At 38.6% G+C, this 144,179-nt stretch overlaps 2 protein-coding genes across 3 annotated transcripts in view; one reads left to right on the forward strand and one right to left on the reverse strand.

Annotated features, from left to right (window-relative positions):
• Positions 1-49,795: 49,795 nt before the first annotated feature.
• On the reverse strand, positions 49,796-106,201 carry B3GLCT (beta 3-glucosyltransferase). Its single transcript, XM_027651403.1, has 15 exons — positions 106,023-106,201; positions 97,935-97,996; positions 95,499-95,538; positions 92,506-92,615; positions 79,398-79,474; positions 75,434-75,545; positions 71,053-71,189; positions 69,712-69,775; positions 63,840-63,971; positions 62,892-62,961; positions 58,902-59,015; positions 56,950-57,049; positions 55,873-55,992; positions 54,557-54,701; positions 49,796-51,405 (listed from the first exon to the last, which is right to left on the reverse strand). The coding sequence occupies exons 1-15, from the start codon at positions 106,111-106,113 to the stop codon at positions 51,238-51,240; spliced, it is 1,542 nt and encodes a 513-aa protein (XP_027507204.1). The 5' UTR covers positions 106,114-106,201; the 3' UTR covers positions 49,796-51,237.
• Positions 106,202-126,629: 20,428 nt separating this feature from the next.
• Positions 126,630-144,179, forward strand: part of HSPH1 (heat shock protein family H (Hsp110) member 1) — a 23,714-nt gene continuing 6,164 nt past the window's right edge. The window contains exons 1-10 of one of the 2 annotated variants that reach the window (XM_027651418.1): positions 126,630-126,830; positions 127,676-127,733; positions 133,599-133,739; positions 135,471-135,593; positions 136,845-136,944; positions 137,751-137,884; positions 138,381-138,625; positions 139,535-139,763; positions 140,674-140,780; positions 142,186-142,319. In XM_027651418.1, coding sequence (XP_027507219.1) covers positions 126,724-126,830; positions 127,676-127,733; positions 133,599-133,739; positions 135,471-135,593; positions 136,845-136,944; positions 137,751-137,884; positions 138,381-138,625; positions 139,535-139,763; positions 140,674-140,780; positions 142,186-142,319 — 1,378 coding nt within the window. In that variant the 5' untranslated portion in view covers positions 126,630-126,723. The remainder of the gene's footprint in view (positions 126,831-127,675; positions 127,734-133,598; positions 133,740-135,470; positions 135,594-136,844; positions 136,945-137,750; positions 137,885-138,380; positions 138,626-139,534; positions 139,764-140,673; positions 140,781-142,185; positions 142,320-144,179) is intronic. The other variant, XM_027651426.1, reaches the window with a different exon arrangement.

Here is a 144,179-nt window from a genome sequence, read left to right on the forward strand (position 1 = left end):
GAATATTTTTTTTTGTCTTATTATTACTGCTCCCAGGTCACTGAGAGATAGCTTGCTTTACTTAGCTTCAAAATCGCTAAAATATTACTGCCTGAGAGCTCAGTGGGAGCACAGCTGTTGTTCATGTATTGCATAAGAAGGAAGAGATGAAAAGAAAAAAAACGAAGTCGAATCACAAGCACTCAGTATTAGTAACAAATTTTGGAAAATAAAGAAAAGAAGTCGTTACATTTCTGGATCCTGTTGCAATGAACACACAGAGTAAAACATACACAAAGTTATTTACTTGCACACAGATCTAAGTTTTTGTAACTAATCTTTTCCATCAATGCGCCTTTTCTAGTTGTGAAAATAAAAATTTGGGTTTATATCAGATTTTACATAGAAAAAACCCGGACTGATTCAAACTACAGGTCAAAGAGATATTTGATGAACTACAAGAACTCTTGTCATAAAATTTTGAACATGCTGTGGACTGTCCACATGAACCATCCATGACTGAACAGTGAGCAGGATTAAAGCAACACTGCAAATTAGATACTATCCACTTGTGAAATTTATAAAATCTACAAGAAAATGGCACAGTCATAAGGTTTTCACATTAATCTAAAATGTGCTTAATTTAGGATTCCTGTATCTACTATAGTGACAGACTCTTCATCCGCGGTGTTCCACAGGAAAACAGCATCCCTGAATTCTCTTTTTGAAATTAATGGATCCTTCACAAGGTTATTCTTTTCCCTGGCATAAAAATGACTCACATTATATTTTACACTGAGTGGTTGTATGACACTTAAATAGGATTGATTTTGTGATTTATAATAGGTGGGGGGTTTCTACTGTCATTGGTACTCTTATTAAGGACTGGACTGTAAATTCCTTCCTGACACCCAGAAACAGCTACTCACTGAAGGGGTCCTACAGCTCCTGGGAACAGTTGTTCATCATAAAAAAAGAAAAGGCTGCATTTAAATATTTTATCCTTAAATTTGTCACTAATGGAATCTCTAGGCAGTGACACAAAAAGTTTGAAACTACTGTCAAAGATACCTGTTCTATCAGCTACATCAGGTGATCCTTCTGGGCTTATCAATTCAAACTGATAAGACTTATTCAAATGTTGAAATTTCAGTCACTGGTGTTTGTCTAACTACCATCCATTACAAAGTTACAGTTCTGGTTTGAAGAACCTTTTTTCCACTCAGTAGGATGCCAGTTTTATTTCTCCAACATGTCCCAGATGCTGTATAGTTACTTTCCACAGGTCTTGGCATGTAAGGATAAGTAACTATACGAGGTTCATTCTGGCTGAAAGTCTTTGTGTCTCAGTGGCCTATTGGGGAGAGCTTCTTGGGGAATAAATACAAAAAAAGGGAACTGGTTATTGCCTGCCATTAGAGGGCAGTAAAACACCATCTTTTTATACAGTATTAGTTTATTCACACTAATTACTAAGGGCAGTTTTTGAAGGTTAACCAGCCATTCAGATATCAACAGTATTTATAATCAAGTGATGTTTTCCACTCTTTTGAAGTGGACTCATGTATCTGTTCTAGGAAACAAAGTACGTACCTAGTGAAGCCTAAATAGCCTGTAATCAATACCCATTTTACACCACAGATATTTTCCTCAGAAACATGGCACAGATGAGGGTTTCCCTACTCCAGAAAGGGGTCAACTGGCAGCAGAAACTAATTTAAGAACTATCTTTTTGTTAGTATTCACACATGCCAAGAAATTAAGGAATAGTTTAGGCCCACAAAAACTTGTTTAATCCATATAATCATTGATAGCATCTAGCTTGTAGCTAGGTCTTCAGTTTGCTAGCCTGAACTGTGAAGCCCAGAGAGGTGTTGTGCTGGTAGACAGCCAAAGCCCAGCCCACAGTAAGAAGTGTTAGCACTAGGATGTGATCTGGAATTATTTAGACAATAACTGGGGGATCCAGAGCCTTGAAAAGTCAGTGGAGATGTACAGATTTTGCTGACCATTATTTGTGAATTCCTAACCAGATTGTGATGTCCAATATCCAAGACTGAATTTTGGGTTGATATTTTTTTGGTTGATTGGTTTGGTTTTTAAATTTTGCACAGTGTATAAACAAGAAAAGCTGCAGCCTGCCCTATCAATTCCAGGCTGAATGTCACATTATCATTTACTCAGTCATAGCTGATTAGGTAGAGTCTTGTAAGTGTTTTTGTAAAAGTCGCTGCAAAGGTCTCCTTTTCTAACTTAAGGGTGTAGTGGCTGGAAACAAGCCAGGCTTGCAGTGCCTCTTGCAGTACATTACACAGCACGCAAAACTCACTTCAGCTGAGCTGGAGGAGTCTGTGAGCGACTTTCAGGGCCTACCATAGATGGTGCTGCAGGTCCAGTTTGGGGGGGGGGGGGCTTGTACACCTGCTTTGCCTGGCAGAACCTGCAAAGTACTATGTAGTAAATGCTTCAGAATACCACAGTACAGGTTTACTGACAAGCAGAGAGCTACCAGGTCTGAGGAACAGTTGCTTGCTGCATTACACAGGAGTGCTAGGTGATGTAGAAATATTCCAGGCATGCTGGTGTAATAATAGGTTTGTTTTAAACCTGGTCAGTGATTGCTAAGGAACAAAAATTCCCTCCCTGATACCTGCTGCTGAGCAAAAAGGCTTATGTCTTATTTGGTGTGTTATTCTGTGCAAATGGCATGAAAGGAACCAGCAGAACACCACAAAGAGTGAGGGAATAGGATGAATTCAGTGCTGCAGTGCTCACAGTAAATTAAATACTACTGGGCTGAGGTTAGGTACAGTGAATTCTAACCCAAATTTAATGAAAATGGTGGTCACTACACTCGGAAAAATGAACTTGTACCCTCTGACTGAATTGCTTCAACAAATGTTGCTTTTTCTTTTCTTATAATTGCTGTGTTCAGGTTAAAAACATGTGATATGAATCACAGTAATGCTTCTCCATATATTGCATAAGCTTTTGGTTTACTGCCAAGAAGACATGTAATGAAAATTAAAAATAGAGTTATTATTAAAAAAAAAATAAATCTGCATGCATTACTGCTGACATTTGTTAAAATAAAAAGGTACATGAAAAATTATTTATAGATTTTGTGAGTTACAAAAGGAAATGAAATGCAATCAGAATTGGACACATAGGGAAATACTTTTATGGAATATGGTAATAAGTGAAAACATTTGTGACACTAACTTAAAGATAAGAGACACTCAAAGAATTATTCAAGGATTTAATACAATAGAACCATGTACTTAGATTTAAAATATAATTGTCTACAAATGTAACACATTTAAATGTTTTAAAAATATATTCATCTGGAAACAGTCAAAATTACTGGGAAACTGCATAGCTCACCAAGACACCAGGCACTTCAAAATGAAAATAAGGCATAAACAATGTCTCTGTGGTAGTAAGAGTAGTTTATTTTTAAGAAGTAGAAAGAAGTTCTTCGGAACATGTATTTCCTTTGGAAACAAAACCTAGTGGGCAAGATCTTTTAATTAGATGTTACCCCTGTCTTTGGAGTCTATGATTCATTTTGGGACTTGACTAAAGCAGCATGAATTGGGTTGACTTACTTTTTCCTGAGTTTTAATAATAAGAGTAAGAAAATGAACAGACTTTTGAAAAAAACCTAAAAATAAAACACTGCAAGGACCAAACTGAGATTACAATTATAATTTAATCAATAGGCTAAATTGATTACTAAATTAACACAACAGGTAATCAACACAAACTTTGTAGTTGACTCAGGTGAGGTTTGTATTATTTTGCTTTTAGATTTCAACTTCTTCTACCTACATACCTACCCAGAACTTTAGCTGATATATTACATTTACATACCAGAAGAAGGTTTGTGTTGAATATAAAAACTTTACATAATATAGGAATTGGTACTGGTCTTAGACATTTGTCAAGGAAATTTTTCTGATTCTTTTCAAGGAAACATAAATTTATGAGGGCCTTAAATGGTGATGCTTTAACACTCTAAGGCCAAAAATTATATAGTACAGTACATATAATTAATATGCAAGTCATATCCTTCCAGAGTGAGATACAGACACCTATAATTAAAGCTTTATATGAGTTTTATGGAAATTTGGACTCCCTCAGATGACAATTCCTAGCTCATTAATTTGAACTCAAAATCAATGTGATTAGCACACAGCTTCTAAAAAGATACACAGAGAAGAGAAGATTTCAACTCCAGTGCCTTCTAGTGCGTGAGTACCTTATTTCAGATACGTTGAAGCATCTCCATTTATCAGCCTTCTGATAGGTTTCAGGAAGATACTTGTAAACAGCTCTGCACTGAACTGCACAAGGCTTTCGCTTTCAAAACCCATCTGAAGGAGGAAGAGGAGCAGTGACATCATTCCATGTGATGGCCAATTTGATATGTGGGAAGGAGAAGGCTTCCACTCTTCCTACTCCTCAGCCTGCTCTCACAGGCATATTGAATCACAAGGCTAGTGATCTCAACAGACCAGGTGGAAAGCAGCTTCCAGCCATGTCTTTACTAGCAGGTCAAACAGCACCCAGACATGTTCTTGAACACGAAGATCAAGTAGTAAAGAATGGCCCACATTTATGCCAGTAAAACCATACTCAGTAAACCCTGTTTAAACAGACTGGTGGCATCCAAGCTTTGTACCTGGAATGATTCCTGTTAGATGCTTGAATACCTTGCAATATTTTTATATTCCTTTCCTCAGTATCAACTGTGTCATAATGAATGTACGGAATAGTTATTTGTTTTTACATTAGGTTCCTTGAGACTGTGTGTCTGACTTGAAAATAGATAAATTCATAGATGAGACCTTTCACATATTTGGAAAGCCTGAGAGCCAAGTCTGTCAAGTTAGGCAGTTAATCAAGAATATCCCATGTATGATCTTTGGTTTGACTTTTAAAAACATAGCCAACAAAGTTCAACCCTGAACCCCTCATACGTAAATTTTCTTCTGATCCTTCTGTTAATTTTTCCTTTACAGTATAGGAAATGAATCCAGAAGGTAATTTGCAGCTGTTCAGTTTTGACAGACACAAGATGTGTATGTTCCAGTGAAAAGGTTATCTGGAGGAGGTTGTCAGGTGGTTTTCAGGAAAAGCTGTCACAATTCCCTAGCTCCCATCAAGTCTTTGGCTGTTTTTAAGTTGTTGAACCGCAGAAAAGCAGTAATTAAAAATCACTATATCTAAAATTCTCTGCTCGTCATTCCTTCCAGGAAAACACTTTTGCTGTTCATGTATCATGTTGTTTTCCTAAATGCACAAGATTCTGACAGATATTTACCTAGCAAGCAATTTTTCTTGTAAAACTGAATTTGATGTCAGTTAAAAATTGTATTAATAATACTCTTTTCAATGTTTATATATTCCTCTTAGTTCCTTTAGAAGAATGTTCTGTTTACCAAGGTGTAGGGGCCATTTGTCTAACTTACCATTTGCAGGCAGTTAAATTCATTTGGATGGGTTAGTTTGCCAGTCTAAATTCTCTTTATCTCTTCATGTGTGCTCATGTAACACAAATATTGTATTTTCTGCTTTTATTAAAATCTCAGAAGTTTCATGATTTCTTTCTCCTCCATTCTGAACTAGTGTAGTAATTTGATTAAGTGCTAAAAGTCTGGTGGCACTTCAGAGAACTGTTTTTTGTTGGCTTGAGAATGCCACATCATAGTCATTAAAGTTAGCAAGGCTACTAATTTCCGTTTTATATCTAAAATCAGTCAGCTTCTACAAAGAAGACTCTCATTGCACATCTCAAACATGTATTAAATTGGTAAAAAGATGGTCTCAAAAGCTTCAAACACTAACAGTCTTCTCCTTCAGAAATTACTCAGAGGTAATTCCCAGTACAATGACATGCGGCACTTTTATGGGTGCTTTCTCATGGTGTTTTAGGACAACATACACATGCAACCCTTTTCAGCATAGACTCTGTAGGTTGTACTTTTTGCAGTAAAAAGGATGATAAGAATAATAATAGAAAAGAAAAAATATTGCCTGTGGCAAACAAAAGGGAATCTATGAAGTGTGTTTATTTATGACAGAAAAATCTGGAGGTGAATGAGCTCTCTACTTTTCTAGTCAAGTTCTCTATTTTACTTCTAGCCTCACTCTTGCTCCTTCAATACAAACCTGCTTTCTGTTGTCAGAAAAAAAAACCAAAACTTTGTTTAAAAAAAAATGGCTAGGACTTTTTTTGTGTGTGTTAAACATTTGTTTGCCTTGGCTTGTGGTGGTACAGCTGTCAGTTGTACTTCCCTCTGGTCTCTTGAAATTTTGTTTGATGCATAGGTTCAGACCCATGCCATTCAAGAGCTAGCTGGCCTATAGAAAAGAGGATACAGAACTTAATAACACACTGAAACACACACATAAATGTTGAAAACATACTGAGCTTCTAGAAGGAGAAATACTACCTTTCCAAAAGAAGTTCAGCATCAAATCCTGTTTCCCATACCGGACTGGGAGCCATGCAGCAGAAACAGGGAACCATCTACCTTAAAATTTCTGCTGCAGTTGGTAGATGCTCTCCATCTTCCTGCAATCAGTACATGTTTCCTGCCAACCTCTCTGTGTGTCCGATCGTATCATGCCCTGTACACTGACTACATTGAGATGAAGCTTGTGTGGGAGCAGACTGCAAGAGGTCAGCACAGTAAGCCCAGTCCTGGATGGTCTCCAGTGCTCTTGGAGGTACTATGCCTAGCTCAAGTCTCCACCGTGAGTTCTTCCCCAGGGCCTCATATAGAATTCCTTGCTGTATTTCCAGAGCTACTGGAAGTTTCTGTTACTTGAATGTGTCAATTGCACTAGAAAAATCAACACATATGTTTTGGGTTCTTTAATTATTACAGACACATGGATGACTGTGTGATTCTGATTCCACAGCCAAACTTGAGAGACTGGGAAACATGAATAGATGTAAATGCAATCTTAATTAAGAAGTTTTATTTAATCTTTCTCCCTTAACATATGGTAAAGATTACTGGAAAAATTTGGAAACCTGTTAGGAGAAATTATGAAAAGCACGTTAGAGGAATCTAGGTGGCTTAGAGTGAACAGGAGATACTTAAAGACAATAAGCAAGCTAATCATTATTAGCTTGCTTATTGGGACTGTAGCATTTTCAGAGCCAGTGTGAACATGTGTGGTGAAGAGTTTTTCGTATTTTCCCATAAAAATATATTACTCGCTTCCTCAGTTGGCTTGTATGCTTAGGGTGACTCCCAGTTCAGTTCATTGCAGTTCACCTCCAAATCCCAAAGCTGCATTTTTCAATGAGTCTTCTCATAAAAGAGAGAAAAAAGAGAGGAACGTTCTGTGATTTACCAGAGACATCAAAATATAGCACATTTTGTAGATATAATGTCAGACTAGACATTCTATCAAGCTGTCCACATGTCTTCATCATGATCTCTACATTCCAAGAATTCTGAAAGAAAAATTGGCTCATTTCCCAGCATAAAATCATCTTAAATCCAAAACGGTGTGTTGGAGGAATATGACATGCTCATAAAACAAGTGACAAGTAATAAAATTGTTTTCTGAAATGTACCTAAGTATAAATGCAGAAGAGAAGATACCACACAGCTATCTAAATCAGTTATTATTCTGCATATGATTCACATGTGCATGCATGTATATGCACCTTGTGTATAAATCCCCATTGAGTGAAATGTGAATGTAAACCTTAATGCATAATTATTAAGTTTTAACAAACAAGATATGGTAATAAAGCACCTAGCAGTTGAGGAGGCATAAATCTCTCATGGCAGAGGTGAGTGACTGGGGATGGCAGGAAGAAAGAGAGAGGGAGGAGAAAAACAACAGCAATCACTGTAAGACAATAACATGAACTTGTAGCCTTTAGGATGAACTAGGGTCTCCTTCTACTAATGCCAGAGGTATTGTAAAAATCTTCCTGCTTTGGAAATTAAGGTCAGAGATGTTAAAAATGCTAATAAAAATATTATCCTTATTTAAACTGAGCCGTTGAAATTACGTTTGCAGAATTTAATAGTGAATTATTAGAAATTGATTCACCTTTAAAAAAGGCTAAAGCGCACCATGCTGAATATGTAAACTAGGTCAGCTCTCATTTAAATTCTGTATTGCTGAGAAAAGGACGCCAAAGGGAATGTGATTTATCACTAGATCCATCTGGCAGATCATAGCAAAAAGTTAGTGTTTTAATTACATTGCTTTGTCAAATCATAAAAATCACAGAAATGCGTAGTGAAAGGGACCTAAAATGAACCTTTTATATGCTCTGATAGTCAAGTAAGATTACACCTCTTCTGAGAGATACTTGGCTAAACCAGAATCATCCAGGGCTGAGGATTTTACTATTTTTGTTAAAGCCTGTCAAAGCCTTTTAGCATTTTCCTCTCTGTTAGCCTGATACCTCTATTTCTGAAAATTAAGCTAATTATTTTTTCTTCTAGCTTTGGCAGACGTGGAGAACAGCCACAATACTCTTTTGCTACTGCAACCCATACAAAAACTCCTTTACTCCATTCTTCTCTGAGCTACCTGAGCCAGTTATCTGGATTTTTTTTAAATAGACCATAGTCCCAACAACCTCTCCAGCTGACTAACATTATGCACTTCCTTGTCACACCTTTGACAGATGTCCCCCCAGTTGATGAAAACCCCATATAAAAGCCAGAAGGATATATTTGCAGAGCTGTTCTGCCTTTGGTTGTTCCTATGTTCCAGCAGCAGGATCAAGGAAGCTGGAGGTAGACAGAGGCAGTGATGCTCCATCGCTGTCTTTCCCATCTTTGGTCTACCCCTCCACATCCGGATTTGGGAGGTGATTTCAGCTGAGGGCCATACTGATGTAGGGTGAGAACTTCTCCCCCTCTCCTCTATCCTGAAGCAGCACAGAATCCTGAGGGAATGGGACAGGACAACTAGGGAAGATTAGGTAGTCTTGAGAATTGCCAATGATTTCAAAGGCTTGGCTGAACTGAACAGGGTAAGATTACTCTAGTAGAGCCTTTACAGCTTGGATCAAGATCAATATTTATGACACATACGTGACAGGTCAAGTTATTGTTTTGGTGTCATTCATAGGTGACAAAAGTTTAAGTTCTGTGTCTTAGGTGCTTATTTTTATAAAGATTATTAAGAAACTGATATTTAAAGTTTCTCGAATGTTTTCCTTCTGATAACATCATATTAGATACCTTCAGCTTTTCTGGTATTCATTGTTCAGACTGAAATTTGATGTCTTTGCTCTCTGAAGGTACTGCTTTGGCTGAGCCAGAATTATTCTGTTTCTAATGATAATGCAATGTAAGCAAAGAGAAAACAACTTTCCCATCATGAAAAATAAACATGTAGTCTCCATTACAGAACTCTAATATTGCTGGCTAAACTGAAGCAATGAGATTTGCCATACCTGTTATTTTGGGTTAATATTAATTCCATTTGACAAACTTTGAAAGACTTGTTTTTTCATTTGCACAGACTACTTAAGCATTGATTCTTGTGGCAGTTTGGCCTGGCTCTCAGACCAAGTCCAAGCTCTCTCCTGCCCCCTCCCACTCTCTCAAGCGAGAGGAAAAAAAACAAACTACAGAAAAACCGAAGGAAGTCCGGACACAAATGGGATTATATAAAAAATATGTATTTACATATATTTACAATTATATATACAATTTGAATATATTATACACACAATAGGGAGCTCCCAAGGGGAAAAGGGAGGGGGAAATAGGGATAAAAAACCTAGAAACAAATATCCTCCAAATATACCCGTTAATAGAGAGCTAGCAAATCAATACAAAAAACGAATTATATACTTCCCTGAAAGAGACAGCAGAACTGTGCGAAGCACCAGCTAAGTCCACCACACCTCCCGGAGGGACCGGAGATAATGGCAAGTCCAAGCAGGCAGGCCCTGGCCTATACAAGCAAAGACCATCTGCAGAGAGACCTGTAGCCTTCAGCCATCAGAAGAGAGAAGAGCTCTCTTATCTACCCCTTATTTATATGTTGTGTTACGTTAAAGGATGATATGGAATACTTCCTTAGATTTCTGACCCCCGTTGCTAAGGAAGGCCTAAAAAATCCAAAAGCCAACCCACTACAATTCTCTTCATGTTGTTGCACTTTCTAATCTCATCAGTTTTATTTTCTTTTAAAAAAAATATTTTTAATGGACAAAATATAGAAGGAGAGAAGTAGAGTGACTGGCTACCCATGAGCAGATCTCATAGGGTGTTTCTGGGGGCTGGAGCATGGAGCTTCTCCACCACACACTATCCTCTGCACCTGAGAGAAGGTAGTGTGGCCAGACCTGTTCGAAGGCTTGTGTAGGCTTGTGTCCAAAGGCTTGTGTAGCTAGCAACTAATCCAGGAAGGTAGAGGGATGCCTTCTAGGAAAGGAGAAGAAATTACAAGTTTTATTTTTCTTCTTTTTCTTTCTTGGGCAAATGTGCTGCAGAACATTCTTTAAATACATTTTAATCTTGCATATGTGTTTGCACTGCTTGCACAAAGAAATTAGATGAGGTCTTTTGACATTGCTATAACATAATTATCTAGAGTGAGATTTACTTGCAGTCCATACACACATTTATTAGTTCAGTAGTATTACTGAACTTCTTTTAATTCAGTATCCCAGACAAGAACCTTATCTTTTTTACAGCTCCTTGTTATTTTTCTTAAGACCGTATACTGCCTCTATTATAAATGGTCTTTAGTTTATCTTTTTAGTGCTTTTAAATCTTACCGTCCAAAGAAATAAATCCCATCTGTCTGCATCCTTTCATGAGAAAACAAAACACATCCCAAAACCCCTGTAGCTATGGAGTTTCATCATTGTATCTTACTTTAAAACCTGCCTTTCTTACGTAACTCATTCATTTCAGTGTTTACTGGAGAAAGGCATGTTTTATGGAGATGGAGAGATTTAAAGGAGCAAAAGTAGATTTTTTTTTCTGTCACAGATTTAGAAACCTCAGGAGCCTTAGTAATGGAGGGAATGTTGTATCCACCCACCCAGGGGAATAATATCATGTTCTGTCCTATGACAGTACTTCATCTTATTATTTCTACCAATCATTTTTATTATGGTTTGTGAAATGCTTTGAGATCTGAGAGGAAAAAGTCTTATGTAAGAACTCAACCATAAAAGATGCCAAAAATGCTCTGGCCAGTAAAACACTTAAACAAGTATTTAACTCAGAGTGCATAGGAATACTCTGGGGAATAAATATGCTTAAATCTAAATACATACTTCTGTGCTTTGTTGGATCAAAACCAAAGCCCTCAAATCCTTGCAGGACTGAGCTCTCATTCTTTTTGTTTTTATGGAGTATTTGTTTACTGAGTTTCATAAATCTGAGTAGGTAATTCAGCTCAAATGTTTTCAGGTCTGTACTGCCTGCCCTGCACCATTTGACATCAGTAGTAAGCTTTATTTCAATGGGAATGAGACCAAATCTTCATGGTGTGATAAATTGCTGTGGAAATCCTGTTCATCTGTCAGACATATAATATACGTACTGAGTGATAAATGATCACACTCTGTGTCCTGAAGTTATACACAAAAAATATTTTTTGCTTATTAAAAGCATCTGGAAATGTTCTGTGCATCTTGCAAAATAAAACAGAGTGAAACACTTACCTCAAGGCATTTCCCACGTTTATGTAGGGCAATCCAGCAGTGGAGCATCACATGTAAGCAAGGCTGGTGAGAAGGGAAGGGGAAGATGAGCTAGGAATATCCACACACCTTAGGGGCAGAGCATGAGCCTTGCAGAAGCACTTATTGCAAACAGCCTGTCTCACTGCAAAAAGAATGAATTAAAAGCCTACCACTTTGCAAAAAAGAAGGAAACCTTCCTTTCCCACTACTTCTCAAAGATGAGAAGGTAGAAAATATTGTAAAAGACAATAGCTATAAGAAGCAAATAAAAAAAAGAGGAAGGCAGACTTCCGAGGCACAACAAAGTCAGGCTGTGTGTTTCTTGCAGATCTCTTAGAAAAGCAAAAATAAGAAAGCCAAGAAAGCACTCACCGGTGGGCTTTCCTGCTAGGCTTTGACCAGAGTTCAAGAATATGCCTGCACTTACCCCATACAGAATGCCAGAACTGTAAGTGCTATCTTGGTGAATCATATCAGCACTGCTATAACAAAGCTGTGGGGTTTATTTTTAGCACAATGTTAACTGTTGCCATCACCTGGATGTACTCTGACAACCTGCCAATGAACTTAGTCATATCACCAGTACATAGCCAATAGTCATATTGGATGTTATTCGTGAACCCCTAATCCAACTTTTGCAAATATTTGGGTTTTTTCGGTTTGAGGGTTGCTTGGTTGTTTTGGGGATTTTTCAATCCTTTTTCCCTTGTAGGCTCTATGTGTGGAAAACTACTGGTCTTTTCTCCTAGCAGGGCTTGTTTCCACCTTACAGAATAAAAGCTGCAGAACCACGGGCAAGATCAGAAATCACAAAACTCAAATAACTGAGAAGAAGTTGAATCAAAAGAGTAGGAAAAATACAGATGGTGCATGAGATGTTCATTTAAATAAAGAAAAAGTAGTAAGAAAAATAAATATTTAATATTAAGAAAATCATGTTTTCATTGAAGTCTGTTAAAGAAGCAACCTTCAAATGTGCAGAAAAGGAAGCCTCACAGGAGCCATGCTTTTACTAGACCCTAAAAATGTTTACCTCAGACATACAGGTTATGACTGGACTAGTCTACTACTTGTTTTCATTTCCTGTTTTATCATTTCATTAATGTCATAAAAAGTTAAACCTAAAAGTTGCTTTCTAAAAATGCTTGAAACATTTATGTGTTTTTAAAAACCCAATCTATTCAAGTTGGACATTTTGACTTTCTGAGTCTTGGCTCTATTATAGTCTGGATGCTACCAAAACTCTCATCTTTCCATCTATCCATGCTACCATGGTTCCATTCAGTATATGGTGCATGTTTCTTTTGCTTTATCCTGTCTTCTCTACTGAATGTAGTGCTGGTAGCAATTGTCTACCAAAAAATTGCAGTTGTCCGAGATTAGGTCAAAAAGCAGCTTTACACCCACAATTGCCCACCTAATCTTCACTAAATTGCAGTCTATGTTTTCTTACATTTTTTTTACTGGTGTTCTTTCTTTCTGTCTTGAAGAATCTCTTCCGCATCAGGAAGCTTATGGCAGTCTTCTATATTCTATTAGGATACCTTTCAAGAAATGCAGAAACACATCACGCAAACACATCAGAAAAATGCAAATAAAATAAAACTGCATATTGATATTTCATGATCCTCCTGTACTTCCATCAGCTAAGAGTCTCTCCCCTGAACTGACAGCCATTTCTCCCTAGCATCTCTGTGTGACATGTGCCCACTGCAACAAGTGTATTTGCACTTTGTGGGGATGATCTTTTCACATTTCTGCTCTTTTCGCTGACTCTCTTAAGTCATATTCACCATCACATGATGGCTCAGACCTTCTCCACATCTCACTGTTCTTTTGCAACATCTTTACTGCCATCTAACCATGGTGATAGGACTGAGATGCACTCATATTGTGGAGATGCCAAATGTACAGAGCTAGATTTTGAAAAATTCATCAGCACTGCAGTCAGGAGTCAGTTGTTGTAGCCACTCTTTACACACAAACTTGCTTCTAAATGAAAAAAGCCCAACATTATTTTTAGCATACGTGTTCAGTTTATCATAATTTTGAACATCCAGAGGAATCACTCTGTAAGAGATAGAAAAATCTTTAATCTGCATATTTGCACTGGAAGTCCTACTATACTCAACATAATGCGGTACTCAAAATAACTGGAGGTAAATCATAACAAGATTTGTTTTAAACTTGAAGTAACTTCACAAAGTGAATAGCTCTACAACAAGGTTACGACTACAAATAGTTTGGATAGTAATTATTTCCAGCATTCAAAATTATGACAATTTACCATTCTACTGAAAAATCAACAGGAACATGTTTCTTGTATAGACACCTGTCAAAGACCCTTTCTTGCTTCATAGGGAAAATGGCACAGCAACTGTTACAGCTACTGTATTCTATGTTGATAACAACCCCCTATTTCTATTATATTAAATCCTAAAGTTCTGGAAGATGGAATTATTTTATTATAAAGGCACAAAGTGATGATACAATTTCTTAAATATTTTCACTTACTAACTTCTCCTTTAAAAGCTAGTCCGTGGCTTACTGGTTTATGTTTTCGATATATTTTAGCTCTCGCTTTGCTATAAATTCATACAGTACCCTGTTGTACACATACCCCTTTTGAAGTTCAAAGAAAACTATTAGCACTTAAAAGGGCTTTGGTTCTATCAGACCTGAAATTTAAGTCCATGTGAAAAGTCCTATGATGGCAGTTCTGTCAAGAAGTAGGAAAGAGAAGAAAGCTGGAAATTTTTCAAGTAATTCACAGTAAGTAAATCATTAGCAGCACCTTTTTGTGTATGTAAGGAGCTGCCTTTTTTTCTCTCTTCTTAGTTATTTTTAGTTTGTTTCTATGATTATTTATTTATTATTTATTTATTTTTAAATGACTATGAGTATACTGCAGACAAACTTCCTCTCCTGGATATCCATGAAACAAATTACTTTATTCTGTTTGTGGTCTTTGTGTTTTCCATGGCTATAAACACAAGATCGTGCTGCCTTTTCTGCCAATTAAATTTTCTGCAAATTTCCCTGATAACGAGTGATCAATATTCTGTTTTTGCCAAAGAGCAAATGCCAGAAGCATGATAAATTACAGCAGTGATCAATACCAGTATGATTCATAGCAAGAAAGGTCGCACATTGCCACTGTTGTTTCATTAGTTTGTGAAGCATTCCCTGTGTACTATGGACCAGATCCTGATGACAATTACATTATTAGCAAATCTTTTGCTAATTTGGGGGATTTTGCATCCTCTCTTCAATGAGGCAAATATGAATTTTTGCAGATTAGTTGAACAAGCAACACCAGAGCTTCTTCAAAACTTCCACCAGTTTGGCTCTTGTCTGCGAGCACTGGCTGCAGCTCTGGCTGGGGGATCTGAATCACTCACCCTGATGGCCCCCACCCAGATGGAGCTGCTTAAGGGAGAGGCTGATGTGCAGACCTCAGACTGCAGAAGTGCTGAGACCTTTTGCCTGGGGCAGGGACAGTCAGCAGACCTGCCTCCAAAAGGTATGCCCAGTGAAGGACCTCCTGCTACAGGTGGCTGAGCTGCAGAAGGTGGTGAGAAGGCTGTGTAATGTCAGGGAGACTGAGAAGGAGTTAGATAGCAGGGTCTAAGTGCAGCATGCAGTGGACTCACAGACCACAGCCAAATAGCGAAAAACTCCCCCAATGGTACATAGAGAAGGGGGACTAATAATACAGAAGAATGGAAGCTTGGAGCAGCAAGAATCTTCAGGAGGAAGAGACTTCCCTCAAAGCCTGAGATGCCCTTAAGAACCACCTCACTGCTTTGCAGGCTGAAAAGGAAAGGTGTGTCGTCACATCAGTAGAGGGGATCTACAAAAGAACTGGAGAGGAACCTTTTAGAAGGGCATGTAGTGATAGAACAAGGGGGAATGGCTTTGGACTGAAAGAGAGTAGATTAAAATTAGATATTAGGAAGATATTCTTTACTGTGAGGTGCTGAAGCACTGGAACAGGTTGCCCAGAGCAGTTGAGGATGCCCCATCCACAGAAGTGTTCAAGGACAGGTTGCATGGAGCTTTGAGCAACCTGGTCTAGTGGAAGGTGTTCCTGCCCATTGGAGGAGGGTTGGAAATAGATGATCTTTAAGGTTCCTTCCAACATGAGCCATTCTATGATTCTATGATTCTATGAAATGTGTTGTACTTGGTCTGAGCTTCAGAAAAAAATGAACTGTTTACTCTTAACAATCTTTCTTGTAAACATTGTATGCCTGTCATAGTGCCTTGCAGTGAAGAGGATGAAGTAGTGGTAAGTAACAATCCTACGTGCAAATTTGTGGGGAATGCAGAATTTCTGTGCTTTTATTACATAATGTGACTACAGTGTGCAAGTGAGAGTACACAGTAAAAAAAATAAGGCATAATAAAATGAGATTGCTTATGTGTATATGATATATTCCAAAGGAAATTGGATGTGACTTGTTCAGCAGAAGGATCTGGACTTTTCAACTCCAGTTCTTCTGAGAGTAAGTCTTGGCTGTTGCAGAATCACAAAATATGCTGAGTTGGAAGAGACCCAAAAGGGATCATCAAGTCCAACTCCTGGCCCTGCACAGGACCATCCTCAAGAGTCACACCATGTGCCCGAGAGTATTGTCCAAACACTTCTTGAACTCTGTCAGGCTTTGTACTGTGACCACTTCCCTGGGGAGTCTGTTCCGGTGCTCAACCACCCTCTGGGGGAAGAACCTTTTTCTATTATCTAACCTAAACCTCCCATGACACAACTTCAGGCCATTCCCTTTGATTCTGTCACTGGTCACCACCAGAGAAGAGGTCAGTGCCTGCCATTCCTCTTCCTTTCATGAGGAAGTTGTAACTGCAGCTCAGCCTCCCCTTCTCCAGGCTGAACAGACCAAGTGACCTCAGCTGCTCCTCACACAGCTTCCCCTCAAGGCCCTTCACCATCTTCGTTGCCCTCCTTTGGATGCTCTCTAAAAGCTCAATATCTTTCTTATGTTGCAGTGCCCAAAACTGCACACAATATTCAAGGTGAGGCCACAGCAGTGCAGAGTAGAGCAGGACATGCTTTGGTTGATGCTTTGCTTGATGCCCCCCCGGACACAGTTGGCCCTCCTGGCTGCCAGGGCACTGCTGACTCATATTCAATTTGCCATTGACCAGGATCCCCAGGTCCCTTTCTGTGGCACAGCTTTCCAGCATCTCATTCCCCAGTCTGTATATACAATCAGCAAAAATATCACTGCATGAGATTAACCCTCCCAAAGCTTCCATTGTGTGAGGCATGTCAATATTTTTGTATTTTATTTTCTGTCACAAGGACAAAAGTGAAAATGCAGAAATAGTTATTGTACTGAAAGTCTTTTTGCTTTCATATCTGAAATATCCAATTAGCTGCATTTTAACATTTTCTGGTTTAGAAAATATTTTTGCAGCCTCTAGAGCATATTAGAAAGAAGTATTGTATATACGTCTTGTTCTCATCGTTTGTTTAGGTACTTGCCAAAAATTCCATTTGATTACACAGTTGTTTGCAACATGTACCTGCGTTTGTCATCTCTTTCATATAGTAGTTGATATCCTAACAGCAGGGGATTTTGCCATCTTTAACAAAGTTTGTGATTTCACAAATATAATTAAATTCAAAAGAAGACAATAGAGTGAGTTTTCCTGGCTGCTGCCAGAGCACTAGAGCACACTGTGCTTGTGGGGGTGCTGGTATTTGTTTCTAAGCAAAGGGATATTGCCAAAATAATTGTTTAAAGTAATGTAAATCAACTTAAAATCAATGCAGGTCTTCAGTTTTTACTTCTGAGTCTCAAAAATATTAATATTATTCACAAAAAAATACAGTAATCACACTCTTGAGCGATAAGGTAATTACAAACAAGACAGAGTTATGATGCAACTAGCTGCTCCCCTCATACAGGTGAAAAGTTCAGACAATACAGTCTAAAAGTGTTGAAAATCTGTTGAAAACCTTAGAAGCCAAGATAGTAAAAGGAAGGTATTAATGTCTATCAGAAAACAGAAAGCAAGATTAATCTCAAAATGGTAAAAATATCCTGGCAAATAGAGATAATAACAGTATATTATTGTGACGGAGAACAGCAACTATTTCATAAACTCGGTGCCCTGGTTTTATGTTTAGTGTATTTCACTGCTGCCTTTGTGAATTCACTCAGTTTATTTCAAAAAATCAAGAACAAAAGATTAATTCTTCTCTCAATCTGGCACATCAGGCAGCTGAACATGTTTCAGCTTTACAAAGACTTCCAGGTGACTTTGAACATTACAGGAAAATGTTTTTGGTGTTCCTGGGGAATGTAAAGCATTCAATTTAGAATATATAATTTTGTAGCCATTTAGTTGACTTTTCGCTTTCGTGTTTAAATCTACATAAAACCATATTTAAAAATTTATTTTACTTCTTTTACCAACTCCAAAATGAAGTTATAAATAGACAGATATCAAGGTGTTGTGTTCACAAGTGTAACTATCTAATTACTATTTAAAACCCAATTTCAGTATAATATACTTTAATATAGTTTTAGCATAGGAACTGCTGTAGACTAACATATCATAGGTTCAAATAAAAAAAGTTGTCCTCCAACACTGCCTTTCATTACAGGGGCTTTCTGAATTTATGTTTGTTGTAGTATCAAACTGATGAAAAATTGTAATGCATAGTAAACATTCAAAAATATACATAGATTATGGTTTTTTGATTTTGTTAGAGGTTGCAGGGTCTGGTGAACCTGAGGACCCAGGGGCTTTCTGTCGCTGGTCGCTGACTCTTTCTGCAGCTCTGCCTCCCCAGGTCTGGCCAACAGTGATTCTGAGCGGGTATTGAGGCACGTGTATACACACACACACACACAATTGCCTACACAGGTAGAGCTCCCCAGTAGCTGTCCTTTGATCCTGGTTTCATCCAGCCTTGATCCCCCACTGCCCAGTCACATCCTGGTTTTGGCACTGAGGGGCCCCTTAGACCTGTGGTCCTCCTCCAGTGACTGGTCCTTGGACATCTTACCATGCTCTTTAGCAACTCCAACTTGCATTTCAGTAGTGGATCACTCACACATGCAAACACACAACACAGAGAGTACGTGCATGCAGAAAACAAAAATAGTCTAATAATAAGACTGACAGGCTGGCTGGCTAGAGAGACATCCAGACCAACAATCTTGTTTACATGTGATCAGCAAATCTTATCTTCTTTCCCCCTCAATTTTCTTGTGTGTTTTTCCTTTGTCTACTTTGCTCCCTCCCTTTCCTCACCCTTGGTCCTTTGCCTAATCGTAATTTTCAGAAATTCTCACAATTCCCTTAAAATATAGGTTTTAAAACCTCACAAAATTCTTTTGTCCCCCCATCCAATAACAAGTCCTACGCCCCTCTAGGCAATAACCCCCTTTTTTCTGCATGGTTTTCTGTGGTAGAAATTCTTTCCTTGATTCCTGTCTGAATCATTCTCCTGGGATGGCTTTGGGGAGCACCTGAGGTGGTGGGCTCTATCTCATCTGGACAGGTTGTGGGAGTTTCCACTTGTCAGTCATCCTCTGATTCTCGCTGGGCCCATGGGATTATATGATTTAGCCTTTAATCAGGTAATGTATTAATCAGCTCACAAATTAAAATAAAAAATAATTCTGACTCCTTCTAAGCCTGTTTTGGCAAACTTTAGGCCCTAGAACAAGAAACGTAACACCGTATGTAACGGACTGTGAATGTGCTGGGGAAATCAATCAGTGTCCTATAAAATCTGAATGCCTTGGATGCAATGTCTCTCTTAGGTGTAAATCCCCTGTGGACTGCAGGCAGTAGAATGGATCTCAGGGTACAAAGGAAGGCCAACATTTCAGCTCCACCTGCCATCCAGACCTGTGAGGTCAGGGAGGTTAAACCTGCAAAACTACAATTTATGACTATAAAGTACTTCTTTCTGCAAAAGACAACAGTTGCTCCTGTCTCTCCAATCTCTGTTTCCAGCCCACTTCTATTATTTTATTTGCTATAATTATTATATTGCAGTTGGAGCATCTTTTTGATTAAATTTTCATTCCATTACCTTTTTGCTTCTGGCTTTTCAATCTAGCTTGCAAATGAATCACACAGGACAAAAGAAAGGAAATTTGCCATTTTTCTTTACCTCCCAATAAACACACTTTCCAGAGCTGCTGTAATCTGATATTTATATCTGCAAATTATAATATGATTTTTTTTGCACAAAAGGAGAAGGGAAAGAAAATAACTATGGAAACATCAATCTGCATTAAAGAAAGCCTCAGTTCCTAGCTGTTTCAAGTGCTCCTGGTCACAGTGCTCCCTAGGGCAGTTAAAATCTCCCATGGCTGCTCCTGGCATCACCCAGTCATGGCAGCCTGTTCTTACCATCAATGAAAGTGAGCAGTGAAAGCTTATAAATAGTTGGAATAAGTTGTACAGTATAGGTAAATGCAGGAATAAAAATTATATAAGGAAAAAGAAAGAATAAGTTTAATCATTATCACACACACACACTTGGTTTGCTGCTACAAATATCACTTTCCTGACTGCAGATATCCACACTGTTCACAGAAACAGTGGGCCTAGCAAACAGTATTTGAACAGGATAAAAATCATTATCAATCAGATCATTACCTTCATCACATCATAATATGATATAATAGTCTTTCAGAAAAGGAATAAAATATGAATAGCTTTTCCCCCCAAGCAAATAATTTGAGAGATGTCAATTACATTGTCCAAATTCTTGTTGTGGAGACTCTTAATGTCTTTGATGTCACTGTTTCCATTACATCTCCTTTCAAGTTTCAGAAACATTTAATGCATGAATACAACAGAATCTGTTCAGGAAATGTTTTTATTAAATAAATGTGCTTTGACTGACTTCATAGTCTTTTTCTGTTCACTTTCTGTAACAATACTTGTACCAAAATTTAATGGCGAAAGTCTTTTTGAGTCACATGACTTGAACATCAGTTCAAACTATTCACAGAAAGTGCCTATTTTAAATTGCAAGCTTTTGCTCAGGAAATTTGGTTATAAAAAATTCTGTTCACCCAATAAAGCAGCAGAAAATAAACAAATCCACAACTGTATTATTTACAATAACATGCACATACCTATCTTCGCATGGACCCAGTCCGCTCACACCTTGGAAAAGCACTGGGACAGAACTTCCTCTATTTATATCCAGAGAGAGGAGGGGAACACGTATCCTATGAAGGTTATCTCCAAGACTTATGTCCCATACAAACACCCATGACCAATACTGGCAGCAAGTTGTACACCTTCTCACAGCATGCCCTGGATTTGCAGTCCAAGAATTACTCGGTTGTCTTTGATAGAAAGCCTTGATGTAACTGGAATAGAGTGATCCACTAGGCAGCCCCAGAGATGCTGCTGGCTGAGGCAGCTACCTTCTCTGGAGAGTGGGATCTGGCTGGTACCCAAACAATTGAAGGAGCCCCCTGCCCTTGTTTAACTGCAGTAGAAAGTGTGGAAAAGTCTCTGTGGGGGGAGAAGGTGGTGACTTGGGAACAGGAGCAAGTAGAGACGGAAGAAAAGACAGGTTGATCAGGAAAGCTAAGTAGGGATTAGGTTGCTGGCACCAAGAAGGTTGTCCACCAGCAGAACTTGCAAGCTGTGGATCTGGTTCTTGTTCTGTCAAGATGCAGCCACCACCAGGTATCCATTCTTCACAAAGTCCCTGAAAGTCTAAATCATGGTGCAGAAAGAGGAGATAAGTTGCCCACTTCAAATACAAATCTACACACAGACAGGCACCCAAAGGCATACTGTGCAGCAGAGAAAGTGTTTCTAGATAGTGCAAATACACAGTGAAGGTAGAAACATCTATTTAGAGACATTATTGTAAAAATGGTGAAGATCAGGCTCAGCATAATCAAGACTTACTCCACTGGGAAAACACAGTGTAGAACTACGGGTATGAAAAATTACCTGCTCCTGACTTTTTCCACCAAAGCTAAACATAATCTGGATCTCCCTGTCACAGCAAGTCCATGAATAGCTAAATTTAGCATGGATTGACCCAGATGTGCTATTCATTTTTTCTTCCAGCTGAACTGGTGGCTCAGTTACCTCCCACTTCCCTCGTATAATTTGAAACCAATTTGTAGCAGTTCCAAAGTATTACTGTCAATTTCCCAGCTGGCAACTTCAATAATAAACAGAATAAGCTATTTTATTTACCTCACTCAGTTCTAGATTTGCCATAGGTACTTAAATCTTAATTGACACCTGTTTCTACACATATCCAGTTTGAAGGAATGGAAGTGACAGGTGGCAGTAGCAGTAATTCCTGTTTCCATTCAGTTTCCTGCAACTCTAAGCAGTTTTGATTAATGCCTGCGCTTATCATTTTCTGTTCAAAATCACTCATAAATCAGAACAATCTGACTGTTTTAGAATGAATAAACAACCATTCCCTTCATCCTACAGATCATGTGTGGACACCTCTAAATTCTAAAATAGGTAAAGTAAGTAATTTTCTGGACAAGGACATTGGGTTCTCTGTGAGTTCTATGTACACTTCTTGTCCCACTCTTGGTGCTTAGTCTTCCTCAGGGGCAATTCCCAGAAGTAAGGTCTTCAAAAGACCATATTATGCAATAAAAATTCTGAGAAGACCCACATTTCTCCTCCCTCTCCAGGTCTCACATCCTTATTATGGAGTATACCACTAGCAAAATTATTCTTTCGTATGTGATGGCTGCTGTAATTGGAAACAGGCTGTGTGACCCTTAAATAACATACTGAAATAATTCAGTCTAGTATTTAAAAGCATGTTATTGGATATTATTATGCATATTATATGATATGTGCAGGAAGAGGTGGGAAAACCTACCAAAACTCAGTTGATAACTATTTGGATCTATTAGTTATAAACCAGGACTTTTTAGCAAACAATACGGTTTCATGTCCCCTGTTTTTCAGATGTAATTATCGCAAAATTTTGACAGAGAGTTTGAAGAATCTAATACACTAAAAATTCATAACTAGAAAGCTTTCTACCAATCAGTAATCTCTATTATGTTCTGAAACTCCCATGGTTTGCTCCGTCATCTGCCTCCAGAAATAACAATCCTTTTAGCTAGAGAATTTTGAAGAGCAACAAATTCATTGGTATAGCCAACTACTTTCATTTTAATAAAATTTTCTTGTTTAGCAAGGAATATCCTAAATTACCACAATACTGAAAAAAAAAAAAAGTTGGATTGACTGTCATGACACTAACAAGTTCACTGTGGTTTTACTGGTGTCTTTTGAACTTGGAATCAAAGTTTTATATTACTCATCTTGGTTGACACTAACTCTTTTTTCTTTTACCTCAAAGAAAATGCATTAGAACAGGTAGCAATCTTTATGAAATTCTACTCCTGATCCTCTAAGAAGAGCTTCTCTGTAAAATCAGTTTCATGAACTGCTCATGTAATTTTCTTCTCTTCAGAAATGCATGCAGTTAGGCAGCAAGGTATGCCCATTGTGTCATGAGCTTTTATCTTCAAGAGATCTTTTCAATGTTCTGGTCATAAAGGCTTTGAACATGAATGAATTTGAGGTTTAATCCACTGGCTGAATTGCCAGAATTTCTGATGCAAAAATTTCTTGCACAAATTTAGTGATGAATATTACAATAATAAAATCAATTGGATTCTACTTGCTCATCAGCTAGGCTTTGTTCAACATTCATCTATATTGAGTTTGTACTATAGGAAACTACTGTCACCAAAAGAAAAGCTGGGAGAAGAGGGGCCTCAAATTGGTAGATGGAATGGAAAGATCAAGGCAATTAGTGCTACTGGGGCTATCTGTGTGTCTATGCTTCCTGTGGAGCAGCTGAGAAAGACAGGCTTTTTCAGACTCCATCACCTTGCAGAAGCTTACTAGAACTAAACATAAATCAGGTGTCCTCTTGAACATAAATTTCAGTTTACCTCATTGTTGGTTTAACAGGTTTTCTTGCACATCTGGATACCAAGCTGGAATTTCTACATTTTCATGGAAAGAAAACAAAAATATAATTTTATTTGGACTTAACACTTGTTTTAATGATACTGAAACCTTTTACCTCCAGAAACCTGGAACATGTGTATATGTATATGTATGTATATGTATATATGTGTGCGTGTGTGTGTGTATGTATATGTGCACATGTATATCAGGTAGTATAAGAGACTAAACACAACTTTTCTCTGGGAATGGGATGAATGAAAACAGACATTGTGACAGATAAAAATTATTACCTCAAAAATAGAATCAAAATATTGCTTTTCACTAATAACTAAAGGAACTACATCACAGGTTGCCTGGAACCTCCCTAAATTATATTTTGGTGCCTGAGTCCCACACACAGACTCAGCAGTGATCAATCTTCTACAACCCTAAAATCAATAGTTACTCCTACGAATAGCACAAGAGGTTCCATGACAGCTGGAGTTGGGCTGCAGGCATGTTCATCATGCATGAAGAACTGAGCAGAACAAAGAAAGAGAAAGGAGATCAGGAGTGGCTTGTGTGGTCTGCATCTTGCTCTAGTAACTAATTCTTTGTGTTCAGATAGATTGTACTGTTATGCTTATTTTCCAACACGTCATAATAATATCAGTTAAACGAAGCATTACTAGGATAATGTTGGTCTCTCTGTATTATGATATATGGTCATAAACTGAAAACACGATACTTGTCCATGACAACCACAAGAAGTGGGATTCTTGAATCCAGCTGAGCAGTTGAAAAGATTACATCTTAATATTGATTGTAGAACCAATTTAGAATTGAATGTGGAAATAAACACAGGGCTGCAAATGGAAAATATAATTAGAACATGCCCTAAGTTGGGAATCAAAGTTACATGCTGTCACAAATAGAGTTTTCTTTCATCAGGCCATTGTAAACTCCAGTCATCTGTTCCTTGATAGGGATGGGAATGCTCTGGTATTACCAAGGAGTTATTCATGAGAGCAAATGTGCTGAAACAGGGTCTGAGGAGAGGAGGAGGGTTTCTGCTTGGATTATGTACTAGTAAAAAGGAGTTTGCAGAGGATGTGTGCATGTAATGGAAAGAGAAGGAATGAACACAGTTATGAGAGCACAAACTGAACACATATTGTTTTTCACATTTAGGGCAAGGATGTGCAAAACATAAAATTCCCTTGGCAACCGAGATGACAATTTTCAGGTTTGCAAAAGAACACAGAGGAGGAGGGGAGAAGCATATCATGTTTGGGGGGATAACTGGTACAATTCAATGCAGAAACAGGATTTCTCTGACCTATTTCTGAGTCAATCAGACAGGCATCAGACTGGATTTATGAATGTAAATAAGACAAGGCAGATGTGCAAGGGGTTACTCCTGCTTTGAGACATCCTGAGACTACAGGATGGTAGGAAAATCTTCCTACCATCAGTTACATGGCAGCATGAAGAGAGGCTGCAGCATGATGAGCAGAGGTCATCATGCTGTGGCATGATGAGCCTCCACTGCTCAGGAAATATATGAGGTACCTCAGTAAGTGCATTAAACAATAAAATTGATATTTGATGTTTTTACAATGGAACTGTAAAAGCTTATTGAGTGGAACATTATTAACCACATAAAAGATGTTTGTTGGTGTGGTTTTCTGTGCTGAATCTAGTAAAGAGATTCAGCAGCTGTCCTCATTTCCTCCTCATTGCTTTTTTTTTCTAGCGGCAAATTCAATCTGTTCTGTGGCACCGCAGTTGCCATATGCTCCATGGCCTATCTTTTCATACCAGTGCATCCTTTGAGATAACAGCAGGATGCCCGGGAGGAGCCCATAGACTCAGGATAGCCTGTGCCCCAACAGCCTTTTACTGAGTCTGTGCAAAGGCAGGGACACAGCTGGCTCACCTTTAGCATGGCAGAGGACTACAGGCTGGCTGTGTGCTAATAATGTTCACAGATACTTAAAAACTAACATGAATATTAAGCTGCACTTTCAATTGCCTGGCTCACTTTCTCAATCACGTCTCACAGCTCAAGAGATTTATTTGAAATTCTTGCTATCATACCATTTCTGAAGACAGTTCATTCCACAAAGTGGATTTATGCCCCTCCTCATTAAGCTGATTTTTATTCCTTCCTCAGATTTCTCTTTTCATATCCTGCTCCTGCCTGTGCCGTCACACTCCAGAGGTATTCAAAACAAATTCATTGTAAGCGTTTAGGTAGGGACCATGCTTAGAATGCTTTCAGACTACCCCTCTCTCCCTGCACTGGTGACTCTGTATCTTTTGTTTTCCTCTTGTGATTGATATGACTTAAGAAGTTCTTTCTATTCCGTGTAACTTCAGAAAATGTAAGGTAATTGCAGCCTATCATTTAGCTTACCTTTTTTCAGGTTTCATCTCATCACAATGCTTCCTGACCTCTTATGCTGAAGATGATTTGTTAATGTACGGCTACTTCGTAGTGAAGCAGCCTGGAGAGCTCACACAATCAGATTTAATGTTTTCAGCACTGGAGGAAATGGCCTCCAGGTGACAATAACCATTTGAACCACTTTTGGTAGAGCTATGTGAACATGATTGTTAACACCAGCTAGCATCTCACAGTGTTTAATGACTTGGTAATTCAGAGGAGTAATATCAGGCTAACACCCTGCAAAAATAGGTAGGAAGCAGTACCTTATCTGAATATAGTGCCCACTTTTTAAGGGTCTAAAATTGTAAGCAAAGAAAATTAGAACTCAAACTACCTGGTGACATTGGTGAATACATATTACTTGCATTTCTGACACAGAATTATTTTTCTTCCTCTAATATCATACAGTGAATGCTGGAGGAAGCTGCAGCAACAACAAAGACAGAAGGATATATTACACTGATTTAATTAAAAATTACCAAAAGAGATTGACTTTATCAATGTCAGTGCAAGTACAACAACTCCTGAGGGAAAAATCCCATATTTATTGTTTATGAAAAAAGAGAGACACAAAGAAAAAATATAAATTAATTTAAAAAATTGATTTAATTTCTTTTTTAAAATTAAAAAAGAATTTTAAGAGTGCTAGCCTTATCACAAATTAAAAAGTGGTGTTAAATAATTCCTATTTTTTTTTTATAAAACTCTCTAAGCAGCTGAATTATTTATACACTGTACCAGTGCAGGATGTTATCCAGCCATTTTGCTCAGATGAAAATAAAACCCACGCTACACTCTCATATCCCAAATCTGAACACTATGACAGCTGTCTAACAGTCCTAGCAAATTTTTTGGCATGTTCATGTAATAAAGAACATCTCTGGCAACAAGAGATAGAAAAACATCTGCTGCCATAACAAAATACTCTCTCACCCAAAAGATCTCACATCTGCATTTCTCCCCGGTGCTTCCTCAGCCAAGAAGTCTTATGTGTGTGTGGTGTTTCAGTCATATTGTTACTCCCCAGGCTGTGAATCACATAAATTGCTGATATTCAAGACAGAATAGGCATTCAGGAAGGACATAATAAGAAAAAGAAAAGTTTTCATTTGCACAGTGGTATCAGGGGGCTTCCCATGGTATTCTGATAAATACAGGATACTCAGCACTGTGGTACCTTCAGTCATCAATTTTTACAGCATCATCTTGTATATTTAGGTATCTTTATAAATGCCAGAAATGTTCTTCTTTCTTTCTGTACAAGAGGATTTGGAGTAGTTTTACTCAATTCAACAGTTAAACGACGGTTTCATCAATTTCCAGTTAGAAGACTCTTTGCACAGCCCTTCCTCTCCCCTCCAGGGATGGGCAGTTCCATGCATTATTTTGGGGACAGTTGATGTCACATCCTGGCATGGTCTGATAGAAAGTAAATTATTCTACATAGTTTATTTTGTGACTTTCTGGGATTATCACTGTTTTTTGCACTGGAATGCTGGGTCTGTAGTTCAGAAAATGTTAAAGTCAGCAAGGTTTTGCTGGTATTTCTCAACATTTTCAGCAGGTCTGAGTTAATTTGGTATTTTCTCCTTTTATGCACATATGAACAGAGCCTGAGCTCTGTCACTGAGCATTTACTGCCAGTAAATGCTACAGTGTCTGCAGAGGTAAATCCTAAAGAGGCTTGAAGACACTGAATGTAATAGACAAAAATTTTCTAGTAGGCAGATGTTCAGAAAGACTTGGCACAGTTAAAATAGTGTACTTAGAAGTTATTTTTAACAGCAACATTCTTCGTGGCTATGAAAATGGCAAAACAAATTTATCAAGGTTGCAAGAACAGTGCAAGACAGCACCACAGGTGCCCACCCAGATTTAACCTGAGCAAAAGTCAAGACGGTGTTTTTAACTAAAGTAGCTGAGAGAAGATCCTGAGCCAAGCACTGAACTGCTGTGACCGGTGCCGGAAAGGAGGACCAAAGCTTATTTTTAAGAAGCACCTGGAAAATGTGTTTAACATACAAATAATCACAGAAATGGCCATTGAAGCTGTGTTTATAAGGAGGCTCCTTAGAACAGTGTGCCAATAGAAGTGACCACCAGCCTTCCCAAGAGGATTGAATCTCCAAAGGACACAGAGGGAGCCAACCAGCAGACCAAGAGGATGGCGTTGAAGGCACTAGGGAAAATACTGTTTCAAGATGAGCACAGGACTAGTTTTACAATATGGTGGAGAGGAGCCATTTCAGAGGTGCTCAGGCAGAACACCAGGCAGCTTTGGGGGAAATTCTGTAGGCAACTATAAGTGGCACAGTCTTGAACAAGTTAGCCTGTGGATGAATAGGAGGAAATCTATGGAGCAGTCAAGTTATGCCCTGACCCACAGGCAGATGATCTTCGCAAAATGCATTTTTACAACCAGACCAGGTTTTATTCAACCAGGCCTGAAAGCTGGGAATAGCAGGGATAGAACGAGGGATTCATGCTTATTTTCGATGTACATCTGAACTCAGGGGAAAAGTGTCACTCATCCTGCCTTTCTGTGAATGGCAGGTGAGAAATTTGTTCCAGCTCCTTCATAAAGTCCTGGACAATTTCCCCTATAGCAGCCTCAACTCCCAAGTCATTGAGTTTCCAGCTGCCTGGAAAGCACCAGTCAATTTTTCATATCTACTCTGTTACCCAGGTAAACTACTATGTTAAGAAGTTTTGATGATCTATTTGGTCAACACAGACACGCCTCTGACACTCCTTCATTCCACCATTTTTTTTACATTCTGCTCTAGATGAAATAACCCAATCCACAGAGATCAAGCAGCAAAGAGACAAAGAATGACTCCTGTGCCCCAGTTCTCCCTTACTTTCCTCCTTTTCTACTCATTCATTCAGAGGCAGACTGAGCTCTTTCATGCCCATAATTTAGTAACCTGACCTGTTGTAAATGCCTCTCATTCTTCAAGATTGGATCAGCAGATAATGTACTGAGAAATGGAAGGACCTGCACAGTTCAAACCACTGTGCAGATGGCATCAGGGTCTTGAATGTGGACAGAACTTGACATTTGTTGAAGTCAAATATACAAATAATATTTGGAACACGCGTCTCAAGGAAGGGATAAATGCTTGTAAGAGTAAAGTTGCATCTGTTGATTGAAGGTGAATTCTACAAAATCAGATGACTATTCACCTCAAAGAGACTAGAATATGAAGTGAGTTTGTGAAGAACAAGAAATGCCCTTTTGGAATTCAGAAAGTAGGAACATAAAGTAAAAAATATTAAAAATGGAATTAAATCAGGCCTTTTGGTGAAGATTTAAATAGAAAGTGAGAGGGTTTTGATCATATAAATGAAAGAAGAAATTTTTGGGCTGTTCTGTAGTGAGGTAAGGTTTATGGAAAATTCTGGACTGTCACAAAGTGAAGGGGATGTCCCTTCCCACCTGGGTTCTCAGGAAGCCAAAGTAGCCACTCTGTGAAACAGACTCCTTCAACTTCCATAGGTGTTATTGACAGAATCATAGAACAGTTTGGGTTGGAAACTACCTTACAGATCTTCTGCTCCTGCCATGGGCAGAAGTACCTTCCACTAGACCAGGTTGTTCAAAGCTCCATCCAACCTGGCCTTGAACACTTCCAGGGATTGGACATAAACAACTTCTCCAGGAATCTTGAATCAGTGCTTCACCACCCTCATAGTAAAGACTTTCTTCTTAACACCTAAATCTACTTTCAATTTAAAAGCATTCCCCCTTCCTATTACTAAATGCCCTTGTAAAAAGTTCTAGATGTCTGGTTCACAACTGCAGTACTAAGTATATTCAATTTCAGAAATCATGTCTGTGTTCCAGGAAATAAATAAATGTCAGTGGTTTTCACTTCAAGGTTACAAGGATCCATAACCTTTCTATGCTGCTGTGAAGCAGGCTCAAGGGGCAACTCATTGACCCATATTCCAGTGGAGGTGTCTGCTCCAGGCTGGGGCAGATGGTGCCTTTTCTTGGAGCCATGTCCCTCCTGCTCTAGGACAGAAGGCTCCAAAGACCAAAGGATGGCATAAGAGGAGATTGTAGCATGAAGCTGAGCATCTCTGCCTTGTGCAGAGGGGCCAAAACACTGTGCTACAGATCAGATAAAGACAGGCTTCCCAGGGAAAGAGGACTTGCCTAGGGACCAGGCAACAACACATTGCCTTTCAGACATGGAGTTAGCTGGAAATAAGAACTTGCCCTTGAGCACACCTTCAAGGGTGGGCAGGGGAAAGTTACACATTATGTATGTACAGACACATGTATAGCAAAAAAAAAAAAAGAAATATTTTTATATCAGTCTATCTGACCTAACCACTAATTTTTATTTTTAAAAATTCAATTTTTATTTGAATGATACTTACCTTTTTTGAGTTTAAAAGGTTTCAGTCTTTTAAAGGGACCTTACTGTATGAGGCAGTCCAGAAAAAAACACCATGGAGTGCACATGTAGGCTGAGGGACAAATGAATTAGTAATACCCTGTACTAGTATAGACCTCACTATCTAGGAACATAAGGGAATCAAATTTTTGTAGGTAAGGATAACTGTCCTTCAGGAGACCACCTGGTAGACTTAAGACAAAGAAAATTTTGAGCACAGAAACCCTGTTTTAGGTTCTGAAATGGTCCCTCCTGTCCCTTCATGGTTTTGGAAACTATTGTACCTAAAAACTTATTTGATTTTTTGCATTTTACTTGCTGGGCTAATACAGATGTAGTATTAACTTTACCTCACTCAAATAAGCCAGGCTTTGCTCCAGGACTCTTCTTATAGAAGATGCAAACATGAGCTTGTATTGGAATGAAACCATGTGGCTTTTTTACACAATAGCCACACTGGTACAAGCAGGATGCTGCTGTTTCGATTAATTCTGCCTTAACACACATTGTCGGGGAGAGCTGTCCTGGCCTACAGCCACACTAAGCTCTTTTCCAGCACAAGTTTTCAACGGCTCACTGAGTTGTCAAAGCTGTTGAAAGACCCAGTTGAAATTACATGGATTCAATTAAAGCTGTGACATATACTACTGAAAGAGTTTTGAGTCTTGTTTCTTTTTTTTTTTCCTGAGTGCTCGATTGCCCTGCTTTGAGGTAAAAGCTTTGTGTTTCTAAGGACAGATGCAGAACAGTTTTTAACAGGAGGAACATGGTGACTGTGTGCATTACCACCAAACTCTTCCATGGCTCTCCTGGGGTGCTTGCAATGGCAGCACCAAAGCACACAAGAATGGGGAGAGAAAGGCAGCCTTAGACCAGCGAGGAAAAGATGATTTCTAGAGAATAAAAAAAGCTAATGGGAAAAAGCACTGGCATAATTCCCTGACATAATTCCCTAAATGTGTTTTATTTATGACATTGCTTAGCAAACACAGTACCTTTAATAGAATTAATTTGACTGTTTTACTTAAAAAGAGTGGACATTAATCGCAAATGGTAAATGACAGGGAGTTTATTTGGGAGCTTAAGGTAATTCCTAAGAACTGAGCACAGGTTTATGCTTGTTTAGATTTATGTGTAGAAACGGGGAGTCAACTTTGACACCGGCATGTGTCACCGTGGGGCTGAAACAGCATTATCGTGCTCTGGGGCTGCACAGGTCACAAAACAAAGAATAATTTAGATGCATGTTAAAGGTAGCTCAAGCAAATGGCTTCACACACTTCAACAGGATCAGCAGATTTAATTGGATTAGCCAAACAATTGAGTGAACAGATTATAAAAAATCCCTTAGAAATGCTGTATTTCAAGTTTCCTGACTGTTTACATTGTACAGGAGATGCATTGATTATCAGAGGGTGAGTCAGCTTCTCCTCTCAGCTAATGGAATATGTTGGGGTGTAGAAGGGTTGTGGGGGATAACACATTTTGTGCCTGCATTTTAAGATCTCTACCAGGAAAAATTGCGAAGGACTATTAGTGATTTTAAAAGGAAAGAGAGAGGTAAAAATGGAGGAAATGAAAGATCCTAAATGCCTTAATAGCAGTATGAAGAGTTTAATAAGACAAGTTGAGAGTCTGCTTTCCTTGCAATGGCGGGGACTGCTGATGGGGGCCAGTGCTGGGTGACTTCCCGAGGCTTTAGGGGATGGATGTTCACAGCTCTCTGGGACACTTACAGAAAAGCCAGCATAAAACTGATGAATGAGATTTTAGCAAACATTGCTCTATACAAATTTATTTTCGTAGAATTTTCATTATTATTATCTTCATGTGAAATTGGGCAGCTGAGCTACTGGGAATCAGTTTGAAGGCATCTTATGCTTGAGCTAAGCATCTTATCAGCCAAATGGAAGGGATGATCATGCCCTGCCTGGTTTTTTTCGCTCAGTATTAAAGATAGGGACACACGACAGGACACATGACAGGACATCAGGCCCAATATACCACTGATTATATTTTCCCACAAGATTGTTTGTAATCTTGTAATAGGATTATCAGAGGTTTTTCTGATATATTATGATTGTGTTGAATTCAGTTAGTTTCTACTGTTAGAATAATTTTCACACAGTTTGCACCAGACATTTTGAAAGGTTAGATGTAATTGCTTATTTATGCAAAGCCAGAAATACTTGGTGAATATAACCAAACCATTTTAGAATATTGTTCATATACTCTATTTTCTGAAGTAAAACAATTCTTTGCAGCAATTTTAGCAAAATAGAGCCAAATGCAGGAGCTAGAAAGTTGAGCAGAGGAGAATGTAACTAATAATTTCTAAGATTTGGATGTGTAGGATATCTTTTATAACTCTTGAGTCTGTTTTACCTGGTACTGTGCCTTATAGCACAGCTGCTGGAAGTGTTGTAACTGAGAATTCTTAAAAAGGATATGCTCTTCATGACATATTCAGTGACATTTCCCCTTGGCTAATTAGCAGTAAGTGTTAATTTTTTTGAAAATACGCAGCCAAGATACTCTGTGAAAATGAGCTGATTTCAGATCTACTTCATATAAAATATTGTTTTTTTCCTGAACTTTAGTTGAAGAACCCCAGGACAAATTCTCACTTAGGGTAGGTTAAATAAAAACTAAAGAAAAGCCCAGTGAAGAGCCAATTAGATAGACTCGTAGGAACATTTTTGATCTGGTATTGTTAAGGATGTGATCTTCAAAGATGCTAAGCATCTATGCACAACTCCCACTGACATCTTGAAAACTGCAAGTGATAGCTTTGCCATGGGACCACTGGAGTTGGCAAAAAAACATGGTCTGGGGCCTGCTCTTTCTTTCAAGAAATAGGACGTCTTTTGCTTTCTAGAGTCTTTCTTAAGTTTAAATTCTTGCTTTCAAGCATTGACTCAGGATTTCACTTATCTGTGGATCTGTGGATAAATTTTGTGCGAGACTGTATTCCTGTGGTCAAAACCCCATAGGTCTCAGTCCTCTTAAAAGAGCTCTGCAGTAAGTGATCTCATATATTTAGGGCAGAGGGGAAAAATATGAAAAACAACAGAAAGTTTCCCAAATCTAGCTGATCTCACCAGATAAATCAGGCACACTGGAAACAGAGCTGGTGGATTTTATGAGAGGCCCCCCCCTTCTCCAGGAACACCAAAATTACATTGTCTTCACTTCTGGATCCCTGCCTCTGCCCCTTCTCCATCTCACTAGTCGCTTCTATCCCACAACTAGCAGGTTCCCCTTCATTTTCACATCAACTGCATTTGTGTCTTCACCTCTTATATTAACCTATCCCCAGTGTAGCTTTTCCACTCATAATTTCTTTCTCCTTTTCTTCTTCTGTCTTGTCTCAGTACATTTCGGTAGTTCTTGTTGCTGAGGAAACTCCGCCCTTTTCCTCAGACAAAGGGAAAACACCTCCAGGGCTCTTCTGATTTTTCTCTCTTGTGTCACTCAACTTCTTTTATTTCTCTGTGATGCTGTTTGAGGAAGAAAAGTAATAATGAGATTAAGACTTGAGGAAAAAAGTGAAGAAGAACACAAGACCAGAAGGCCTTGAGCGGCTGAATGTGTCCCCATCATTTTTCCAAGTCAGGTCCTGTGAAAATGGTGCCATGAGTTGCTTTCCCATCTGCTGGGAAGGGAGAGCAGCCAGCCTTGTTCCCTTCACCACAAGGCAGGACTATTTCATGTTATGAAAGAGCGGCATGGTCAGACTCACCCTGTCAAAGGTTAAACCCCTGCTATAAGCTGCTATCTGTACAAGAACAAGACCACAGATTTAGGCAAATAAACAAATTTTTCCTCATACAGCTTAACTGTTTTGGACATGTCATAGGATGCTAATTTGAGTAACTGAGTACAAGGATAATTAGCAATCATGTCAGTGATAGTACATTTATTCAAATTAAGTCAAACATGAGTAATTCGTGGATGGTGGGTTTTTTTAGCCAACAGAGATGAGAATCATTTAGCAGCTAATTTTAGACTTCTCCGAAAGACAAAAACAAGTTCTAGAGGCTATTCCTGCTTTACATTTTAAGAAGACCCTGGGCTTCCCTGAATGATGTTTTAACATAATACAGGAAACTAATTTCCTCCTCTTGTTGTCCAGTTATAGAAGAAAAGGTTTTGATCTAAATGTTCTCCTACTTTCTTTTTCCTCCCACTCACCCTGTGGGTGGGATGTCTGCCCTCCACACCAAGGGTAAGGAGCCATAGCAAAGCTTGTTGCAGGCAATAGACACTGTTAAGTTTACGGCCATTTTATTTCCTGGACATGGAAGGTGCTTGGGTTGACGTATGACCCTTAGTGAGATTTTTCTGGATAATGCTATAGTTTCTCACTAGTGAAATCCCTGCACATGAACTCCTGTGAGATTCTTCCAAGTAATTTTCCCCCTCACATTTCACTACTCCTCTGGCAAAAGGGTGTGGTGAACCCAGGCAGAGAAGTATTGCAGCTGTGCGGTTGATGGATGAACTCCAGACAAGTTCCTTACTAATCAGTCTTCAGTTTGCTATGGGAACATGTGATGGTGATCTTCCTCTTCTCAGGTGAGACCTTTGTACCTGGCTTTTGTACTGACAACCTCCATCCAGGTGTACAGCCTGCTTGCCCTGGGTTTGCTGTACTGTGCTGGTCCACGGTGTCTGCATGGATCAACAGCCTGTACTGGGGTCTGCACAGCATGGTTTGGAGGCCTCAAATGTGGCAAGAAACCCTGGCCCTGGGTGCAATTCCCAAGGCAGGGTGCACACAGCAGCCAGCCTTGCACATGAGACCCCCACTCCACCAAAGGTTTCTTTTCTGCTTTCTTGATACCTTCCTCTGTCAGATCCGTCTGCTTTGCTGAGGACTTGGGAGGGACAGGGCTTCCCAGGGCTCTGGTCAGGCTGTTGCTGCTGTCTGTATGCCCAGAGTGGCCAGGGTGCAAGACCCAATTCCTCTGTTCCTCTCAAGAGCAGCTGGGACTAAAGACACACTTTTACCTTCCCATTTGCCCTCTGACTCTGATCTGTGCCCTGAAAACCACCTCCTGTCACACAGGGATCCTTCCTGAGGCACTAGGATCAGATTGGATCTGGAATGGGCTGCCCTGAAGCTTTGCTCAGCTTTCAGGCAGAAACAAGACCGGCATCTTCTTCACTTAGACTAACAACTTGTTTTATGTATGTGCCAAGCATTGCCCCAGGAATCAAACTAAAGAACACATTAATTAAATTGAAAGATCATATAGCAAGTAAATTAGAATTTAATGAGTCCTATCCATTTATTCTTTTATAATGTGTAATATTCCCTTATAATGTGCAGTATAATAATATAATGAAAATAAGTCAATACAATAAAACAATCCTCTTTCAGGCAGAGATTTTTTCAAAGAGTTCTATCCACCCAGTCTCCGATGAAAACCCATGTGTGCCAGTGGTGCTGAGGATGGTGTTCGGCATTGCTCTGATGAAGGACAGCGCGACTTCTGCATCAGGACTGCCTCTGCCTGGTGTTCCCTCACCAAGCTCAGTTTACCTTGAGGGAAAAAACACTGGCTTTGTAGATCTTGGAGAGCTTTAAGGTCTCTTCCATGGTTTTTCTTACAGGGTAACAGAGTCAAACTCTGTTCTGCATACCTCTATTAACTGCTTTAAGAGAGATTCACATCTTGAAAAGAAACCCACAAAACATGCAAACAGACATACGTTATTTAAAGACAGCTCCTGCAGTAATGACTATGTGCAAAGAATAACAGAGCCACAAACCCTAAGTACCACATCCTCATGGAAGTCTCTGTGGATGTAACCCTAAGACCCCATTAGCCTAATGGGGCTAAGTACATCCAATGGTTTCATCATTTTGCAGTCCAAAATTCACTTTCCCCCTTCCTGTACTCTGTTTGGTCCAGCCCTGGGAATTTTGCCACTGAGAACCAGACTGGCTCATAATATTTGGATCAAATTTTTCTGGGACCTTGGGAAAACTGTTACCACATGCACTGAGTTGCAGACATCTGACAATGAAAATTTTGGATAGATTTGGCCTAACAATGAAAAAACACGGTATCAGTGATGGCTTGTACTAATTAAATCTATCTCCCTAGAATTAGGCCATATGTGATATCGATTCATTCAGTCACAGGGTTTCCCACTGTGGATGTAATGATAATGCAGAGGCAGCAAGCTGAGTGGCTCTCAGCAGCATATCAGAGCAAAATATACAGCAGACACACACCACCAAGAGACAGAAGATTGCAAAAAAAATGCTAGTCCAAGCTTTAGAAGTACCACTTACATGATCGTGATGAAAGCTCCAAGAGGGAGCGCTTTGTGTGCTGTTTTAAAAAAGCAAAAATCTCTTCAGCTTCTCATGCCCAAGGCTCTGCTATATAGGTAATTACTCACTGAAACCAGCGACTATTTCTGTCGCATTTTCTGGGTGAAATTGAAGACCAAGTAGTCGCTCAAGTGAGCAGGAGAAGGCTGATCCCTGTAGGGGTCTTGGGAGAGACAATTTCTTGCATGACCATGTACAAGCTTAAGAACAGTGCCAGTGGCCCCAGGCACAGGCGTTTATCACCCTGTCAGGCACAAGGCATCACTTCTCACTATGAAACCACAAAGTTACATGCTCTTTGATAACTGAGCACTGGGAAAATGTCAGTGACCTTTAGAGGTTTGGATTCACTCCAGTTTGCACTACAATGGTGAGGGAGGATGTTCCAGGGACGCTGCCTCCTGCGCTGTTCCACCAAACTTGAGCAGTGCTGAGCTAGAAGATCCAGACTCCAGCAAATGCTGGCCTTAAACTTACGTTTGTCATCCCATTTCAGGGAGTAAGTTGAGATGTATGATTTTGAGGGATATCAGAATAAATCACTTCAGCATTTGCAGAATCAGAGTGCTTTGTTTTGTCACACTGAATTGATCTTGTTGCTAAGTTTATTTGATATTTTCCACTGCTTCATGGGAATTTCAGCTCAGGGCTGATGATTACCTGATTGATTTCTGTGGGCAAGAGGATGGAACAAATTCAGTGTGCTGTGCCCTACAAACATGCTGTGTAGCACGTCCAAAGGGTTGTTTGAAGGGACATACCATTTTCTACAAATCCTGTCCTGTGAGAGGAATGAAAAGAAAAAAGAAGCCAGGAGTCCCTGAATCCTGCAAACTCAAGACAGTTCATGACAGTTCACAGAACACTGTGAATTGCTTCAAATCTGTATAAAAAACAAATTTTCCCCAGGAAAACACTGGGGTTTTTCTAATAATTATTTTTCTTTTAAATGCCTTTCTGATCAAAATTTTCTGGTCAACTCTAGTTTTGAATAAAAAAAGTATAATAAGAAATTTAATTACTTGAAATCTTCATAGATTTACCAACTTGCACTTTCAAGTAAGGAAGGAAAATTTTTCTGAGGACAGAAACATAGGTAAATTTATGCCTATTTTCAAATTAATAATTTTAGATTTAAATAAAAACATCGACTCTGCTGCTTCCTTAGATAAAACATTATCTTCTCCCTTAGGACCAGATGAATGTACAGAAGTGAACAGGACAGATGAGCTGCAAATGCATCACTAAATTTCCAGTAGTGCCTTAAATAGATTTAGTTTTGTGAGACTCTGTAGAGCTGGGTGGAGTTTTTCAGTGGAAATTGGCAAAAATCCCTTGCTTTTGTTCAGATTTATTGAAATGAGCAGGAAACCCGAGGAACCGTTGTGAGATCCACTTTCTTCCCATAAAGCATAACGTAAGAGGGACTGCACAATAACCCCAGAGCTTGAACAGCATTCAGAGAAAAAAAGGACTCCAAAGCTACCAGGCCATAGGTATTCTGCTCTCCTTTACTTGATCATAGGGTTGTTTCAAAGTAACTCTAAGGATTTCAATAAATCTGCTTGCAGAGACACCCACAGGCATGAAGGAGATTTCAAGATGGCTTCCTTAAGGAGTTCTGACCCTGAGTTCATTCCCATTATCCCAGTAAGGGTGGAAGGTGGTTATTTAAATATGACATCAAGAGAAGTTCCCATCTGAGCAAAACCTTAGCTTGCATGGCCCATAAGAGATGAACTGAACAGATAGTACCTCTCTCCCTTTGAACACAAATATGAGTCCTCGGATAGGTTTGAGATTTTTACATTTGTGGTGTAACCTTACACACCAGCTCCTCAAAGCAAAGCATCCTCTGAGCCTGATTTTTGTTTGCCATAGGCCATGGGGTGGTCACAGGGCTCACTGTGGCAAATAGCCTTACAATAATCGTGTGAGATAAGACCATTGGGCAGCACTGCCTTACACAGAGCTGAAGATGCGGCTTCTATCTATCTATCTATTTATCTTCCTTTCTTGCTTTGAAGGCAAACAATTCACCTCAGCTTTGAATCTTGAGTTGAAATTTGTCTTTTCTTAGCCTTTTGAAATATTTTAATCCATTCCTTCCCAACAGCCAGATACAGCTAGAATTACTACTAATGGGTTACAATACATTAGGTTTTATGACTCAGTGACTGACACTGTTCATATCATATAGGTTTTCATTTCCATACATTCTGTTTGTCTCGATTCCTAAATCTCAGATTTATTAGCAAAGAAGAGCTGGCAGAGCTGATATAAGGAGCGGTATTTAAAATACATTTGTCAACCAAAATGAATCTGCGCTGTGAAGTGCCTCTCTGGGGGTTTCATAAAAAAAGCCATATCAAAAAGCATTTTTGCAGGAGTTGTGAAATTATCCTTCCCATTTATATGTACACAAATGCATACATGTACCAAACAAGTCCCGAGGACTCATCTATCATGCAGAAATAAAATTTACTTTAACCAAATGTATAGTTCTCTGAAGCTACAGGTTATTCCAGTGGCCAGAAAACTAAGGTAAAATAAAATGGAGACCCACATTTCACTGAAGGTTTTTTTGTTTCGGGTGTCTAGCTTTAGGTATCTATGGCTTTATTTTCAAATATACTGCAATCCAGGACTTTCTATGGATTGAGCTATACTTTAACAGCCATGAAACCGGGGTACCAGTTGACATCCACAGCTACTCCATCTCACCAGGTGCAAAGTAACTTGCCTGATATCACAGAGGGTTTTGCAGAAAAACCTCAAAACATATCTAATTCACATTCTCTCAGTCTCTGTGGAGTTTCATCACCTTTGTCAGGACTGCAGCACAGAACAGTGCTCTGAAAGAAGGCGATTAAATACCCCTGAGCAAATAGGCACATGCAGTAAGAATTGCCACAGTCCTGGAAAATCATCTGGGAAGGCATTTTATGGCATGACCCAAAATGTTCAAGAAGACAGAGACTGTCTGGAAATCTGCAGGTGGAGAAGAGAAGAAACTTTTATGGCTGACTGCTATTAAGAAACTGTGACCAACGAAAAATCATTACTGGGGCCTGGTTTTGGATGGAATTTTACTTAGAGTCATAACTAAATCATCACCAAGAAAGGGATATCAGTGAAAGCCATCATGATGAAATACAACTGAGTATTCAGTCTTTGAATACTTGGGCTTATGTAAATTTTTTCTAATATTTAAGCATGATTTGGAGTAAAGTTCTGTATTTTATCTATACAGTAACATTTTGATTTATAAATGTCAAGGAAAGCCATGAACTCCAAGACATGCAGAGAATTGGTTTTGCTTTTTAAAAAATTAAATAAGTTGTTCCCTTCCTTGCTGCATTTTTTTTCTAGGTAGCCCTTAAGGAAACTTACCATAACAACAGAGCAGCTGGTCTCACACAATCTGCCTTGGGGCTCCTTTCGTTTTCACTGCAAGTATTAGAGCTCCTCCTGCCCCTAAAGCACATATCCCCTCCTTTCTCTGCTTTCCATGATCACTCAGTCCCACAAAGTCCATGTGGGCCACTCACCCCTTCCCAGGGATGCTGCCATGTCTCCTTCAAGTGAAGTCCCATCTTACCCACCTCACTCTTTCCCCAGACTGTGCACCCAATCCTCCAGCAGGGCATAGGGCTCTCATTCTGCAGCACATAGGACCAGATGGTAACTAAGTCCTTTCAGCCTTAAAGCCTATACCGTGATATCCATAGGGAATAGACAATTGAACATGGGAATTTCATGTATGCTCGAGTACCCAAAGCTGCTGCTGTGGCACCAGGCACAGCCAGGCTGATGCAGGGTCAAGCCTGAGCAGAATGACCACGGCGCTGTCAGTCCTTTCAATGCTCACAAATGAAGACAGGCACTTGGTGCACTGAGCTGGAGGTTCTCAGTCATAGCAGAAAGCAAAACAGCCTCATTTTCTGGGAAATGGATGTTAAAAGGAATTGCACTGGCTATGGAGAATTTTTCTTCCAGTTTTGCAGAGAAATGATACCACTGCAGTATTCACAGGTACTGGGTGCACAGGAATTAAGGAAAGACAAAATAGCAACTACATATTGGTTTTCAACAGCCTGCAAAACTCCCCCCTTTTCACTGGGTTTTTATAGCACTGAGTTCTGCCTCCTCCTGTAAAGTTCTCCAGCTCTGAGTGTGTTCACCAGGCATTGATAATTCTTCCTTCACGGTAACACTTGGGTCAAATCTCCTAACTGCGTTCAGCGGTTACATATAGGGACCTTAACAATGGGTAAGGGAGTGGCTATTACAAATACCAAAGGCAGATTTACAAAGACACTGCCAAGGGTCCAAGCACTGGTAAGCAAGAAAGTACCATGTTTTTTCTTTTTTCAGAATATTCCTTGCAGCAGGCAGTGGTGAAAGTGCTGACACACAGAGGACATGGGGTGCTTCTTTGCATTGCCCCTGTCCATGGATGCCACATCTGTCTTCTCTGTGGGAGCAAAATGTAGTAAAATATGTTGGGGGAGAAAAGCATTGAGAAAGAAAGGAAGAAGTAGGAAAGCGCAGGGAAGTAAAATTTAAGACCACATGAAAAAGAGTTTCCAAGAACCTTATATGACATGGGATTTGTTAAGAAATACCAGTTCTGAGTGCTGAATGCTGTGAAAGTTTAAAGTGTTTTAGGAGGAACCAACGAACTTGCAATTATCCCTGCAGGATGGATGAAATGTGTCGAGTTTTGCAGCAGGCCTGTGAAGAAGCCCCACCAGGTTAATCCACCTCTGTTGCTTCTACAGAACATTTCCCTGTGCCTGTCTGACAGGGCTGATCCACAATCCTTGACAAATACCTAGAGAAAGAAAAAACTGTTATGTTTTTCAACCTGTGAGTAAATCTCCCTTTTTATCTCCCTTATTCATGAAGAAAATTGAGACAATTGCCCAGCAACAATGATAATGTTTGTTATTAAATAGCTTATTGTTTAAAATTCTTGTTTCCTGCTGCTAGGAAAAGCAAACTCTCATCATTTTCTATTCAATAATCTCTTCTAGTGAGTGATTTAAACCTAAGTCTTTGCCCTGGTTTTGTTTGTTTTGTTAATCAGACTGTGGTGTTAGATCAGCTGCCAGGGCAGGATGGTGCTGGTCAGGAATGGCAGTGGCACACAGATGTCAGAGGCATGAAGCTTGCTCTTAGAAGGGGTGCTGCAGGCACCAGGAAGTCAAGGTATGGCCATTGGTCATCTCAGGGGCAGTTCTGCTCCCAGAGAAGTCAACAACATGAGCTCACTGGTTGCTCTGAGGGAAGTGATATCTTGCTAAATAATAAAGGATTCGTGGATAATGGTGAGATTTTGCCCAGGGAGCTCTACATGCCTGTGGGCACAAACCTTGTAGCAGTATGCTGAGTTACACCTGGAAGTTTTATACTCCTTTGAACCTATTTTGAAAACAATTAGAAGTTCACAAAGTTATTTGAAGCTATTTGTCTCCTCCGTTATAAATATTTAAATATATTTGGTAATTTCAGAACGAAGAGAGCTCTTATGCAATGTTTGGATGTGTACATCTTAAATATTTAATTGCACTCTGAAAAGGATGATTCAGTTAACTCAAACGTGATCTGTATTTGTCTAATGTGGAATGTTTCTGTTTATGCAATAGTGCAAAAGTCTTGTAAACTTCCTCACCATAACCTTAGATGTAAAAGCCCAAAATTCACTAATGAATACCACATTCATTTTTTTTACTTCTGGCTCACAGTTACTGTGAGAGGGGATAAACAGTCCTCTATTGCAGAGAGATGCTCTATGTCCACAGCAATGCAAACAGAACTTTGCTAAACATTTCTCAGTAGAAAAGATGGGTAGCTGCAGCCTCATCACCTGCATAGGGTCCTCTTAACTATCTTTATCTCAACAGCTACAGCAGCTACTCAGCCAGCAGAAAGGAAGACCTGGGATCTGTAGCCTGATTCTCTGGGTGTTTCTGTACTCCATGTAAAACAGAACATCTTCAACAGCAACCTATCCACCACTGCAGCTTTGTGAGTCCAGTGGCTTCAGGTAGCCTGGAGGGTTTCTGCTTAAAGCTTAGAGATGGGTGCTCAGGCTCCCTCTCAGATGACTCCCCATCTGAGGATGCTGTAAGCACCATATGCTTGGGTAATGGAAACTTTGTGTTCTGGGCAGTATGAAAATCTCTTATCATCATGAGTAGGTGCAGGATCATCTTGTGTGTAAACCCCAGGGCAGGGCTGAAAGTCTTGATGTTGTCATACCATCATGATGCTCTGGCTGTTCTCACTAACAGGTACTTGAGTATCTGAATAGTTTAGACAGAAATAGTGGCCGTATGAAGCTTAAGTCTTGAATTTTAATGCTTGTATCCCTTTGGAGTGCTTCAGCATAGGTGAAAAGGGCACTTCAGAAAGGGGTTTGGCCAACCAAGGCATTAGGAACACCTGAGAAAATTATGCTGAACTGTATAAATCATTATGTCTATGCTCCTCTGTATCATACCATTATTTCCCAACCCAGGAATAGTGCAATGTAAATACAGGATCTTAATGGTGGTGACTGTATCAAATGAGCTCCTCAGAGCTATTAACACTGAGGTTTGATAGAATCATAGGTCTTTAAAACAGATCATATAAACATACATATGTAGAAGAACATATATCTACAAATTCTCTTTAGGTACACACTCCACAGAGATTCCAGCTGAATTTTTTTTTTTATTTGTGGTTGGGAGGAGAATACATCATGATTATTTGTAAATCAGCAATTAATAACTATTTTTCACTAATCAGGAGGACTTAATTTCTTGCAAGAGGGCAGCAATTCAGTACTCATTTGCTCGTCCTGGTATGCTCTGTGTTCCATGATGGAGGTGCTGTGGAACAAATTGTCTGCTCCTGAAGTGCTCTGAATTTAGAAACTTCAGTCCCACTGGGGCATTGCTGGAGAACTGTACTCATATTTTTCTCACCATGGAAGCAATTCCATATGAACACTTAGGGAGATATCTGTGTGAACCGGTCTGTTAGATGTTTTGAACTCTCTGCTCAGTCTCAGCAGCAAACACTTTTCTTCCATTCTTTGCACTGGGAGACAGGCTCATGGAGATGACTCAGTGTGACATCCCAAATAACCAACAGAGCAAAGTGTGCACTTCTACGAGCAGGTTGCCTGTGTGCTGGCAGGACAAAGGTACTTCCACAATGGAGTGTCAGGGAAGCCACAGAGCAAGTGGGTTTTGGAGGAAATCTCTTCCCCAGCACTTCCAGTGTTACACCTCCACCACCCAAGCAATACAATCTCAAGGAAGGCTGCATAGATATAGCATAGATATTATGCTAGATGCTGGTAATAAGCCCTGCAAGGGGAAAAGTGTTAATTGAAAACTGACTCTCTTTAACAATTAGCATGCAAATGATTTAAAACCTGCAAATCGCAGTGGAAACTGCCTATTGATTTTTGGTAGGATGAGGGCACCAGAAGGAACATGTCGCATAACTAATCGCTGATACTGGGGGATTGATGTGTAGAACTGGAGAGCTGGGTATGGTGATGGGTACCTAGAGGCAAAACCAAGCAGGAAAGTGAGGAAATAGGAGAAACAGCCTGAGCAGTGATGTGAGGTAAGCGATGCAGACAGATTGAGCAGCTTCCCACAGGGGCATGATCTGTGGATAACCCAGCTTGAGGAAATGTGCCATGTGCAGGGTCACAGGGCACTGAGGAGCTTGTGAGGCTCTCCAGCTCCCAACGCTGCTGGCACCAGACTTGCAGGGAAGAGAAATGGGACTTTGAGTGGGGAAATTGCTTTGCATAGCTGTGTGGGTGGGATGAACTCCTGGGCATGGGGACTCAGAGAGGTTTTTGTGCTGCTGCTGACAGGAACTTTAAAAAGCAGCAGCATTTTGTATAAATGTTACATTTGAATCTCTTTGACATTTTCCCCTCAGTGCTAATTATTCCCAGCAGCTTCTCACCATGCATCAAATGCCTGGCACTGTGACAGTTATTAAAAACCTGTAAACAGACTAGTGGAAAGTGCCTGGAGTCACCTTGACATGTTAAACTGTTAAACAAGTAAAAATAAATTGGATCTGAACCCCACTTCTGCAGCTTCAGAGGCTTCTCAGAGGCAGAGGCTCAATAAGTACCTGACGGGAAGGTATAGATTAGATGGCGCTGTTGACTTCTCGATGGAGCCCAGTGACAGGACAAGAGGTAATGGGCACAAATTGAAACACAGGGAAGTTCAATCAAATATAATAAAAGCCTTTTATACTGTGAGGATGGTCAAACACTGTCATAGGTTGCCTAAAGAGGTGGTGGGGTCTCCATCCTTGGAGACACTCAAAAGCCATGGTAGATCAGGGGGGCTGGATCACACGACCTCCAGAGGAGCCTGGGCTATTCTTCAATTCTGATTTCTCTGCAAATGTGTTGTTCTGTTGAGAAATAACTCGGATGGGCACTCCCTAAAGGAAGTGAAGTACAAGGAATCTGCTCACCCAGAAGCAGGTAGTACAGTATTGGCTCCATTCCTCTCAGGGACTGAGTGTGATCAATACTGATGGTAGTCAATTAAATACTCACCTGGAGTAAGTATTTCAGCCTAGCTAGAGCTGGGCTCCATCTTCCTTTTCTCAAGCCAAGAGCTATGGCACAGCTCTGTTCACAAGTCCAGCTGTAAAGGCACTTTGCAGGACATACAGAGAACAAGAGAAAATTAGAGACAAGACTAAGAAACTTCCCTTCTTTGAGCTTCAGATTTCAAGCATCAGGTCTCCCAAGAGCAGGGTTTAGACAACGGTAGCATTGTACTGGCTCAAGGCTGTTTCCACACAGCAACTTCCCTCATCTCTCTGTTTGCTATGCTTTTAGTAGTAATTTACTAACTTTAGAGCCATGTGGCACCAAGAGTTTCAGTATCAAAAGACATCACAAAACCTGGGGAGAAGATATCACTTCTGAATTGCCAGAATTGTCTGAATTAATATTTATGTCTAAATTCAAGTCTTATGGGCCCATGTATTGTCTGGACCAGGAGCTAGTGGAAGTATTGCTCCATGGATTATCTGCACAGGTCTCCTTGTACGTGCACAGGTCTCCTTGTGCCATATTAGCCAGAGCTGTGCTGAAGTTGCCTTTTGCATAAAAGCATTCAAGAACATTTGGTCTCAGCCAGATGTGTAGCCTAAAATGTCCATTCCTTTCAACCTGCAAAGCCAGAAAACCATGGTATAGCAAAGCACAAGGAAGAAAAAACAGGAGGTGGGGGAGGTGGGATGTAGAGCTCTAAATCTTAAGAGAACTGGGAAGTTACTGCTTCTTTGGTCCTCAGACGGCCATCCGAACAATTTGAGTGATGGCAGGCAGTGCTTACTAGAGCACTGGCAACCTGAAAGGACCCTATGCAGTCCTGTAGGGAAGCTCAGCACAGCTTTGCCAAGCCCAACCCAATTCCTTAATACCTCTGGGTATACTCTAGACACTACTTTGGAAGCAGTACTTCGCAGTAGCTCATCCAGGGGGTGCAGTGCCTGTAGAACTAGGACTACCACATGGCTTCTTGCTATGAGGACCTTGATGGACTTCAGTATAAACTGTCTGATTAGGCCTTCATCTGGAGGATGTCCCAACTAGAATCCAGTGAAATGCCCAGTGCATTGTCCAAACCTCACATGGCCCATCCCCTTTGTCTTTGCCCATGGTCTAATATTGCTACACTTCCAAAGAAATTTTAAGAGTGAATGACAAAGATGGCTGAGATCGTGTGTTGTAACATTGGCTATGGTTGGTGTTGGCTTTTTATTTCCGTCTCTTTTCTTTCTACTATTTGAGTTAGATCTGAGTGCACAGCATATGTAACAGCTCACTTCATTAATATTTTCACATGAAGAGAAGGCACCTTAACACTTCGTCCCATGGCATCAGTGAGCAACAGATGTTCCTACAAAGTCGGAACTGTTGGGAATACATTCAAGAGAAGTGGGCATAAACTAGTTGATGATGCACAATAATCTTCCCAGCAGAAGATTATTCCCTTTTTTGGTTTCTTATTATGATAATTAACAAACTGCTTACACTGTAATCTTTTTTTTTTAAAGTCAATTCTGTAAAATATTAACAATCTAGTGTTTTTAACTTTTTTGGACTTGTTCTGTGTAAGAGTCAGGCTCTTAAGCCTTCAGACTTAAAAACATTGCTTTAAAATTTTATTTCTCATGGGAATAGCTAAGTATTAATTTTTTTAGCTTACAAAACCAGCATGTATATAGGTTTTCCATAAAGAATGTTTCACTAAACTCCACTGATGTAATTTCCTATCACTCCTCTCCACAGCCTGTTTTCCAAACCAGTTCTTCCTTTCTTTGATTTTGAATCCTTTAGGCCTCTGTATGTATTTGCATAATGCCTACTTATCTTTTCATCTTTAAATAAATTATTTCTACTGTGTCTTTCCCCCTAGTTTCAGAACTAATCAGTGCACAGACACTCCACCAAAGCTGTTTCATTCTTGCCATGCAAATGCAGGTCGTGGCAGAAGAAATATCATTAACTGATTTCAGTGGAGGCACTGCTGCTTCCTCACTGACAAGGGCACAAATAAACAAGTCAAGGGAATCTGCAAAAGCACCTAGATGCAAACAGATAGTTCACCTCTCTCTGCTTCCTCTAGTTCCACAGGTTTCTTCCCGTAAGCCACCAGATTGAGATTTGAAAAGCATGAGGATTTTTCTTCTCAGGACAAAATATAAATCAAGTAGTTACACAATGGCTAGCACTACAAGACTGGGTATGAAAAAAACTACTCTTTATACATACACTTAACATGAAACAAATTGAAATAGAAAAATTGGTTACCTACAACTCAATATCAATTTTTTTTTTCTGAATGCAACAATTACTTAAAAGATATAATCTTCAGTGTGACTGGGGAGGTAAATTTGTTCTATACCGACACAGTAGATGTGTACACCAGTTTAGTGGGGAGAGTGAAACAACCGTGCTGCTGTGACCTGGGACCTCAGAGCCAGAGCTGCACTGGGCAGCATTAATGGAGCAGAATCAAAGTACTCTTAGTTTTCTCAGCAACTGTATGATGAGGTGACATCATCAAGGAGCATTTTGTTCAGAATTCTAAATTTCTCCTTTAGTTTCATATCAACAATAAGCAGAAGCAATTGCATTAAAGCTAAGTCAAATATACTTATTATCATGGAGTGCAATGAACAAAACCTCCAGAGTTTTAGAATGTTGCAAAAAGCAAACCTCTTACTACTTTTCCATGGTTTTTGGTAATGAAGTGGCATTACTGGCTTTGGAGGCACTTCACAGTAGACCGTAATAGCAGTCCTTACACTGTGTTGATCTCGCTTTCCAGGAATCTAGTTGAATGGTGTCTGAGGCCTCTGGCTGAGACATTCTAGTTACAGCCATGATAACAAAACCCATAAGAAATTAAAGAACTGAAAATAAGGTAACTAAGACTCCTCCTCCAGTCAGTAGCCATTAGAGCTGTTTTTAGGGTAGAGTCTTCCAGCACAAAATGAAAGTTACCCAGCTTGCAAGCTGCCTCAAGACTCTTGCCCATTGTCCTAACCGCAGAGGAAGAGATCAAGGTCAGATCTTTTTGGGTCCCTCCATGCCTGGGCCATCTGCAGATGCAGGGAAATAAAAACAGATTCAGAGTCCTCATTCTCACTTGTGATCAAATGTGGGCCTCAAATACTGCATCACTCATTTATATATATGCTATATTGAAGGCAGTATTTCAAGGGGTTTTTTGGCTTCTGAAAGCAGATTAACCAACCAACCAAATTATCAAAAGAATTCTGTGAAAGAAAGATCCTAACACATGGCAATTTTTTATGTTATAAACATTAAAACCAGTCAATTTTCTTTTTTATGTCACAATCCTGGAATGTCCCAAAAAAGGAAACTCCAATCAATTTTGCAGTCCCATTTTAACCTGCCTGTTACAAAGTGAGTTGTGAATGCCCCTTCTATTGGTTTGCTTTAACATAACACCATTTATAATCCACTTGAATTCCATTAGAAACATCATCACTGTTCAGGCTCATTAACACACCATTTTGTTTTTAGGTTTCAACTAGTAACGATCATCCTGAGTCTTCTGAAACTAAAGTTAATATAGCAGGTTTTACATCTTGTTTATAGAAACTCTTTGGAATCCTCTCCTTGAAAAAATCTAGTTTTTTTACTTGGTGGACTAAAAGGTCTCTTTTGTCATTCTGCTTGTGTCAGGGTTGCATATAATTAGCTGTGTCTCAAAAGTCAGAGTTTTGGGGGCAGAATACTTGAGTAAATTATGGCTTTGTTGCTTTCAAAACTGAAGACTAAAATCAGAAGTCTAATGGTTACTAATACCTCCTGAATCCTTGCAGTAAACCCCAGGGCTAACAGCAAGGGAAAAAACGGATTTTAAGACAGCTACTATTACATTTGTCGGATCAGAAATAAAAGTCCAACTAAGTAGTCAATCAGTGAGTCAATGGTTCCCCAGCTTTAAATAAGACAGCAGCCTACAAGTAAAACACAGCCTGGACCCAAAGCTAATCATCTTTTGTTGATCTAATCTGCCTCTACCAGATCCAAGGAGAGATTAAATATCACCAACTGGAAGTTGGAACTGTCTGGACTGTGTTGCAAGACCTTTGGAGAATTTGATAATGACATATATTTTGTGATATCATCAAGATTCTCAATCACATGAGGTGTTCATTGAAAAAGTTCATTTTGCACAAAACCAGAGACTGAAAATTAACTTAATCTGGAGAAGTATGTCTGGACAGAAAATAAAAAAAAAAAAAGATGCCTTTCAGTACAACTGACAATAAATACAATTAAAGTGGTAAAATTATTTCACTGGTGCTTAAAGAATCCTGTACTTGGTTTGCAAAGATGAAGAAAGTGCAAAAGGTTAAAGAATGTTTTTATTCAGCTTTCAACTGTCACAGTTCTAAACAGTAAACATAATTAACAATTCACCCATGGTACTGGAGAACATAGTTCTGGTATGAGTAAAATGTCTACTGTTTAAGGCACTGATAGTGTGGGAAGAAAAAAAACATGGATTGCTCCTACTTAACCAGAATTTGAATCTATGATAAATATGTGCTTGCTATTCAATGCTTAAAATTCCACAAGCTACATTTACAAACAAATGTGTATACACAACCTTGGTAATTACCAAAACCGGAATCGGTGGTTCCCCTACTTTGACTATAGAGCAAGTATTGTTTTTCTTTGGAGTGGAATCAATTTTAGAACCTACTAAAAGAAACTAAAACACAAGTTACTTCAGCAGTATGGCTTTAAGACCCTGTATTTGGTAACAATATAGCAAGCCAAGTTAAATAACAGCATACAAATGTCATATACTGTCATCTTAAAAGAAGCAGTTTTACAATATAAAAATTAGTTTAGAACATACTAAAGCCAATTTTCATACAAATATTTTTACAAAACTGAATTACTAAAAAAAAATTCAAGAACATTTTAAATATGAATCACTCTTTACATGTTGTATGCATAAAATCACCTATCTTGATGACATAAATTAGGAATACTACAAACTTTTTAAAGGTGGCATCCATACGCTATTGAAATGCACACATCAGAAATACTGAAGTGTTAGTTCTGAAAAAATCCTTAAGAGTTACATTTATACTTGCCAAATAGATGCACAGTGACTTAGGTTTCAAAAGGAGCCACAGTGACCTCCCGTGGTCACTTAAGAAATCCCTGTCCTTAACCTTTTTTTTTCCATTTTGTACAGGACATTCCACACAAATGCCAATAAACTTAAAATGTACAACAGTGGGTCGTGCCTGGTCCAACTACCTCAGGAAATTACAGTATTTCTATATGAAATGAGCATAAAGGAGCACAGCCTTCACACAATCTAGAGCCCGGTCACAGAAAAAAAGTCAACTTTTCTCTATGATTTATTAAGAAAGTGTTTCAGAACATTTTAGAGAACTGTTTTCTGTAGGTCAGTGAGAGATGATGTTCAATAGATGTTCAACACATATTCAATGTTAGGCTCCCAAATACATAACTTCAGCTTTTGAGAGAATAAAGGAAGGAAATGTAAATTGATGCTGTCTGACCCAAGTCCAAATCAGAACACAGGTAAAGTTGTACAAGATATTTTAAATGTGTATCAAGTTCATTGGTATACAAAAGCAAAAGAACCCCGAAGTCATTTAAGTGCCTTCTTCCATTGTTCTGAGGAGATGCAACCAACAGGAACAAAACACTGCCTTCTTACGTCATGAACAGAAGAAGAAAGTGGAAACAAAACAAAAATCACAGTACTGTCTGTCATCTGCAGAACTTACATTCTTCTACTGCTTATAAATCTTCTCTGTTATATCCAACTTGTTTTCCATTATGTGATTCTTCTGTGTTTGGTGCCAGCCATGTGAAATACACTTCCACCGGATCAATATTCCAATGCTTGTGAAATGATACTGGAATTTGGTGAGAGAGGTAGTCTTTTGGGTAGTCCATTGGCCTTGCCTAAGATGAAAGAATAAAGCAAAACCACTCATACTCAGTGATCAAGAATAATTTTAAAAGGAGAAAGCATCACCATTCAATGACCTCTGTAACATAACAAAGCCATGTAGCACTGATAAAACATGCAAGATGGCAAGAAAGGGGCTTTTACGTCATTCTATTAAATCCATCGATAGGCATTAGTTTAAACCTTCAACTCGCACTGCAGTCATCATGCTATGAGTGAAGTACACTGATATTAAATATGTCCTGTTTCTTGGGATTAAATGGTCACCATCTATGAAAACAAGTGACAGTGTAGTTTGTATTGCATCTTTTTTAATACGCAGGTTTGGCTCAGTAATGACAAAATAAATTTAAGTCATATTCTCTTCCTCCTCCTCTTAATGAGAGTTGCCAGCCCTGCCAGTGTGATTGTAGGATCCTAATAAGCCCATAAACAGCCAAAACACATGAAGTTTTATGCTAGGTAAAGGTTTCAAATGTGGGATACATTGTGGTGCCAGAAAACTGCATTGTTATTCTTTATCAGGTTGTATCAAACCAGACAGAATTACAACACAGCTCCATGATGCAGCTGCTGTCTAAATGCACCATGCGTGTTTCATTTCCTCTGGCAGTTTAATGGCTCATAAGTGCATCATCATATAAAAAAGCCCCACCTTTACTGGCTCCTGATAAAATAACTACATTTTGTCATCATAGATAGAGTCTTTGTAAAGAGAAATGCACAAAAGGCAAACTTTTGTTGTTTCTTCTAGATGTAAAGTGCACAAAGAAAATCGAGCGATTTGGATACCAAACAATTGATCTAATGCCTAAGCTAGTAACTGATTCAGTACTGCACACTTCACCTACTTATGGTGGCATCTATGAATTCTACATGCAGTGTTCTTCATGCAGTTCTGTATATACTCCAGTCATAAAATTAGGCAACAGAATTTGACATTAAGAAATCTGAATGTGTTGCTGGTGGCTTTTTAAATTTTGATATTTAAACCACAGAGTGCTTATTTTTAAAAACTCCACTGGAGAAATCAAGAGGCAGCCTATATCCCTCAAGACTTTTGAAACACACTTTGAAGAACATGTAGGTTTCAAAAATCTGAAGAATTTACTTCGGATAGAGGTAATTTTTAGATATCTGGGACCAAAGATTTTTGCTGTTTGAAAAATCAAACAGCTTTGTATTGAGCTATATAGAAAATTTTGGTGTTTTGTATAATTTTTATTACATTGCTCTCTGAGAATCATATAGCTTTATAGGTGGTTAAACTTAAAAGATATGAAACTCTCTGAATTTCTTCTTCTCTCCCTACACTTTGTGGAATCTATTATTGTAATATTTGCTCTTTTCTTTTTTTCTTTTCTTTTCTAGAATTTGTATTTGGTATTTTAGAAAACCCATATACTTGGTCGTGGACAGATTGAACATTTAAGATCACAATCCTGGCTGCTACTCAACATGGGAAGGTTCCTGTTCTCTTTAAGAGACTCATCATGTCAAAAGCCTCTGAAACAAGTTACAGAACACGTATGCATCTACCTTAGCATGTAGCTAACAGGAAAACAGTAGGAGTGAGCAAACACTGTTACATCACAGACATGCTAAGGACAAAGATATTTTTGCTTCTGTTTCATAATAAATATCTAAGAACAATTTTGAATTCATGTACTTCAAGGAACATCACATATCATATTTCAGTCAAGCCTTAAAAAAATAATTTTCTGGTTGACAGAAAATCCAAAATTGGTCTTCTCGGTTTTTTCTCATTTGCATAATAGTGGAATTTGCAGAATAAGGACATTCAATTTTTATTCAGTAGTTTTCTCCCCAGGGTTAATTTTTGTTCAAGGTATGTCAAATTAGAATTTGTTATAAGCAAAAGTGATGAATTACAAATCAAGTGCAATTTTCTATGTGGAAAATCAAACTGCTAGGATTTCACTTTTACAGTGATTCAGTATCGATTCAGTGTCAATTCAGTATAAATGCACACCAGCAAGGATTACAAGGAGGTGCTTTGTTTTTTTAATCTATAAAATGAGTTCTGTTCTTTCCAATTCCACTTTAAGTAGGTTGGTTTGGGTTTTTTTTAAAACATCTGTGCAAGTACAAACTATTCAATAACTGTTGATTTTATAAGATGCATGACATGCTTTCTTTTTATACTTAAAAGAGTAAGCAATGATAAACAAAATAGGAAAGTAAACAGATATGATTTTTTTTTATATGGACAAGGAATTAAAGTATTGAATAGTGTGTTCTCAGTCTTCAGATTTCTCTAAATAGAAAATGTAATCAGAAAGAGAAGAGAACTTTACATAGGAAAAACTGGTAATTCAAATGAACACCCCCCCTTCCACTGACAGCTACTTGGAACCACATGGTAATTTACTAATTCTCAAGTAGCCTTTTATCTTAATCTCAGTTCATATTCAGATAAGTAGGTCTTCCCAGTTTTTAAACTGGACCAACACTTGAAAAATACCAAACACTACACTGATTTACATGCTGATTTTTAAAAAAGTTGTGCACTTCAAAAAAAAAAAATCTTTAGTGCTTCTTGTTAATACCATAGAAGGATTTGGTTTACAAGGCAGAAAATCTCTACACGCCTCAATGTATCGTGTTTTCCACCCTGACACTACAGATAGCTTGTTAAATATTGTGGGATCTATCTTCACTAATGAGATATTTCAGAATAGTAAATACTGAATCAATAAAAAAGTTGGGTAAGCAGACAAGGCAGATTTATTGAAAAAATTCACGGTCAGTTTTCCATTACCTGAAGAAAAAAGTATTGTATTGTGAGGTTTTTTCTTTTCTTAGAGGACATATGACAACTATTCAAAGCATGTGGCTCCTAATTCTATTTGTTTTTCAAAATACCCACCTCTGCATTTTTTATAACATGTAGTTATAGGTTAACTGAAATATCATAACTAGTAAAGCATTATAGTAATCCATGCTTTCAGAATGTTCTTATTTGCCTGATCAATCTTGTTCTGCAGAGAAACAATGTATAGCAGCAGCATCTTGGTTACTGTTATTACATATTATTCAAGTTTGCAGTACTTATGAGTTCTGCTTTATATGTACACTTAAAAAATGCAATATATTTTAAATACTTAGAAATAACTCTCTGACCTGATGAAAAAGTGAACTATGTGTTATAGGGATTCCTAGGCCACTGAAACACATCCCAAGGACCATATCATCAGGCGCGTCCATGCTGTAACACCGGCATTTACTAGCAAGCAGTTTCTGAACAGCTATTCTGCTGAAAACCATCCTGAATAAAAAAACCCACATGAAATATATAAGACAATAGCTATTAAAGAAGCCAAATACTGTAATTAATAAATATTGCTGAATGACATAAAGTTGCAAGACCAAATGTAGCCCTCTGATACAACACATTGGAAATTTTAAAATCTGAGAAGTCGGAACTGACAAACGGTGCGAGGCATTTTCTGAAAGATAATTACTTTACAGAATGTAAATTAATTATACCAATTATGCCAATTATAGTTATTCCAACAATAACTTGGCTATCCACCATTTTTACCACAGCTGATAATTCCTCCTAAATTTGGTTCGGATGCGAAAGAGATGTTCTCTGTCTTACTCAAATGTACTGTCCAGTTAGTTATCATGTAGCCATTAGCTGAAAAGAAGTTTAAACTTAAACTGTCATTCCTTGAATCATCTATTAGACAGATTTGTCTCCATAACTGAAAAAATGTTCCTTTAAGCCATTGCAAGGTTTTTCTGTTCATCCTAACTTTGCTGCTCATCTAAATATCAACGAGAGCCTAGAGTTGTTAGATCAGTATCACTAAAATAAGCCTTAATTAGATCAGGAACATGTTGATATCTTAAGTTCAACATCTGAGGGACTACAAACTTGTCTAGTGTTCCATAGATGCCTTTAAGTTACTCTATCCACCCAGTCCAATCAGAATAAAGGGTACTCTAGCTACTACAAATTATATTAAAAAGATTCACTCTGAAATTGCTGCAGGGCTTCATGAGTTCATTCACTGTATGATAATCCTTCGTTTGACACTGGGATATGGTAAAACTTCTACAAATACTGAATGCTAAGGCAAAAAGACCGACCTTAGAATATTGTCAGATTAAAGCAGCAAGAAACTCCATCAATATCATTGCAACTTTGAAGACTGCATATATAATAAAATGAAAAAAAAAATAGAGTACAATAGGAAGTCGTATGAGTCAGCACAAACAGAGAGGGAACAATAAACTAGAGCCTGGGGGCAAGGGGGAAGAGTTGGGACTTGGGACCAGCTAGTGTTGCTACACAGAAGGTGTGAGGTAGATTGCACATATTTGGGGGAAACATCACTGTTTCTATTGAAACTGATTTGTGTTGTAATTTAAAACATTTGCACTCAAAAGAGGAGCTAATGTAGATCTCAGTAGGAGTTTAAATAAATTACCCTCCTCCGCCAGTGATATAACTGTATCCTCCTGTTCCCAAGCCGTAACCGTAACGCTCTCCAAGAAATACTGGTTCATTTGGGTCATAGCAGCTGAGTAATTTTCGGAGTCTGAAGATACTATAATATGAAAATCCATTAAAAAAAATCTTGTAAAACTTCATTTGGAAACATATTGCTACCTTAAATGGCATTCTAGTAAGTAGCACAAAGATACCAGGAGAAATTGAGAAATTCTACCAAAAAATCCCAGAGACACAAACTGTTAGACATTTACGATGGATTATATAACATATGACAGCCAATTTTGGTCAAGTGATGAATCAAGTAGCTTAAAATATTTTTCTGAGGTAGGTAAAGTTTGTCAGCAAAAGTGAACCTCATCTCAGAGAAAATGAAATTATTTTTTCCAGTCAATGGTAAGATCTTTGCAAATTACCCATGAACATTCACAAATTGAAAAACAAAAGGTAGTTTTAGTTATATGAACGCTGCTCTATCTACAGTTACATCCTCTTCCAAATTCTTCTGCGACATAATTGCATGTAAAGTATTGTCTTGAACTGCTTATGTTCATGTCCATGTGATTCTGCTCATTGATCACTGTGCCTTTTTTTTGCTTATATTGCAGTGTCAGATTTAACGTGAATGGAATCTAATTTTCTAACAAAGGTAAGTCTCTGAACATCATTCTGGGTAGCTTGGACAACTGACCTTAGCTTATGGAACCTTTTTTCTGCACATTTATGTGAGAAATACGTCTTAGAAAGCATATTAGTCAATGACTAAAACCAATCAGCTCAGACATACCTATATTGAGGAACCAATGTGTAATCATATTCAGACTATATGATTACATGAAAATACTAATATGCATAGTTTTAACCAAGTTACAAGATTACACTGATTTTAATATCCATCAAAAAATGCTGAAGTGACAGTTTTTTTCTTGAAGAAATATAAAGATATGTAACTAATAAAACAGGCATATCTCTTGAATACAGAAGAATAGATGAATATTGCTAAAACTTTTATTGGCATAAGCAGTGGTAAATCCTGCAGTAATGAAATTTATACCTTATCAGCGTGTCATCATCCACTATGACTAACCAAGGGGTTCTGGGAGAGGTATGATTCAAAAACCTTTCCAAAATGGCAAAGGTTTTCCCACAGTGACCTAAAGAAAGAGAAATTAACACAATATACATTTAAATAAAGTAGGATTTTACAATAAACTATTATTAATTAAATAAATGTTCTACTGCACTATGTAAAACATTTTGGAAATGACTGCCAAAATATTGGAGATGCGAGTTTAAGTTACAATCTTTGTTATGCAGAATGGTATTTGTACAAACTGCTCCAGCACAACCACTGCTTTCTATGCAGGAACACACTTTTGAAGGATTTAATTCTTTGAATTAAAAATAACCTTTATTCCAACTATCCTGTTAAGCTGTTGGACAATACTGGACAGACTGCTGCTTTTAATTTCCAAAACTGTAAAATTAGGAGACTGTGATAGATACATGTTCTGCAAAATACTCCAAGATATTTTCATAGCATTTCATGATGCATCAGGCAGATCCATTGCCTTTATATAAATAGTTAGATCTATATTAATCTACCGTATTCATCACTACAACTCAGGTCCTGATAACTGCCCCCCAAGGAAAGGTCTTAATATTTATCACAAAACTATAATGAAGCTGGAGGAGTAAGACACCCTTTACTAGGAATGGAGAAGTGAAACACCCTTGTTCAGAATGAGCAGGACAAAACAAGGAGTTTCAGATTTCTACTGAATGTTCTTTAGATCTCGGAAAAAACTAATTGCAGTTAGTCTTTATTCAACACAGTTGGCTGTGTAAGCAATTGTCACCATCAATATTAAAATTAATAAACATTAAAAATAAGGATAGGATATTATATTTGAAGCTACTTCCAGTTTAAATGTTTTTGAGAAAATGCCATAAGAAATGCTTAAGAAATGAAGGAAGTCCTGGCTGTGTTGATTTTGTGAAACTGTGAACTAAAAGTAGACTGATGTATGTACATTTAGAAAATTAGAGTCAAGATTTCTATATTTGATTTCATCACAAAATGTGGAAGGTCCCTTCCCCCTGGCATAACTAGAAATACTGGGGATGGCTTCTACAGATGTTCCACATACGCCCACCAGGCCTGCTGCCTCCTGAAAACACGCTCTGTTTGCATATGTCCCACTGTACCTGTGCAAATAGAAATCCCTGCCTATTCTATCTCTGCTTCTAACAGACCCTGTGGAGGACAAAGAAGAAGGGCAGAAATAACCCAGAGATCAGAACAATTGACCTAGTGGGTCAGATAAAGCTAAAAGGCCACTGCTTGGACACCTCTAATTCAGAAGGTACAGCCTGTAGACTATAAGCCTAAGAAAAACAGATCAAATGAAAGAAAAAAATCAAAATTACTAAACTCATGAAAGAATATCCATAGTATTTTTTCTATTCAAACACGAAGTAAATTAATTTAAAACCCCATTATTTGACATACAAACATTTAAATCTTAACATTTAGTTTTTGTGCTTAAACCAAGACATACTAGGCACAAGAATTTAATATCTGAAAACCACATGGCAAGCAGTTTGTGCTCAGCTGGCACTGCCTAAGGTCTTTTGAAATAAATTTATGACTTCTGCTACTGTTGATGATCTTACTCAAGATCATCAGTAACTGAAGAGTTATTACTCTTACCCCAATTACTCTTACACCAATTTTTTTGTCTTGGAGTATATCAGTGTACCATGCTTTCATACTCACAGTATTTAGGTTCTTACTATAAAGAACATGTTACCTACACAGGGGAACTCCCAATGTACTCTCCATCCATTTCCTGAGGCAAAAGCATTCTTTTTAGGCTGCACAGATGCGCTGCACACATAATTTCTAAATTACATACTTTACATGAAATACACATATCATCCATAAAACTTAACTTCTTCAGACAGTTATTTGTGCAAAACTGACAACAATAGTCTATAGCTCACCTCTGTCAGTATTAGGTATGCCTAAATCTATAGTAGGAATGGACATGTCTGCATAATCACTGTAGTATTCAATAAGGGCAGCTTCTCTTTCCCAAGTCTGCTTTACAACTGGTACTGCAAAACAATGATTGACATTAAGACATAAGTAACTTGATTAAAACAAGTACTTGATCAAAAAATTTATGTTAACCATTTATTGTTAACCACATTCCTTTGCATGGTAATAAAAATGGTGTTTCAAATACAGCACTATGGTTCCAAATGTTCATTCTGTTTTCTTTCCCATAATACTTAGAACCAATTTTATACCTTTATGAAAGCCAGTCAGGACAGTTTTATATACATGATAAAAAATTATTTTAAAATATGACTATAGTTTCATATTACATTGAAAACTGTGATATTTACATTTTGGCTAACCGAAGCGTAGAATTCATTACTTTTACACTTGCTATGGTAGACTTCATAGCACACATCAGCACAAACACAATCAGAAATCAATCCTACTTCCAGTATTGAAACTGCCACATTTTAGAAACAACACATCCAACTGTACAGCGTATAAAATGTTCTGAATTAGAAACAGACCAAATATGCATTTGGAAATGTTACGCTTGTGTTATACACATCCTATCTGGCAGCAACGTCATATTAATGCTCAAAAGCACCCATCTATGGAGACACACTCACAGAGCATTTTATAACCATTCCTGTTATAAATGTATAAATATTTATTATTTATTTATAAATAAAAATATTTGTGTAATTTATATATATCATACAACCAATTCTGATCCCATGGAGATTCTGTTCAAAGGAGGATTACTTAATGCTTCTCTACAAAAGCAACCCTTTTCTTATTAGTTTGGCATTTCACATCAACATTTAAAATTGATCACACAGAATTCTAACAATGATGCTGTGAACGTTTAAATTACATCCAGAAGTGAATGTAACACAAAAAAACCCCAACCATCTGCAGGGTGTATGGAAGAAAACTATCAGATTAAAATAATCATCTCTTTTCCATCTTAAAAATTAAGTGGTCAGACCTTAGATGAACAAGTACTCTGAAACACTGTGCATTCTGCTGTCATTGTTTCTCTGCTTTATGTTCTCTGACATCATCCAGGAGGTCTCCCTGGTAGCAGCTAGTGCTCTAAATGGAGGAAATATTCATATAACTTCCCTTTGCTGTTATATAACTTCGATGCTTGTGAACAATTCATTTTAGTCTCTTGCTAGAATCATCCATCGCCTAATTTAATGTTTGCTGCATAGCTACTTCCTCACTTCCCTGTACTCTGACCACACAAGAACTTGAAGGATTAATTATTCTTGACTGCCAATAGTCAGTTTGATAAGTTACCTTTTATTTCATTTTAGTGTTAAGACAGAGTAACAGGAACTCAATGCACTAATGGACAGGTTTTAATATTTGGAAAAAAAATCATTTCCATAGCAGTGTGCAATGGTCCATCCCGCTTTTAAAAGTTTAAAAGTTTTTTTAAAAGAACAAAAAAAGCTTTCAGAGAACAAGGTCCCAGAAGTATCACAGATATACAAAAGTGTCCAACCTTCACCTTGTAGAAGAGACACATCTGTAAAGGTTGTTTTACCTTTCTCCAAACAAGGACCAGAAACTCAGCAGGGTGCTTTAACATACTGAAATATTGGCCATTACAGACTGAGCCTCTCAATTTCTTCAGTGGAATGAGTCCCCTTCTGCATATAAATGAAGTATGTTCACTGAAGCAAGGACTTGAACCTCACCTCAGTTAAATGGTCTAGCAAGGGGGCTACTAGCTAAAGTGTCTTTCTCTTTTCCTTTCTTGTCTTGATGGAAGTGTCACCACCAGACTAATATCTACTGTAAATTGAATCCCATAATACTTTGTCATTTCTAGCAACTTGTATCTTCCAAAGAAAGAACAACTATATGAAATTTTGGGCTAGATGCTAATGCAAATATTTATCAACGTATTAATACTTGTGATCACATCAAAATTTTAATACCACTAGAGATATTTATAGAGGTCAGCTCTATGCTTTTAATGACATTTTATTTGTGCAGTTTCTAGAACCTTGATCCATGTTTGCAGTCTTGAAAATTTCTTTTATAACTCCGTATGCTATGTGTAAGAAGAGTTGTATCTGAAGTAAATTCTGAGGTAAAATTTAGCTGCTTTTAAAAGCACATCAATTTCCAAGCTTAAAAGCTGCACTAATGTAGTTTTTGGCATACAATAAAGAATGACTTACCAGGTAAAAAGAGCTCTCTGAAGCTGGCATTCATTAATCTTTCAAAATCTTGAGTAAGATTATCCTCTATTGCATAACACTGGAAGCTGTGAGGAAAGTTCAAGAATTTTCCTCAGTCTTCAACAGCTGTTTCCTGAAGGATGTTTACGCTATCTTTTTGAAGCCTTATGTTATTGTCTGACTTTCTAGGTTGTTTTGTTTTGATTTTTTTCAAATTTTGATGTAAGAAAATAAACATGGATCCAGAAAGGAGAACTCTTCAGTGAACTCCAATTACAGGACAGTCAATTTTGTTTTGTCAAAAGCTACTTTAAAGATAGCCTAATGATTAGGTTATTAAAATACTAAAAAGGTGTCTTCAAGCGCAGTAGCATTAAAAATAATAATTCATAAATCTTATTATGAAAAAAAAAATAATCTGCTTTTAACCAGACTTAGTTAAGAAAAGAACTTTTCTCTTCATCCTGTCCTCTGACAATATGTGTGGCAATCTCCCCCCCACCCCCAAATTTGGTACATCTACTAACCATTACTTAATTTTCAATTTTTTTGTCAATTATAATTACTTTAAATTACGCTTATAAACAAACTAAGCCTAATGGTGACAATATTATGCACCTGCAGTATTAAAGAGCACACAAAACTCAAATTCCTGGAAATAAATCTATTCCTGAATTTCTTTATTAACAAATGTCTAGAAGTAAACTAGAATGCACTGGTAGGTGGCATCTAGTAAGTAGAGTGTCTTCTGCTAAATCAGCAGATTTAGAATAGAATTTTTCCTGCAATACTTGATCTAGCTCAACTTATCTGAGCATTACTGTGTATTAGCTGAAGCTGAGTGTCTCTCTCTGTCTTTATTTTCCATGCCTATGAGAAGGAAGTTAATGCTCACTGCATGTATCTTGTTGGGTGGTGCTAGGTTTTCTTTTTGTTGTTCTTAGCATGGATATCAAAGTCCTATTTTTCTGGTGATTATCATTACTTGTATAACACTACAATTTCAAATGAAACATGCCATAGCGTTTCACACACTTAGGAGATTCTTAATCTGGGTCACAGGTTGGACAAAGTACTACATATGACCAAATATCTACAAGAGACAAAATTTCCCGTTGGAAGCATTATAAAACACATGTGCACATTGAATTGCATAGTGTGACAACAGCCAGAAGGAATATGACAACATAAGCTGCTCAATCTTTTACTGGAGAGGAGGGCAGTACAAAAATAAGGAGGAGATGAGGGACCTTTCAGCTTGTTCAGATTTCTAAATCAGTCACCATAGAGCTGCACAATTGTCACTGCTAGTACAAAGGACAGAAGTGAACCAATTATATGGGGTAAAGTCACTGAAGGATATTCATAGCTGCTATATTAATTAATATTGCAAGAGCTCCAATTTACAATTTAAGCTAACTTCATGCATATTTTAATTTAGATATTAAATTTCAAGTTTTTTGCCAAGAATCACTAATGATGAAACATCAAACAACCACAACTTTTCATCCCAAATGTTTGACAGCACTCCTGAGGACTCTGAACAGCAAAAAAATTCTGTCTAAAGAATAAGCTGTTTATAATTCTGAAACTTTCCTGTTTCCAAGCTGATTTCGCAAATATTAGTCCCAAGAGCTACAGAGACAGCAAAGATCAGCTTGTTTTTCAGATATTCATTAATTGAACTATATTGCATAAACCTAGTATCTTGACCAGTCAACAACTTACTTCTGTCATCATGAAATTTTCGACATGTTTTTACAGCAACAAAAATGTCTTCCTTTTTCACTGGTTCTCCCTATATGAACAGAACAAAACACAATCTTTAAGTGCAGGCTCTGCCTGTAATACTTCACAGGATATGCATGTCCATACATATAATAAAACAGATAATACCTTTTCATTGTATAGCATATCAAACAGAATAGTGTACTAGTAATACATTAGGAAGTACATTTTTATCTACTGAAAAAAAAGTCACTGGTTGTTTAAAATTCCTGAAATAACATAATTGAAATACATTTTTCATCAATAAAGAACTTAAACATGAACTAAACCACTTACCATTAGGAAAAGAAAATTAGTACAAGAACTTGATGAACTAGGTCTGAAAAAGAATGTTTTTTTAATTTCTTTGAAATTAATCATTATGAGAACATGTTAAATTGTATCACACTTGGAAAAAGCAGATTAAATGCTACACACTAAAAATCTTTTAATTTTCTCAGTTGTAATAAACTATTTGACCACTTTTATTTATTATCATTTTTGGCACCTAGAATTTCTCTCTCCTGGAAGCATGGAACACTTTTTGGCCTCCAGTAACACTTAAGTCATAATAACACAAATGTATTCTCGTAGAGGTGGAAGAGATGGGTTGTACTTCAGGGCAACAAATACTGTATTACGATCATCTATACTTCAGTATCTCACAGAAGTGTAAGGGTAAATACTTTACAGATCATGTGCTGATCAAACATTGTGGTAGAAAGACCCATTGAAGCACTTGCAATATTAACTGTTAGGAAATATCCAGAACAAACTACTTTCTTAAGTCTTTTTTAACTCATTGAAAAATATTTTCTTAAATTTTGAGATTTCTGAAGTCGAGTATTATGCATTTTATTAAGAATTTTACATTTACTAAGTGAATTATATTTAAAATATGGTACTTACGCAAAGTGGTAGAAAATTACTGAATGTTGTTGCACAATTATCAACTTTATATGAGTTCATATCATCTGTGCAGAACTCAGGCACTGGAGTAAGATGTGGTCCTTCCCCTTTCTGCCAAATGTACAGGGCAATCTGTCAAAATAGGTAACATTTATATCAGTAATGACACTGTATAAAAACTTTCAGGGTATGCAAAGAAATCATATTACAAGGTAAACTTAACAGGAAAAGTAAAGAATATGGAATGCTGTAGAAGACTTGTCCCTTAGTCAATCAACTAGTTGCATACCTTACTTCTTGCTCATGTTTCTAGAGCCAACACGTAACATTTTTTCTATAGAAGAAATTCTATGAGCAGTTTGAACATATACTCAAGATGTAGGAAATCTGGTTTCCAGGTTTACTTCCATCTAACTCAATTGGAATTTACAGGAGGAATGACACTTCTCCAATGGAGCAAAATTAGTCCTGCGTTCTAGTTTCTGTTTCCCATACTACTTACACATATTCCCAATGACTCTTGAATGGAAAACAAGCAAAGTTCTCCTCTCTAATATGGTGCCAGATCCAGCACACACTAAAAGCAATGAAAATGAGTTTCCTTTTCACTGTTTCATGCCTACTTAGGAACTTTTAGCTTTAGCCCCCCAGCCTAAGGACAGAATTCAACTCCTCTTTTAGTAAATCATGTGATCATTATGCTATTATTAAGAAGGCATAATATTTCCTTCTCCTCCTTGTTCAGGAAGAACCAAGACCATTAAGTATGGACTGAACAAGCCCAAGTCATCAAAGCAGTCACAGACTTCTAATTTATAGATGATTATTTTTTAACATCCCTGCCCATGACATGGAGGTTGGAACTAGATATCTTTTAGGTCCCTTCTAACCCAAACCATTCTGCGATTCTATGATTTTCCTGTCTGTCTCATTTAGGTCTCAACATCCTCAGAAAATCCCAACTACCTGCCCATAGTAATTTCTGGAATTTAGAGGGAATGAAATAGAAGGCCAGTTTGTTACATGCCTTGTTAGGACTGGGTCAAGTTTAGAACACAATTATGTATTTGAAACAAGCTTCTAGATTTGAAAGATTTTCAACAGGGCACAGTCACATAATAGAACACAAATAATCAATGACTTTTTAGTAAGTTGCTGATTGTAGCTGGGCTGTTGTAACTACACATACACCCTTTGACCACCTCAACTGCTAAGTAAAAACATTTAGTTTGCACAGAAAAGAGTTTAAATTACTGTATTCTTCCTTGCAATTGAGCAGATGCAGGCTACCAGCAACTGTGACTACAACCATTATTATTCACTAATAAGCAATGTTTCTGAAAACACAGACGAATCCAGCATTACATATGAGTTCAACAAAGTACTCAAGGGAAAGGACACTATATGGAAGAAAACTGCCACTCATGTTTATGCATTAAGACAAATGCTGTTGATCATGCTTGAAGTAGTGGTGAAGTAGGGAATTGGCATGTAAGAGATACACTCACTGTAAGGAGCAGCCAATAAACACACATAAATCTCCAAATTTATCATTTTGCCTTGTCACCACATTCACATTTTGGAATGTAAGTGGTTCTTCATCCTACCATTTAGCCATACACAACAGCAAGGCAGGACCTGCCTTTCACAAACCCATGCTGGCTAGGCCTGACCCCTCATTATCCTGTATGGGTCACATGATGGCACTCAAGATGATCTGTTCCATCATTAAAGTCAGGCTGACAGGCCTGTAGTTCCACAGATCCTTCTTCTGACCCTTCTTGTAGATGAGTGTCACATTTACTAACCTCCAGTCCACTGGGATCTCCTCAGTTAGCCAGGCTGCTGGTAAATGGTGGAAACTGGTCTGACAAGCTCTTCGACCAGCTCCCTCTGTACCCTTGGATGGATTCCATCTGGCCACATCGACTTGGGTGTACCTAAGTGGTGCAGCACCTGATCACTGATCACTTCCCCTCCTTTTCCCTGTCTTCCAGCTCAGGGGGCTGGGTGCCCTGTGAACAACTGGTCCAACCATTAAAGACTGGGTCAAAGAAGGTATTCAAAGAAGGTATTAAGTACCTCTGCTTTTTTCTCATCCTTTGTCACTATGTTTCCCTCTGGTATCTGATAAAGGGTGGAAATTCGCCTTAGCTCTCCTTTTGTTGCTACAGTATTTACAGAAACATTTTTTGTTGTCTTTTACACCAGTAGCCAGACTAAGTTCTAGTTGGGCATTTCTCCCTGCATAACCTCATGATATTCTCGTGGTCCTGCTGAGTTTCCTGCCTCTTCTTCCAAAGGTCTTAAACTCTCCTTTTTACCCTGAGTTCCAGCCAAATCTCTCTGTTCAGAAAGGCCACTCTTCTTCCCCAGTGGCTCATCTTTTGGAACATGGGGATGACCTGCTCCCACACCTCACTATTTCCTTATTGAAGAATGTTCAGCCCTCTTGGACTCTTTGCCTTTCAGAACTTTCTTAAGAGACTTACTCAACCACTGTCCTGAACAGGCCAAAGTCTGCCCTTTGTATCTCCAAGACAGTAGTTCTACTGCCCCCTCTCCTTACTTCTCTAAGAATAAAACCCATCATTTCATGGTCACTATGCCCAAGAGAGCCTCCAACCATCACATCACCCACCAGTCCTTCTCTATTCACCAACAGCAGGTCCAGCAGCGCTCACTCACCAGTTGTGCCAGGAAGCAACCTCCTGAACTGTTCCCTCTCTGCTCTATTGTATTTCTATCAGACATCTGGTAAGTGGGAGTCCCCCATGAGAATGAGGGCTAGTGACTCCCAGCTGCTTACAGAACATTTAATCTGCCTCTTCATCCTGTTTGGGGGGGGTCTGTAACAGAATCCCACCAGAATGTCTGCCTTGTTGGCCTTCCCCCTGATTATTACCCACAAACACTCAATCCTATTAACACCATGGTCAAGCACTTGCCAAGCCCTGACCTAGAGGGCTATCCCACTGCCTCTCCTTCCTTGACTATTCCTTTTGAAGAGTTTATAGCCATCCATTGCGGCACTACAGTTGAGCCAGTTATCCCACCATGTTTCTGAGATGGCAACTACGTATAGCTTTCCTGCTGTGCCATGACTTCCAGCCTCTCCCTCTTTGTTGCCCATGCCATAAGCATTCATGTAGATGCATTTCAATTGGGCTATTGATCCCAACACTTTTTGGAGGAGAGAACCCTAATTCCTATGTGACTACTCTCAAGTGCTTCCATGGTTTCTAATACACCAATAATAACCTTGTGTCATTGCTGCCACATGGATCTCCATCCTCTGCCTCCACTGAGACAGCAGACTGGAGGACCTCACTAGCACACTGTCCCTCAAACACCAGTGTGGTGCCCCCAGACCTATCTCTAGTGAAGGTTTTATCCCTTTCCCCCTCCAAATCTAATTTAAAGCTCTCTCAATGACCCCTGCTAACTCCTGGGCAAAGATCCTTTACCCCATCTGAGACAGGTGTACCCCATCTGTTGTCAGCAACCCTGCTGTCATGTAAACTGACCCACAATCAAAAACCTCAAACTCTGCCATTGACACCAGGCTCAGAGCCAGGTACTGGTCTGCTGGCTCTTCCTGTTTCTTCCCTCATCATTTCCTGAAACTGGAAGGATAGAGGAGAACACATCACTTGTGCTCCTGGATCTTCTTAACCAGTCATCCCTGTATTAGTTCAGAATTCAGCTATTCAGAGTTAAGTCTATCGCATGAACCAACAAAGAAGCAGTGCTCCTGCAGCACAAGGAATATTTAACAACTGTAACTTAACATTAATTATTTATGAAAATTCAGAATACGCTAAAATTTCACACTGGAAAATGAAATCTGCAATAGAAAGCCTTAGAATGGTGTAAAGCTATTTGATTTCAGAAGTGAGGTCAGCGTGCTATTTTGGGTTATAGTGCAGATGACACACTGTTACTAGAACAATGGAAATGGATTTACTATAAAAAGACAAGAATAGTCTTAGTTCTAGTTCAAATCTAGTGTTAGACATACAAAAAAATCAGTTTTTTCTTCCAGCTTTGAATAAGCATCAAGGAATATGCTAGATATTATATAGTTACAAAAAGTCTAAACAACAACCTACAAATGAGCAGCATGACAAAAATCCTTTACCGTATCTGAGAGATAGGGAAGTGATATAAATGTTATGGGAAAAAAGAAAAAGGATACAGAGCACAATAAAATACCAAAGACTAGAGGCATATGTTATTAGGACTCTATCAACCTAAAATATTTCTTAAAACATTTCTGAAAACATTTCTCATCCTTCATAAACTTAAACATTACACACAATCATTAAAGATAACAGATTATATCCTTTGATTTGTTGTCAATCTTGATTCACGCAAGAAGGACATAGAGATAAAAATTATTTAAGAGGGAGGAGCTGGTGATTTGTAAAATAAATGAGGGGAAATGGAACTGTTTCTAGGGAGACAAGGCTGTGTAGAAAGAATAATTACAGGGATGAATTAGGTTATCAATGGCAATAAATTTGAAATGAAACATATGCAAAAACGTACTAGCAGAATGAGAAGTGGATGGAAGTCATTTTGCTGGTTGACTGATCAATTGTTTTTCATTAAGCAATCTGTGGCACATAAAAGCAATATCTCTTAATGATCTTCTTTATGACACTGTTTAGAGACTTTGTCAGTGCTGAGGTAGACTGGAATATTGGGAATATATGAATGACTTTGTCTTACAAAAAAAAAAGATTAAGAGTGTGAAGCCCGAGGTCTTGCATTTAGAAAAAAACTAACAAGAGGAAAGAAACAGCTTGCTGTCTTGTTCATGTAGCAAAATGAAAGCTGAGAGAGGTCCTAATGCTAATGAGAAATACATCAGTCAAGAAGGGGAAACTATGTGAAAGAATGGTGTTGCCACAACCCAAATTCATTTAAATATGCTACAAATCTATACTCTATAAATACACTGTAGATTTAGGTTATAAATGAGGAGGTTTATAAACATTACAAGATCTGAAATGGCAGCAGTGGTTTTAAGCAAGGTGAGTTTTCTTCAGGACCAGAACCATAATTCATAGCTGACTTTCAAGAGTTTTAAAATATTTAAAACTAATTCAATATCACCCACTTTCAGGTCAAAATCAACAAGCTTATTCCAGATTCATCCTCCTCTTCCACGCTGGTTCAGAAGTTCACTTGGGTGAAAAAACTAAACACAGTACAAAACCCTGTGCTACACAAACATTCTGAATGCAGAAAAAAATAAAAAAGCTGCAGAAAAAAATAAAAAGCTTCAGAAAAAGTAGCAGTGATACTCTTCCAGATCCACCCCCCACTGCTTTGTTCTCATGCTTCAGTCAGAGTCTGAAATACCTAGTGACAACCTGTTGAAGCTGTTGCAAACCAGAGACAAAAAATAACAGTTCCAGGCTTCCATGCTGCAACTTGCAGCACTGATTGTTCACACAACAGTTGGGTTCCTCAGACTATTTAAGGCAAACCCCACCATATTTAGCTCTGCGAATCTGATTTAGAAAGTGAGTGAGGCTGGCTAGTACCTGAGATACTGTTCACCTCAGCTTATGCTTCACGAATTGCAAGTCTCTCCTTCGTTACGGAGCAAGCCTTAGAATATACCTTACTGTATACAATCATGCACGCATTCATATATGAATGCAATTTTATTAATGAATTCCTCTAAGCTTAAAATATAATTTTAAAATATTACAATATTTTAAAGAAAGGGAAAGAAATCAAACATGCTATTGCAGTCAAACTTTCTAGCAATGTTTAAGAAAAATGGCATATTTCCATTTTGATTTATCACCATTCAAATATATAACTTTATATACTTTTTCATCACATCACTGCTTACCTCATGCTTTAAATCTATTGTAAAGTCTGACTTCAGTGGTTCGCTCTTCAACTTCTTTGCAAGCCTATACAATTAAAGATGAAGAAATTTACTCAAACATACAAAAAAAATCAATCACTAGTGTTTGCAGGAAAATGTGGCTGGTATATTACTGACCATTTTATAAGGGGAAAAATAATAAATCACATTTCTGTAGTTATTGCCTCAAGAAACAACTTATATTTCTTTATCTTATTAATTTTTTTCATCTGAGCCCAGTGTCATGATGTTAACATTAATTTTCAGCACACACATTCTGACACATTTTTCCTGCCCTAAAAAAAAAGTTCTCACCTGGAGTAGATGTACATTCTTAACAAATTAAAAGCAACAGTACATTTGAAGCTCAATATTGATCAGCATCTCAAACTTCAGATAATATTCTCTTCTTTGTGTATTCCAAAGAAGAGTGTTCAGGCACTTTCAATTTTTGAAAACATCAGTCCTTGCTACAGTAAGATGCATTCAACTTCTGAAATCTATGAACTTGAAATCTCCTTTGAAAGCATCTAATGTGAAGTAAACATATAGTTTGTCTCTACAACATGGGAAACACTTCTAGAGGGCAATGCAGTCACTCTAAGATCCAGGAATAAAACCACTGTCGTGGGGAGAATAAATTTTTTAAATTACAAAATATGGTATTGAACTAGTTGAATGACTAGTACTGGACAACTATTAACTAGATGGCATAGGTAGAGCAAACCAAAATAAATCACATGCACAGAAAATCTATTTCTGTACCTTTGTCTAATAATGACTTCTTAAGTGTTTATAATAATTATGCTCGGAATATATCAAACAATGAAAAAATGCAATTTTATCAAAGGAGCATTTTCTGGCTAAGGTTATAGTGGGAGTACAAGTCTATGTAGGCATGTCCAGAGCTAGTTTTACATTACTGTGCCCGGCTGAATGTCTACCTATGCACCTTAGATCCTCAAAGCAGACTGATACGTATCAGTGTGGGTGCTGTTAATATCGGGGCAGCAGCAAAAGTTCAGTCAAAGCCATGAGAAACCAGCATGCACTGGTTGAGTACATCCCAAGCTGTCACAGCTAAGCTGCAATCAAGCTTCAATTCAAAGGCAGCTGAAAAAATTTGACTCTGCATATCTACATGATCCGCAACAGATCTTCAACCTTACTGCAGGAATACCTTCATCTTTTATAGAAAATACCAATCCATGTGAAATCATAACGCAATAAGATAATATTGATTAGCATCTAGAAAAATTGTATAAACCAAACATTCTTAATAACTATCAATAAGTAGGAAGGGATTAAAAATTCAGTTCTTACTTGTTGACAAGTGGAATGCTAAGTGCCCAACCAGCAGCAAAATCTGGAAATTTAAAGACTGTCGGATTTTCAGCAAAGGCATAATGGTGAATTATTGTAGATTCTTCATCATATAATGCTTTACCTAAAAACCACTCCTGCAAAGGAATATAAGAAACAATTTGGTTCATCTACGGCATCCTTTTAGTGAAGATGATGACTGCATTCATGCTGAATAAAGCAAACCTGAAAACAAAAACAAGGGAAGCATACTGTTCACAATAAATAACCTGGAAAAAAAAAGTACTTGGTAAGAAATTAAAAACTAAAGGTAGTTCTCTGAATTCAACTATAGGCTGTATTTTCAAACTCCAGCATATGCCCTTGATTTCACTTGTTCAAACAACACTGAAATCCCAGAATCATAGAACAGTTAAGGTTAGAAGGGGCCTCTTTAGATTGTCTAGTTCAATTCCCCTACTCAAGCAGGGTCTGTCAAAGCAGGTTTGGGCAACTGTTTTTTCCAGAAAACTCCTTCAAGGCATCAGCACAGTTTACACACTTCACATGAAACAAATAATTTACACAAAATTCAAGACAAAAGGGAAAATATTCAAGCAGAAGTACTGTAGAAACATCTAAAAAACCCAGTCTAACCTCAAGAGGATCTTGTGCCTCAGTAGCCAGTCTAAGCAGATGTTGCTATATAGACTAAGTTTTATAGCTCACCAGAGTCAACAAGAAGTGACAAATGAGATTTAGCCAGGGCACAGCAGGCAGCAAACAGAAGAGAGGTCTGTGCACCAGGAGACACCTCCAGCCAAACTTCGCTGAGCCTGCCAAGACTATGGCTGTCCCACAGGACATTCAGCCTGGCAACCTCCCCGTCAGCAAGCCAGGACTCAACGTGGCTCCCCAAAAGGCAATAAAAGGCAGCCCTCAGATGCTACCAGGAGTGCTTGTCTTGCCATACTCACCAAGTCAAAGCTATTGTGTGCTGCCTTCTTCAAGAACCCCCACCTGCACGGATGGTCAGGACCCATATAAGCAACATGAGCCAAAAATACAGGATGCCACTCCTGCCAGGAACACTGACTCTCCAAGGGACTGATGCAAGTGTAACGTGTATATATGTGTGTAATGTGTTGAGTGCATTTCCCACGAATTCTGCATAGTTCTGCCCTCTTCTTCAATCAGCTACTCTCAATACAAGTCAAATGCATCTTGTACTTGACTAGTGACTTCTTCAGGTAACATAAATGCTGAAAACTTGTTCCTATGTGCCTCCTAAGGCTGACAGTTTCTGCAATTTATTGAGGAAACAGTAAAAGTAAACTAACACTACACACATATTGACATAGAGGAGACAAAGTTGGGCATTTTTTTCCACTGGATGTCTTTGGGGCTTAATCACCTTTCTATGCGGTATCTACACACAGCCTATAATTTAGATCTTCAATAACAACAGGCTCTGTTTTCTCCTTACTTTACTGAAGGATTCGAGTGTTCAGTACAGCATTAAAAACAAACAAAATGCTGTGAGGTAAATGAAAATGAGCAAACATTAATTTTTATGCACAAAGATGACTGCCTTGAAAGTATTACAAAAATTCCTTAGAAGCATTTGTGCACACCATTTTTTAATTCTTTTAAGGCCTCCAAGACTTCAAAATGTTCATAACACAATCATACTGTTCTGTTTCAGAAACAGTTAATAAATAGTAACATTTTAATATGATGATGCCATCTGCAGAATTTTTTTTTCTGGACTCTTCCAGTTTAATTTGTTATGCTACAGAGGGAAAAAAAATTTTTAGTTATCTTAATTCTGGGTGTTCATTTTTACATGAAAACAATCTATGGATTAAAAAAAAAACAACACTCTACTATCCTTTCTCTGTAATTAAACCCATACATATAAACTCCACAGGCTTTCACACAGTATTATTTCTGGCAATTTTAAGTCACATATCACTGTGAAGACATTACAAGTTACAGCCAACGCTCTCCAAGCTTATTGGTTCCTAACGCTGTTTATTTACTACCCAGATATGTAGGACAAGTCAATCTGTGCAGGCTGTCTTAACAAGATTAGATTAGTTACATGCAAATGAACTTATAAAATAACTTAAGGAATTGCAGTAGTCAAACTGTATATAGGGAAAAATGTGAATTAAAAAAAAGTACATGATTTCCATTGTGGATAACTACCATTCACTGGATCAGTTAATATACTGTGTTTCAAAAATGGCAAAAATGACCTACCTTGAATAAGAGCACTCCAAAATCTTTAGAACAATTTAATAGCTGAAGGAACGGGATGCAACAAATCCCAATAGCAGACCTCAGGGAGCGCAGAGGTGACTTTACCTAATTTGCTCATCGAGTTGATTCTACCCACTCACTTTTGGATCCACTTACTCAGAAATACCAAGGAAAGTGTGCCAAACTCAAAGGGTCATCTGTGACAGAGAGGATGGGAGACTTCAACTGTCACAGCTTCGCTGTGTATTAGTAAGATATTTTATGAGTTCTTATGCTTCTCAAAGACAAACTGTCCTTTAGACAGATCTTTTATACCCTATATGTATCAACAGACAATAAGTCATTACTACCCATTAACTTGGTTTACTCATCCTGGATGTCTTTGGGGCTGTAGTCTATCATCCTGCTAGGATGCCAGGAAGAGGAGCGGCACATACAATTTGATTTAACCTTGCCGCCATCTTCCACTATGAAAGCACAGATTGAATCCATCTGCTGTTGAAACAAAGAATCATAGAGGGGAAGGGACCTCTGGGGACCACCTGGTCTAACTTGCCCTGCTCAGGCAGGTCCACCTACAAAGCATGTCCAAATGGCTTGTGAGTTATCTCCAAGGACAGAGACTCCTCTTTGGTCAATGTGAGCCAATGTAAAGTCAGTGTGCACAATAAAAATGTGTTTCCTGATGTTCAGATATAATTCAACATCTGAATGCTTGCCTTGAAGTCTTTATGTAAATAAGATATTCCTCACTGTTTTTCAGTTTTACTGAGTCAATAATGTTCTTGGTTATCAATGCAAATCATTCTCTTAACATTCCTCCATGGTCTCTTAAGAGGCTTTGATACATCTCTTTTCACTCAATAGTACATTCAATATTACATTTGTATCAGTCTCAATAGTTCTGCTACTATATCTACAAATCTAGATTGAAGAGCAACAGATTCACCATGTATTCACATGGCCACTGTACACATTTTACTGAGATTATTGTATACCAACTTTTTATTATGGAGACTGCTGATATTTTAAAACAAATTATGAATGAGCTTGTTCTGGTATAACTCACCTTAAATTTTGTGACTGATGGACTACTACTGTATATAAGGAATCAGTTATGGACTTACACTAAGATGACAATTACTACGTACAAAAGCAAACATTTTAGTTTCCTTTTAATTCAGGTTGGAACACAATTCGTTATTTTAATAGAATCTGCATGTAACGTAAGGGAAAGACTAAAACCAGCAAAAGGGTACCATCTAGAAAAAATGTTCATTTTTCTATTCTGAGAATGTCAATTAGGAGTAGGTGTTTCTGAAACAGGAAAAAAAAAGAAAAATGGATATTCCAAGGGTCTGAATATATTCAGTCAGCCATTTTGAAGGCCAAGTGTTTAAAAAGGTAAGATCTTTGAATAATCATTCCCATTTTAGAAAGAATTGTGAGAAGACATTGCAAGGCCATGTGCCTGCAAAAGAAGTAAATATGCTAAAGTGAGTCCTGAAGTAGAGTTGCAATAAAGAGGTAGAACATACTTCACAAAGGAGATTTTTGTTTCTTTTAATACAGGCTGACACCATGGTGATTTTTTTTCTGAATACTGAAAATTCTAAATATTAACACCTTTCATGTCGGCTGCATTGCCAAATTTACTTTGTTTCTTGGTAGCTACACATTTCTTTTTGTTCTTCGAATCCTTTGGTGTTGTTTTGTTTTCCAGTGGGTACAGAAAACTTATCACCAACACAGTTCAGAAACAGAATGCATATAAAATACCTTACTATATTAGATGAGAGACAGACTAACATCAGTCATTCTGTGTGATGATAATCAGAACTGATGACAGACAGGAAAATGGGGAGAGGGAACCACATAGCAGACTATATTTATCTTTTTATTGATGGTACATCATTTTCAGGCTATCCACAGAAAAAATGGTTTCTCTGCTTGATTTTAATAGTTCTTCAACAGCTAGACAAGCATTTGTACTTCTTCATGTTAAATACCTGGCTCTCAGCCTCAGTAACAGAAATCTATCTCCCTATTTTAAGCTGTTTAGATATATGTTTTCCACTTGGAAAAACTCACCCAACCACATTCAAAAGAAAGTTACATATCTAAATTTTTATTTCACCTTAGACCTGTCGAATCTTCCAAGTATTTCTAGCAGTTTTACAACTTGTATTCTTGTATCTTCTTCACAGAAGAAAATCCATGAGGAGTTCCTACCATAGGTAACAGAGAAGCTAAAAACAGAAATTAAAATTTTACCAGTGAAGTGGCTAATGAACAAAATGAGAAATTCAAGGCACATTCCCCAAATATAAGTACTTTGCAATCAATTATTCATTTATACAGAAACAGAAACTTTTACTACTAATTTAGAATTACATAATAGAGGACTACAGTGAATGGATAAAGAGAATGACTCTGCTGATATCTATTTAAAAAGCACCAGTTATTCCTGAAGAAAGGGAACAGGGATACATAAAGGATGTCTACTCAGAAACATACAGGTACTATAGATCTCATAGCCACCTATGAATTCAGAAGTTCATAGATAAAGTTACCTTCCCCCCTGTACCTCAACTTTCTTCCAAGAGGTGCCACCATTGGGCATCTAACAGCACTGCAACAATCATGAAAATGCCTAATGACAGGTTTTCTGACAGCTGTTGGACACTGATCATTCCCAACCTAAAAGCTTCATTAGCTTTTCCAGTACAGTGAAACTATACAGATTGAAAGGACTACCCTACCTTCCTCGAGGCTAGCAATAATCTCAATGCAGGATTCCCGGGTCCTTCAAAAAAATGTCATTTCTTGTTTCTCTGCTCCTCCTGGCTTAATTCTTCCACTACTTATCAAAACAAAGCCTTATTAACTAATGACAACCTAGTGGAAAAAACCACAATCTTTATTTGTCTGGTTTCCTTTGCATGGTTTTTACGTGGATTCAATTAAACAAATTGTCTGAGGAGAGGGATAAGAAAACTAGTACCTATGAACATCACATTTTGCTTTCTCTACAGCATTTGCTACTGATAAAATCAGCAATGAAAAGAAACAGCAGAACTGTTAAGTCAGCAAAAGTAAGTAAAAAAGCGTAATAGGATCATTTATGTTTTAGGGAATGGCATTTGCCTAAAAGAACAAACAAACAAATCCCCTCAAAAAGCTAAACCCACTATCTGAGAAATACTTCAGCTAGAAAATGTGATACCTGCCTCTGCAGGTATTTTAATTACATGCTAGAAGCACAAGATGGTTGCCAGGTGTTAAACTAGTTTAGCCTTTTTTTCATCTGGGATAAGTCATTGTGTTGATTTGGGCTGGTTACTGCTGAGCAGGGCTTACACAGCTTTGAAGCCTTTTCTGCCTCTCATCCCACCCCATCAGCGAATGGGCTGTGGGTGCATAAGGAACTGAGAGGGGACACAGCTGGGACAGCTTACCCCAGCTGACCAAAGGAATATTCCAGACCACATAGCGTTATGCCCAGCATATAAAGCTGGGGGAAAGGGGTACATTTGAAGTGATGGCATATGTCTTCCTAAGTCACTGTTACATATGACAAAGCCCTCCTTTCCTGAGGATAGCTGAACATCTGCCCATGGGAAGCAGTGAACGAATTCCTGGTTTTACTTTGCTTGTGCACGTAGCTTTTGCTTTATCTATTAAACTGTCTTTATCTCAGTTCACAAGTCATCTCCCTTTTACCCTTCTGATTATCTCCACCATCTCATCACAGCGGAGTCAGTGAGAAGCTGCATGGAACTTAGTTGCTGGCTGGGGCTGAATCACGACAGTCAATACCCTGAAAGCTACCTTTCCTCTGTGTCTTGCAACAATATTTTATTTTTCACTGCTTTCTTCTTAAGATAATCTGCTAAACTACAATAGCCAGAAGAACTCACGATCCATTCATCCTTTTAGTTCATAAGAGCATATACTTGGTGCCTAGTCAACACTGAAATTGAGGCAACTCTGACATTCAGGCAAGCAAACAAGATAAAATCAACTGGGAAAAACAGCTGCCCCCCTCTAAAACTTGCCAAACAAGTACAGAAAGTGCATCAGATACCGTCGTGTTTTTAAACATGTATGGTATTTAATGCCCTGTGAAGAATGCAGGCTTTTCTCTCACACTTTAAGGGTCAGCTACAACTTCAGGAGAGAAATGTCTGGAGATACAGGAAAGCAGGTGGGTGAAAGGCAAAGGGAAAACACTAGAGTGATCCCCACAAAAAGAATTACGGAATCTCATTAATACAGCACAATTAAGTTCATAAAAAGAATGATCTGTTCATCTACCTATTGATGGACAATGAGAATTATTTTCAAGGCTAAGCACTTAAGGCCTGCAGAGAGTCTTATGCAGACCTCATAGCATGCAACTTTGGAGTTCAGACTGCAAGGAGGCATTGGAACTACTCAGCTAAGATACTGTTTTGGATAATAATGTTTTAAAAAGGGATTTATTCTCTGCTTAATGAACATGACTACCAAGAAGAAATGTAGTGGGCCTTCTGGACACAATAAGGGTACTGTGTCATAAGACATCCACTGATTACATCTAATGAAATTACATACTTTGCCCAACTTATATACTTTGCCCAACTTAACTTGTGCCCAAGAACTAAAAATTAAGAATTGTCATAGCTGGTTAGAGGTTTACTTAAAAAACGCTGACAACTATAGAACTGAGGAAAACTGAAAACAGTTTTCTGATATGAATGCATCTTATATCACAATTATGAGCATCACCAGCTGTTGCAGAATGGGCCAAACTCCCTTCTTCCTCTATTGTTCATTGAGAAAACAAAACCGTAAAAGCCTCAATATACTTCTAAACTATTCAATGTCTTCATTTGCCAAAAGCAGTAAGTGAAAGAGTAGACAAGAAAAAAATTAATATTCCGGAAGTATTAAGATGGCAATCCTCTACTTAAGATTCCCCTTCTGATTTCTGAAGAATTTTCTTCTGCTTTCTCACACAAATGAGCATTTCTGTTTTTCATTCCAAGTTTTGCTGTCTTAGAAAGGCTGAATCTGTAAACCCTGTCACCAAATATAAACAATTCAGAAGAGGAACTACTAGGTCATTGAAACAGGAGTTAAGAAGGAAAAAAAAAAGATGATTGATAGTTGGAACATCATCTTCCAGTTTTTCATTTTAGTTCAAATCTCCTTTGTTACTTTTCACAGTTTACATATATGTCAAAGACAGCTACTGTCCAAGCACTATTTTCATGTTCCTACACACACAGAAAGCCATGGAGAGCAGAAGGAAAAGCATCTTATCCTGCAATCACTCTGATAGAAAAACCTCCCCCTGAGTAAGTCTAATAAATTACATTGACTAAATTAAACCTCAAGAGGCTGCCAAGTGTCTGGCACTGATTTCAAATACAAGCTTCAAACAAAAATAGCCCTCAGTACCATGGAGCTTACGGACCTTCTGAAATAAGAATCATTGCTTCCTGACAGTTTGCAAGATACTACCATAAATGCAGCATGTCTTCCTTAGGCTCATCGGCATAAGCTAAAACCAAAAGATATTTGAGACTACCTGCCTTCTCCTATCAGACTAAGATGAAAATTGGCCAGATAAGCTTCTAAAAAGATGCTGAAACCCATACCTTCTCCCTATAGAGGCATGCCACCTCTTATAAACACCATAAACTGTAAGAGATAGAGACCTCAAACAGTATTATCTATTTTTTTTTAATGAATCTACTTCATTAAGTCAAGTAATCTGAAAGCTCAAAAGTTCTGAAATACCTCACACCTTATTCTGTGAGAACTGGGAACCAAATAGAAAAATGCACACTTAAAAATATTATTTCTTTTGACTAGTTTACTTCCCTGATAGTTTTAAAACGCACAACGATTCAAAGAAGGTAGTTGTTCAGTTACATTCTATTATTATTGTTACTTAATATAGCTTTCTCTGATTTAACTAACAGAAAATTGCTTTGGAAAACCAAAAAAAATGTAGAGTAAGAAAGTGAAAATATAAGGTTGCAACTCTCATTCGAAAACTTCTCAGAAAAGAGGTTTGAATTCCCAAAATAACTGGCATTCATTACACTTACTCTCTCATTAATGGCAATATTGTCCATGCACCTTCATGACTGTCCATCTGATGAATAAGCAGAACCGTAGGGAATTCCTTTAAGAAAAATAAAAATATTCCCATTAAACTTGAATTACATGTACTTTTTTCCTAAATATCAACTAATCTTAAAAAAATTACTCTGGAAGGACTTTGTTTTTGACTGGCAAGTAGCCTTGAAGAATAGATGACTTAAGATGGTATGAAACAAGGTGATCTACAATTTAGGGGAAGTGCTTCTTCCAACTCGTAATTTCTTAATTCTCTATTAGTTATAAAGGCAACAGACTTCAAATTAAATGCTTTGTGTAGGTCCCATATGATCAATATATCATAATAATTTCTTTACCATACCATTAAATCCTATACTGTAAAGAAATACTAATAAATAACAGGTTATTCTACAAAGGCTTCCATTGGACAATCCTCTTATACACATTTTAGGTAACAGTTCTAACACTCTGCTTTGAGTTGAGCTTTGACCTGTTGCACTAACATTGTGACAAAAAACCATGGGTTCACACAAAAATCAAAATGAGGAGTCAGCATTTTTTCTTCCGGAAATATCAAAGAAGATTCCTACAAAGGAAAATATTTTTCATAAATTTCTTTGCTCTTTTGTTACTTGAAACCTCTTTGATGTGGCAGATCCCAATGTCTAGCAGATAAGCTATCATTCTTAGGTAGTTTCTAAGAAAATACCATTTAAACATGGCCTTCTGATATATCAAACTGCATGATTTATAATATATGTAAAAAGCTGGAGATACATAATTCCCATAATAAATCCCCTATATAGGCAGTGTCTTACTCCATTAACAAGTACAATCCTACACTGCAGCACCATTCTGTCTAGGTGTTGGTACTCACCAGCTAAAGAGAAGGGAAAGGCTCCCCGCTCACCTTACAGCCTGTCAGGGGGTTACTGCCCACAGGGGCACGGGGCTCACCACAGGATTCAGGGGAAGAGCACTTTGGGATGGCACCAAATTTTATTATGAGATGTTTAGGAAACGGGAGGTTCCACCTTCAGGAGATCCTCTGGGGAGCAAGGGTCAGCTACTGGTAGGGTTCTAAGTCTGTACCAGGTATCAGAAAGGCCCATTTGCATGTGTGTGTCTGTGTGTGAGGCCATGGGTCAACTACTTCATGCACTGAATATAAAAGCTACTGAGAGGATCCATACTCTGTGTGTGTGTGTGTGCGCGTGCACGTACATGTGGATTCACAGGAGGAAGGCTGAGCACCAGCAACTAGAATGGAGCAGGCTTTCATCCTGACCAGCCAGAGAGGCGAAACAAGGTCAGGCCACTGCTTCAGTTTGTGTTTGTGAGAGTGCTGTGGTGTCCACATTGATCTAACTGGAAGACCACATGTATACGTGTACATGTAATGTGTTGTGCGTGTGTGCGCGCATACATGTGTCCAACTGGAACACGTGCTCAGCCTTGCTGCTGGCTGGACCTGGGGACACAGAGCTGCAGAAGCCTCTTGCCTGTGTCAGCCTAGTGGGTTCAGAGCTCCTAAGACAAACCACCTTGCTCTCTCAAAGGCCTAATTCCTTTCCATTTTTCCACCTATGACAAATGTTGTTTGATGAATGCTTTTTGTTAACAATTCCATTAATATAAAATTAACATGTAAACACAAAAATAATTTATCTTCTAAGAAAAGCTGTAAGGTAAAGTTTACACTCTCTGCTGACTCAGTCAAGTTTACTTTAAATCCTTTTCAAAAGCAATTAAGCACAGCACCTAAAAATACATAAACTCTCAAAATTTCATACATTCAAGAAAACATCTCTACTGCTCTAAGGAATAACTGTGTCTCAGGAATGCATTAACCTTACACAAAGATAAAGATGTACTGGTTTTGAAAACATTTATGCTATTTGGAATGAACCAAATTAAAAAGAAATAATATCAAAACTTTAATTTGGAACAAGATATTCACTTGCATCTCATGATTTATGGTTCCAGTTCAAGCCAATCTATCAAATATGTTTCTGTTTACTTTCAATTCACTGCAAAACCAAAGAAGTCCAGAGGTTTTTTGTGGAAGCGGCAAATCTTAGTCATAGTATGCTCAATATCTGGTATTTGACTAAAATGTAGCCACTTCATGGTAAAACCATAAAATTATGTCTGCTTATGGGATTGCAGATAGAAACATAAAAAAGCAGACCTCTGCCTTTACAAGAACATTTTTTTTTACAAACACACAAACCCTGCAGTTATGCTAGTATTTGTAGGTAGCCATGTATTTCATGTACAATAGGATCCAGACAAAGAAAAAAGTAGTTAGTAATAATATATTCAGTGTCTATATCACACTAAAGGCTGAAGGTAGGTTAATTTCAGATTAAAAAGAAGCATTTGTCCATGCAAAAGGTACAAAGTAAATTACATAATCTAAGTAGTTGTAACATATGCTCAGGTATCTCTTTAACAAAAAACGCCCACCTATTTCCTTTGTGCAGATAAAAGGAGTGGTTATAAAGAAAAAGCACTCTCTCTTGAGCTAATCCAATACTTTTAGAAGGTATCTTTTCTCTTTGGCATTCTCATAAGCCTGTTCTTTTTCTTTACCCAACTTCCTCTAAAACATGAAAATACACGTCCTTCATGTTCCTTTGCTTCCACTCACCTCTAACAATGCATCAATTTTGATTTAATAAAGGAGATGCTTAAAACACACTGTACAGGTAAAATAGCCTCTTTCAAAAATACAGGAGGATCTCTGCTGCTTTTTCTCTCATTTTATGTATTTTCACTCTGAACCTTGTCGAACACAGCTAACCTATTCCTTTTATTTATTCTATCTTCGGTACATGGATGGGGGAAAAAAGGTAAAAAGCACCTGATGGCAGCTTTGAGCAGTGGAAGGGCACATGCAGGCGAGCTCATCAGGGGATGGCTAGACAGTCAAGGTAGCGATATGTGACTTACACACTGTGTCTGCCTATCTCATAAAACTCTCCTACAAATGCATCCATAGCCTGTACTGCATTCAGTAGTTATTCTATCTTGAAACTACTGTTTTCACAGTTACAGGGCACATACGTTTTCACATGTTTCAACATTTTATGTATGGCACAAGCAAAGTATCTAATAATCTAAATAAAATAATTTATTACCCTCCCCACTTTCACAACTAAGCTGACTTTAAAGGGCAAAACCAAAAAAAATGGAATTGCTTGTGCTCTGAAATACAATATAAGACATTTTTACTCCATTTTTACTATCTACTCTATCATCACAGTGAGATCAGCAATACCTGCCACAGATTGCAATTTCAAATTCTACACAAGCAAAAAAACTAAGTGTGAATAAAGGGGTTAGATCCACTTTTTCAAATCAATTCAAAAGACATTGACACAGCTTCATTTGTACCTTTACAACCATTAAGTATTATTTATGTAAGTTGAAGATGCTAGCAGCAAACTCAATTTCACAGCAAATCATCAACAGAACTAAAATCAAACTCTGGTTCTCGAATCTGAACATTGGAAGTCCTCTTCATTAAAATGAAAAACCCTGGGGGAATAGCATATCCAATAAAGAAAGAGATAATTCGGAATAAAAGAATTTTAAACAACTAATTAAGAGACTTGCTAACCCGAAACAAGTATATGTATTATTTCTGTACTACCTGCAATTTCATATTAATCTACCAAACCCTATATGAGAAATGCACAATTTACAGAGAACAAAACAGTACAGTGTAAAAACAAAGGTTTCATAGACTAAAGGGCTAAAATGGGCCTCCGTAAGCACCTAGCATGGCAGAGATCATCCCCATCTAAAATAGGATATCCAGAGCCACAGCTAGGTCATATCCTCTATGACCCACTAGCACATCTGTTCTTGCTTTGTTTTCCTACAGAATAGAGTTCACTGAATTTCATCTAAGCAGAACTAAACCTTGCAGTAAGTGTATTATTTCATGAGAACATGCCTTATTAGAACATAATTCAAACTAGATCTTGCTCAGCACTATCAATTGTATGTCTTATGTGACATGTAAGAAGAGCATAAAAACAGATATGGAACTGTGATGAAATGTAAAACATTGTAGTAATATTTTCATTGTTATATTACTGAGTCACCTGATCAGAGCAATTGGCAAGCTTGTAACACATTATAGAAAAACACAGGAGTGTATAGGAATCTGCTCTTAATGAGTCCCATATGCCAATATCTGCAGGTGTCTTGCATATATCCCTGTGCTTTGTAATTTTAATAAACTGCTCATGAAGCCCAGAGCTGGGAGGCAGAAGGGGGGATCTTAAACCCTGGACACTGCTGTTCAATTGCACAGCTCCAGAGTTAGAAATGTCTTCCTAGTCTCTACATGCTCTACAAGCACTTAACAACATCTTCTTTTCAGTAATCAATCCTAAGACACATTCAGAGCTAGCCTACCTACCCTCTTCTCAGCCTTCCCTTGGGAGGTTAAATAAGCCAAGCTCTTACAGTCATCTGTTATGACTACTTTGATAACATAGAGCTGTGGAATACATATTGAAGTCTCCCTACAGCTTTATTTTCACAAACATGCCAATTCTGTAGATATCCTGAAGGATTTCTAAAATTACATAAAGTAAGAGCAAATCTCCTACCTCTAAACCCAGTGGGGCAGACAATTTGCTAGGAATTGCCAACGTCAAATATTACACTGTACAAGATGTCTTCTCTATATTCTAACAATTTTTTTAAAACACTGAAAATTACAATACACGTTTCAAATATTTTTCATGTTTTAAAGACATAAGCATCAATTTTATCAGAGCATTACGTCCAAGAATCCAGGACAAAATATTATTTCAATATACTCATTCAAATAAAACCCACAGATGATTTAAAGTACTATTTTACAATACTACTATAACAAAAGAATGTTGCTTCTGTTTAACAAGTCAGTTATTTGGGATCTTCTCCAAAGTTGCCTTGTCTATTTTAATCCTTGCTCTATTTCTCCCTTCAAGCTGCACCCGTAGAAGAGCTTGGGTCAGATAGGACCTTTAAAGGTCATCTAGTCCAACACCCTGCAATGAGCAGGGACATCAACCAAATCAGGTTGCTCAGAGCCCTGTCCAGCCTGACCTTGAATATTTCTGGGGATGGGATATTTTTTCTGGGCAACCTGCCAGCATTTCACCACCCTCATTGTAAAAAGTTTCTTCCTTATGTCTAGTCTGAATCTACCCTCTTTTAGTTTATAATCATTACCCTTTTTCTTATTGCTACAGGACCTACTAAAACATCTGTTCTCATCTTTCTTATAAGTTCCTTTTAAGTAGTGAAAGGCCACAATAAGGTTTTTAAAAACTCCACAAAAACAAAACCCATGTTGCTAATAAAGCATAACATCCAATAATCTTTTGCTCCTCAGGAAGCCTAAAGTAATAAAATATAATCTACTATTTTCCATCAGAGAGAATCTCTATTTCTGTTCTACTCTCAGATGACTGGTTATCATTTTAAAAAGGAACTGAGTTTTCATAATATATTATGTGTAATTTCAGAGAGTTCAGGGAAAGGCCATAGCGGTACCCTGCTTTCATAAATTAAGACCAAGTACTTTGTGCATGTCTGTCATCAAATGATCTTACATTAAAGAGAATACTGAAGCATTTACCTAATTGTATGGAAGTAATAACTGGAGCTTAAAGTAATTTGGAGTGTTCCTGAGTCTAACTACAGATTAGAGGGGAAAAAAAAAGACATTTTATCAAAGAAGTAATTTTAATCCTTTTTCCTACTATACTTTATATCAAAATCCTCAGAACACAACTTAGCTGCCCAAAAACATACCTGAATGCATAACCAAGCACTGACTCAAGTGCTTGTATGCTAGAACCAACAACTCATTGCCTGGGAAAACAGTTACAATAAGGATTTGTATCTGATGGGACTTCTTATGTAGCTAGCTTACGTAATAAATTATTTCATCATCAAAAAGAAAGCTTTTTACTACAATATATTTCTGTCTCAAAAACCTATAATTATCATTGATGTAAGATTTTCACGTAGGAAAGATGCTGGCAGCCACCGACTTTTTATTTTACTGGGTTGTTCTTCAACAATATTGGGAGCAAATTTCAGCAACATTGCCAATTCTAAACATGTTGCCTAGACTTCCAACAACTGGAAAATCACGAGAAGGTCCAGTAAGGCTTTTGTGATCCAGAAATAATTCACCTGTGCTCAGCAGTAATCAGAGTTAATTTGATTTGCATTATATTGATGTGCCATCACAAGATTTTCCTCAACTACTGGTACAAACAAGTGCCCTGCAGCAAACTGTCATACAAAGAATTTATAAATACACCTATGTTTTCCACTGTCAGGAGGAAAAAACGTGTCAACATCAACACAATTGCTCCCAACCTCAGACGTGAAAACCTGAACAGATCGTAATTCAGATGACCAGGACATAAGAAAACTCAAGAAACTGCTAAATCGAAAATAAATAAATAAATAATTTTCAGCAAAAAAATATGTTCATCAACAAATCAATAATGTGCCCCCCCCCTCCAGTTAGTCAAAAGGCATAGAATACCTTTAATTATCTGGGCTACGTGTTTCAAAGACCAAAAGGAAGTTTTCTGGAGTATTCAATTAGTGCTTGCTGATAGATTTGTCAACTCCTGACCTTTCAAAGGGAACAATATAAAAACGTAATCAATTTCATTCTTCTAATTACTGAGATGTGAATAACTTCAGAGGTATTGACATATTTCAAATTGATTATCATCCTTATAAATCTTAATACCTTGTAAGAAAGGTTTGAATTTTATTTAGTAAATAAGTCTATCAGTACAACTGAGACCTTGACCAAAAGCATCTCCTACTGCTTCCTAACACTGCCTCATATTATCAGTACAGGTTAGTCCACTTTTGTGCATTGTTTTCCTTCATCATTGCACTATCTTGTGCATCATTGGGTGCACAAGTTGTATTTCTTTGGGATGAAACTAAACCAAAGGATGTGCCGCAATTGCTAATGGACCTCCAGTTCATAGAGTCAACTCAGAACTAGTCCAAAGTAAAGCCCTTTCCAGTGTCATGTAAAACAAGGGCCAGCTCCTCAGCAACAAGTGCACTGCTCTCCAGGTTTGCTCCTATTGTACAACACTACCTGTTAGTGTAGAAATAGTCCAAATAAGCAGTATATGGCACATCTGTTATACTTTCAGTTAACTGGGATTTAATAAAATAATAATATAATTACTTGTATTTTAAGCCAGTCTAACATTTAGTTTTAGCAGTAGTCTGAATTCTGAAAACTAAGACTATTAACTTGCTAAATAAAAGTGTAGTTTTGGAAGAAGAAATTTAATCAGTATGAAAGTTATCACCAATTTAGTCTGCTTTTAATTTTATTCTTCCTCCTCTAAGATCCCTCATCTTCCCCCTAGATATCGCATATCATCGCGTATCTTCCCTGTTCTGTTCTTCTGAGAGCTAGTGATCACCAATATCACAAATTAAATCTTATTTTGCAACAAGCCAAATAAAAAGATGTGGAAAAAATTTGGAAATATTTCAAGTGCTTATTATAATAAATGCTACCACAGGTGTGTATAATTAGACAGTAGCCTAGAATGGCAACAATGCATTGTAGTAAAGTGTCATTTGTTTGCTTTTCACTTGTGTGAATAAAAAGCAGTGAGGAATACTATCTTCACAGCTCACACTTTACAAGAATTCTAAATAAATGCAATCACACAAAATACAGATGTGGTATACAGTACATTTCTATTATTCATGAAAGTAAGAATTAATGGTGAACCACTATAATTATGTTGCCAACTGATGTAAGATTCTTTGTTTAGAATGCGTGTAAGATAGGATTTTAGTATTGTGAAGTGAGTTTTTACTTAAAAGTAAAATCCTTCTCAATCATAACTAATGAATAAAAACATTTCAGACTGGATATTAGGAAAGATTTCTTCACAGAAGGAGTGGTTAAGCACTGGAATAGGCTCCCCAGGGAAGTGGTGGGCTCACCATCCCTGAAAGTGTTCCAGAAATCAAGTAGACGTGACACCTCATAATATAGTTTAGTGGGCATGGCAATATTAGGTCAAAGGTTGGACTTGATGATCTCTGAGGTCTTTTCCAACCTTAATGACCCTATGATTCAAACAACGAAATTAAGCAATTTATGAAGTTCAGTTGATTCTTTTAATATCGGCAGGATTAGCAATGTAAGTAGATTTTAATATTTATTGACAAATAAGCCTGAAGCATCTTTCACTGACAGCAAGTTTGAGGTAGTCATCTCCATAGCTAACTTAGTGTCATACATGGGGCAGCAGGTTCCTCCCCCCCAACAGTCTCTTACAAAGACCTAAAATATATGTTTTTCAACTAAGGAACAAGGGAAGGAACAGCAGAGCAGAAGCAGCTTCCACAAGGCAATAAATTTGGTAAAAGTATTTTAAAGACTTGTACAGATGCTCAAGAGAACTTAAAACTGTCAACAGGTACTGATTTTAAGGGTTTAAATCTGATGATTTAGTAATTGTACTCTCATGTATACTTGAACACTGTTCAAAGATGACTGAGCAATTTTAATACAGCAGACAGCAGTCGCAGTGGAGGAGGAAGCTTTATAGCAATTTCTTATTCTGTACTAATAAATATATACTAATAAAGATATACCTTAGTAAAATGGTTTTATTCAAATCCTATTAGGTATTCAGAGATTGGTGCAGAAGAGGCTGTGCAGAGAGAAGCACATAGCCTAAAGCACTTTAAACTTCCGAATTTCTTGTATATATTTTGCCCTGACATGACAAATCATCTCTGTGAGGTGACAGGTCCTGTTTTCTGCATAAAAAATTCAAGGCAGTTACCACATATTTGTGGTATATGATGTGTAAGGCAGGGCTGAGAGGAGCCCATTTATCCCTACTAAAACATTTAAAAGATCTCATTAGTGCAGAATTATCTGACTTCTACCAATTCCTTCAAATCTGTTGGGTATTTATCACAGGAAAATGATCCTGTTCACCTTCCAGCACTACAGTGTAGGTAACTTTTACAGTTTCAATAGTTAATGAGCTAGACATCAATTTTGTTGATAATAAAGCCTGTCAATTGTCAAAAGGACGCCGATACCTTTGCAGAATGAGAAGCAAGGGCATATCAGAAAGTCAGAGTTCAAACAATTAAAACAAAAAGCTGAGAGAACAGCTGGAGGAAAGCAAAGATAAAACAGAAGTCAGTCAAATCTGTAAAGCCTTGCAAGACAATTCAAGCCCTTGAAGACTTTCAAGACAATTGTGAAATAAGTTTTCAAAACTGAACAGTAGCTCTGTGCACTTTTCCTGGAATACTTTCAAAAGGTTGTATTTTGAAGGCACCTCACCCTTCAACAGAATTGAGTTTAGATGCATTTCAGAACTTGAGCACCCAAATATTGAGGCCCCAGAATGAGCAGTTGTATTAAGCATTTTGAAGACAAACTAGGGACTCAACAGGAAAGAAAATGACTAGAACATGCTGATATTAGACAGTGTATGTAGAGCAGAATAAGTGACACAAGATAAAACAAACACAGGTGTTAATATGGATAAAAAAGTGGAAACAGGAATTTTATAGACTGACCACTTAAATGCAATGCTTATTAGGGTTTATACTGCAAGCCCTGCCCACATAATATAAGTGAAGTTTTATTGAGATATTTGAAAAATAAATGTAAATATTAAAGTTTTGGATGATGTTACAAACACAAGTCAGGCAAAACAAAAGCAAAGCAAGGGGAGAAGAAAGATTGGATAAAATGAAGTTCCCACTAAACTTTATAGAGTAATCTGAAAATGAGGCCATCTGAAATGCTAAATTAATCCACCAATTTGTTCTCTATTTTGAACAAGAAATCTAAATTATACAAGGTAGAGATATGCAAGTTTAGGAAAAAATTCAACTAGTACAGCAATATTTAGGTGTTCATTGTTTAAATGCGAAATACTGTTTTAAGGGGGAGGATGATGGGACAGAAGAAAGAAAATGACAAAAAAAATCTTGTTTCCAGACTTTTCTATTCATAAACCAAAGACGATACATGGATTTTAGCAGTTACTGGTAGTATAATCTGACTTAAACAATACAGACAGAAAAAAAAGTATTACAAGAGCAACACATAAGAGGTACCCAAAACTTCTGGACAAAGATTTGTGTGGTTTCAGGAGGCCACCGAGAACAGTTGGAACTTCTTCCTCCCTCTCTTTCAACACAGTTCCATGTTCCCTAATTACTCTAATTGCGTGAGTCCTTCCATTAGGGATCTCTGCAGGGACTTCACTTCTTTGAGAAAGAGGTGCCAGATGTTCCATCAGCATCTCTGTCCTCACCACAGAGAAGTGTTGGACTTGTCATCTCAGCAAGATACCTTCACACATTCAATTGCTGGTCATGTATCAGACTCATGACTTTGCTGTGGAAAGAGTCTTGCTGATCAGTCAAAGACTAGGAGGACCTGAGCCAAGAAGAGTGGTGTACATGACTAATATCACAGATGACATGACAGTATCTTCCCCAACAGCTCTGGTATTGACTGGCATCTGATCCCTATACTACAAGAGGGAAAAATAATGGAAAGCTAAAGGAGAAGGTATGCCAAAGAACCTTGCCAACAAAAACAGTCCACTGTCAGACAAGATAAAGTCTTACATCTTAAGGAATAAGCACTTAAGAACTGAGCTAATAAGCACATTCCATGAGGCTACAGGATTTATTTACATGAATAAATTCTTGCAGAAGAAAGGAAAATTGTTGCAAGGAAGGAAACAGAGGGCACACTAACATTTTACAAAAAAGAAGAAAAAAGGGGGGACTTGATCAAATAACACTGAGAAATGAAATAATTTAAAGCTTTTGATGTTACAACATACCTGTTTTAATTAAAAAAATAAGGTTGATCTAGAGAAATCTTGTCATAAAGACAAACTATTGAAGACATGGAGATGGAGGGGTAGGTCAGAATGTAGCCCAATGCTTCACTTAAATATAACCCATTAAGCCTTGTTAAAACTGCAATGTCCAAAAATGAATCATCTGATCAGTCTCAGCTGGAAAGCAGCTTCTGTGCAGTGGGAAGTCATTAAAGGACAGTAAATAGCATTGTCAATGACAATCCACTTTGAAGCAAGGCACATGTCACAAATCTAGCAGTTGGCTTCTGCTTCTCATTTTAAAACAGCAGAAAATAGCAACTATAGAAACCTTACGGACTAAACATCTATCATTTGGTCCTGTGACAACAGGTGAGTGAATCTGATGATTGAGTTGATTCAGTCCCTGGATTCTATACAGTAGCTGTTTTTGAAGGTGCAAAGATTTAACTTTCTTTGCCTGAAACTAGTAATTTCATATGTATTCTTTGCAATGAAAAATGTGAACTTCAAACGCTGATATGCAGGATTGCAGAGATCATCTGGCCCTTCTGCATAATTAGTATTATTGGGTCATGCCTTACAGTGACATTATGAGTTGACCAAAACAGTCAACACATACCAAGTACCTGCTCGCTATGCTCCTTTTTTATTCCTATACACTGATGGCTTTACCCTTTTCCTAGATTTCAGATGTGACATTTTTGGTGTGATATATTCCCACCACTGCTTCTCTCAAGACACTACGACTGCATTTTAACACTTACCTGTTAATATTGGAAAAGCATCACCATTTCAGCATTCCCATAAAGGAATCTCCTTAATTAGGCAATAAATTTTTTAAAAAGCCAGGTCAGTTTCAGGTACAACTGTGATCACAAATAGATTTTATCTCTCTCCCATAAAACATGCCTATATTCCTGCCTCACTGAAACTATCTGTACTTCCACTTATTGATCTTTTCATTACTCATATTCTGCAACATAAATTACAGCACACAACTAAATCCTTGGTTTTAACAACTGACACCATAATCCCCTCAGCATATATTGTATCTGAACACTTGTCTCAATTCCGAAGAGGACCCCAAAACAGCAGAACTCTGCAGAACAAAGGCTGTTCACATGACTGATTTCATTAAGGGATTAAAAACTGCATTTAGAATGGATTTAATTACAACAGGTTTGATAAGGTTGGATAAATGAAGCCTAAAACATCCAGCAATCTGATTTAGGCACTCCAAGACTAAGATACAAAAGAGAATTTAAATCACACTTCTTTTTCCTTTACAACAAAGAATGTGGAAATGAAAAATAGGTCAAACAACCTCACAACAAGCCATTTCACATCAGGGGATGTATGCAAATGGTAATTTTTTTTATTTTTATTACAAACAAAGAAAATAAAGCATTGTTTAAGTACATGAACTTTCTATGTAAGTTTCTTAAAAACCTCTTCTCTCTAGGCTAAAGCTCTACAAATAAAATTTCAAATTAGAGTGTTAAGTACAACATGCAGCTCCTAGGCCAGTGTGACCCACCAGCAGGTGAAGCACAGCTCGCTCAGTCTGCAGTTGAGTGGCAGAGGAACAAGGAATAGTTAGGGAAGGTACTGCATGATGGAGGGACATGGGCAAGAGAGGTCTGCAAGAGTACTGCAGTAGGAAATAGGGAATCCTGTGTTAGGATTTTAATGTCCACACACATTTTTCATTTACTGCCACAATGTCACAACTGTGCAATGAAATACTGACAAAATCTACATTACAGTACCTTCATTGGTTCTAATAAAATATTCACCTAAAATTATTCTAACTAATACTTAAATTATGTTTTTCACTTCATAAAGACTGCATCCTTTTTTTCTAAATTTCTTAAACACTCTACAGTGGTATTAGAAAACTGTATTCTTTAAAGTCTTTTTTATCACTTTTGCATCAAATGCCCTCCAAACAAAACCAGCTGTTACACAAAAAGGTTGATAGTTGAAATTAAAAATATTTAGGGATAAATCACAGCCTATAATCAGTACATACCCACTGAAATAGTTTTCTTGTAAGCACACAGAAGACAATTAACAAAAGGAATAAAATGGATTTCAAAAAAGGCACAACAAACCCCAGTATTTTTGGTAAAATGCAGTAACAGCAATACAAGGTGTACTTTATATTATCTCAACATACCTTTCCAAGATCTGCAGCCTGTTTTAAAATATCTCTTTTTAGATCTTCTGCTCTCTTGGAATGAAAAGAATTACTTTGACTCTGGATGACAAATACAATTTCTTTTAATTCTGTAAACCAGAAAATAAGAAGATTTAAAGACAAAAGAAGTTATTTTCTGTTTTGCTCCAAAGCTAGTGAGAACCCAGATGTGTGGGGGAATCTATTACACAGCAAGCTGCTTCTTCAGCTATAAAAACATTTCATGAAATAGTAAAAAGGCATAATTTAACACACACAAAAATCCCAAACTGTCCTTTTCAGGATTAACTTATAAAAAGCACAGTATGAGTGCAAGATGTGCAGCAGATCCTACATGCCCACAATGAACAGTAGCCACACTCACAAAGTTGCTTTTTCTCCAACACACCCGTATTCCTTATTACTATAGTTAAATGGTGTTAGTCATAGACCAGCATCTCCTCTCACTAGGCAATGCATGAACATGAAACAGAAAAGATGCTTCTCCAAAAAAGAACTTAAACCCCTACCCGGACACAAACATCAGATGGAGAGGCACACATATGAGAACAGTGAGGTAATACTCTTATCTAATAGGACAGCACTAATATCTCACATGTGTCTTCACAGTGTTTAAAGGTGTTGTAGTTAAGAACTATAAATACTAGAGAAGTGTGATAAATTTACTGATACATTTAAAAGAAAATAATGAAGTAGATTTGCAAACATTTATGGATTTTAAAAAAAGTGCTTATTAAAAAATGCAAGTAGGTGACAAAGTAGGTAGCCAAATTTTCTTGATGACAGTAGATAGAACAGTACCTCAACACTTAGAAAACTAAGAGAAGCAGGTAGATATGATGCCATTCAGAAGCAGAACACAGCAGAGGACAACAAAGGATGAGAAGATGAAGGAAAGTGGACAGAGGCCCTTTCTAGAATTCTTAACAAGTTTGATCTATGCTGTATAACTCACTCAAGACCATAACTAAGTATCAATCAATGTCTAAGATGAGAATCATATGATACTGCAGTTACTGTTTGTTTGGCCAGAAAAAGCTGAACTTTACAGATACTATGTAGAAAGTATTCACAAGAGGTAACTCAGAACATAACAACTTGAGACAGTACCAAAAGGAAAGAAATTAATATCCCATGGGATCTGTACGGAATGTCAAAAAATGTGGAGCAGGAACAAAGTTCACACCAAAAAAAATTATATGCTAACTTGGTAAATAGAGTAGGATGAATGCAGAAGAGAAGAACAAAGGTGAAGAAAAAACCATCAAAATAAGGAAAGAAATAGTCACAAGGAAAAAGAGTAAAACTGAACACATGAAGAAGGATCACAATAAAAACCAGTGCACTATCACAAACATCTTCACTAAGATTATGAGAAAACAGCAATGTCCAAGGCCTGAGGATCAATTACATTGCTTTGTTCCTCTGAACAGTTACTTGTTAATTTAAACCTATGACAGCTCAAACCTATAGTTAAATGTTTTTCTACTTTTCCCTTATTGTTATTTTCCCTTAATTTATTAGCTTACTCACCAAGACAGACTCTAACATTGTCAAATTGTCTGAGGTTTCTGGTGATATATTGCAGAGATGGCATAAGCACTGGTTTAGATATCAGTTTTAATTTCACATTTTTCCTACACAGCGTAGGAATGAACAGTGTTCATGCTCTGAACCACCAAACAAACTGCTTAAAAAACCCATGCATAATAAAACCTTCTGAATGACAACTATTTGCTGTCTAGTAAGATCTTTGCTGGATTTCCTGTGCAAAAATTAAAATCACGGCAAAAATCGAAACTACACTTCATTGATGTTAATGACAGTCAAAGGGCTAAATCTACATGCACAACACCAAAAACATCCCCAGAGATAAAAAGCAAACACCACATTTCTTTATGTAATTACTGTTTTAGTATCAGTATGCTTACAGATATTGAAGTATCTGAATTATGCTCAGTTTCATTTACAGTACATTTAACAACAGCTGTGATAATCCACAATAGAATACTTTCTAGGAGTAAGCTAACACCTACTTTGATATTACTGCTTTAATCCAATGGAAATAGTTTCCTCTGTTATAGGGAGTTTAAAATAGTTGATAAAAAGACATATTCAGTCTACTAAAATGTCAACAGAAAATAGGTATAAACACTTAAATTGTTTTTTAAGTTGAGAAACAGTCTACCAATCAAAACAAAGAATGGAGTCTTTTCAAAGATTAATATCTATCTCAAAAGTGCTAAATCTTCCTGGTATTCAGCTTTAATGTCAGAATGAACTCACAACTACTCAGAAACTACTACAAGAGAGACATAATTAAGCTGGTTCCCTTCAGAACAAGAAGAGCCAAGTCCAGGGTTACAGTGCAGCGAATGCAAGTCCTCATCTCAGGTTTGTTAACTATTTGCCAGAAGGACACCACACTTGTCTTCAGAAAAGGCAGAACCCTGCAGAATTTTTATTCTCATTATTTATCACACGTCCATCAGCAAAAAAATTATTTTACCACTATTTTACCTTATAACATTTGACATGCTTCTTAAATACTTACTTCTAGATATTACAAAGTTATTATGATTTGTTACAAGAAATTTATGATAACCCTAGTTATTACAAGTACCATGAGAGCCTAGCAGAATGGTAAAACCCAGTTTCATATTAAATTGTTACAAGAACAGCTACTAGGTATCATAAAATTTTATTTTAAAATACAGTGTACTACAAAAAGCAATTCATGAGTTTCATAGTGGAAGTGCACATGTTCAGAAAAGACTTAACTATAAGAACTGCAAGTGCAGTCAAAGATTCAGAAGTTTCTCTTTGATGAGACTACCTGAGCCAAAGGAAAAAAAAAGGTATTTATGAATCAGCAATGAACTAATAATGCTGCTGAGCATTTAGGCACTGTTCACAGAGTCACTTTACAAAGCATAACTGTATTTTGTTTATCCTAAAAAGGCAGTACTTACCTCTGCTTATTTTACTGATTGTTCTACTTTCTTCAGGCTTCTAGAAGAAAGGAGGAAAAAAACCCAAGTAAGAATACACACAAACCCTCAAATATTTCTATAGAAAAAACACTGGGAGTCAAAGCATTCATCAGATTATAAATGTAAACATAGAGGTTTTAACTCAAAACCTAATAAGAAAAAAAAAAAGTTTTTCAGCATCAAGAACTGCAACAGATATCCCACGTGCTTGCATATTATTACTCAGAAAATATAGTAAGAGAATAAAAAAAAGTTTTTGCATAACTCAATTTATACCAGAGCTCTTTAAATTAATACTAACAATAAATATTTTTTAAATTTATTATGTATCTCCTGAGCACTAAGTTTGGAATATGGAACTCTACAATGCAAACACACCTGTTCAGTGCATTAACAAAAATCCAACACACTCTTATTCATTTCATCCACTATCAAGCTTCTATGGAAACACAATTCTTAAAGGAAGACTCAGAAGCAATTTATATCAAGACAAATAAATAAAAAGGTTGACTTCACTGAAATTTACTCAGGTATCACATAAGTTTGTGATAGTTGGAATTTTACCACAGTGCTGAGGAAGAGACAACAGTGACACTGCATTTACATTGTTAACCAGGAAACCAAGACACACACATAAAAATATCTTAGGAACATATTCCATTGCTTCTAAATAACAAAGGTTGGATGGAACTGTGTTACTTAAGAGAGACAGGACTGAAGAAAGAGCTCTGCAATTCCTACAAAAATTGCAGGAAGGAAAACAGAGCCTTCATTTAATGCACAACTTCTCCCTGCTGACAGCACCCCAGTGCTTTGGTTTCTCCAAATATAAAATAAAAATCATCTTTACTAATTGCATAAGAATGTTGTAGGATTTACCTTGGTTCAAGTGCTTTAAGACTTTCAGATAGAAATGCCATACAAGACAGTTTCTATTTATAGATACTTAGTCCCCTCCTTTTTTTTTTAATATCAGATCTATGTAATTCTTTTAGCTCTACTTGCATCAGATGATCTCTCCTTTGTACAGGTCTGACTTTTGCACTGAAATGCATAAGCTCTAACTTCCTTGGTAGCCATCTGTAAAACCTTTTCAAGAGTGACTGCATTGCATCTGTTTTTATTATCCTTTTTTGCTGACTGGGTCAATAAATTTTAAAAAATTTCTTATAAGACTAAGCTATTTTGGTGACTCTACACAGCACTGTTATTATATCACACAGTAAGTTAAATTCTAAGCTAACCTATATCAGAAACAACATAGGTTAATTCTCTGTGCAAACAAAAAAACTGTGTGCCCTGTGGTACACAGTGGAAAGACAAGCCATATTTTACAATTACTTTTATTAAAACAGAACACAAAACAATTATTGCCTGTTACATTCCTGTTAATGTTACTATTAAAAAAAAAAAAAGGACGGAAAAAAAAGCTATTTGGGTTCGAAGAATTCTAGGAGGCACCTCTGACTTCAGGGAAAGTTTTGAACCTCTAAAATAGTAGAAAAGCCTTCATAAATTATATCCTATATAAGAATGATAGCATAAACAGCTGGATTGAGATAGTAATGGAATTTAAGAAAGAGCAATTTATAAGTAATGACAACAGAATGAGATTACCAAGTCTTATAGATATACTGCAGCAGCTCAGCAATTTGCAATAGGGATCTTTTTAATTTATGAAAATTACTGTAGATATAGCAACCATCATCAAAACCACAAATTATTTACAAACGCATACCTCTGACTATACTTCTATTGCATCTGACGTGAGATCACTGATCTAAACGGCAGTTATAGATTCTAACTCCATTCATTCCAGCACTTTTATTTTCTTCCCTTAAATTTCTTTTATACACACACAAATATGTTACAAATATAGACAATAACAAAATGGCAGAGAGAGGTCTGTTAAAGGACATACATGCATACATATCTAACACCCATTATGCTATTTTAAGCTTGGGATAGCTCTGACCATCAGTTCTTCTAATCTGTTAATTTGAAATTTCATATGCAGGCTTTACTTGAGCCGTGACTTGAGTAGTAATATGTAATAATGCTAATTTAGCAGAGAGGTAGCCATTTCCCTCTCAAGGTATTATATATATATATATACTTATATATATATATATATAAAAAATATATATATATATTATATATAATATATATATAACAAAACCAAAAAGAAAGGAAAACCTGTCTCTGAAACAATAAAGATTATATGCTCAAAAACTTTTCTCAAAAGGAACAACACCAACAACTTATCTCTTATACGCCACACTGAACAGAAAGACATGATACAAGTACCACTAATGTCAGTGATCAAAATAATCAATGTCACAGATATTAGGCTTTCTGCTCTGGTCTCTCCTAGCTTATTTTATAATGTCTGGTCTAGCAATTAAAATTTATTACCTGCAGCACTGACAGTTCAGTCTCATCTTCTGCACCTTCAGGAACTACACTTACAGCAAAAGCTGAAAGAAAAAGCAGACTTTTTTCATATTATAGGAGTTCTCTTTCACAACTGACAAAGTTCTGTAAAAAAAAAAAACAAACAAAAAAACCCAACAAAACCTATGCCAACATTTAGGTATATTTTTCACATTGGATGATACCATATTAGTGATAATCTTTGTGAACATGAGACAGTCTGTTGTCATGGAATTTATACATTTGCTGCCTGAGAATTCCCATACCATTGCTGAAAAAAAATCACTTTTTGATGTGAAGCCAATTCATCTTGCCTTCAAGGCAAATAAATCCCTTTAGAAAAAAAATCTGTTCAATCCAGTAGTTCACTTGGTAAAAGCATAATGTGCTACCACATGGGAGACCGGCAGTCCACTCTGTCTTTAGGTAAAGTTTGGATTACCAAAGCTTCACATGTAGCCACAGAAACTGTCAGCAGCTGACAGAAATTTCTATCAAACGTGAAGATGGCTATCATAGGCTTTGAATGCCATCTTTGAACAACAGTCAAACTTTTAATGTATGAGGCCCAAATAAATGTTTACAAAAAGAACAGAGAACCTACAGAGGTAATCTGCACAGACCTGACATTATCTTAAACCCTTTATAGTGACACCACCCTATGCATACACTTCTAGTTTGTATTAGAAAAAGAATCGTAAAAAGGATTCTGGTGCTAGGGGTTTTTTTCCTGTTGATGTAGTCACTTAATCAAGTTGTCTCAGCTTGCTCATTTGTAAAACTAGTACCATTTAACATAAGAAAGCCCTGCTAAGATCCTTTGTAAGAAATTTTTTTCTTAAACGTACACAAATGAAAGAAAATTGTTATAATTTGGAAGGAATTCAAGATACTATTTATCATGGTCAGATTGAAGGTTTTCTTAAAAACTGGGATGGAAAGTAGATCCAAGTGGATTGTTTAAAGCAAATTTAAATTATTTATTGCTTGAAATTGATTTCAAAGTGAATTGCTAACTGCTGTCATTCCTTTGACACACTAGAAACCTAGAATATAACAAAGCAAGACAACATTGTCCAAAGTCTGTGGTGCTCCATCTCCCATTACCTACATCTCTATGCTCCTTTAGTGGAGATCAAATTTCATCAAGTGCCTAGGAGTTGAAGTTCACAATGACATCTCTGGTCATGATTAACTTGACTCTCAAATCACAGCACTACATCCAGACATTCCAAAAATCATTCTAACACAGTAGACTCATACTGATCATAGACACATTTCCATACGGCCTTTAGCCAGGTAGAATAAAACAAGAGTATGAGTGTACCCCAAAGTTGTCCTCAAGTAAATGTTATACACTTCCAGTGTGATAGTACACTGAAAAATGTCTCAATCTGCCTATTATATCCCTTGTTGACAGCATATTCTGATCATTTTTGTCCTTCTCTCCCAACATACTTACACATTCAGACAAGGAACCCTTTCCCCTGAACAAACCAGATCCACACCTTCTACTTTATACAATCCTAATTACAAGAGCAACAAAAACCACACTCATTCTGGGAAATTTATTAATTATGTAGTATTAACCTGAAAAAGTATCACCTCATAAATTCAGCTTATTCACAAAACTGACTACAAGCATAAATTTCATCACTTCCAGTTTTTAATACGCACCTGAGGAATGACATTTGAAACCTGAAACAACTGTGATTGACAAGAGATGATGTGTCTGTCACTGTAGCAGATTCAATAACCCATGCCACACTGCTTCTAAGCTTTATAAAATATTAATGCACATGAAACAAATCAAACAATAATCAGATCACCTGGGGAAAAAAAAAACAACCAACCTATTTCACACTTTGAGAGCACAGATAAAGCTCTTCAGGGAAATACTTACACAACCTAGCTCATCTTGGTATGAAGTATGCAGAAACGCTGAGGTTGAAAATCCCTAACGGTCATCTAGTTCAACCCCCCAAAGCTGGATCCTCAGGACCTTGTCTAGTCAGGTTTTGGGTGTTTCCTAGGACAGAGACTCCATAAAGTCTCTGAGCAAACTCTTCAAGAAAAACAAACAAAAAAGCATTTATGTTCAAATGGAATTTCCTGTATTTCAGTTTGTGCAAACTACCTCATGTCCTGTTAAGCACCAGAGTCTGCTCCCCATCAGGTATTTACAAGTGTTGGTATGATCCTCCCTGAACTTCTTGTCTCCAGGCTAAACAGCCCCACCTCCTTCAGCCTCTCCTCATCTGTCAGGTGTTCCAATCAATTAACTATCTTCATGATCCTTTGCTGGACTCACTCCAGTGCATCCATCTCTCTCTTGTACTGGAGAGCCCAGACCTGGACACAGCACCCCAGATGTATCTCACCAGTGCTGAGCAGACAGGAAGGATCACCTTCCTTGCCCTGCTGCCAACACTTTCTCTAGTGTAGCCCAGGGTGCTGCTGGCCATCTTTGCCACAGCAGCACACTGCTAGTTCATGATCAGTTTTGTGCAAACCAGGACTCTCAGGTCCTTCTCTGCAAAGCTGTTTTCCAGACAACATGCCCCCAGTGTGCAATGGTGCATGGGGTGCCTCCTTGTCCGAGGCAGGACTTGGTATTTCCCTGCACTGAATTCAGTTTCTTGAGCTTCCTGCTTGCCCACTCTTCCAGGCTGCTGAGGTCCCTCTGAATAGCAGCTCAACCAGCTTGTGCATCAATCCCTCCTGCCTATCTTGTACATTCTGCAAATTCGCTGAGGGTGCACTTTATCCCATTGTCAATGTCATTAATGAAGAGGTGGAGCCACTATGCTACTGATTAGAGTCCACAAGGCCAGCAAGTCAGACAGCTTTCTACCCACCTCACTGTCCACGTATACAGTCCACACTTCATCAGATTGTATGTGACATTATAGGGGACAGCACTGAACTCAAACTCCCTGCTAAACTTGGGATAACAACATACACTGCTTTCCCCACATTCACGAAGGCAGTCATCTTATCACAGAAGTCTTTTAAGATGGTTAAGCATGACCGCCCATTCATAAAAATACAGTGACTTCTCCCAATCACCCTCTTGCCCTTTATTATTTGGCAATGACAACCAGGATTTTTTGCTACACCACCTTTCTAGGGACTGGGATAACACCGGCCCACTTACAGTTTCCCTAGATTTTCTTCCTTGCCCTCCTTGAAGAAAGAAAATATCAGCCCTTTCTTCTAGTCTTGAGCAACCTCCCCCAGTCACCACAACCTTTCAAAGATTATCAAAAGTAGCCTGCACTGAGATCATCAAACTCTAACAGCACTTGTGTGTGCCTCCCATCAAGTCCTGTGGACTTCTGTATGTCCTGTTTGTTTAAACGTTCCCTAAACTGGTCCTCCTCCAGTGAAAGTAACTCTTTCTCGCCCCAGACCTTCCCATGAGTTTCAGGGGCCTAGAATTGCTGAAGGTGGGTCTTCATAGTACAGATCAAGGCAAAGAAGGTTCTGAGTTCCTCACCCACTTCCCTGTCCTTCTTTTAACCAAGTCCCTCCCCCACTGAGAAGCAGGCCCACATTTTCCCTAGTCTCCCTTTTGCTGATACACCTGTAGAAGCCCATTATCTTGCCTTTCACAAGTAGAATCCCTCACTAGATTCAGCTCCAGGTGGGCTCTAGCTTTCGTAATGACATACCTGCACTCTTAGACAGTGTCTCTGTATTTCCACCTCTTGAGTGCTTCTTTTTTATGACTGAGTTTTGCCAGGAGCTTTTTGTTCATGCATGTGGGCCTCCTGCCATCTTCACTTGCCTTCCCACATGTGGGGATGGATCATTCTCGAGCTTGTAGGAGATGAACGCTGAAAATCAACCAGCTCTCTTTGACCACCTCCCATATCAATCCATCTTTATTTTTGAGGACAACAGCTGAAAATTACTTTTGTTGCAGCTGCCCTGACACACAATGCAACTTCAACATGCAGACATGTAATTTATTCAACAACCAATACCTGTAATGAATGCTAAAATCTCCCTCTACATCATTATTCTTATCCCCTGTGACTGCAGAACTGCAGCATCCACTTCTTTTCCAACAAATAAACACCTTAAAATTACTTGATATCCTTTACATTAAATATATCAGGAAGATTTTATATTTTAATAAGAACTGTACAGACTATTTTTAAACTACTGAAGAACCATTCAAAAAACAGACTAGTAGACCCCTGAAGACACTACAAAAAAAGCTTCAAGAGTCTTCACCCAGTAATCAAGCTTTTCACTCACACAGATTGTATAAATTTATCTTAGAAACACTCTACTACCTTATTAGCAAATCTGTTATGCACATATATTTGATACAAATAAAGCAGTCTTCAGGAGTAAACTGGGGCCAAGACTGTTCTGGCTAAGCAACCCAATCTCTCAGCCTGGAAATAAATATCCTCTTCTAAGGATTTACTGGGAAAAGGGTGGCAGAAGAAGAACATAGTAAATTTAGCTGGCCTGCAACATATCAACAAAGGGACCACAGTGTAGGTAGAAAATACAGTGCCTGTGCACAAGTGGACATCTCCAAGGTTAATTCATCCACCTGCAATTCAATCCCAAGAGGTTTCTGAAAAAGGTGTGCCCAGGAGTGGACCACTGACAGAAAAATTCTACATACACATGCAGCTCGTGACCAGGTCAGTTGTACAACACAGGTAGAAACCATAAACTCTCTGTGGCAAGGATATCTTTTTGTTGTGTGCAAAGTACACAGGTACAAAGAAGGATGACCTCTCTCTAGGAGCTATCAGATGCTACCATAACAGAACAGTAACTTTTCACACGCAAACATCATTATTAATTTGGACAACTGCAACATACTTCTTTCAGCATAACTCCCTAAAATACAGATCAATCTCTAGAGCTAGAGGTACCTTTGCTAAATCCAGAATTTCCTCTAATCCCTTTGCATTTTCTGATACAATGCAAGCATACCTCAGGTGGACCACTGCCTTGCCACAGAGCACAGAGAAAATATAACAAAAGAAGAAACTTATTAGTTGGTAAAAGTTCAAGCTGTGTAGGGACCACAGTAACCAAAAGGCCTAGGTGATTAACTGCACAATTTCTCACAAACAAGCAGGAAAAAAACCACAGGTAAGCGAGCAAGGCACCATCTTAAATCCAACCCGTAATGTTGTATTTGTCACTTCATTATTTAATGTATTGTGTATTCTGAAGTTTGTTAATACACTTCGTGCATTAAAATCATGTCCTTTGGCATAAGCAGATCATGCCAATTGCTAGTCCTCTCCTACTTTTGCTAGATGTCCAAGAACTGAGGATAAGAAAAGGAAAGAAATTTTAGAAAGACTTTAAAGCTCTTTATTATCATCAATCTTATCTTTATTTCTTTTGAGAACAGGACTAAGACATTTTTGGATCCACTCAAAACCTGGAAATGTAATCTGAAAATGTAATGGAAGCAGTTTCAATTACTAATTATTTTTGTCAAGTGTTCCATTATTTCCATTAAAATTTTGATGAGAAGACTTGCTTATAACACTAGAAAGTAAAACTCAATCCTTTATTTTCATTGTGCAGCAGCTGAACCACAGGAATATGTGCCAACAAACCATTAGAAAAATGAACGTAAATACTGCAGTATTAAAATACACTGTATGAATATATATAATGATATAATAACACATTTTAAACATAGAAGCAATCCTTTCTTCAGTACTACCCTTTTAAGCTTAAACAACTTCCAAACATTTGGAATTATATGTCCTTGAAGTGCAAAGGATGGTAAAACTGAGGAGTTAGCTCTTTTTCTTTCACAGACAAATCTATCTGAGACAGAAAGGCAACACCTCTTGTTATCTTACTCTTTTACAGTCTGATTTTACAGACTGACCCCAAAGTCATTCCAGCCACCTCGCTGGACTCTGGGTCAGTTTAAATGAGCTACAAGAAACTTACAATTCTATGACAATGTATGACAAAACCATGACTAATAATAACCACTTCAAATAATGAAGCCAGTGATTATGTTGCGCATAGTAGACAAAACATTTAAAATAGAATTTCTTTATACTTCTAATAATAATTTAATGAAAGGCCTATTTTTGTCTTGTTTGGGGGTTGGTTGTGTTTCTTCCCCCTCCCAAGTTTTCAAAGAACATAAGATTCTATGGATTGACGCAATTCCAGAGAAAATCTGCACTGATGCCGTCAGTCAAAGCGATGGGATGTTCCATGATGAGACAGCCTGTGAGCACTAGCAAGCAATATAAATTAGTTTCATGTATTTACATGCAAGCTTTTATAATATTTCTTCATTGTTGCTACTCTATCAGCATCAAAGACACTGGTCTAGCCAGATAAGAATGATTACGGATTTATCAACACAAAATGGGAAGAGAGAAGGGTGAAAGAGGAAGAAGGGGTGACGCAAGCAAATTTACAGCATCTGAAGCTTTTCATAAAATAAAAGCAACTAATTACATTTCCTTACACATATGGGAAGAGGGCATTTAAACCACTGAAACATCTAAATGAGTGCTGTCTACACCACTATCTTTACAAAAGGCAAGCAAAGAAAAACAACAGAAGAAAAAGCATCATCATTATCCCTTCTGATTGTCTAGAAGTTAGGTCATACAAAATCATCTGAATGCATTTTCCCATTCTGTAAGCTGCCACCTGCAAGCTGCAATTTATGAAATTACTTAACTACCTACAGACAAGATGTTTGCTTCTGTGAAAGGCAATCCAAATTATTTGGTTTCCAAGAACAAAGCTGATTGTTTTGCAAACTTACTATCCAGGCCATCTCAAAAGCATGGGTTATTTATGAAAGATGGACTCTTTAATGTAAAAGGATATTCTAAAAAAAAAAAAAAAAAGAAAACCATGATACTGCAATAAGCTTCTGGTGAGCAAATTCCACACAAGCACTAATCAAGACCTATTAAATAAGAACAGTTGTGTTTCCATTTCTGCCTTCTAGTTGCATGTGAGTATGTACAATAAATACACATACACACAGAGGACAAACTGAAGCTGCTATTCTCTGACTGCTATTACAATCTGTTCGAGGTTATCAAGTGCTACAGTACCTTGCTGAAGCACTAGAGCAAAACTACTCATCCCGGAAAGAATGAAATGCAGCTTTAGGAAGAGCTGTAGAGTATGAGGATTCCTCCAAAAACCAAGTTGTGTCAGTGAAAGGAAAAGTGTTTTACAAAAGAAAAAGCAAAATATCAGTTTTACTTTGCTGAAAATGGGATTTATTAGTACCAGGTTTCCCCTGCATGATTTTGGTGCACAAGACATAGCGGGAGAGGAGAAACAAATCCAAAGGCTTACAACAAACTGACAAGTCTACACTGACAGAGATGGAAACATTCACGAACCAAAAGAATGAGAAACAAAACAGATATAAACATTTATTTCCGTCTCTTACACTCACAGCAGCAGCTCCCAACTCCAGGAGCCTGCAGCAACCCAAACGCAACCCATACTAGTATTCCTTCTCCTTTAATCTTCTCCCACCTCACTAGACACTTTACAAACGTCTCTAAAACACTGTAGCACTTTGCTTTTCTCTCGGATGGCATTTTAACCGGGCAGTTTTACCTTCCCATCTGCCCCCAGCAAAGCCCCCCTGTCAGCGCGGCGCTGCTCCAACACGAGCACAACTCCGCTCTGGGTTCACCCGGCTGCTCCACGAAGACGTTTCCGACCTGAGAGCCGGTTCCGCACCGCCCCATGCCCCGCACACCGCCCCGAGGGCGGGAGGCGCTCCCGGCGGTTCCCCTGGAGCCGGGGCCGCGCAGGAACCCCGCGCTGCCCGGCCGCACTCCAGCCAGGCTTCCTAACAAACTTCGGGGGAAGGGACACCTTCGCTCTCCCGCCCGCTTCCCCCCGCGGGGCGGGACGGAGCGGGGAGGCAGCGGCTTCGGCGCCACTCCAGGCTCTCCAGCGCTCCGTGCCCTCCTCCCGCTCATCACCTCCGCGGAGGGGCCGAGCGTCCCGGGTCTCCTCCCTTCACCTCGCCATGGCGTCCCGGCCCGGCCCCCGCCACTCACCACTCACCCCGGGTGCGGAGCGGCGGGAGAAGGAAGTAGAGGTGGGCGCAGGCAGCGAAGAGGAGCCAGAGGCTGCAGCAGCCCGGCTCCCGAGACATCCTGGCGGGGGCCGATAAGCCGCGGGGCACGGAGCGCCCGCCTGCCCGCCTCTGCCGCAGAGCGCCGGCGAGCGGCCTCTGGCTGCTGGCGGTGCCGCCGCCGCCGCCGCCAGCCCGCCCTCCTCCTTCTCCTCCTCCCTTTCCCTTCCCTCCTCCCTGGCAGGACCGGCCGCTAGCGCCGGCAGGAGCGGGAGGCGGAGCGGGGGCCGCGGCGCCCTCTGGCGGGCGGCAGCGGCACGGGCGGCGTCCTGCGGCCCTGCGCTGCCGGCCCTCGGCTCTGACGCCCGCCGGGCCTCAGCTCCACGGGACACTCGGCGCTCCTAGGGCTAGGGATTAAATATCTAGCCCAATTAATAATAATAAATAATTAAATAATCTCAGGGAGCACAGCTCCTCTTAGTCATTAACTCTCCTTAACCACCCATTGGAATGGGCTGCCCAGGGAGGTGGTGGAGTCGCTGTTTCTGGAGGTGTTTGAGGAAAGACTGGATGTGGCACTTAGTGCCATGGTCTTGTTGACGTGGTGGTGTTCGGTCATAGGTTGGACTCGATGATCTCAGAGGCCTTTTCCAGCCTGAACTGATTTGGTGATTCTGTGAAATGTTACCCAACAGTCTTGACAGGAATCTGGTCTACCCTAAAAAGTGGCCTAATTCATCTCTGAAACAGTCTCACAAATTCTTACCCAAGAGAGCACGTGGCACCTTCAGACAGCCTTTCCTAACTACCTGTGTGACCAGAAGTGGGGACACGGTTAGCAACAGGGAGTATAGGCATGTGACCCTGGGCACAGCCTTGGCATTGGAGACTCAACAGCTGCCAATGCCTCAGCCATATTTGGTCAAAGAAATGCAGACATGGAGCCACATAAAGCTGGTTTTAGGGGTAAAGCAGATGCATTTATGCATATCTAACATGCATAAATGTCAGTGTGGACATGACGGACAGTAAATTTGGCTCTAACAGAGCTGCAGACCAATGAAGAAATATCAAGAGTGTAAAACCTTGTTAGCAAATATGAATTCTGGAGCAAGGAAGAAGAAATTATCTGCAGGAATGTCAGATTTGTCCTAGTGAAGCACTCTACACTCTAACAACTTGCTATTACACTTCCTATACATCCCAGAATGAAACTGCTTGCCTTCAGACCCAGGGAAACCACAGAAAGACAAGTTATAATAGGAGTAGAAACCCAGCAGTGTGTCTAAAATTTTCACTGCACTGTTATTCTTTCTTTTTCTGTAGCAGTTAGATCTGTATTAATAATTATTAGAATTTTCATGTTTCAACTATAGTAACAAGAAACAAGAAATTCTTGATGTATAACATATAAGGCCTGCTTCCTCTTTGCCTTAAACATGACTCTGAGTGTTACCTGGTGACTTTAGGTAACGATTCCTTACATGCTGGGTACAGTGAATTCCAGCCAAGTCTATATGTACACTTTTCCCATCCAGTACTTTCCACACAGACCCCTCCTACCAACCCAACAATTCAGTATGCACTGATCTCACTGTACACAAATGGTCCAATGTCCAGGTCAGCCATAAACTATTTTCAATCCCATAAGGCCAACAGCATGGGACCCAAACTTGGGCATTATTTTCCTGACAGATCAAGTGGTTACAACAGAGTACCTTAAGTATGCAAGAGAGATGATTGTGAAGGTGAATGGGAACCTTTTCACAGTGATAAACACTCACTCCCACTGCAAGTTCAGGCAAGCACATCTATATCACAGTAACTTGGTTGTAGACCTCACACTTTCCTTTAAAACTATTTCAATAGAAATGTGTTTGCCAGGCTTGCTTGGAGTATTCAACTTGCATAATGTATTTGCTACACCCCCCCCTTGATATTGCAGGTGGTCAAGAGAGGGAAAATGAAGCACAAGTGTGAGCAACCACAGCTTGTTATTTGCCTTACAGAACAACTGCTTGTTGTTGACATTCCGACTCACTAAATAAGTTACTGGCCTCAAGAATAATAATTCTGATGCAAATGAAGCAGAAACTTTCATACTATAATTCTCTTTCTGATTTTATGTGCATGCTCATTACCAAGAAAAAAAATGTCAAGTTATCCTTCCATTTATAGAACTATAACAATATAAAAGATATGAAACCTTCTACTTAACATGTATATCTGCATTTTCTTGGTTTTCCTTCTAAGTTTCAGCACTGTTTCCCGCCCTTTCTCCCATTTTTGTGTTCTGTGCTGATTTCCATAAGTATTTAGGTCACAAAGATCATGCCCACAACAGCAGGGCTAAACATAAGACTTTTCGCTTCCAAAATGGTTTAAGATATACCCATGTTCAAACATTTCCCCACACAGCAAGTCTGTAAGAAAAAAAAAAAAAAAACAACAACTTTTTGCTGAGATGTAATAAATATTTTGGTTTCTCACAAATATAAGAAAAATTTCATGGTAACAACCCCCAAGATATATGGAACTCTGCCATGGAACATAATGTTCTCAAATTGCTAAGAAAAATAGCACTGAAGTGTTTTAAATCTTATATTCAGGGCTGGGAGGATGAAGTAGGAAATAAAAATTTTTCTGGAATTCTGCTCCACATACAAACTCAGGTTGTGTTTGTTTGTTGTTCTAACTACCCCATTGAGAATTTCCAGCTCGGAAAGGATGAAAATCATGAACTTTCTGGTAAGGAACACAGAGGTTTAGAACACCGCCAATCCTCCTTTCCTTATAGTATTACATATCTCTTACATTCATAAATAATACAAATGTAGCACTGTTGCTGTCCCACTTCTCAGATTAAAAAGGGGAGCTGCAAATACAAAATAATCCTCTCATATGTATATCTATATGTATGAAAAGTTATGCGTATCAAATGCAAAGGCTGGTGTGTGATTCAAGGGTGCCCTTTTGTACAGGCACTGCAGCAGTGCCTTACTCTGGTGGCTCTGCCATCTGTTCCTGTAGAAGGACTATAATATGGGAAAAGACAGAAATTACGAACAAGATACAACAGCAGTTACTGAGTTAGAGAACTTGACTGCAACTACTTAGTTATATCAGCCGTTCAAGAAATGTTTAATGAATCCAGGAACAACAGAGTATTCATATAGTTTCTTTCAATAGAAAGGTCTTTTTGGCAGAGACAGACCTGCAAATCACGTGAGTTGAGTTCCAGCTCTTCCGCAGGCTTCTGCAGTTGGACCTCTCTGTCCTACTCAGGAAGTTACATAAGGAGAGGCATAACTTTAAGCTATGACTAATCCTGTGGAAATGAGTAAAACCAATCCAAATGAGTTCAGAATCACACAGTTACTTTTTGAATCACAACATGCATTTGAAAACAGTTTTTCATCTTTCAGCCACTCAAGACAGTAACTCAATTATAATTCCATTAATATATAACCTAATATACTAATACACTGGGAATACACCTACACTTGTCAAATGCTAGGCAATAAGCTTGAGCATGGAAGCTCTGATAGTCTGTGTCACTCAGATCTGAACTACATACACTTTCTTGTCCCCGTTGGAGTACTCTAAACCACTCTCCCTGGGAGAAATCTGCAGTAGTGGGGAAAGCCTCAAGTGCTCTAGACATGACTCAGTCAGCGATACTTGGTCTGGGACTTGCCCCATCTTTTTCAGAAGAACTGATAACGTTGCAGTACCAGCACGCACACGCTGTAAGCCTGACAACCAAACCATTGAGCACTCCAGTCAACCCCTGTGGCAGCCTGTGGTGTAATCTGAGTTTAGTCTCTCTTCTTCATGGGTTAATCTGGGAAGTATTGTCTCTTAATTAAAGTTTGAGGACTCCAGAGTTTGAGCTAAGTCTTAAAGCCTTCAGTCAAAGCTTTGTAGAGAACCAGTCTGGGGCTGTAGCAGAGAGTCACGGGAACTGAGTTCAACCAAGAAATTTCCCACGATAGAGACTGCTTTTGTTAGATTACACGCTCTCTAGAAAGAACCTGGAAAAACATTGGACATGAAGCAATCAGTCACAGATTCTTAGAAGGTTGTAAAGAAGTAATAAAGACAATTACTTTCCTATGGGGCAGTAATGACTGCTTAATTGTCTGTGGCAGTCAGCTCCTCTGTGTCATCTGCCATGGAAATAGTGAAAATACCTTATGTAGCATATTTTCTGGAGCTCATTATGGGATTGTCCAAGAGGCAAAGTATATACACTCAGAGGAGAGGGCAGGACACAGGTATTTCAACATCTTTGAACTGTTACAGACCAAGCCACTGATGAGAAACAGATACATCAAACTGTGGAACTTGACAGAAGTCCCCAGAGTTCCGCTTAGATAGCAGTGCTTCAATCTCCCTTACGTACCTCAAAATTTATGATCAGATCATTCTTGTAGGCGTCACTGAAAATCTGCTGTCTCCAGAGTGCAGATCCCAGATGTGGTTTACCTTCTGAAATGCATAATCTCAAATAAGTGCCATGAAGGAAACCAAAAATACATGTTGTTCAGGTATCATAAGGAATATAACTGATAGCTGCAACTTTGTCAAATCTGTGTTTCTTAAGTTTTTGGTTTAAAACACACAGAGAGATGCAAGTTTGGAATCCTGAATCCTTTGGCAAGTGAACCTAGGAAGTGAATGCCTTTCCTCCTCCTTACTCTTCTTGAAACCTTTCCTACTTCTTTTTCCACTCCAGTCAATAACTCAGCTATCCCTCCTTCCTACAGGATCATATTTTAGTTGCAGAATCTAATTCTTTCTTCTGTCTTGTTTCTTGCTGTGTTGGTTCAGACATTAAATTTCACTGATGAGATCTTAGATCATCCTTAGATGTTCACTACAGTTCTTTGTTCTCCCCACAAAGTCGCCATGTTGGCTTTAGTCATTCTGTGCTCCTGAACTTCTACCTCCTCTTTGGCTTTGTTCTATGGTATATCTCATCTGTCCAAAAAAACTCTACTACAAGATTACAGAATCATAGAATCTTCAAGGTTGGAAGAGACCTTTAAGATCATCAAGTCCAACTGTCCCAGCACTGCCACTGTAATCCCTAAACCACTAAATCACATCACTCAGCACCAGATCCAGATGCCTCTTAAACACCTCCAGAGATGGTGACTCCACCACCTCCCTGGGCAGCCTATTCCAGTGCCTGACCACCCTAACAGTGAAAAAAAATTTATCCAGTCTACCTGAAAATTGCTTACCTCTCATAGAAAGAATTCAGACTGTCAGAGTCCTGAAGAAAGGACTTTATTATCCCTAAACTAGTATTAATTTTTTGTAACATTGAACTGTGTGCAATTATAACATTTTCCTTTTCTACTTTTGGAAGCTCAATGTTGTCTCCAGTTTTAGTTTCTGAGATTACTTTTTCAATTAAATAATTTGATTAGAAACTTACATAGGTTCAGAAGTCACTGAAATCACGTAATACCACATGGTATTGTCAGGAAGGTTCAGTTATGAACTATTTTTAGTGCAATATTCCTGAAAAGCTACAGTATAAACACTCTTCAGAATCAGTATCTGCAGACAAATAGCTGCCTGGTTAAAACTAGGGGGAAGAAGTATTATTTTGATTTCTTGCAAGGTTCTGGTGATGAGATTGTGAGATGCTCCTGTCTATTGTACTGCACAAAATCAAGGAGAAACAAGGGTAATACTTCTACAGGCAGATGTAGAGGACTGAAGCTTTCCAGTACTGATAATAAGCTAAGGGCATATTGCCCACTCCTTTGGTCAAATGAACAGCTTGTCTAAAGAACTGTCAGACTCACTGCTCTCTCCTGTTTGGTCTCCTGCTGCTTCCATCTGACAAAGAACTGTCTCTATGAAGCATATCTGAGCTCTTTATATTTCTCCTGTTGAAGTGTAGCTATTTGAAAAGACAAAACGTTAGTCCTAAACTACCTGATAGTGTCTCTTAATCAATTTAATTAAATATTACCTTGTCAACCAAAAGTCAAAGTATAGATGAACAATAAGAGATTTAACTGAGCAAAACCATGCAGGAACAAAATGCTTCCATATGTTTCAAAGAGCTTACAGGGCATGTTAACTACGTTCCCTTGATTCCATTTCCTGCATGAAAAGAAATAGTCTCACAAAGAATCACATACCCTTCTCAACTGCGTACTAAGTCATAGTGGCAGGTGAAAAAACAAGGCAATCTGCTCAAGGAACACTGAAGTGGATGGTCTAATAATGTCCTATGAATTTGTCTTTAACATTTCTGTTGGTTTGATGGGCTATAAATAATACAATCACTCAAGCATTGACTAACCTGCATCAGCTGCTGGGATCACTGCCTCAAGATGTCCTATGTCTCATAAATAGCTTCCACATATTTCATTTTGCCTTATTATAGCTACATTGTAAACCATGACAGTTCTGGAACCAACTCAAAAGTTGTTATGACATCCCAAATTGGCAGCCAAAAAAAAAAAAAAGAAGAAAAATCTTGGAGAGTGGAAGAGTCAAGTAGTCACAGCAACATCCAGAGATGTTCAAACAACATGAAACATCCAAACCAAGTCTTAGAACCTTGAAAAATTCATCCTATAAGATGGTGACACCAAACACTTTGGGGTATGTCTGTTTCACAGCTTTTAATGCCAATAATCTCAAGAAGTAGAGGAGGTTTATACTTAGATGCGAACACCCTAAACAATGGCAGAAACATAACAGTTAGTTTCTTTAGCTGAAGTAGCTCTCTTGTGAACCTTGGGTGTGCTCAATAATCATGCCATTGTACAAGCAAAGTTGGAAAACTGTGCCACTTCAGAAGTAGCTTTGAGTTGATTGTTGGCCCATATGACCTCAAAATATCCTTCCCAGCCTAAATTATTCTCTTATTCTGAGATGGTATATATTCCAACATCCTTATAGACAAAATCAGTCTACAGTTTTGGGCATGTAAACTAACTTCAAGTGTAGAAGTTGGTATTTGCTGCCTGTTGAGGCCTTCCACTTAGGCAAAACATGATCTTAAATTCATTAGATTAGTCATTATTAAAGGTAAAATGATTCAATTCTGAGATTACCAACTATCTTTGCTTATAATTAGTCACCTAATGACCATCCCTTGCCATGAACAAAAGCACAAAAACCGTCTTCTGTGCAATAAAAATAAATTTAATTATGTCTGAAAGGGACTTCTGCATCCTGATCTTCTTTGCTCAAAGGTGGGCATCTGTCTTGTCCTTCTGACTGGTTTAAGGGGAAACAGGGGCTAAGATAGTTAGCCGTATGAGTAGCTTATTGATTAAAACTGACAGTAGGAACCAGAGCACTCCTAGAAATTTTCAGATGTGGAGTGGCCCTTAGGAGCCATTACAGCCTGGTGTCACCTCAGAGCAACTGCACTCATCACAGCTTGATGAGCCTCAAAGCAATTTTAGATTATGTCCACTAGCAATTGTGCCCTTAGGACTATTTCATTCTGCTTTTGATATAGAAAGTCAAAGAGAACTGGATCATAAAAAACAGAGAAAGCCACATGTGGTAGAGAACTGTTCAAATACAGCAGTATCAAGTCAACATGACACAGAGAAAATACAAAAATCAAAAGAAATTTAGGAGATTAATGGCAACATCATACAGAAAAATATTTTCCAAACCCCTAAAATACACAGTCCTAAATCAAAACAACTCAGTTAAGAGACTGGAAAAACTGCTTTGTGAGCAAGCAGTATAGCACACTGTGCATAACAGCTGTAACAAGTTTTTACATAGCTCTACAGAAAACACAGCCCATCCTAAGAAAACGGCCATGACATACACAGCAAATGTCAGTTACAAGCTTTGTGCAGACAGCATGGAAAACAACTAGTTTGTTGAATTTTACCTAAAAAGCTGTAAAGATTTAGTGTACTGGTTCTGGCCAGGATGGAGCTAACTTCCTTCATAGCAGCCTATATGGTGTTATCCTTCCCCAGAAGTTGAGCAGAAAGTTGTGAGAGGACACAGCTAGGACCCAAAGTGGCCAAGGGCATATTCCATGCCCTATAAAATTATGGTCCCCAATAAAAGCTGGGTTAGAAGAAGGTGGGGGGGGGGGGGGGGGGGGGGGGGGGGGGGAATTGGCCTCCAAAGTGGCTGATATCTGGAGATTGGCTAGACACTGCTCTGAGAGATGGCCAGTGATTGCCTTGGCATTACTTGGGTCTTTCCCTCTCTCTTTCCTTCATTTTTAAAGTGTCTTTATCTCAACCAACAAGTTTTGCTCTCCTTTTATGCACCATCATGCTGGGGGAGGAGGAAGAGTGAGCAAGCAGCTGTGGTGATGCTCAGCTATTGACTGCGGTCAACACACAACAGTCAGTAACAGTCTTCTCTAAATTGGTGACAATATGGTCTTGTCATCACCTTTACTTGGCAGTGAGTTTACTGTAATAGATCTCGATCTGAATAGTAAGTTTGATAGACAATTTTTTTCAGCCAATTTATCCACTACAGAATGTACAATGTTGAAATCATGGGTGGGATTGAATGGGGCTTAGAAGGAAATTAAAGAGGTTGTTTCATATCTGCTCCCAGCAGGATCCAGGCTGCCTCTCAAACCATGAAGACACCTGTGGCAGGTTGATCCTGGCTGAACGCCAGTACCCACCAAAGTTGTTCTATCACTCCCTTCTGCAACAGGACAGAGGAGAGAAAATACAATTAAGGGGTTTTGAGTTGAGATAAGGACCAGGAGAGGTCACTCACCAATTACTGTCATGAGCAAAACAGACTTGAAATGGGGATATTAATTAAATTTATTACTAACACAATCAGAGCAGGATAATGAGAAGTAAAATAAATCTTAAAACTACCATTCCCCCCCGCTCCCTCCTCAGCAGTGCAGGGAGATAGGGAATGGGGATTATGGTCAGTTCATCATAGGTCATTTCTGATGCTGCGCAGAGAAATGACCTTCCCCTTCTCCCTGTGGGGTCTCTCCCATGGGAGACAGTCCTTCACGAACTTCTCCAATGTGCATCCATTCCATGGGTTCTTCACAAACTGCTGCAACATGGGTCACTTTTCCATGGGGTAGAGTCCTTCAAGCACAGGCTGCTCCAGTGTAAGTCTCCCACAGGGTCACAAGTCCTACCAGGAAAACCTGCTCCAAAGTGGGCTCCTTTCTCCACAGGTCAGCAGGTCCCTGCCAGGACCCTGCTCCAACATGGGCCTCCCACAGGGTCACAGCCTCCTTTGGGTATCCACCTACTCTGGCGTGGGCCTCCTCCACAGGCTGCAGGGGATCTCTGTACCCCTGTGGTCCTCTATGTGGGCTGCAGGAGAACAACTGCCTCGCCACGGGCTGCTCCTCACAGACTGCAGGGGAACCCCAGCAGCTTCAGCCCCTGGAGCACATCCTACCCCTCCTTCTCCACTGACCCTGGTGTCTGCACAGTTATTCACATGTTCTCACTCTACTCTTTTCTGGCTGCAATTTTCATCTGAACAACAACTTCTTTTTCCCTTCTTAAATACATTACCACAGAGGCATTACTGTAATTCCTGATTGGCTTGGCCTTGGCCAGCAGCAGGTCTATCCTGGAGCCAGCTGACATTGATTCTGCAGGACATGGAGGGGGAAGCTTCTATCAGCTTCTAACAGAAGTCACCCCTGTAGTTCCCCCGCAACCAAAGCCTGGTCATGCAAACCCAATACAACACCAGAAATCAAAAGTGTCTTTCATTTGTGCAAAGCATTGACTCCCAGTTTCTGGCTGACACTGAACTCCAAACCCTGTTGGAGCTAACAGGTACATTACCAGCTGAGAAACCCCTATGGAAAGAAAAGACAGTACAACCGAGCACATCACTTCTTCAATCACAGTCCATAGTCATCCTCCATCTCCTCTTTCCCAGTTGCAGCCAGAAGGCAGTGAACTGGTCTAAACCACTCTGATAGTTGCTGAAATCCCCACCATTAGAAGCTGCTATGTAGAAGTCTCACGCAGTATTTACTTCTCATCACTAGAATGCTTCTTTCTGATGTCAGACTTAAATCTTCCTTGCTCTAATTTTAGGACACTATTTCTCATCATATCCTTTACAGGCCTAGAAAAAGTCCTTACCTAGTTTTTCAGTACTTGAGAAATAGTATCATGTTTCTTTCCAATTTCTGTTGCCACTAAAAAGAATAAAAAAGTAGGATGCTTCCAGTGTTAGATCACTGATCCTCACCCATTCTGGTATGTTTAAAGCTTCTGTCTCACTTTTCAGCTTTGAAACTGAATTATCTGTTACTCCAAGTTTACTTATGAGGCTCTAAAAGAAGAATGAAAGAACTTGAAGAACGTCACTGCGATCAATTCTGGAACAATATAAACAGAGAGAGCTGGTCAGATTATGCAAGACAAACAGATAATGCAAGAAATTTATTTTAATAATCTGTTCTCTAATTCAGCAGTTGGCTCAGATTCTAGAGAACACATTCTTTAGAAGGCTTAACAGTGGAAATTTTGGCAGGTAGCAGGTTCATAAGCAGTTTATAGCAGATACTACTGATACATGATTTGGTACTGCTTCTGAAAACTCAACTGGATGGCAACATTTTCAAACAATAAGAAATACTTCTATGCAGACTTCTGTTTAGGCTAAGCTTGTATATTGAGGTTGAACAGGGAACAAGGTTGATACGTGGAAACAGCGCTGGGGTTTTTTTTTAATTAAAAAATCCCCTCACTATTATTCTTCCAGCTTTCATCAGCATGTCTTCCCTCTAGTAAGTCAGTACTGACGCTGATCTGTGTAACTTCGACAGTGTGTCATGAGACTAATTGAAACAACCGCAAAACTTAATTCTGCACTTTCACCTCAAAAACAGCCATAAAGTAAAAATTAATTGAAACACTGTATTCCTGTTTACTGGCTCACTCACTTCCACAGTAGTAACCCCTCTGTAACTGGTCAGACAATTTTCAAAATGCAGTCTCTGACAGTTTACTTTAATTAATTTCATGGCAAAATGCTATTAGTTATCTAGTATTCGAGTACTTTGCTCTGTACAATAAATTTAATGAACCCTGGAAAAAAATTTATACCAATAACTAAAAGATGTATTTGTTATATGTTTTTATACTAGTCTTCTAATCTGGAACAAACTTTGTACCTGCCAGCAAGGAGATCAGGGTCCAATTAAAAAGACCTAAATATATCTTAGAAGTAAACTTAGAGGAAATCTTGCAGTTACAAAAACACATAATGGTATCTGATATGTCAGTCCTGTCACTGACAGAAATCAGCTCTTCATGAAAAAAAAATTTAAACTGAATTTTATTAAAAACAATAAAACACACAGGTGCTATTCTTGCTGTTTACATTAGTGCGCAGTTTCATCACAGGCTGGGGTACTCGCACACAAAAGCAATTTGGCTGTACAGAATATCTTCCCATTTTAGCACTTGAAATCAAAACACCAGTTCCTTAAACTGAGCAACATCAGACCTTGGTCAAAAATGCATTACTATTTAAAGCAAGATGATTATTTAAAATCAAACTAAAAAAAAAAAAAAAAAAGAAGGCTAATAGTTCTGCTTTCTCACTTGCCTTATATAGTTATGCTAAAGGAAAAAAAGAGAGCTGAGCCAACACTGTGATACTTAAGCTAGGAGGTATCTACATGGCAGCTTATACGAGGCAATAGTGCCACCTAATGTCCAGAAGTTATACATAAGCTTGTTTTATTTATTGATGCAAGAGCAAAACAACCCAAAATCCAAACTCAACAAACCATATCTAATATTAATTAATAATCATAACTGTATGCCAAGGTTTGGCTCAGGCTTAAGACTAAGAGATGTGGTAAATTTCCAAACAGGTAAATAGTTCATGTTTCTTAAGTTTCAGCTTGAATTCTCTGTAAAATGTATATTAGCACAGCCCAGGTAAATCCAGTCAAGCTACCAAAACACTTTCACCAACATCTTCTTAATTTCTTCGTTATTTTAGTTTCTCACTTTTTGGGCCCACCCAGCTGAGGGCTCTCACAGGGATCAGTCTTCAGCATGTTCCAAGCAGTGCATGGACTTTACTATCACACTACTAAAATGGAATCTCTTGCACAACAATACAGTTTTGATACACGGATGAATCTAGCCTATGTTCAAAGTACAGTAACTTTTTAGAAAGGCAGCCACCCATTAACTATAAATAATTTAAACGAGTTTATCATATTGAAAAAAATCACCAAGACATCATTAATGATAGTCACTGAAAAAAGTGTACATCTCACTTTTGATTTGAATTTTGCCCTTATCCTAGAGGAACATTACATGACTAGGTCTAAAATAAAAAAAAATGCTCTGATAAGCATATACCTCTTTATTGCATAAGTAATTCTATAAGTAAATGTAAATATTTATTTATACCACTTTGCAGATCATGTATTTTACACTATAAAGCATTCTGCCAGCTTGTTGAGCTACTTCAACTCTTCCAAATTATCTATAAACGTACATACAGGAAAGTACACACAGCAGATCATGCATATTTACAGAAGCACCCACACCACAGAAAGTTTTATTGTGTTAAGAGCTACATCCCTGTATTAGAATGCTCCAGTATTTTTTCAAATATTACTTCTTTCTTCGTACTTGCTAGTCCTATATACAAGTATAGGTTTGTGCTGCCTTATTTTCCCTATATTCATAACTGAATCTTATGGTCACATCATCATCATCATCATGGCTGGGCTTCGTGAACGAAGATTAGGGAAAGGTCTCTACCCACGTTTGTCACAAGCGCGCTGGTGGCTAAAAAGGCCAACACGAGACAGGCACGTCCGGTTGCAAAAGGCACAGTAGAAGGATTCCTTAGGTGGTAAATTCTGCAGGGCACGATTCTTTCTGCATTGTCTTTTCTCCTCGAGAGTGATCCTGTGTGCGTTCTCAAAGGCATCAGCAGTGTTACAGATGATGTGTCTCCAGACCTCCCGGTTGGAGGCCAGAGTAGACCAGTTATGGTGATCAATGTGGCCAAGACAAGTAAACAAGCTCCCTTTAGAGGCCCTTAATTTCCAGAATACACATGATATTTCTTAGTCAAGTATTTTGAATTTTTGTTCTTCAAAAAAATAATTTCTGTAGCTTAGGATACATAATTTTTGAGACATTTCTTGAAAAGAGTTTTGAAGTTTGTTGACTCACTAATTATGTGGCCATTGTGTTGATTTTTAACTCTCAGTATCTGATATTCCATCTAACAGACTTTACAGCTTTCATATGAAGACAGTTTGAAATTTTAAACTCTCAGAATAGATTTTATTAATGGATTTATGTGGCAGCATGTTTAAGATAGGTAAATATATATAATAGTTAATTTATTCTAAGTGCAGCTATAGAGATGCTATAAACATTCAAAGGAAAATTTTATAGTCCTTCATTTGTGGCAACTGTTGACTTCATGACAATGAGAGTGGGAAAATAACACCCCTACATTTCTTTTTAGAAAAAGGAAGTGTTGGATTTGTGTATGCATAAGCATAGTGTGCAATGCACACACACTTTTACTAGACGCTTTATTAGATGCTCTTTCAAAGCATTCTCACTGTAACCTGTAGTGTGTATTTATCTATGTAGTTATCTTTTCATGCTGTTCAGGCCTAACTTCTCAGTCAGTAGATTTTTGGAAAGTTAATGAAAAAGAGAAAAAGAATAAATTCACAGAATTACAGAATATTCTGATTTGGAAGGGACCCACATGGATCAGCAAGACCAACTCTTAAGCGAATGGCATCTACAGGTGCTTAACTAGACGCTGTTACTTTTTGGTCTGTGCTTGGTCCAGCCATCTGGAAGAGTCTGTTCTTTTCCTGCCAGTTTATGAGAAAACAAGAACTGATAAATGGGAACTTTGTTCTTGAAGGAAGCATCTTTCGCAAACTGAAATTAATTGGGGCCTGGCTATTGGCTGATGGCTCTTCAATGACAATTGAAGGAGAAAGTGAAGAGGAGGGTGTTGAAGTAAGCTCTCAGACTCATAGGAAAGACCCTGGATGTGCATCACACATGCGCAGGAGGAGTATAACTTACATAATGGGGGATGGGACTGAAGGCCTCTAACTGGGCAGTGCTGACCACACTTGCCCAGGTAGACATCCCAGATTAACTGTATAAAAAGCAGACAGTTTTTTTCTTTGGGGAGGGGCAGCATGCTTAATATTGGAGACCAAGTATTCCTTGTAGGTATGCCTGCCAACATGTTAAGCCTCCTGATGCCTCAAGAATGCAGGAGCTCATTATATTGAGAACATTTTGGGGTCAGTATGTACTGCAACTGAGCGAGTGGGGGGTTGTCTTGGGGCTTGTTTCCTTTTCCTGTTTCTTGGTTTCTCCTTTTGTTTGCTACTTCTTTGTAATAAACGCTGTTTTGTTGAACTTTGAGTGGTGTTAATTGTTTCACTTCGGTAGTCTCCTTGTTACAACACACCTGTGACCTTGGTGTTATTAGCACCATGCTCTAACCAGCTGAGCTAATTCTTAGTGTCTGTTGGGGTTTTTTGTTTTGTTTCGTTTTTAATAAGTCAAAATTTGAACAGTCTTTGAAGTGCTTGGGACACTTTCTAGTGAAAAAATGGCTTGGATTACTGTCAGAAATTCATAACAAGTACATGTCATACTAATATTGCAAGTGATATTTTTAAAACATTCTACCAGTGTTGAAAGCACAGGGAGTCTGCATAATCCGTGCACATCTAATTAGCACTGAGTCATATAAATGATACGTAATGATTTGACAGCATATTGCCAGATGGTTTGCTATCAGATCAAATAGTAATAACTTAGCTTATTTATCTCCATTCCCTCCTCCCTAATTTTCATTTTTATTCATTGTCATTTGTCTAATTAAAAATAACATTCAGTTCCTTTCATTTCATATACAAAAACCAGTTAGAACCCTACTGATTTATTTTTTTCAAATCCAGTCTGCCTAAGGAGGCTTTGCAATGTTTCTGCTTTTACAAGTACATTTATTTTATTAACTGCACTTAGGTATCAGAGAGTTTATACAATCTAGTTCCATATTTACTTAAAAACCATCAAAGTCTTCACTTCTTTCAATTAGTGATGTGCAATTCATCACCTGTACTAAATTTGTTTTGCACTGTAATCCCATTGTCTGATTTTTTCATTTAAAACACATCTTGTGTCTAAGCAACAGGAAAAAATGTCATGAGGGAACTACAAATATATAATTACTCAAGTTAAAGTATTTGAGATGCATGAACACTTCAGTTTTAGTATTTTCTGAATGTTCCTAAACTCCATAATTTTGGATCTTAAAGCATGTATGGTATACTTGACTTGCTGCAATAAGTTTATTATACACAAAATAAATAAAATGTAAGTTTTCTTTTGCCTAAAATCTTAACATTTTCCACTAGGACAATCCATTTTTTTAAGTGAAAGGATTAAAACATCTGTACATCCAAAGGAATAGAACTACAAATTTCACAATAACCTTGGCACTATAACTTCTAAATTACCTTCTCCACCTTTGCATTAGTTTCAGTTTTAAATTGCATTTTTCTGTATCCAAATAAAGCTTAATCAACATCAGACAGTAATGGTAGTTTCCCAGCCATCAAAGCAAACATTCACAGCAATAACTTTTGAGGAATTCATGTTAACCTCAAAAACAAAGTCTGCTCCATTTTAATTCATGTTTTATAAGCACACAGGTCTATTAATAGGCTTGAAAATGAAAAAAAAATCACAGGAAAAGGACATCCTTGTATTCGGATTAAAAAGTTACTTTTGGATTAAGAGTCTTATTCAGAGTCTCAAGAAGATAAAGCATCACCCTGCTGGTTACTCTGGGATTTGGATCCATGCTATGCTACGTGTTAAAGTATGCTGATACATGGCCAGAGTCATGAAGAGTCACATTATGATTTGCCACGTGTGAGGCTTTATCAGGAAGCATGCAAAAATCTATCAAGGAAGTTTATCTGCCCTGCTCACGAGGCTGTGCATTCTGTTTAAAGTGAATATTCCCCACAGTAGGGATGCTCTGAACAGCGCAGCTCAGATTTCAAACCTTTAGAAAGGAGTTCCCATTGGTTGCTATGCTTCAGGCTGCTTACACTGCTGCATCGGTGACATATCCTCTTCAATTCTCCTCTCTTTCTCCAGGATAAGCATGCAGATGGAGGTATTAACAAAGATAATACTGTATAACATTATCATTAACACTTATTATACAGAAGAGACAAAAAAAAGGCTAAATGAAAATACAAGCATGATGTGTTACCTATTGCTTCATCTAGTTGGATAGACATTTGGCAATTCATACTACTTTCCTTATCACTATCCTCTTTTTCACTTGATTTACAAAATGTTTATATACATGAAAATAAATATCATAGAGTGGTAACATAATGGTATGAAAATCAATATAAATCAAGAGCTGGAATACAGAACTGTACAGCAAGGGTGAGACTACAGGAGCTGTCTAGTGAACTAATTCACATTTCCAGAGAACCATGGCTTGATAGGAATGCCAGTCTTTCTTTGGAATAAGCAGTGACCTCAAATGCTCTTTACCCTTTAAAACTTAGCTGGGAACCCAAGAACAAATGAACCCTAATCTCATTACGTTGCATTAAAGACCATCTCAAGTGATGAGAGATAGAAATGGTGCAGAAGCTAAGACTGACCAGCATCCCATCATGTACTATCCAAAGAGCCAGCTTCTCACAGTTACAGAGCAGCAGCTGCAGTAAAGCTTGCACAGGTAACTTCTAAACAGATTAGAACAATAGCATGGGTGGGCTGGAATGCAGCTCAATCCCTCAAATGGAAAGGGAGAACATATATAAAATCCCTAGATAAATGATAGAGACCTATTTGCTTGTAATGCAGTGTTTAGATGTTGCTTGCATGTACTGGGATGGGCTTTCCCATTTTCTGTTTTAAATAAAATACAAAGATCGTGGACAAAGAATGCTGCTTCCACTGTCCCAGCAGAGCTCCTGTACATCTCTGTTTGGGCCTCTGGCAACATAGCAGAAATGTCAAGTACTCAATAGATTCCTGTGTTATGTCCTGTGATGCTTGGCCTTTCACAGGGACATTAGCCTATCCTCTTCAGTTCATTGAGGTCATGTTTTATAATGGTAACATTCCCTGTATACACACTAATGTCATTCTACCTCCACACCCCATTGCAGTTTACCAGTGTTAGGACTGGTTTAACAGATAACTCCTGTTCCCATGTCAAATTCAGTTTCTCAACACCCTTATTAATGCTTTGGTAGAGGCCACAGTACGAAATATGAAAATAATTTTTTAAAGACCTGACCAGCTACCATTTTAAAGCATTGCTTACACTGAAAAAGGTCAGTGCTCTTTTCTCCAGATCAGAATGGGGACATGTTTATAGAAGCCCTTAATATCACAGACAATAAGAGCACTTACAGAACTAAACTCCCTGCACATGCTTGAGGAGTAAAGGAAAACCCACAACAGATACGTTTTTTGTCACCAAACTCACTCTTTATTTATCATAAGCTAAACGCTGAAATGGAGAGAATATTTGGGTAGATTGAGCAACACTCATCCTAACTGTGAAAGGCAACCTTAAAAATTTGAAAAATGTGGGTCAATCATTATATTCTGGTAACAAGCTGCAATAGTTGGTGCATTACAAAAACACAGTGGTTAAAACACAGCTGCAATAGTTGGTGCATTACAAAAACACAGTGGTTAAAACATAGCACCCCCGTGTAAGAATCCAGTTTCCCATTGAAGGATGAGAAAGCATGAATAGCAGAACCTTATTCCCTTCCCAACAGCATTAAAATCCCAGATTACTTGATCGAGGAGAGCATTAATGGAAATTTTACATCAGGTCAGCATGTCTGTCCACATGGTCATCCAATAAAGGCTGATGTGACAACCAAAAAGAAGGGCAGCACACCAGTTAGTCTCAGTTCTTAAACTCACAAGCTTTCCAACACTAGTAAACACCAGCAGAGTTTACAGTGTTTCCTCACCCATCTGTACAAGACAGCTAATTGTGTATATATAACCCTTCCTATCTCTAATTCAGAAAGGAGACACTCAGAATCTCCACATCACTGGAAGAAAGAACCAAGAGTTTTCAGAATTGTTTCCCAGACTTTTAAAATAAAGTTTACCATCTCTACAGCCTTTGCTAAATCGGTGTTTTAATTATTCCAATCCTGCTGGCTTTTTCCAAACTATCAGTCTGGACAGATAGATGCAAGTCTTCTCACTACTAGGCCTCACCAGTGTGTTAACCTTAGCCAATCAATGCTGTATCATTTCTTGATGGCTCTTTGATTTTGTATTTGTTGGCTTTCATTGGTGATAAAAAACAGAGGGTTCTTATTCATTTCATAACAGGCAAACTTGTTCCTTCACAGAGCACTTCCTGGTGGTACACAGGCTTTGCTCACAGCCACAGGGTTTCCAGCCTACAGATTACTGCCAGAGTGTACCACCAGCCATTACCCTTTCAGAATGGCCCTCACCACTGTGTCAGCTGCCCCAGGCCCAGATGTAGGAACCATCTCTAGCAAGCATCTTACCAATATTATCTCCCTCAGCAGTTCTTATCTTCTCTCTACTCCTCCCTGACATCATTTACAGTTCCACAGTGGGAATTCACCTCACAGATAGCAAGTCACTATCAACATGTGCCTCTGCTCTAGGCCAAGTAAGAAAAACTTTATTCCTATACTGGGATTCCAGTTCATTGAAGCCATAGCTCAACAACTGCACTGCACCATCAGACAGATTATGCCAGCAGAGTAGCTTCCAAATTTGTTGCTGAGCTTTTTCTCCCTTTAGAGAGCAGCTGCAAATCTGGGCAAACAGTCAAGGTTTCCTTATTTCTATTCAAGGATAAACAATTTACAACAAAAGAGAAAAAGCAAAAAGAATGTTTGGCATCTACTTCTAGCATCTATGGTGACACTTATACTACTGGGCATGCTGTATGTCCATAATTTGCCACAACAGGATTTTCTAAACAACCTCTGAAAATATTAGGCACCCAACTTCTCATCAGATAGGGTGATAGCTGATATACGGGTGAACTGGTAACAAAGACAGTGGATTTTTACCTTCAAGTCCTAGAGAAGTGTTATCCAGGATGCAAGGACTTTGGACGCTCACGAAGGCAGCTTTAGTATTTTAAGCATTTCTGTATCAGGATATTTAAGTGCCTAAATATTTGAAGAAGTCTATCTCCTCATTTAAAATTGGAAATGCATTATCAGGAATATTTACAATGTCAAGTAGGGACAGGAAACCTCATCAACTTACACACAAGTACCTTAGTTTTGGGCCAACCTATCAGCTTATTCTGAAGTCAGAAGCTGCATCTTCAGCTAGTCACTCTGATCTCAATGGATTTTTAAGCTCTGTGGTTGCTCTGAAAGAGGCAAACACTATTTCAGGGGACCAAATCCTTGCCATATACATTCAGGAGGGGTCAAGAACCAACAGAGCTGAATGTTACTCAACTATGAAGCAAAGCTTTATCAGAAATTGCTGTACCACTGTACCTAGAAAGGGAGTAGGGGCCAAATATTCATATTTTGCCTCTTCCACACAGGGAAACTCAGGACTCAGAATACTTTCACTTCTCCCTGCCCTTTGTAACAGTGAGGACCTGAAAGGCAGCATCTAATATATAGAGAGGACAGTCTTAAGCTGCACCAGAGGAGGTTTAGGTTGGACATTAGGAAGAATTTCTTCGCAGAAAGGGTAATTAGATATTGAACTGGAGTACCCAGGGAAGTGGTGGAGTCACTATTCCTGAAGGCGTTTAAGGAAGGACTGATGTGGCCCTTAATGCCATGGTCTAGTTGACTTGGTGGTGTTCAGCCACAGGTTGGACTTGATGATCTTACAGGTCTTTTCCAACCTAATTGATTCTGTCATTCCATAACAGATGTACTGCTGACAACTGAAATCAAGGTCTGTGTACCTGCCATACCTCCCCTCCCTATGGAATGCAGAAGGCTTAGGCCTACTTATAGCAGGGAATGGGGTCTTGAACAAACAGCTAGAGCTAAACAGCTAGGAAGCAACAGGGCATTGGTGTTACAGTGGATTGTTGCACTGGGCACAGAGATAAAAGCCCTCTGAAGAGAACAAGGGATCTATAGCGTTAATATATTTAAGCTGTGCTGTTACCCCACAGCACGGCGGGGAGATACCAATAACAGCGTGACAGTCGGCTCTACAGAGAGGCTTCCCAGCGTACTAAAGTACAGGCCCTGCCACCGATACCCGCTTATCTCCCCTACTCCCACACATCCAGTCTTTCCTCCCCCACCGCCCCCGCCCGGCCACGCCCCTTCCCGCCTGGCCCCGCCCCCGCGGGGCTGGCGGCGTCCGCGGTCGCTATGGGAACGGCGCGCGTCACCGCGGCCGGCGCCGCCGATTGGCGGGAATTGTTCGAGAAGGCGGCCGAGGGCGGAAGCGGAAGCCGCACGTGGAGCCGGTGAGTGGCTGTCGCAGTTTCTGGAAACTTCGCCTCATTGTCATATTTAAAGCGGCGGCGGCGCTGCTGTGTCCCCTCCCCTCCCGCCCGCGCACGCTGCCGGGGCCGGCGGCCGCAGGAGCGCCGGGAGCTAGCCGGGCACAGCGGGAGCCTCCCCCTGGCGCTGGGGCCATGGCCGTGGTGGGCTTTGACCTGGGCTTCCAGAGCTGCTACATCGCCGTGGCGCGGGCCGGCGGCATCGAGACCGTGGCCAACGAGTTCAGCGACCGCTGCACGCCGTGAGTGAGGGGCGCTGGGGTGGGGGGCCACGGTGCCGGGCGGGCGCCGGTCTGTGCCCGGCGGAGCGCCCGCGGCGGAGGAAGGTGCTGGAAGTTTCCCGGCGCTGCGGGGGAAGTGGGGGGGGAGTTGCCCGCTCTATGGGGCTGGCGCGTTCCCCGCGCTCGCCGCCTCCGCACAGGCCCCCGGGGGCTGCCGGGGGGCAGGGGCCGGGCGGCGACCCCCCTGTGCCCCCGTGTCCCGACCCTCTCTGTGCCCCCGTGTCCCGAGCCGACCCGCTGTGTGCCCCCATGCGCCCCCGTCCCGCAGCCGGGGCTGGAGCGGGTCCCTTGGGCACTAACCTGGGGATGGAGGGCAGTGCGGAGGCTGCTCGGGGCGCGGTGCGGCGGGTTGGGAACGCCGGCGGCGAGTCCCGGTTGTGGCAGCCTGGGTTAAGTGGGACATGGAGTGAACACGCTCGCACGCTGCAGTCGGATGGACTCTGCCACCTGCTCCAGAGCAGCTCTCCTCTAGTTAGAGGTTGGGTATAGAAAGCCGAAAGCGGGAGTTAACTGCAAAGTTAAAAGGAGCCGTGCACAGATGGGTAGGGTGTAGCATGGATGTGAGCTCTGAGTTGCGATCATCCCGTTTTAGCGTTTTGATAAGCCGTTCTGAGAAGTCCTGGATTCGAGCCAAGGCTTTAAGATGGATAAAAGTCTTGCTGTAGTTTTTTACGGCAAGCTGGAAGAATGGCACTTCAACAGAAAGACTTTGGTGTTTTACTTCAAGTATTAGGAGATGTGTCTGTGACAGGTCTCAGTCATGTTTGTTGTCAGTACTGAGTTAATTAGCCTGTTGTTCTTTTCAGATCGGTAGTTTCGTTTGGATCCAAAAACAGAGCTATTGGTGTTGCGGCTAAAAACCAGGTAGGTCATTTCCTGTCCAAGTGCCGATGTAAAGAGAGTTGGCTGGGTGTAGTTAAAACCAAACAACTTCATTTTCCTTGTCAAGCCTTTTATTTTAGAAATGCTGCACTGTGATGCTTTCTTCAGAGAAATGTAGGGTGTTTTTGCTAGAATGTTACTGTTCTCTCTTTCATTAATGTAATATTTTCCCGTTGAATATGTTGCTTTTCTGACAGCTTAAGGTCATTGGATTCCGTTTTCTAACAGTTGTATGTAGGCTTTCCTTGCCCTTGAAGGATAACATTTTAAATTTGGTATATAGTTTCTTAAAACTAGTTGTAAGGGGAGAGGTTTGGGTCAGATTCTTAAAGCTATTAGGTAGCTCTTGTTTTGAAGTCATTTTTGGGGGTTGTTTGTTGTTTTTTTTTTATTGAGGTGCTCTGAAAGGTTGAATGTATTCTTCATTAAAGTCATATTTTCAATTTAGAAGGAGAGCTTGATTCCAACAAGTCTCAGAATAATGTAATGTAATGGTTAAATAATCCTTAGGTATTTTATGTTGTTACATAACTGCTGCCGGTGGAGATCAAGCATGCAGCCTCCACTGGCCTGTGCATATCTCTCATGTAGTAAAAGGACTGCAGTGGGTTTCCATGGAGAGAGCACTAAACGAGGCTTTTTTCCACTGTAATATCTCTCCTCTTAATTTTGAACAGCTGAGGTAATACAATTTGTTTACATCTTTACAAGCACATGTATGCTCTCAGTTATGGGTTAACATTTGCGGTAATAAAGTAAATGTCTATGTTTGTGTTTTTTCATTAAGTTTTGTTGTAACATTGCTTTTGTTTAGTTGACTGCTTCCACTGTTAAAAGTCAGAAACTAGTATGATTCATCAGTGTGCAAAAAATGAGTTGTTACTCAAAAATGGCAAGTGATCTGAACCTATGTACTCTCGAGCATGTTTCAGTATTGTTGGATTATTCCAGTAAATGCTGTGGAAAGCATGAAGCAAGCTGAAAGTGAAGTAGATTCCATCTCTCAGAATGCATTTGCAAGTGTGTATTTGCAGTGATGAACACCTGTGACTTAAGATGCTTTCAAACTAACCTGTATGATGTTACTATATTGACTTTTTCATGCTTGCTTGTCCAATTAGCAGTTGAAGGTAAACATTTTTGCCAGAAGAAAGTGATACTTAAAATGATAAAAGATAATAGATCAATTATTTGTCTTGCTGTAAGTGGTCTAGTTTGGCTGATGACCTGAGATGTAAATTGTGTTTCTTTGGTAAACATAGAAGTTTCTTGACATGGACAATGGAGGGATGAATTTTTGGTGTCCTAGGGTGTAGTTGCTACTTAAATCAAGGAGTACATTGATGCTTTTAATTTGAATGAGTTTCCTAAATAAAAAAAAAAAAAGGCAATCAAAACAAAGCAAACCAAGAAAAAATCCCACCAAAAAATTAAAAAACCCCGAATTTTTGACTGCCTTCTACAATGTGAATATATGTGAGAGAGCTCAGAGGTGCTCTTTTTGATATTTGAGAATCTGCTGCTGGAGCAAATTTTCAGAGAATTTCTCTTACCTTTAGGTAAGTCTGGTAGCATCAGAGATGATAACAGTATGTTAGTTAACAGACCATAATTCTCAGCTTTCTTAATTGTGACTAAGCAAGAAGATATTAAAACATGCTACAGACCTAATGGCATACAATTACTCTAAAAATATTTTAAGATTGTTCTCTTAGAAAAGGCTTCTAGGTTAATTCTAAATTAGGATGTAAAAGCTACCAGAGTGTTTGTGGTTCTCTGTCCACTACATGGTAATAATTCTTGTTTCTATAGCTGTACAGCTGTGAATTACGTACCATTCAAGTACTCTGAAGCTGTGGGTTTACAAATAAATGAAACCGTGCTGGGCAACAACCTTAGACACAGGAACCTAAATACTCAAATGCATTAAAGGACTGGAATAGTTCCTGGCATGATTTTTGTCCTGTCCTAACTCGTGCTCTTACTATTAATTGCTGAGCACTGTTTGGTGATTAGAATAAACCAAGGATGCTTCTCAGTAGGGAATTCAAGTGTGACATTTTTCCACGCAGCTGTCTGAAAGTTACTGTTTGTTAGTAAGAGTACAGCCTCCTTTTTTGTCAGGGAGCTTTTCTGTAGAACTGTCCTAGTTGCATAGTTTTCTAATATAAGATGTAGTTCAAATTCTTCTATTTCATGATGGAAAATTTTACATGCAACAAGGAACTGATGCTTTCTTTTGAGAGTAGTGAATGCTAGAAATCTTCCTTGGTATGATCAGCATTTGAGTTGTTATATAGTCTGTGCCTACCGAAATCTGTCCTGCAGAGAACAATATACTCTTATAATTTCTCTCCAATAGAATAGGATTAATTTTATGCTGAGATACTTGCAGTATCTCTTTTGGACCGGTCTAGTTGTCCCGTTTCTGTTGTGCTTTGCATTCCTGATAATGAATGCTTCCTTAGGTAATTTGTGTCTGTGGGGAGCTTGCATTATAGCTTAGGATATACTTCAAGCTGATGTTGTTACCAAAAAAAAGTTTCAAGCTTTTTGGTGTTATCTATGCGCTTCATCAGTCTGTTGCAAGACTTGGAGTTGCTGCTAGATGAACATGGGCAAGGAAATGATGTGATTTAAAGGTAGTGCAAGAGGAGGAAAAAACTAAGTATTGAAATGTATGGGGACACTTAAGCTTGACACTTCGTAACTACAGAAGCAGTTGTTTACCTTGATGTAATGAGGTTTAAAGTGGAGGTGGGGTGGCTGGGGTTGGAGTACCAGTTTACAAACATTGCAACTACTTGTGAAGCTGGTTTCTATCTTGAATCATTTGAATTTCATCTAAATTCTGTCACTCTGTTGCCAAGGTAGTGGCTCTGGTTGCTGGCATGATCAGCAGCAGAGTGCTCCAGTGCTGCACACAGCAGCGGGGAGTTTCCTGGAGTGGGGGAACATCACAGGGAGCCAAGAGCTGCCAGAAGCCTGTGGCTTGAGCGGCAGTGGCTGATGGTGCCGAAGTGGGGCCAGGAGCAACAACAGCAGTTGCTCCCAAATATAAAATAAGCCCTTAGGGGGCAGTTGCGACCAGGGTGTGGCACAGCAGTTTGCACAGAAGGGTGCTGAAGCAGTGCCAGCTCGACCAGGGAGCAACGGTATTCACCTGGCAGAAAGCCATGGTCTTGCTAAGCTCCACACCCAGCACGACTGACACAGCTGCCCAGACAGCTCAGGCGGGAACATGCTGCCACCTAGGTGGTGCCTGCAGGGTGAGCCCTGCTCTTGTGCCAGTACCACGTAGCAGCTGTAAGCACAGCTGTGGGAGTGTGTCCAGGTAGAGGTACTCTTCCACTTAGTGATAGAGCTCTGGGAGGAAGTAAGTAGGTTAAGAAGTATTGGAGTGCAAAAGAGAGAGATGAAATACTGGAATTGTACCCTACCTTCCCTGGGACAGGCCTGGGAGTCAGATAGGGCACATGATAGAGAGGATTCCTTACCCTCCTCTCCACCTCTCTGAACGCAGTGTCTTAAAGGGATGGAGGCAATGGTGACAAGTTCCTGGCCAGCACAGCAGACACATCTCTGTGAATGCCCCACCTTGCCAAGTGCCCTGCACTTGGGTGTGAGGCTCTGCAAGTGGAACTGAACAATAACGAGGATGGTGGTTTGTCCTGCATGAAGCTGTCACGCAGGTTAAGCCAGTCTATGTCAAAACTGCTTCCATAAAGAAAAAAAGAGAGGTTGTTGGCATAGGAGACTCACTTCTGAAGGGAACAGAAGGCCCAATATGCCAGCTGGAACCACTTCTTAGAGAAGTCTGCTGCCTCCTTGGGGTCCAAGTTCCTACCCTGGTATGGCCTTCAGATTATTATCCATCATTATTTTTTCAGGTTGAAAGTGATGATGGTGCATCCAGAAGTCCAGGGGCAGTCAGGAGAGACTTCAGGGCCTTGGGACAGCAGGTTAAGGGATGAGGAGCACAAGTAGTGATGTGTTCTCCTCTATCCCTCCAGTTTCAGGAAATGTGGGAAGAGACAGGAAGAGCCAGCAGACCAATACCTGGCTCTGAGCCTGGTGTCAATGGCAGAGTTTGAGGTTTTTGATTGTGGGTCAATTTACGTGACAGCAGGGCTGCTGACAACAGATGAGGTACACCTGTCTCAGATGGGGAAAAGGTTCTTTGCCCGGGAGTTAGCAAGGGTCTTTTAGAGAGCTTTAAATTAGATTTGGAAGGAAAAGGGATAAAACCAGGTTCGCTAGAGATAGGTCTAGGGGCACCACATTGGTATTTGAGGTACAGTGTGCTAGTGAGATCCTTCAGTCTGCTGTCTCAGTGGAGGTAGAGGATGGAGATCCATGTGGCAGCAATGACACAGGGGTTATTGATGTGTTGGAAACCACAGAAGCTCCTGAGAATGGTCATGTAGGAATTGAAGCTTCTTCATCCCCAAAAGTGGCTGGATCAATAGCCCAACTGAAGTGCATCTACATCAATGCCTGCAGCAGGGGCAACAAAGAGGAGGAGTGGGATACTGTTCTGCAGCAGTAAAACTATGACACAGTTGCCATCATGGAAACGTGATGGGATGACTGGCACAGCTGGAGTGTACTCTTAGTTGGGTAAAAAAAAACTATTAGGACAGCCAGGCCCAGAGAGTGGTGGTGAATAGGGTTAAATCCAGCTAGTGGCCAGTCACTAATGGTGTGCACCCTCAGTCAGTTTGGAGGTGAGGCCAAATTGGGTGGGAGTGTTGATCTACTGGAGGTTAGGATGGCTCTGCAGAGGGACCTGGACAGACGAGATGGGAGAACTGAGACCAGTTGTATAAGGTCTAATAAGGCCAAGTGCTCGGTCCTGCACTTGAGTCACAACAACCCCCTGCAGCACTACAGGCTGGGGGAAGAGTGGCTGGAAAGCTGCCTGTTGGAAAAGCACTGGGGGGGTGCTGATTGACAGCAGCTGAACATAAGCCAGCAGTGTGTCCAGGTAGCCAAGAAGGCCAATGACATCCTGGCCGGTGCCAGAAACAGTGTGGCCAGCAGGACCCGGGCAGTGATTGTCCTCCTGGGCACTGGAGAGACCGCACCTCAAGTCCTGTGTTGAGTTCTGGGCCTCTCAATTCAGGAAGGACATTGAAGTTCTGCAGTGTGTCCAAAGAAGGGCAAGAGAGCTGGTGAAGGGTCTGGAGCACAAGCCTTATGAGGAGTAGCCTGGCGTTGTTTAGCCTGGAGAAAAGAAGGGTCAGGGGAGACCTTACTGCTCTCTGCAACGACCTGAAAGGAGGTTTTAACCAGGTGGAGGCCAGCCTCTTCTCTCAAGTAACTAGCAATAGGACAGGAGGAAATGGGCTCAAATTGCACTGGGAGAGGTTTAGGTTTGTCAACTACTTGAACAGGCTGTCCAGAAAAGTGGTAGAGTCACCATCCCTGAAGGTATTTAAAAGGTGTGTGGATGTGGCATTTCGGGACATTGGTGGGCTTGGCTGTGTGAGGTAAATGGTTGGACTCAACAATTTGAAAGGCCTTTTCCAACATGAATAGTTCTCTGATTCTGAATTAGTTGACTAAAGTAGTAGGCACTACAGATCATGTCATTGCTCACTTGGTTGCATCAAGGCTTCAGAGATACTTTTATAATCCCTAAAAAATAGTGGTCTACTAGTCTTTTGTAGTAATGAGCTGATAAAAAGTACCAGATAGTAATTACTGGTGTTAAAAGAAACAGCTGTGACAAGGGAGGAGGTGGTTGTCTGAAAACTTGACCTGTGCTTGGGGGTGTACGGAACAGCACTGAACATTGCAGGCTGATTAAGAGTGGATTTCTAAATACCCTGTATTTCTTCACAGCAAATTACTCATGCCCACAACACTGTATCTAACTTCAAGAGATTCCATGGCCGTGCATTTAATGATCCTTTTGTTCAGAAGGAAAAAGAAAAGTTAAGCTACGATTTGGTTCCCATGAAGAACGGTGGAGTTGGAGTAAAGGTAAATTTGCATAGTATCTTTTTGGGTGTTACAGTTAAATCTGAAATCTTATATTTCAGCACCTGGTCATGAAAATATCGGTTTCTTTTAATTACCCTAGGGTTTTTTTTTAGTCTTTCTATTAAAGAAGAACTCTTGTATGAATAGACACCTTCATCTTTAAATAATGAATGTTAACTATCAAATTAAGACTCATTTATGAGTAATTGCTGAAATACAAGTTTCTCTGTTGGAAAATTACACGTCCAACTCAAACATACTGGCAGAAAAACTGCTAAGATTATTACAATGGTATTACTTCAAAGTATTAACCTTCTGTCATTCTTGTGTGAAATATGTTGCAGCAGTCTAATTATGTGGTTACAAATTCCTCATAAGGTAGTCAGAACTGTTCTTTAGAATACTTGCTAAAAATGAGTGATGCGTATCTTTAGTGGACTGCCTGGAGTAAGTTACTTGCAAACAAGGGTTGAAAACCAGTTTGTACCACATTGCAGGTTGGGCTATTGCTTACATTTCAAGGAGTTTGCTGATACAATGTCAGCTATTCGTGACTAGGTGCAGTTAATAACATTGTATCCATTTGTAAAAGTATATAAAATTATTGCTAATGAAGCCCTGCTGGCATAACAGAGGATGTTGATTCATTAATGAAGACCCTAGTTTGAACTGGTGCCTCAAAACTTCAACATAGATCAGTCCTAGGTAATGAATAGATCACAGAAGAGATTATACATTAGAAAGAATTTTGACTAGAATAGTAGCCAGGCTTTACAAAAGAGTAGATGCCTTTTCTTCTGCTGTTTGTGACTTGTGAGGCTAACAGATAATTTCAAACTCAAATTAATACTTTCCTTTAATTAATGGGTGTAGGAGTCTTTTACCGCTATTTGGTATTCTATTTTTCTCAGGTTGTTTGGAGAACAAATTAGTACTTTTTTTCTATTTAACTGTGGTTAAAAAGTTTTAATAATTGATTCAGTAACATTCAGTTTAAACATGGGATATTTAGAGAACAATTTTTCTATTAAAACCAAAATCCTTAATTTTCCCCCAAACTGTACTGACGTTAATAAAAGGCAAGCACTGCTTTCAAGAATCAGTTGTAACATGTTCCTTCACTTCATCACTGTCATGTATTCTATTGCACAGAAAAATGGTGATTCAATAATAAGTTTTTTAGTAAGAGAGCAATAATTAAACTTTTTACTGAGCTTCATCTTAAGCTATTAACTGTTTTATGTGCAAAGGTGAACTGTGTTGCACAGTTCTTCATGTATTTGAGCAGACTCTTGATGTATTTGAGACTCTTCATGTATTTGAGTAGAAGGATAAAAATGCCAGGGGAAAATAGCCAGCAAGCAGTTCTGGACTTTCCTTTTGCATTTGGCAGTAGTTTGAAAATAGTTGGCTATTTTTAGATTTTGACTTAACAGTGTGTGACCATGTCTAGCTTCACTCACATTTTAAACTTGTGTTACTTTTGACCATTTCCTAACCATTTCCTTCATCTATAGAGTTGATACAGTTTGTGATCTTTTAAGAATTTGAGAATGGAATTGTTGCTTCTGTAAACACTCAACTGGGAAATTAAACTGTAAAGTGAAGTTCTATAATGAAATAATTAAGCATGTCATGAGTGATAGAGTATTAGCCAGCAGTGTATCAAAGAACATGAAGTAATTTTTCCTTCAGTTGAAATAATGGAATTATTTTACCTATTCTATCCAGGTCATGTACATGGATGAGGAGCATATCTTCAGTGTGGAACAGATTTCAGCTATGCTATTGACTAAATTAAAGGAGACTGCAGAGAGTAACCTGAAAAAGCCAGTAACAGACTGTGTTATTTCTGTAAGTAATTGTAGTGCACAGGAACATTGTCTTTTAACTTCAACTATTGAAGGCATTTTGTTTCTATTTGTGTAGAGTGAAAAAGAACTCTGCTAAGCACTTACAAAGAGATTAATCCTAACTAGCTTTAGAGCTTTTGACTTAAAGAAATCCCAGGGCTGCTTCCATATTCCAGACCCTGATTCACTGTGTGAACTCATTCTCTTGGAAATGTCTGAACATTTGGACCCAGAACATTTCTGGGATCCAGGTATATACCCTTTTACTACAGCTTGTTTCCATGACTAAGCATCCTAATCACTCATTAAAGTAAATACTAATGCTTGTGTTTTTTCCTTAAATTCAAAACAATTTGATAACAATTTTGATAAACAATTTGTTAATGAAAGTTTGCCTTCTGGCAACTGGAAACCTTAGTTTCTGTCCTGTTTATGTTCATCCTTTCAGCAAGTTTTGGGGTTTGTTTGGTTGGGTTTTTTTTTTTTGATTTTATGACTGCTAAGAAAATGGCCTCAGATCAATAGCAGTTATTCCATGGCAAAGCCCTGAGTATGAAATGACACCTGGCTCTGTTCTCAATGACTGTTGGAACAAGTCTGTCTTGTGTTGCATCTAGGAATATTTAGCTCTGTTGTTATTAGAAACATTTATTCTCCAGTCTTTACCTGGAAAGTTAGTTCTTCATGTGTCCCTTGGGCACATCAGAAGTCACTGTCCAATGTCAATGCTAGACAGACATAAAAAATTTTCAACCACATATTCCTTCAGAATTTCTTACCACTTCCAGCCTAAAGTAATTTCAACCAAAATAGATTCTCTGTATTTGTTATGCCTTATTTTTTTTTCATCTCTCACACCTGTAGTATCGCCGTATATTTTTTTACCTTCCTCTTTGCTGTTTTGGACAGGAGTACAGCTGCTAGTTCTGATTAAGGTATTCCATGTCTGTCTCCATAATACCCAATTTCACATATTGGCCCAGTACTTAAGGTTCTTAGCATTTGTATACAAATACCTCACTTGTTTCTTTCTAATGTGTGCTTACTGATGCTTGTTTAATTCCATCTTTGATTGAATAGAATAGTTGAAGTCTCAATTCAGTATGGTAGTTGCATTTTAGAGGCTTGCAGTGGGCAAGTGTCTTCCTCAAAGAGAAGGAATAGATACCATATTAAAATTAACGCTTTCAAATAAGCATTGTGATGTCTCATTTTCTGGAAATAAATTCCTATTCTCACCTGCTCTTTTCAGGTTCCATCATTTTTCACAGATGCTGAAAGAAGGTCCCTTCTAGATGCAGCTCAGATTGTTGGCTTAAATTGTCTTAGATTAATGAATGACATGACAGCAGGTAAGTAGGGTAAATGAGCAGTTTCTGTAAGTGACAGGTGGGATAGAGAGTGCATTTGGTTACTCCAAGAAAAAGGGCTCACTTGAAAAATTAAACATGAGACAAAAACATTTGAAAAACTTTTTGCTCTTATCTTAGGTTAATGTCTTCTGTGTGAAGGGGTAGATAAGATCAAGCTTCAGTGATAGTTTTCTCCCTGAGCGCTTATTTAGGTGTCACTGCACATACCTGGAGTACTTGTTCATGTAGTTTACTGCCCAGATCCACAATTGCAGGATTTAGGCACTCTGAAAGGAAGTTCCTTAATTAAGCATCAACACCTCATGACTTCCAAGGCTTTTTTCAGTATAATTGTGGTTTTAAGACACACACATGCAGCTCTCCTGACCATTTGTACAACTCCAAGACAAAACCTTCCTGCCTGGGAGATACTGATTGTAAATACAAAACTTGGTTTGGATTTTGTTGTTAAAATGTTCTATGCTTTTGATTGCTAAGAAAAGCAAAAAAAAAAAAAAAACCAAAAACCAACCAACCAACCAAAACAACAAAAACAAACAAACAACAACAAAAAAAAACCCCAAAACCCCCAAACACTTAGAGAACATATACATGTCTGAGGGAGAAGGTTCTGCTTCTCAGATCCTGCAACTTAATCAAATAAAGCTTCCACGAAGGTAAAACCTTGCATAGGTGTATGTCTGGATTTGTCTCGATGCTTCTGATCCTATAGCTTAATATTCACAGGGATGTGATTGGAAACTCACTAGAGATTGCATGGATAATATCTGACACTTCTTTTGCAGTGGCTCTAAATTATGGGATTTATAAACAAGACCTTCCAGCTCCTGAGGAGAAGCCACGGATAGTTGTCTTTGTTGATATGGGACATTCTGCATTTCAAGTATCAGCCTGTGCATTCAACAAGAGCAAACTGAAGGTAGTAAGATTAAATGAAAATAAAAGGGTTTATGAGATACTAGAATTAAATAGCCTGCAAATCTGTCTTGTTCTTTAAATTCTGAAATAAGTGCATGGAAAGTGTCAACAAGTCAAAAGATGGTTTTCATCAGTGCCTTTCATTTCATTAGGGTGGTTTCAAACAGAAGTTGTAAATTCCTTGCAATACACAAATGTAAGATACATAATACAACTGCTATCATTTAGTTTGTTTTATCTAAATGAATGTGTGTATGGATTAAAATTTTGAATAATTAGGATTGTCACCTAGTTACTTAGTCTTACTCCTGCTGTAAAAGTCAAGAGCAATTTTTGGCTGATGTGGTTGAATAAAGTACTTAAAGCCTGTGCCTTGGAAGATAGGCTGACCTGTCCCCAACAGTTTTGTGAAGCAAAGGCTTACTTATAGTGGAAGATTGCTATTCCTTTTGATTTTACTGAGTGTAAGACTAAATAATTGTGTCCTTTCAAACCAGGTACTTGGCACAGCATTTGACCCTTTCCTAGGTGGGAGGAACTTTGATGGAAAGCTAGTAGATTACTTCTGTGCGGAAATAAAATCAAAGTACAAACTAGATCCAAAATCCAAAGTTCGAGCTCTTCTTCGTCTGTATCAGGAGTGTGAGAAACTGAAGAAACTGATGAGTTCAAACAGCACAGACATTCCTCTAAATATTGAGTGTTTCATGAATGATACTGATGTCTCTGGAAAAATGAACAGGTGAGTTCTGTACAACACCAAAGCATTTGCTTTGGTGGCCATGTTTTTTAAACAAGTGTTTCTTTCCATGTTAGAAAGAAATTTACTGTGCTAAAATGAGGCGTAAGTGCTGAATACCTGTGGTATTTTCATAATGCTACAATAGCTGAGGCTGTGAAATGGAATGTTCAACTACCTGAGTAAAGTTTCAGTGCAATAATGCATGCATAAGAAGCTTGGATTCTTTTTGTACGATAACATGTTTTTAAAACCATGGATTGGTGCATGTAGACTGGGGCGGTTGGCTGCATATTTAGGGCTTCTCCATATTTTAGGTAACCTAAATCCCATACTGATCTTAAGATAGCAGTAATTGCACCTTTGTTCCTTTTTTCTGTTCTAACTGTACTGTGGATGTTGGTTTGAGGAATAGAGGACAGAAACAGTGCTCATGAGGAATGACTTGATTATGGTCTGAGTGTAAATGAAATCTGCATCTGTCTGTCTTTTGCACATGCTCACAAGGCATGACTTCATTTATTAGTTTTGTAACTACTGCCAAGAGTGATGGGGTTTGTTTTTTCTAGTTCCCACCAGTATTTAGGCAATGATTTCATTGTAAAGGAAATATCAGTGTTTTCTGATTTCTTATCTGTAATCTCTGCTAAAAGGCAAATATATAGCAGCTGCCCAAATGATACCTTTATCTTAAATAGCTTCATTGATAATGGCTTAGGAAAATCTGTAAGCAGCTATTTGTGTACCATCTTGTCTACAGTTGCCACTTCAGCCTCTTCATAGGGGTTCAGCTTTAAGTCTCTTCACGGTGTGGTCAACAAACCTAGTCTGCATCAGTTTGGAAACAAGAATACCAGGAAATGTAGTGGTGGGACAAGCATTCTTTCGTTAATTCCATCGTTTTTTCCTTAGGTCACAATTTGAAGAATTGTGTGCTGACCTGCTGCAAAGGATAGAGATGCCTCTGGTTTCATTAATGGAACAAGCACAACTGAAAGTGGAAGATGTAACTGCTGTGGAGATTGTGGGAGGAGCAACCCGCATTCCTGCTGTCAAAGAGAGGATTGCTAAATTCTTTGGCAAGGATGTCAGTACAACACTGAATGCAGATGAAGCCATAGCTAGGGGCTGCGCTCTGCAGGTATTGTACTGGCAACACTTGATGAACTTAAGTTATATTTCTTGAGATTGCTTCTGTGAAGAATTAACCAAGCAGTTCTGAAAAATGGTGAAAGTGGTCCATTTTAAATTATGCAAGGGAACATCGCTAGGTCTTTTTATGGGACTGTGCCATTTAAAAAGTCCAGACTACTCCTCTGGTGCAGTACTGTATTAAAAGTCCTGATGCTGGGTGTATTCTGTAAGCAGTCCACTCTGCTCCTCGAAAGAACAGGATCTAGGGATCTTTAATACAAAAAAAATTTAAGTTGATGTCAAACTGAAAGATATTTTTAATCAACAAGGTATGAGAAGTATCTATGGAGATCCCAAACTCTACTGCAAGTTGGTATTTTCTAATATCCATCTTTCCATCAGTGTGAAACAGACTTTTATTCTGTCTCCCTCCCATTTTTACAATTTCCAACTTGTGAATTACATTTTACAAGCAAACCACTCATTGTGTTCTTTCTTTTCTCCTATAATCTATTGTGTTATTTCACTCTTTTCTTTGTTTCCTTACTCCATCTCTCTAACTACTTTCCATTACTAGCAATCAGTTGTGTTCAGGGGATGAAGAAGGATCCTTAAGATAAACACCACTTCTTTTAGGCCTAAACAATGCAGCATTTCCATTCTTTACAGTCCTGGTATTTGCTTAGACTGTTGCCTTTGTTCACAAGCTACAGAAAGAATGAGGCCAAAGGGCCTGCTAACACAGTGTAAACACACTGCTGTAGTATATTGTTGTCTGATATGTACTGCATTGAAATCAAGCAGTTTGATTAGTTCTGCTTTATCAAAGTCGACATAGTTCTCTTGCTTGTGTTGGCTAGTGGAGTAGAACAGATAACCAACTTCACTGCATGTCTTTTTTTTTTTTTTTTTTTTAGTGTGCCATTCTTTCTCCAGCTTTTAAAGTGAGAGAATTCTCTGTGACAGATGCTACCCCTTTTCCAATATCTCTGTTGTGGAACACTGAAGCAGAGGACACTGAAGGGTAGGTAGCTCAGACTACAGTTCTGTGAAGCTTTTGACCTTTATAACTCAAGGATGATGTTCTTGCTTACATTAAATTAGGATCTTGACATTCTGATGCAGAAAACCCATAGACTATGTACCAGAGATGGTTGACAGTGGAGATTGTATAGACATTTTATTTATTTATTTGTTTGTTTGTTTTACTTATTTATTTAATTTATTTATTTTATTTCCATCTTAGTGGAAATTTTAACTATAGTTCCTCATATGTAAAAATATAAAGATTTAAAAAAAATTTGTGAGTAAATGGGGTACCAATTAATATGTTTTCTTGCATTGCCCTTATCTGATTGTCAGATTTTAGAATACGAAATTAAACAGAACAATGACTGGATTCTGATCCCACTTTTTTTCCTGGCTTTCTATTTTTATTTAAGGTGTTCCCACCACCTATCTGAGCTTCTTGGTTTAGTAATAATGTTATGCACTGTAAAAATTGTGAACTTATGTGGATGCTATTTATCTGACTGAAGCAAGAATTTAACTCCTAGCAAGAATATAACTTGTGTAAGAGAAATTTCTTGCAGTTGCAGTGTCTTACTGATTTCTCTGCTATTAACTGTGCCATGCCTGTGGCAAATGCAGTTGCTGTCTAGGATGTAAAAAGCTCCAAGTTCATTTTTTGGAAAAATTGTAGTTCTAGAGGGACCTGTTCTTACTCATGTTCCTTGTAATTCTGCCTTTTCTTTTCATGTCTGTTTTTTGTGGAGATGCAGAACCTAATTGTTTTGTCTCATACTTCTGAGAGCAGCCTGTGGGTTCACATTCTAGGTAAAGCTCTCACTTTCCCACATTTAGGTTGCTAGATGAGATCTTCCACAGTTAGGAGACAAAACTTAGTTGGAAATTAGACTGGCATAATAGTGGACTGACCTTAGAGAAAGAAAGTGAAGTAATGCTGCTTGTCTTTCTGTCATATCCAGGAATGAATAATAATCTGGTGTCAGGGTTCTCAACTGAGCCATGGAAAGTGAGTAAGGAATTAACAGGGCTATAATTAGCCCTTTGAGACTGAGGAAGGGTGCAAATTACAATTAAAATTATGCTATTCCAAGCTCAAAATAATGTCTTTGCAGGAAACCAATTTTGGAGATCTACTGATAATCTGTCACTGTATTGTTACCTACATCTAAACTGGTTTACCTCTGAGATGGAAAGTTAGTGGAATAGGGCAATTTCCCATTACAACTGAGAACAGTAGTCTTTTTCCTTTGCAGTACAGTAATGAAGTATTTCTATTGAAACTGTTCAGAAGGCCATATGTGTCAAAACATGGTGATGTTCCTGTGAAGAGTTCTGACCCTATATTAAAGCCTTTCAGCTTAAATACTCTGCTAAAAATGATACTTGTCCCTTGATTACAGAGTTCACGAGGTCTTCAGCAGAAATCATGCAGCACCTTTCTCTAAGGTTCTTACATTCTATAGGAAAGGTCCATTTGAATTAGAAGCTTTTTATTCTGATCCTAATGGAGTACCATATCCTGAGTCAAAAATTGGTAAGTAATTGTCCTGGGAATGATGTTGTCTCTCATTGTTTGATCTTAAATCAGTTCTTTAACTGTGGTGTGTTACAGTATGGTTATATGACAAAGAAATGAGGGAAAACAATAAATGAATGCCTAGGACTAGAATGGGGTTATCACTGCAAAAGATAATTTTATAACTTTTTTAATCTTCTTTTCTGCTTATCACTAAAGCAGGCTAGGACTAATCACAAAAAATCTCCTGCATTTAAAAAAAGCATGTCTTGAATAACTAGTTATTGGTTTTTCCTATACCTTCTCGGCTTGACATAATGCTGAAGAATTTTTAATTAAGGTAGCCTAAAATAGCAGCAACTGCAAAACTGCAGTATTGATTTGTCTATGTAACATTTCTATGCAGCTCTTTCATGCTTTTTGACAAATTGCAACACTTGACAGTGTTGACACTTACAAAGAATTTACAACGTGGTTAGAAAAAGATTGTGATGGTAAAGACAGGCCAATTAAATAATTGCTCTTGAGTTCCAAACGTACAACTAAATGTTGTATGTTTGCTTACCATATGTTTTGTAAACCAGCACAAGGGAGAGTGACTTTTTGCAAGAGCAAGTAGTGACAGGACAAGGGGGAATGGATTTAAACTGCAAGAGGGCAGGTTTAGATCAGGTGTTAGGAAAAAATTCTTCACTGTGAGGGTGGTGAAGCACTGGAACAGATTTCCCAGAAAAGTTGTGGATGCCTCATCTCTCTAGGTGTTAAAGACAAGGTTGGATTGGTGCCCTGAACAATCTGGTTTAGTGGAAGATGTCCCTGCCCATGGCAGGGGAGGTTGGAACTAGATGATCTTTCATGATCCCTTCCAACTCAGGCTTTTCTATGCTTCTATGACAATATTTTGAAGTTACAGAAACAGCACACTGCCTTTTGTGTTAACTCTTACCATTAAGACTGATGGTGGGATTTGTGAGTGTTCAATTTATATGGCTTTAACAAGTAAAAAGGTGTTTAACTGCTGTTCTGAAAACCTGTAAAATCAGAACTGAAGATCACACTGGTTTCAGCTCACTTGCTGATTAATTCTTCACTCAGAACAGAATTACTAGTAGTACTAATGGGTGAGTTAATAGTTCTGATGAGACTACCAAAAGAGAGGATAGGTCACATATCTCCAATATTATTGGATTTACAAGACAGAGAATTGTATTCCCTAGCCTGTAAAATAAGCAGGTAAAAGCTTGTATGCTGTAGTTTAGGTCTGTTGCTGAAGGAATGGTGTGTTCAAACCTGTGTATATCTGGCCTGTGATGAAATCAGGGAACTTGTACTTTGCAGCTAAACAAGCATTGTAGTCTCCAGGTCACTCTTTTGGCACTATGTGTATAACCATATAGTAGGCAGAAAACTGTCTGCTGTTAATGTCAAGGGTGTCTGATTGTTTATTTAGTGTTAAACTACTTGTCTGTCTTCTAGTTTCACAACACTCGTTTGAAGTATTACAGTAGTTACAGAACAATTAGATTCTGCCTTGGATTAAAAGATTATGGTAGACTTGCGTAGGTGTTAGCAGCTTGAAAGAGTGCTTCTAGAAATACTGTTTCTGTGTTGGGCAGTAACTTATGTTAAAAAAATACTGCTTAACATTGGTGTTAAACTAAGTCTTTGTGTAGTTTTCTTTCAGTCCACTAGTAAGACAGAACCAATTTTATATTTATTCTGAATTAGTAGTGTCAGGAGAACCTATACTAGCTCATGAAAATAATCATACTCCCTTTTGATTTGTAAACTGAAGTTGGCTGAAAAGCAGTGTACTTTGGTTTTGGTTGGGTTTGGGTTTTGGTTTTGGTGAGGGTTTTTTGTGGTTTTTTTTTTCCT

Source organism: Corapipo altera, unplaced genomic scaffold (assembly GCF_003945725.1).
Source record: "Corapipo altera isolate COAL_440 unplaced genomic scaffold, ASM394572v1 0, whole genome shotgun sequence".
NCBI lineage: Eukaryota > Metazoa > Chordata > Aves > Passeriformes > Pipridae > Corapipo > Corapipo altera.

Bases quoted from the DNA above. Each gene is read 5' to 3' on its own strand.
- B3GLCT (XM_027651403.1), bottom strand. From the start codon at position 106,113: ATGTCTCGGGAGCCGGGCTGCTGCAGCCTCTGGCTCCTCTTCGCTGCC. The intron at 71,190-75,433 runs GTGAAATAAAAA...ATTCCTTTGCAG, and splicing joins GAAGATTCGACAGGTCTAAG to GAGTGGTTTTTAGGTAAAGC. The intron at 62,962-63,839 runs GTAAGTACCATA...CTGTTCATATAG, and splicing joins GTAATTTTCTACCACTTTGC to GGAGAACCAGTGAAAAAGGA.